Source organism: Amblyomma americanum, chromosome 3, assembly GCF_052857255.1.
Source record: "Amblyomma americanum isolate KBUSLIRL-KWMA chromosome 3, ASM5285725v1, whole genome shotgun sequence".
Lineage (NCBI taxonomy): Eukaryota > Metazoa > Arthropoda > Arachnida > Ixodida > Ixodidae > Amblyomma > Amblyomma americanum.
In genome coordinates, this window is record NC_135499.1 from 208,634,453 (window position 1) to 208,777,641 (window position 143,189).

A 143,189-nucleotide genomic window follows, 5' to 3' on the forward strand; every position below is an offset into this window, starting at 1 on the left:
TAATAATAATAATAATTGGTTTTGGGGAAGTAAATGGCTCAGTATCTGTCTCATATATCGTTGGGCACCTCAACCGCGCCGTAAGGGAAGGGATAAAGGAGGGAGTGAAAGAAGAAAGGAAGAGAGAGGTGCCGTAGTGGAGGGCTCTGGAATAATTTCGACCACACGGGGATCTTTAACGTCGAACCCGACCGCGGCGGCTGCGTTTTTATAGAGGCAAAACGCTAAGGCGCCCGTGTGCTGTGCGATGTCAGTGCTCGTTAAAGATCCCCAGGTGGTCGAACTTATTCCGGAACCCTCCACTACGGCACCTCTTTCTTCCTTTCTTCTTTCACTCCCTCCTTTATCCCTTCTCTTACGGCGCGGTTCAGGTGTCCGCCGATATATGAGAAACATTCTGCGCCATTTCCTTCCCCGAAAACCAATAATAATAATTATTATTATTATTATTATTATTATTATTATTATTATTATTATTATTATTATTATTATTATTATTATTATCTTTAACGTGCACTGACATCGCATGGCCTACCTCCAATTTTTCGCTCAGTAAACCCAGCTCAGTTATGTATTTGTTTTGGCACTCTGTTATGCTTGTTTGTTGCTCTGCTTTAGGTACACGTTGCCCTTTTCTGGTGTTTCAAAAATATGCTTCCTTGCAGGGTGCCTAACCGGAACCGGAATTGAACCCGCAACTGGAACCGAACCCGTATTTCTGGTCGCAGCCGGACCGGAACCGAACCCGTATTTTTTTTCCCATGTTTGAATAGAACCCGGACCAGAAAGAATTGGAGGAACAGCTTCGAACCGGCCATAGGCACGGTTCAGCCCCGATTTCGGTGCAACATGACATTCATTGTTTTAGTGCTTTAGCAGGGTAGTCCTAGTTCACCGAAAATTCCCGAAGTTCCTTAGTTCGCCGAAGAGTTCAATTCAATTCAATTTAAAGCCGCCGCGGTGGCTGAGTGGTTATGGTGCTCGGCTGCTGGCCCGAAAGACGCGGGTTCGATCCCGGCCGCGGCGGTCGAATTTCGATGGAGGCGAAATTCTAGAGGCCCGTGTACTGTGCGATGTCAGTGCGCGTTAAAGAACCCCAGGTGGTCGAAATTTCCAGAGCCCTTCACTACGGCGTCTCTCATAGCCAGAGTCGCTTTGGGACGTTAAACCCCCATAAACCATAAACCAAACCAATTCAATATAAAACTTTTGTCCAACGCCGTGTTGGGGGTCATCAAGCGGAGAAGCTGCCATTGGCAGCTTGAGCGTGCACCCGAGGCCTGTACAAGGCAGCAGCATATAGGCAACAGAAAATGTCGGACACATATGCATAGAGTTGCACTGTCACACAAACTGATTGATTGAAATACATTGTCAAAGCACTTCAGCAAAAAAGCATACAGTATTGTCAAAACTGAACGGCAATGAAAATACAGTCAATACCATTAGCTGGATAAAAACTGGAAAGACAAAAAAATTCATGCATCTGTTTTCTATTAAATGTGCTCAATTCATAACTTTCAGACAGGAATTTGTTTAGCGAGCATGGCAAGTTATGTGTGAGTGATTGCGGCATATAATTTGTACGTCTGCGTAGTATCAGCCATGTCTCAGATCCACGGGTGCGACAATCACTTTTTCTGTTTTTGCAACTGCGAAAGCAATTTTATCAGGCTCTTCAACTTTTCATCAGAAATTAAGTATGAATACAGTAGACGGAACCTGTACATTTTTTCGACGTTTATTATGCTATATTGCGTGAACAGTGGTGCAGATGAATGCAAGTAGGACACATTTTCAATACAACAAAGTGCTTTCGTTTGAAGAAGGAGGAGAGTTTGAATATTTGTTTGTGGGGTTGTGAGTTGTGAGAAAGGGACAGGAAAGTCAATGATAGAGGGGAGTATATAGGAAAAGGCGACTGCCGATTTCCCCCGGTCGGGTCAGGCTGGAGGTGCCGTCTACAGCAAGCTGGGGCCAAAGTGATATGTTGTGTTTTTTTTTCAGGAACAAGAAGAAGCGGTGGCCTTGTGGCCATCAGCCTCGCATTCGGGAGGTGCTGGGTTCGATCGCCAGTGGCGCCGGGTACCCACCGGTTTTCTATTGGGGTACACGATTTCCCCTGGCCTGGTGCTCGGAACTTTTGGCTGAGATATGCTTGGGAAAAGAATCTTGGACCAAATGTTTGCCTCCGCCGAGGGGCCTTAAATGTCCAAACGCTTGGCATCGGCTCAACCACCAGAATTTCCTTTTTTTTTCTCAGACACGGCTGAGCCACGCACGGCTAAGCGCAGGTGCTCGGGTCCGTGGTGACGAAGTGCTCACCATCATCTCCCTGCGGATGCTCAGGATAGCGTGGTGTCCAAGTTCACCATCAACTGCACGCTGCAGATGACCCTGCAGGACATGTTTGTAGTGTTCCTGTGGTTTACGTCTCATGCATGCTTACCATGTTTACTCGATTCTAACGCGCCCCCGATTGTAATGCGCACCCGTTTTCAAGGTAAGTAAAAAAAATGGCCTGGCTTAGCTAATGTTAAGCCTAGGATGCGAAGCATAATAGATTTGTGAAAGGGATTCGGTATCGCCTGCCCGTAAGTCAGGCTAGTCTCTTCGTTGTTTAGCAATCTCCTGGAGGAGCGGGAGTTATCCTGTGTGGTCGCGGCCGCGCGGCGACCGCGCGAGTTGAGCCCCGTTTCTCCACAGCTGGCGTGACGTCAGACCACGTGCTCGGCTGCAGCGCCCCTAGCGGGAGAAGCGGGAGTTAGCCTTGGTGGTCGCGGCCGCGCCTGGCTGGGCTATGGTTGAGCTAAGTAGTGTCCCTATTATGCTTCGCATAAAAAGTGCAATGACTTCGACTGTACCGCGCACCAGGTACGTGTGAAGCCACCCGAATGCCGACTGCCACACAAGATGACCCAAATTTAAAGCGTTAGTTTTTGTTTGCTCGTTCCTTCGCGCCCTCATCAGTGCACGCAGTGCATACCTTGGCAGCGCGCCAAGATGCTGTTCTTTGTTAATTTCCTCCTTTCCCTCACGGCGCGGTTGAGGTGTCCACCGAGAAGTGAGACAGTTACTCGCTATTTGCTATCTTGAAAAACACATTTTTTCTTTTACATCATGGCGCGTTTATCCTTTGACGGGAGCTCCGGCGACGCTGCCGCGCCCGGCGAACTTGGCAGAGCGCCAAGAAGCTGCGCGCCCTGGACGGGAGCATAGGCAGCGGTCTGCGCTCAGCGCGGGGTCTGCCCGGCTGCGCCAGTGTGTGCTTAGCAAAATTCCACGCGCAAAGTCACCCACTCTTTCTCAAAATCAGGCGTCGTAGTGAATTCGACACGCCGCCATCGCAGCCGACGTTTCCATGTTGGCTCAAGTCCATGTAGGCGCATTCCTAACGGGTCACTTCAGATGCTCGCGAGGCCTGTCGGTATTCAAGACTGCGGTAGGCTAGGTAGGCAGTATCGATAATATCGTCATGTCGATGCTCAAGAAGTACCAAGCCGCCATTCTTGTGATGCCGACGACAGTAGGGTGTTGCTCTCGTAGTTTCGTAATCGCACTGACGGGCTTGTCATTTTTAGTCGATTTGTTTTTCGGCCTTGAGGGTATTGGTAAGCACCAGCAAAATACGGAAAGGGAAAAACACACACGACGTGTACCTTCACGTGTTTTGCTAGCGTTTACCAATACCCTCACGCATGTATTTCCAACTAGCCCCAGTAGTAGCTCTTTTTCTCTTTTTTTTTTCAGGAAAAAAAGGTGCGCTTTATAATCGAATAAATACAGTACGTTTGGTTCCACTCAGTTGTCACTTCAGCTGGGAGCCTACAGTATAAGTGTTCTAGTTGAAAGCTCTAATTGCAACAACCGATTGGAATGCCCCATATATTCCAATTGGTTACAGATACACAATTTGGAAATTTCTAAATGGAAGCCAATGACTTTTCGCGCTTTCCGTCTTACAACTTCATTCACAGGTTCGCGCAGATGTTTTCCGAACGTGGAAAGCGCGAAAAAGCTTATCTCTGGGTGGTCCAAACATGTAGCTCTGAAGTGAATGGCGGGTTCTGCCGTTCCTGGCGCGACCTGCACACTGCCTTTCTCGGGACTGCCCACGCCTCCAGGCAGAAGAAAAATTTAGCTTCCCCGATTCCGTGCTTCGAAAACTTTTGCGAGAGAATAGACATTTAGCCCGAGGGTCTTTCTAGCTGGTTCATTCTCTCGCCCGACACAATACGAATCAAGCGAAATGCAAAGGACATACAACATTGTATAAACGAGTTTGATCCGCGAGTGTGACTGAGTTAGAAAGCAGGTTTTAACCCGTATGATGCGTGTAACTGCCTGTTCGGTCACAGCGTGTAACTACCTGGCGGAGAACAGACGGGACGTCAAGCCCGTCTGTTCGAGGAACGCACAGAGGCTCACCGAGGTTCGCTCGTCGCAATATGCTTGCGGCCTACAGGGCGCTGGGCATACTACCAGACTCCATCAAGACGCTATTGTGGCCGCAGGGCAGTGCACGCAACCGTGAGCGAACCTCGGTGAGCCTCTGTGCGTTCCTCGAGCAGACGGGCTTGACGTCCCGTCTGTTATCCGCCAGGTAGTTACACGCAGTGACCGAACGCCCCGCCAGTTCTACCTTGGACGATTAACACCTGGACGCCCCACTCCAGTTGTAGTCAACATAGTGCTGTGCGCGTGTGTTTTTAATTACTCCATCAGGAACTAATCGCGCGCACACATTTCTTATTGTGTAAATATTTTCTGTATATTACCTCTCCCCCTATCCTCTCTTCGTGTCCCCTAACCTCTTTAATTTCATTTCTCCAATCGGCCTGCTATCCTTTATTTCCGCTGCCCCAGCTCAGGTGCTTCAGTATCGATGGCAAATGCCGGGGCTAGTAGAAATTTTTTCCGTCCTTTTTATTATTATTTTAATAAAAACCACTTACTACTACTACCAGTATGATCCTGGCAGCATTTAGCAGCTAAATGAGGTCACTCGCTTAATTCCTCACCCTTCAAGTCCAGCTTTCTCGGGCAAAAATTCTGAAAATTGCAAATTGTAAGGCACTGTTTATGGAAATATTGAAGGAAATGGTCCATTATTCTAAAATGTAGAAAAATCTTTCTTTTAAAGTGTTTTCAGTGATCGCATCGAACCGTTAAGACTGCCATCGAAAACCAATGGGGAAAGCTTTTGACGATAGCAAAAGCGGAAATAAAAAAAATTAATGTGAATTAGCTCAGCTAATCCAGTACATACAAAGCGAAAGCGAGATTGATGTCTCCACTGACCCACGGATCCGGTTGTGCGCCTTTCCTTTCGGGAAAATGAACGGCCTTTGCAAAGTTGTCAACGCCAATGAACTCTATGAACGCCGTCGGCTCACTTGTTTTCTTTGGTTTTTGAGGAAAGGAAATGGCACAGTAACAGTATCACATATCTCGATGGACACCCGAACCGCGCCGTAAAGGAAGGGTAAAGGAGGGAGGGAAAGAAGAAAGAGAAAACTGAAAGTTGGATTTTGAGGAAAGGCCCGGCGCTGCGCAGCGGCGGAACACCAGTGGCTCGGTGCTACTAGTGGCGCATGCGCAGTAGGGACTAGGGAGCGAGAGAGAGAGAAACGAAAGGTCAGGCGACGGAGTCGGCGGCCACCTGCGCCGTGCGTGACGTCACTCGTGCTCCGACATACCTCCGAGCAGAAGCGGAACCGCCAGATTGCAAGGAACTCGACGAGAGACTACAAACATACACAGAAATCATAGAAAATTACAGACTGCAGAGAAGAACTGTCCCTCCTCCGGACAAGGAGCTCGGGAACAGAGAGGCAGTAACCTGGAGAAGGCTACAGGCCAGAAATTTCATAAACCCGGTATGGGCGTCACACGTCCTACAAGACGAGGACATAGAAGTTAAATGTAAAAAAATGTGGAGAGAGGGGGACCCTCGACCATATAATTTGGCAGTGGGTACACTCCCCAGGGGTGAGGGAAGGAATAGATAGTAGAGAAGCCTGGGAAACCCTTCAGCAAAGCGCGGACCCCGCGACCCAGAAGAAAGCCATCCATCTGGCGGCAGAGGCCGCGAAGAGCCAACAACTCTTTGCCTGCATCTAGTCGCGGAGGCCCTGGCCTCTGCCCCTAGGCCTGCGCGCCAGGGGTAGAGAGTAGAGGGCCTCCATTTCTGATGGAAATAAAAGTTTCTGGAACTGGAACTGGACATATGCCGGCTCGCGCGAAGCGCAGTGTTGACTAGCGTATACAGTGAAGCTTTTCGCTTCAAAAAAAAAAAAGAAAAATACAAGACTGTCGTCGGGTGATCTGCGGATATACTGGTTTGTTATAATGAAATTTTGCATTATATGAAAAAATTGTGTTCATAAACAGTTTCCCGCTCAAAAATGCTTTTGTCCAGAATTGCTGGGTAAGCACACCGCACAAGTTCTATGAATCTTAAAATACAGGTACCAGGTCACTCATTGCTTTTGAAACCCCCAGGCCTTAAATTAACAACGTTGCAAAGAAGCATTAGTCTTTTATGATTCACCCGACTTTTGTAATTCTAGGGCCACTGCTTTTGCGATATTTCCAGCAGTGCGGATATTTTCCAACAGTGCGGGTATTTTCCAGCAGTGCAGACGCCTCGTAGCAAAACGACTCACATCTTTTTTTTTCTGAGCAACTCAATCAGCTGCGTTTAGGTTCACCGTTGTACTCAAAAATAAATCCATAGCGGTGAAATGTGTACTGCAGATTTTCACTGGAGGCGACACGCGTATACACCAAACCGCAGCTTCACCAGCCACTCTTCTACTGAGTACCTGTCGGCTAATAATGGAAGAATTTCGGGTTGTAGACTGCTCTGTCAGGACATTCAACGCATTCGTCTACACGTTTTTAGGAAGAAAAAATGACGACCGCATGAGGCTTACCGAACGAGAAACACGACTGCCGAGGTACCCTCTTCCTGGTACCTCGACGCCAGCGCCGCCATACATAATGGTAACCATGGAGAAAAAATGGCCTGGCTTAGCTTATGGTTAAGCCTAGGATGCGAAGCATACGTCGCTTGGCAAGCCGTACTTCTCGTTCTTCTCCCGTTTCCGTGGCTCTTTGTAACTTGCGCTTTGCGGTCTGGCGAGCCGCCCTCTCCCTGGCCGACATCTCGCTGCTCAACTGACTCAACGAGTGCGTCGCCTTTTATACAATTGCGTGACGTCAGTATCTCCTAGCGGTAGGAGCGGGAGTTAGGCCGCCGGCGGAGGCTGCGCGTCCGCAAGCGAGCGCACGAGTTGAGCCCCAGCTTTCACAGCTGTTGTGACGTCATATCACGTGGTGCGCCGATGTAGGTCAAGTGGTAGCTACGCGGCCGCGCGCGGCGCAGCAAGGAAGAGCTCGGTTGTGCGGCTAGTATGCTTCGCATAAAAAAAAAAAGACTTGGGATGAAGCTTCCGACGATAGCCTTAAAACCTAGCCATAAAAGTAAAAAGTGGCCCGAAAGACGTGGGTTCGATCCCGGCCGCGGCGGTCTAATTTCGATGGGGGCGAAATTCTAGAGGCCCGTGTGCTGTGCGATGTCAGTGCACGTTAAAGAACCCCGGGTGGTCGAAATTTCCGGAGCCTTCACTACGGCGTCTCTCATAGCCTGTGTCGCTTTGGGACGTTAAACGCCCATAAACCATAACAGTAAAAAGGAGGGAGTCTCGGGTAGGAGTCAGCTAGGAGAGCCTACCACTGCTCTAGACCAGGGCTAGTTTCTTGGGTGGTAAAGGGCTGTTTTCACAGCCCCAGGTGACGTGGTACGTCGTATCGTATTCGGCCACATTTCAGCGGGTCTCCTCGGTAAGGCGCATGTTTTGCCCATCGTACCAGAAACACTTGCGCTGATCACATAAGCCGGAAGAGGTCTATTTCCTCGAAGTACTTGGTATTCTTATAACTCGCAAGACAACTCGCAAAACAATTGCGACTATGACGCAGAAAAAAAGACAGGTTTTGCATGTTCGTGGAGCATGAAATATAAAAACGCAATCAACATACTGCGTTTAAGATATGTGCCTAATTCGTTTTTAAATATGGCGCCTAAGGAAACAAAAAGATTTACAGAACATTTTGCATTTCTCTCACCCTTCAACCCCCCTGTATTGTGTCCTCTCAGCACTTAGTACGAAAAGCCCTGAAATTTGAACCAGGTTAGCGAAGAAGGCTGTAGCGAAATAGCTCTTTAAATTTATGGTTTAGCTTTCCACGCCGCCGGCGCCGTCGAATAATGGACTTTCCACCGACGCCACCACCATAGCCACCGCCGGCTAGAAACGACCGCCACGCCGATGCTGTTGGAAACCGACAAGGCGCTACGACGGACACCTCTAGTTGGAGCGCAGTTCGCGTGCTTACGATACTGCGGTGCTAAAACTCTCTAATGACATTTAATAAACGGTATTTTATTAACACGTATTATAACATGGCCAACATGCGGCTAATCTATGAAAAATGAGTTTCTTGACCTGCAGTTGATTTTGTAACAATGCAAATAAACGTATATTGCTTTTGTACAGCAGCATTCAGGTGCCGACGCACGTGTTGTTGGAGACAAAAGAAAGAAGAAGTGGCAGTTTAAAGCTCCAGTGGCGGCCAGCAGCACTCGGGAATACGGCAGAGCTCCAGCGGCTGGCTGCGCTATCGCCGCCGTCGCCGGCGTCAGCTGCATGGAAACGCAACCGAAACTGCCGCCGCCGCCAACACGTTTTTGGGCGGTGCTCAGAAAGCGTCTGGCAACGCTGGACGGCAGATGGAGATGTAAAATGGCTGCTGAAGTGCTAATCAAGAAGGGGAAAAGAGGAGCGGCTGCGTATTTTCAATCGGAATGTGCAAGAACAAGCAACCCAAGGCAGCTGAATGAATTATTGGACATTATTCTCGACCCTCGAAAGCCCATCGACATATGGGACACTATAGATTGGTGCAAATGGCTCATGGCCGGAGGCAAGACTCCGGACGAGTTCTCCCAGACAGGTAAGCAGCTCATCCCTTTTCTGTCGGACACATTGCGAAGTGTCACATCCTAAATTGCGTCGATTTGGGAGCTGCTATCGCTGACCAGTGCAGACAAGGGGTTCTCTGTTTCGAGTCATTATCGCCGTTGGCGTACAGCGCTGGTTCTTGTTTCAACTTTGTCACCACTCGTGGGACGCTGCGCACTCACCTTGACGCGTAGGCGCTTTTGTGCATGTTAAAGGCTGCACAGCGCCTTTTTACATGTGTCTCCATTGCACTACGACAACGGCGTCGTGCTTCCTTAAAAAAATTACTCTTGATGTGTCCTGGTAACCAGGTGGAGAGAGCTGTTTGTTTCTCGGACGCCACTGTGTTAACGCCTAGGGGTGAAGAGTTGACTGGCGAGTTGAAAGCCGCTGCAACACTCGAATTGGCTGTGTGCGCTTTACGAAAAGTGTTTCGCGTTTCGCATCCGTTAGCACATCCGGTATTTCGATGAATTAACTTGGCCCTGAATTTTAGTGCGCGACGCGAAAATGACAGGTGGAACGCTTCCAGCTGCTTCACCTAGCTTGTACGTAGCGTTCGTCATCCCGGAGCGCGTTCCTCGTCTCGACGTCCTGCGGCGTTCCCAAGCATGGAGAGCTTGCTTCTGTTGGGAAACATATGTGCTTGCGGATTTCTCTTGTTCTAACCACCTCGACACTGTTGACGCACGCTACCGTGCAGTTGTTTTGACTGGCGAGGTGTGGTATTTGGCGACGCGTCTTCGCTGGTGACCATTGCGCAACCTCCTTTCTGCGGTGCCAGCCATGTAGCACACCGAACTTGGCACGCGCATTTTAACTATTTCTTGACCAGCCAATGCGATAGCTCTGCGGATCGATTATTGGTCATGCGCAGGGCAGGCGGGACCAACCTTATTAACTTTTTGCAGGGAAGTTGCTGTCACTCGTACGTAACCATAGACCTGGATTTGCGGTGAAGTTTAGAGGCAGGGTCGGACAAGAACGAAACGCTTGTGTACATTTCGATACTTTGTGATTTGTGAAACATGCCCCGATTGAAAGTGCGCATCATATCGTCCCATATGTGTCTAATGTATGTGTCGATACTGGCAACTTCTCTGCTGCAAAAATTTGGGTGGGGAAGCGTAACCGAAGTGCTTGTGCTTTTGTTGTCAGCAACAGACACTGTGCACACATTGTTTCAATCCCCTACCGTTAACATATTTCTGTACTGGTTTCATTTCCATCTGCGCTGTTTTAAAATTGTGTGACCTTTCATGGGCACACAGTGATCTTTGTTTTGCTTTTCTTTTTTCTTACCACCTGGGAACGCTTAGAATTGAAAAAAAAAAGAAAAAAGTGGGGGTTCCTTTGAGTTCCATTTTCATCTTTCATAACCTTTTCATCACTTTTATCGCCTACTGTAGAGAGTTTTGTCATTTTTATAGTAGTCCATTTTGGCTTAATCTACAGCATAAGTTTGCTTTGGTCCTTTTTTAGTGGGTTTGTGTATTTTTTGTTTGATGGGTTAAAATAGTTAGCCATAACTGACAAGGGGTGCAAAACATGTAATGTGTGCATAGAGTAAGTATACCCTTGGAGAACATATCCCAGGTGGCATGTGGAGGTCATGAAAGCTGCCTCCTCTCATGACAGCTGCTTTTCACCACAGCTCAAGGCACTTCTTCCTAACATAAGAAAATTCACACCTGCTGTATTATATTGTTCTGAGGACAATGAATTAATATGCTGGGCACAGAAGAGGGCTAGAGGACTAAGCAAAATAATAAAAAAGCGATGAATTGTCTGTACCTAGCTGGAGAACACAACCCAGAGGAAGAAAGCAAATATATACGCATCATCAATGGGGCTGCGTTGATGGCTGCATCAGCTGTTTTTGGCTGGAGATGCAGCTGGGGGAAGAAAGTGAATACTGAACAATTCACCTTTCTTTAAATTGAGTTATAATTCATTCTTTCAAGAAAGGTCTGTGGATGGACAGTTTATCTGGCACCTTACTTTTCGCATGTCACCTGTAGGCGCAGTGCAGGGTGGTCTGGCAGGCCTGTAGCTATCTTCCATTCCGCAGGTCTTGCAGCAAGAGCTGTATCTGTGACTTTCCTTGACCGAGTGTCACCTCGGATGTCCGGGCCACACGTGACCACTCCCTGCACATAGCTATAAAAAAATAAATAAAGTTAGTCTGCCAAGATTCGAATGTGGAATTTTCTGATGCACAGTCAGATGCATTATCTGTTGTGCCATAGGCCCGAACACACATTGCCCCGCACAGTCATGCCTGGCTGTATAATGTGAGAAACTCTGAGATGGCAGTAATGCCTGTCTGCGCTCGTGATTCTTTGCACTCAATTACTGTATAGCTTGAGACAGAAACTCCCTCGCTCTACCGAAACCACAGAGCGTGTGTGTCTGTGTAGCAGTTGTAGTGTTATAAGGAAGGGTGTGACAGCAGTCTTAAGATAGGTGGAGACCTGGCCCACACCATGGAGGAAAGTGTTAAGGAAAGGGTGAAAGGGGTAGAGGTAAAAAAAAAGCGAGTACCAGCAATTTACTTATAAAAAACTCATAGCACGGTTATGACTGTGTAACACGAGATTCAGCAATAGTTTTTTAGGCGTTTAGTTTTGGGAATATTTTGAGGTAGAAAAGATATAGTGACCTCATATCACACTGTTGTAGTTGTCAAGTGATGCATCCCCGCACTGGCAGGTGGCTGTTCCAAGCAGAGCCACCCGTAGGCTTATGCGACCCAGGCTGACCGTGATATAATGTGAGTGTGTTAATTATGAGTTGGTGAATGTTATTAATGCACCCACCGGTTGCGCTGACGGCGATGACGGCGGAGGACTACGACGTACAAGCCAGGGGCGGGTGCCTGACAGCTGTCGCTGTAAAAAAGGACAAAAGGGACACAGGTGAAAAAAGTCCTTGTATTAAAGACAAATAAAGAGCTGTGACCATGGGGCTTCAGATTTTTTTTTTAATCTATTGTGATTAGCTTGCTATTTTCAGTTTTGTCTGTATAAGTCTGTTGGTCAAGCCTGTTTTCTGTGTACCTTGCTGACTGTCAGTGTGCTTCCTTTTGTATAGGTAAGTCATTAGTCATGAGAAGGTTTTTTTGGTTGGTTTTATGTTGTTCAACATCCCAAAGCAACTCGGGCTATGAGAGATGCCGTAGTGGAGGTCTCCAGATAATTTCGACCACCTGGGGTTGTTTATTATACACTTAGATCGCGCAGTGCATGACCCTTTAGTGTTTTGTTTGCCTCCATCGAAATGCGACTGCACTTTCGGGATCTAACCTGCATCTTCAAAGTTAGCAGCCGAGCACCATAACGTGTTCATTGCAATATAAAGTCTCAATGAAAAGAATATTGATTTCGGTAATGATTTGCTATCTGCACACGTTTCGAATGTATAGATGTCTCGGATAAATAACCTGAAACTTGGAGCAGCCACCACAACCACCGGCAAAAATTCCTGGTGCGTTGTTGCTGTGAACTTGTAATTAGGTGCATCTGCTATGACCTGGTATTTGACTCAGTTTTCAAATAAAGTATCAGCTTTATGGTAAAATTAAGAACTGCTAAATATATTCGTTGAAAATTTTTTAATAGTGTTGTTTTTCTTTTGTTTATTTTTTTTGATAATGGTTAAGCTGCCAAACAGCCTGCAAAAAAAGAATTGCGGAACAGCGAAAACCTGTAAGATGCTATTTGCATGTTTGCTTGGCTGCCTCGTCATTCACTAGTCTTATCACGCCTCTCCCAAATGTTTGTACAGGCTCTGTGTGGCCTTTGTTCAGATATTTCGTGCGTGATAAGTGGTAGGTGTGTGTCAGCTGGAGGTACGTAAACGTCACCCAGCAGATTCTGAGTATGTATTGAAATTGTCTTGGTAACGTCTGACAAGTGCGACGTTAGTTTATCATGGAGGGAGGGATAGCAGCAGCTGACGTCTGCTTAGCTTTCCTAGTATCTTTATCTCTGACCGTTTTGCTGTCCATGGGGTTTCCCGGTTATTCAGTTTGCAATAAAAACATTGGTGATAGCGTAAAATCTGGTTAAGCCTTGGGCTGGTAATACATTGTATAAATTCTCTTCTGTTCCAAACAGAGCTTATATTAAGCAATCTCTGTTATAGTCGTTTCAAGGGTGATAATACCATCTCTCAATTCTGACGTACTTTGACAGGGAGTTTACGCCGTCTGCATTTTTGTTCTAAGGAAATCACTAGGTTATTAAAGGAAATGAATGAACACAAAAATAGTGGTGGGAGATAGGGGAAGGGGAGAGAAAGAACGGAAATTCCCTTTAGGTACAGCTTTGAATACATGTGCTTGTAATAGTAGTCACACTGGGAAGTGGTTCAGTTCTCAGTGTGGATTGGAGTGTTGGGATTGTAGTTGGTTTGAGTGTATTTTACACAGCAAAAGAAAGGGAAGGTCATCCTACGAGGCCTCGCTGACTGCCAGGTGGGCCAATGCTGTCAATGCCACACAGGTTATCTTGTCAGCCTGGGTTCTTTTCTTTTGCTTCCTCTTTCGGAGATAAGGTTTGTTTCGTCAGTGGCATGGTGTCAGCCTTTTGTTGCTCTGATTACAATGTTTACATGAAAGCAAACACATGCCAATTTACAGTCATTGTTGTTTTGTTTTTTTCGCTGCTATTTTGCACTACATCCTGTAGAAGCATAGGTTGCTTCATCTGTGCCCTTGCCGTTTTTTTTTGTCGTGCATAGCAATCAACTGGTCACTTTTCAAGCTTGTGCAGTGAGCTATGGGGCTATGATGGATAGCCTGCTCGAACACGTTTGGCTTTTCAGCTCTGATGATATGCAGGCAATATAATCAAATTGTGACCAAATTGTGGGCAAGCCTGTGTGCTGTGTGGCATAGCCTTTCGATAGTGTGCATGCATTTTCCACTTGGTGGAAAGTGCTTCAGTCTGTAGTAATCCATAAGTAATTTGTGAAGTGATTGTTTCAAGCCAGTACCCGGGGAGCTGAAGGGTAGGCTCAGTTCTAAACAGACTTCACATGAAATATTTATGGTCATGATTTCGGCATACCTTTGGCTCAAGCTATTGAGAAGTTTATTGACTCCATGCGAATGCAGCACATACAGTCGTTTAAACAAAAGGTTTTTGGAAGTAGCATGCAGACTTGCTTTTCCTTTTCCCTTTTTGTTGGAGCCATGGGTGCTGAGTACCCCCAACACCAAATTGTGTTTGGAGAACTGGTTTGCAGACTCGCTAGGGTTAATGATATTAAATTGGGATGGGCCTCAGATATATGGAAGAACCTACACAGGCACTCTTATGCCCTTCTGCTGTGCTTGTGTTTGGTTCTCTCATGAATGCTGCTAAAGAACTGTGCTTATTAATCATCGGCTGTCGCAGTTGAGCACAGCGCTGTGCACACAACATGCCTGGCTCGATCTTCTTTATTTTATTCTTCTTCTCGTTATTATTTTTTTATTGTTTTACTTACAATACTATTTGCCTTGCAAATGGTGAGGATCTGTTGTCACAACTGATAAGGAAAGGACAGCTGCAATATGTCTGACCAGAGCGTGTCACTGATGTGTAATTAGTAAGCTTTGCGCTCGTAGGGGAGTGTGCAAGAAGCCATGTATGCTACTATGCACTTGATTATAAAGAGCTGAACAGTTTCAGACACATTCCGTTTTATAGCCAGTTATTAAAGACAGACATGCCTTCTTAAAGCTACACGAGTGCTGGCATTCTTCTTTGATAATACAGTTGAACGTCGTTATAACAAAGCAGTTTATAACGAAATAATGAATATAACGAAGGAATGATGATTCCCCGTGGAAGCTCGGCTAACACGGGCTATAACTAAGCTACGGCTATAACGAAGTAATTGCCGGGCCCCTTCAACTTCGTTATAACGAGATTCAACTGCAAGAAGAATCGATGTTTTGTTAATTACTTTAGACAGAATTTGAGCACATTTATTTCAAATCTGCTTGAATACGACATTGCACCCATATAATGTAAACCTGGTTCTGTTCATGTTCTGTGCCTGAAACATGGTCAGGGAGATTGTTGGTCTAATAATATAATATTCTAAATGGATGTTAGCATTATGGTTGATTATCATTCTTGAACTCGCCTGTAATGGTAGAAGTCTTATGGTCAGGCCAAGCAAAGTTTGCCTTCACACAGATGAACATGATGCTTTCATCTGTGTGTGTGTTGTCTGCTTGTCATCATTTTTTCTTGTTGTCCTTAATCGCAGTGCGGCGGTACGACAACGCAACCACATGTGGCCTGGTATGGACAGCAAACTTTGTGGCGTACCGGTGCCGGACATGCGGCATCTCACCTTGCATGTCCTTGTGTGCCGAGTGCTTCCAGCAGGGCAACCACCAGGGTCATGACTTCAACATGTTCCGCAGCCAAGCAGGTGGTGCTTGTGACTGCGGAGATGCCAGCGTTATGCGCGAGGATGGGTGAGTGTTGTGTGCCATGTGAGGGCATTGATGTTGGCTGTCAAAAAGGCGTTGCAGAAACTGTGCCATACTGTGTGTGTCTTATCAAAGCAGCTTAATCGAGCGGGTTATTAAACAGTCTGTCCGCCTGATTCTTCAGGGTGTGGCACGCTGATTGGGGCACAATTGGCCATTCTGAAATTTGCTTTTAACTCAAATTATCTGTCTTGAGCTTCTTAAAAAATTACAGGACACTGTTAGTAGTAACTTCATGAACCTGTAGGCGGCGAATGCATCCAAGAACTGTAAACGAGAGGTGACCACATTTTGCAGCGAAAATTTGAAACTGATATGTTGAGAAAATGGTGTTGCCAACTGAATGAATTATTTTTTTTTTTTTGCTTATGTCAATGATAATTAATTGTACAGCACATTACAAGTTTCCGATCCTGTTCTTTGCAAATGCTGAACACAGCATGCCGTGGCAATGATGTGGAACTTTTGCTGGGGACAGTACAGTCGAACCAGCATATATCAAAGTCGCAAAAAAAAGCCTACGAGTTTGATATAATGTGTAATTCGATATAAAAGTAGCAGTAAATTTAACAACACACAAACTCATTGATACGGAAAAAGGTATTTCTATGATAGCCACTTATCGCACAGAGATTACCGAGCGAAATAGTCTCGAATTTTTGCTTCTTCATCTTTGCCTCAGAGAGGTTGCCGTAGAGAGAACACATTTTAAAATTTTATCGATGGTCTCTGAATGGCAGAGGCCACAGCCTTCTATTGAGTGCAACAGCAACGAACCATGCTGTGCGGCATGGAGCACATCGGAAGTATGTGGGCACAGGTTCCTTCAAGTTATCACAGTTTGCATCAGTGCCGTCATCATTATCCACAACACTGTCAATGATGTCTTCATCCTCAAGCTCTCCCATGATCTTAGCTTCATCGTCCTTGGAGACAAAGTCGCCCATGGCTGTCCGATCACAAATAACACTAGGAAATTCGGATAACTGCTTCCACAAAATCAAGACTCATGATGACTTCGTTGAGCTCGCCCGACAAAGAATTTGCTCTATCTTCTCCGGGAAAGCAGAGGCCAGAATGTTGTAAGCTGTTCTATATATTTTTATTTTTGACGTCATTCCACAACCCACTCAGCATAGACAGAATGCCTAAGAGGTCGACTTTTAGGTCTCTTCCAGTCTTCAGGTTCTGTAGGAGCCGTTCAGCCACACACTTCTTACAACCAATTTTCACCGTGTGGATTATATCCTGGTCCAAGGGTTGAAGCACCACCGACATAGCATTCAGCAGCAGGAAGTAAAGTGCTATGTTGCTGATACTAGCACTGCAGTGTTGGGCACAGCTGTTGTCTATGATGAAGCAGACATTGCGATCTTGGCCTACCAGGTCATCGTTCCAAGATTTCAGCCATTTGACAGACAGTTTGCAGGTCATCCACACTTTCTGATTGGACCTGTGGGTCACAGGAAACAAAAGCACAAGCTGCAACATCGCAGAGACTTGCTTTTTCCGCTGGGTCTCTTCACTTTAGCCTGAATGTCAGAGCCTTGTTCTTCAAAATCGTGCTCAGTGTGCTTCTTGAAATCTTGTAAGCTGTGGAGACTTAAGATTTCTTCTCACTTCATTCAACTCGCTTGATAAATTCTAGTTTCATGAAAAAGGGGAGGGTCTAGCATTTCGGGGATGCCATCGCGCAGGGATGCAGCATGATGTACCGTACGTGTGAACTGCATGACAACGCAGGCACAACTGGCGCAACGTGCTAAAAATGCATATTTTGGTTGGCTGGGTGCATGCCCGCCATCTGTGTCATGGAAAATCCGCATCATCATTGGTCTGCACGCGTTATGTAGCACCATAGCTGCAATAACACCTGCAGGTCTGTGCAAGAAAGCTAACCTCCAAAGATGTGCTGAGGGAAAGCCAGCTTCTTGAGTCGACTGGAATTGTGCGAAGTTCAATGACCTGCGGGGAAGCTAACCCTTGGAGATGTGTTTAGAGAAAGCCAGCTTTTTGAGTCGCCGGTTCTGCCTGAAGTTCAGTCTATTGGGTGTGATTGCTAATTTTTGTACGATATAGCTGTACATAGTCCTATACATTCACGTTGTAGTTTTACGGTGCTCAGAAATTATTCGATGCAAAGGGTAATTCGGTCTAACAGAGCTCAACTTTATACTTGAATGTATTTTCCAGAGCTCCCACGACAATGGCCTTTACACCTAAGTCTGCTGGTAAATGTGGTATTAATTACTTTTCAGGGGCATAAGAGTAGAGAGACACTTGTAAAGGCACGTTAGTGCATGTTATTGAATTTTTTCATTGTGGTAATATTTAATGGAGCTGACTGTACTCATCTGTGCTGTATTATCTACCTGTGTTTGAGCAGTTGAGTGTCTGTCTTATGAACAAAAGTGGATCATATTTTGCCAACGTAGGTTTTTTACTAACATAAAAGTGCTTGGAAAATGGAACGGAAAAATACTCTTATCATTCTCTTTTTGCTGGACAGATGCAGATCATTTAATTAAAAGAGAGCTAATGTATCGCACTAGGAATAAAAACAAAACTGCAACAAATTGATGGTTTTCATGCATGATTTATGTTCGCACTATGTATTGATGTTTCAACTGGGGATTAGTTATTGAAACATGTTTTTCGCTCTTGCGTATGTGTGAGAGCTTTATTAGTAGACACAAATGTGGTCATGAACTCTCTCTATGAATCTTCAGACATGGAATGTCTATCTAGAGGTGGGATGCAACCCTTTGAAACATGCTGCAATAAATTCTTCCTGGCTACTTGCTTGTACTGGTTGTACCTTCCAATAAAGTTGAAAGGGAACTGTGCTGATCAGCTTCGATGCTGTAGCAGTCGCTTTTGAGTGCTATCTGATAGTACAGAAAGATGTGGCTGGTCCCATCAGGTGCTTTTCTTGGTGTTCGAGTCTTTTGAATGTGGTGAATAGGACAGGCGAGATCTTTTGGGTTTTGCATTGCGTAGTTCCACCTAGAAACAGGCATTTGCATCAACATGACGAAATGGATCTGTTCAACTTACCGTTTTGTGAACTTCCATGGGGCTGTGAGATGGTAGCAATCCTGTAGTGTCACATGTGTCGCTGAACAGCAGGGAAGTGAACGGCTACTTATTCAAGTAGGAAAGACGGCGCTTGCTACCCTGCTTAGCACTATATTGTTTTATGTAGTCATACTGCCTCACTATATTTCATGCTGGGGAAGTCTCCTTAAGTGCGGAAATGCGAAAGCTATGTGCTGTCTGCCACCTGCGCCATCTGCTAGGCCAGCGCCGTACATTGTGAGGGGGGTTTTCAGTGCGTGCCGCATGATGGCGCTACGACTGCATGCCAAGCATGGAGGAAATTTACCGGAAACGGAGAAAGTTTGTTACTCGCTTGATTGCAGCATCTGCAATTAACATGCTCATAATTACTCATGTAGGCCTCAGTACATATCTCGAAGATACATTTTAAGAACTGTGCATTCACTAGATGTACCTTTGTTCAGCTTCAAGCGTCGAAGTCTCGTGGCTGAGTGGCAGTGTCCCAGTCTCGCACTCCGGTGGCCCGAGTTTGATTCTCGCCTAGACCCCAATTTTCTTTTCTTATTATTTTAATTACAATACGAGTGCAGACACCTTTGTGGACAGCCTCTGTCTACAACTTCCATCCACGCCCACGCCACTCATGAGCCAAGAAAGACTTTCGCCTTAAAATATCTAAAGGAAACTGCATGTCAAGCAAGAAAAAACACTGCGCATGGAAATAAAACGCGAAAAAGAATGCAGGAGAAAGTGGGTAGAACAGAATTATGCAATATTTTTGCCGAAAGTGTGCTACTGGTTTCAGGTTTATAAATGTAGTCTCATAAATTTTGGTGAATTGATCTCTTTTTCTGAGTACGAGTTTCACTGAGGTCAGACAGTTTACGTCCTGTGTTCCTGTGGTGTGAACAGGTTCTGCCATCGACATGGCCCCAGGGCCCAGGTAGGCAAGCCACCTGCACCTCCAGACCTGCTGTGTGTGGCAGAGTCCATGATGCCTCGTGTCATCTTGCGCCTTGTTCAACACCTGCGTGAGCACAGCGATGCTGCTGATGGCGGTGAGTGGTTGCATGGTTTGTTGTGCTTGAAGGGGTTGAAAATGTGTGGGCTTCTGCGTCCTATGCGGGGGAAGAGGAATCTATTTGTCATGTGTGATGTGCGCCCAAAAGAGAGTAGTTAGAACTCTCACGGGTCAGGGTGACTTTGAGAGCTAACGTGAGTAGCTGTAGCACTAATGCAAGCATCTGAAATATAGTAAGAGAGTGGGTGAGTGGGTACCTTTTTTCATTATTTCCACCAATGTGTTACAGGCAACACAAACATAACAATTCCGAACTTAAAGCTAACTGCTACAGTAAGCAAGGTCACTCGTACCAGCAAAAAATCGTTACCATGTCAGTGTCTTGATGTCAAAGCACTGACGTCATCACAATTTGCTTGCCAAAGCAGGTGTTTGTTGGGTTGACCTGCATTTCACTTTCTGGACTTTTCTAACTTATAAATGATTTGTTTTCAGTGAAATTAGCTTTGTTGTCATTAGGATGCAGTAATTATTGATGCAGGCCAGCTTAATTTGAACTCAGCGTCCTTTTAATGCTGTTACTAGAGACATTCTGGTCCCCTTGAGCCTTGTATCAGTGAGTCTGTACCACAGCCTTGATGCAACTTCAGTATCTTTTTAACGTGACAGCGTTAAGGGCTGTGTTTGGCGGAAAAAGTGTCATCGTTGTGCAGCTCGTTGTGCAGAGACATCACACGTGGATCTGTGGAATGAAAAGGATTAGAATACATGAAATGCAGTGCAAATTAAAGGCCGTTGCATGTCTCAAGAGATGTAACTTTATAAATTAAATGATTTGCGCTTAAAGATAAAGTTAAAGAATTTTAGTCACCATTCAAACCTGCAATCCTTCAGTTGCCAGTCAGACATGCTACCCCTAGGCCATGCTGGCATGCTGGTACGGCTTGGGTACGAGTGGGGGTTTATATGTATTTCGTGCAGTTTTTCACACAAAGTGGAATCATAAGACTGTATAGTAATGAGTATGCATGTAATTAAAGAGGTTCTAATTGCTACTTCTCCGGTGCCATGTTAAGTGGCATTGTGGTGCTGGCATGCAGCAGCCACCAGAAAACCCCCATAATCTGGCGCTTTTCTTTCTTTTTTTGCATGCACTGGTAGTGGCATCTTTGCAAAGAACTGAAGTTCCTCTCTGTGTGCATAAGTGGGTTTTGTTATCCCTAATTGGCAAAGCTTTTGAGAGGAAAGGCATGCTGAGGGTGTGGTATTTGCTGAGAGGCAAAGTAACGATGATGGTACACGCCCTTCCACACAGTTTAGACCTGTGCCCTTCTTTTGGTGCAGGAGCGGTGGGCCAGAAAGCAGTGCAAGAGGCAGACGGATTCCTGACCATGCTGCATCAGCTGAGTGAGATGGGGGCTGTCATGCGGCAAGTCATGACCCAGGCACTCACCAACCCTCTAAGCTACCGCACCCTTACCTGTGCTGCTGCCAGTGAGTGTGTGTGGCCACTTTGTTGGCCACCTCTCATGACCTGCTCCCTGCCTTCTACGGCGGTGGGAATCTATGTGTGTCTGGTTCTGGGCAATAGAGCAAAGCCTTATGGAAGTACAGCTTTAACACGGCAGCGTTAAGGCTCACGTTCTGCAGAAAGTCTTATGTTGTTGTTGGCGTCGGCATTGTGAGCGAAAAATCCCCAGAGAACAACCTAGGTGGGCCAACTAGGTCACGTGACCTTGTGGCATCATCACAACCTGCACACCAGATTGTGAGCGAACAGACCACCATGGTAGGTGGCAGTCAAATTAATGATTAGTCATGAGAGGTCGCTCGGGAAGAGTAACCTGGCTTACACAAGCCCCACCGGTGACAGCACCTGCCATTGCAGAGCAGTGGCGCATTGCTTAACCGCTGCACCACTGTTCCAGGAGTGGTATGAGGACTCCTAGGGCCTATGAATGTAAAGTCGAGAATGACCAATTCCGCATATATGGGCATTATTAACCCATTAACGCTACAGTGAAACCTGGATGTAACAAACTTCTATGCGAATTCCTCGATATTACGACGTTTCTCAATTCCCCAACGCCGCCCCCATTGAAGCACGTGCATTTGAGACCTTCATGTAGTGAAGGTGTTGTGGCAGTTGAGCTTGATATAACGAACTGGCTACGCCATCTATCTGTTAGCTAGTGCTGAGCTATTCAAAATTTGGCAGAACCATGCGATAGTGTGGTGACGATAAAGCACGAACTGACATGAGAGGAACGCCGATCGCATCGAGTGACCGCAGTGGATACAACACGCCATGTTCTAGCGCTGCCGGTGCATCTCCGGGGTTTTCTCTTTTGGACTGTCATATCACATGGCATAACAACAGTTCAGGCTCAAAAGCAGCAGAAAATAATGGCGCAAAAGAAGAAACGACATTGGGAGCAAGGACGGCGGAGAGCTGCGAAAACACAAACAATGGGATGGCCGAGAGAGGGAGCATACGGATAGAAGCACACGCCTCCGCGGTCAATCCACAGTAGCGCCGTGCATTTTCTAGCTCGGCCGCGGCACCTCCGCCTTTCCCTACCCTCTCCACCCCACTTGTATCGATGTTGCGTGAGCCACGGACGAGGTAGCAGCAGCTGCTACTGCAGTCGCGCTATCAGCACGATCGTGAAATGTCTCTTCGCATTTATGACTTTAAGTGACGTTTTCTGTAAGCATTTTCAAGGTGATTTCGCTGACATTTATCTCTTACTTTATTTCCATTTTGCAATGTCCTTTTGACTCTTCTCGTGAAAACTGCATGTAACGAAAACCTGGATGTAACGAAAAATCTCGGGATTTTTTTCAGGTTCGTTATAACCAGGTTTAACTGTGTTGTGTCGTAACCTTAAAGCGGAGCTTACCTAACTGTCCCCTCCTGTTTTCTTGCCTATGCTTTTAGTGAATTACATCGAAGTGGCCTTGCAGTGGGTTTCGGAACCTTGAAAGAAATTGCTACAGACCCTGAACTTTTGAGAGGCTATTACTTTGCCAGTTTGTGATGCCATGCATTTCAAGCTTGAAAGTGTTTTTGGCACAAGTGTTATTACACAGTGTCACTTCGTGCCTGTTCTCACAGCATATTGATCAGCCACCTGTTTAGCCATCTTTTTTTTTTAAGACATTCTCTTCCTCCCGTTGCAGTGGATGTGGAGGACGAGGCAAAGGCGGCCTTTCTAAGGCACAACCTCGAGTGCTATGAGGAGGCCAAGCGGCGGCTGCAGAACTGGGAGTGCCCGCCTGAGTACCAGGGTAAGCCTCTGACTCACTGGTGCAACATTTCTGCACTAGGGCAGCGATTTGAGATGTGCAGGAATTCTCAGGACAAAGGTGCAGTGTCGTAATCAAGCAGTCAGAGCTTGCTCCTCATGTCGGGTGCCAGCCATTTAGAACCGTAGTGGAATGCCATCATTCCAAGCCCATGTATGCAGATTGATGGTTTCAAGTGCAGGCTATTGTAGTGAAAACCTAGAAAAAGTAGCCAAACAAGCGCTCATTTCACTTTGTTCCTTTCCTAGCATCCTTGAAGTTTTTATTTTGAATCCATGGTAAGCTCAAATGGGGCTCGTCCATTCGTCAGCCTTTACGCTTACATGGTAGCTGCCTTGTGTAAATGAGCAGAATTGGGTGTTAAAAGTAAGTCCAGTGGCGACATCGGTGAACATGTAGTAAATGGTCCTTGGCTGAATGCTGATTAAGGTAGTGAACACATATCAGGAAAGGTGTAATAAAAGGTAATCGTTTACTTTTGAGTGCCTTTTTTTAGACAGAAGGTAGATGTAAGTCAATTTTTTGGGTTTTTTCTTTACATGTTTTTTTATTTATTCTCAAAACTTCTCTGATTTGTTCAAAAGACATGGGTGCAAACAACATAGACATAGAATTAATACACATGCTCATACTTGACACAATGCTGGATTTTTCGGGGTAGCGGCAACTGCAGCCAAGTATGAGCCACAAACTCATAAATGCATGCGTGTTCATACTGAAGGTGGCATGAAGATGTACTATGTTTTGATAATTTGAGAAAAGAAGAGGTGACAAAGGTGTTGTACAATGTACCGTATTTACACGATTGTAAGTCGACATATTTTTCAAAATTTGAAAATCCAAAGTGGTGGGTCGACTTAAAATCGAAACCAAAGCATCGCATCATAAATAAAGGTGAGACAAACGAGATATCAGGCATGCTACAGCGTGGTTGCATTTTTGCTGCGCGGCTTCGTTGCATCGCTCTTGGTGCTGACCTTGAGCAGCTGATATGTCAATGTGCAGAACAGGCATCCCCACCCCGCGCGAGGCGACCGATGGTGGCTGTCGATAAGGAGCAAACCAGCACCAGCCCACTCCCCACACGTGGCCGCAGATTGCGTCTGCTGATAAGTGGCGGCAGCTCGATAACGCATTCGCGTTCTACTCTTAATAGGCATCGTCGAAGTTTTTTTTGTTTACTTTCAACTGCGCACTCTGCACTCATGGGAGCATCGATAGTTGACAGAAGGGCTGCTGTTCCAATCGTGGCGGCACCGCCGCTCGCAACCGCAGCGGCGCTAGGTAGTGGATAGCCGGTGGAAGAGCCGACGCCGCTCACGCATAGTTTCTCTTTGGCTCTGATGCATTTGACTACTGCTGGCCGCATTTCACAAGTATTTAATGCAGTGCTTCGTCATTTGTCATTTGTGCTCCGGGTCCAGTAAGCGACCAGCGCTCGTTCACGGCTACATTCAAGAACTGCACGCTGGGCCGCAAGTTCAACGTACGCAATGGGTAATACAGGTGTGGCAGCGGCAGCGAGGCAAAATTTTCAGCTGTTCCACGCGATGTCGTGATGTGGCTGTTTGCGAAGTGCGGGATTTCACCGCACGACGATGTTAGAACGACGAGCTGTGAGACCGCAGCAGCGATCACGACGGCAGCGCTAGTGAGGGTGATTGCGCAAGTGTGGACGAGTAGTCCAGTGACTAATACATCTTCGTTTTGGAATGTGCCCATGGGCGCCCCCGCGCGTGACAGCCGATAGCGGCTGGCAATAAGCAGAGGCCGCAGGATAGTGCTATCGCGTTCTATTAGTAAAGGTGAAGTGTAAACTACCTCCAAGGTTTTTTTTTTTTTTCAGAAATGTTATGTGGGGAGGTTGACTTCAAACGTGTAGATACGGTATGGTCACTCCCAGTATGAGCTACACTGTGCTAGCACCTGCCCGGGCTCTTGCGTGCTTTAGCTCATACTGAGCACGATAGTACCTGGTTCTAGTCTTGAAAGAATTGCCAGTTGTTGCTCTACATTTGCCCCAAGGTAAAAAGTTTCTCAATCCTGCCAGTGCCTGGGAATGCCAACATTTGCTACAAACTTCAAAAATAGCCTCTGAAAAGAAATCGGTGTGTTCTCCTCAGTCGCACCGTTCCTTACTTGTTTTATTTTATTTTTATTATAATTGCTGTGGAAGTGCAAGAGGAAGGCTTCTTTATGGGCATTGAGAATTTGTCAGGTTTAAGCTCGCCTTATAGTGGGTTCACAACTGTAATCTTGTGAAATTGAACGTGAAGTATTCAAAATGGCTTAGTGCCTTTTCAGTTAAGTTTTACCATTTTTTTCTTTTTGCCGACTTGTTTGTTACTTAATTTCTCAGTACATTAATCTCCTAGTTGATAGTTGTTTAAAGCAGTTGGCTGATAGGCTACTGGATTAATTTGTGTTTTTTTGCTGGCTTAATGTGGTACGGAATGGACTGGGGTACAGTGCAGTGTTGGCGAGGACGTCGTTCTAGTTTTATGCTCTCTTGATGAAGAATGTCAAGATATGCACCAGTGTTCAAGCAAATGGAGGCTGAGTAGTGTCTTGGTGACTAACGCAGCTTTAAGTGTGGCTAGCTGGCATTTTAAGTTTGCTGTTAGTTGTACAGTGGTAAAACTTATTGAGAAGTCAAGCAACTAGGTAATAATGAGATGGAAAGTTGTTGGCGTGGGTTTTAGACTTTAGTACTTTTAACGCTCGCATAGCGAGAGTGGCTAGTGTGGATAAACCTTACTGCATAGCTCTGGGCTGGCTGCAGTGCACTAGAAATATTAGTTTGCAGAAATTCCAGCCAGCACATTTGCATTCCACTCTGGGTAAGCCAGTATCAGGCGGGCTAATAGAGACGGCAAAATCAAGCAAAATCGATGCACTGGCCTTGTCAGCGTCTTTTATTTATGTGCATTTGATTATTGAGACATACATGATAAGTTGATAACTGAAAGCTTGTGTGCAGCATTTGTTTCCTAGACTAGAGAATGATGGGAAGTGCATTTTTTGCACTGCTGATGGCAGCGACCAATTTGGATGTGTCTTCCGCTCTTGTTCCAGTGTCTGAGTACAAGATGTTCACAGAAGGTGAGCTGGTGAGACTGGCTGCGGTGTGGCTTTGTTGTGCTCCGACACTGTAGTGTTGCATGGCAGCTGCCTTCCCTGCCTCTCACCAGCTGCTTCCTGTTAGCTCCTTCTCACCCTGTTAAGTGGTTTCAAGCTTATGTATAGCACCTGCTAGCACCTAATCTGTAGCACTGGTCTATTTTCAAAGTGGACGTTAGGGATCCTGAAAAGAACCATTGCAAGGAACATTTTTAGGTTGATTACTACTTGCAGACTTGAAGGTACTAAGAAAACCAAATGTAGGCACTGATATTGGCTCGTTTTGTTGATGCCATCAGTGGTTTCCTTCTCTGACAAGGCTCATTACACTGTTGCTGAGTTTTCTAGGCATGCATGTGCGTGTGCACAGATGTATGCATGCACACATGTGAACACGGAACGGGTGGGGTGTACTGTGATGCTTTGAATTCGACATCACACATGGGGTTCTCAAGGCTGGTTCTTTTCTGGCCATGGTTATTGAATGCTGAAGGCAGTATGAAAGAAGTATAGATGAATGCATTTTACGTTTCACGTCACTGTTTCATGATATTGCTTAGTCATTGAAGTCATTCTGCCATAGCTACCTTCTTTGGATAGTGGAGCTTGACTTTATCTTGCGTGTGTTGTTCTCTTTCACTATTTGATGACATGCTAATATAACGGTAAGGACAGTCTGTACCTTGCCTTACTATACATCTCTACAGTAAAATCTCTGTAATTTAAACTCAAAAGGCAACTGGAAATCTGTTTTAGAGCTTTACGGAGTTCAAACTAAATTGAGCCTGGTTGGAATGACTGGTTCGTGCATTGCGTTGCATGACCTGTTCAAATTGCTACACACTGCGGCACATAAGTTGGCTCCTAATAAGGGTAAATGCCCAACTCGCAGTTGCTGGCCAAAAGGACTCCGAATGTAAGTGAACACATACACCTCTTCCCCACCGCTGCACTCATTATTTAGTTTCCCGCAGGATAGCACCGCAGGCGCCCGCAGTGATGCAGTTGCAAGGCCAGCAGTCATAGGAAATAAAATGATGCCCCATTCTGCCTTCCATACTTATCTGTGGCTCAGCTTGCTAGGGGCAAACACACTTTCCAATGTAAAGTGAACTTCAACGATCCTGTAGTTTCATATTCCGGCACCACGTGACCACGCACTCTCTGAAGGTTGCTAGAAGTTCGTTCTCGCGCTGTCTACCACTCATCCGGGAAAGCGACCGCCAGTGTGAGCAAGCATGGTAAACAGCGTGAAATTCAATTTTTCATTACTGCAACCGATTTGCATACAAATGAATGATTTTCTTTGACACATGCAGCTCTGCGGGGAATACCAGCGCAGTCCATGTACACCCTCAGCACAGTTGAAACTACCTCTGACCTCGCAAATACAGTAAAAGCTTGTTGATTCGAACTCCACAGGGACGCCAACGCAGTTTGAATTAACTGAAGTTCAAACTAGCGAAAGTGAACAGAATAAGTGGTACACTGTGATCAGAAAGCAGTCACATAGTAAGATTACCCCTCTTTTATTGTTCTAAAGTATTCCATCATCACCTTGTGCTTTTTTTTCTGGGAAGGCAACGGCCAACGGTTTCTTTTCTAAAGCCTGCACTTATCAGAAGGCCTTTCTTCACTTTCCAAACTGAAGAGGCTGGCGGCTTTCAGCGCATCCGAATTTGTGCAGCAGAGGGCTGCACTGGAGTCGCGAAGGGCGTGCAACTGCCGGTGAGCACGGTCACAGGGCCGGAAAGTCAAGCAGTGTGCAACCGTCCAGGGACTGCTGCTTTTCAACCATAACAATAGCCCAACCTCCATGGCTCGAAAATTCACACTTGTAAGTTGCGAGGTTGTGCAACCATTAAGGTCGATAAGCGAAAGTCTCCAGGATGGCTGCACCCGATTTTCCAGCCTTCCAAGCCCAAGTTTCAAACTGCCAAACCAATGAACTTGCTTTTTGGCGATATCCTGTTTCGATAATGCATTGGCATTGACTCTACGCATAGTTTCAATGATCTGTTGAAGCGTTTCGGTGCGGTGATTACCACAGACAGACAACATTTTTAAATCACTACACCGCGGCACACCGCATAGGTTGGCTGCTATGGCTGCAACCATTCCCACAGAATGTGATGCAAAGGGTGCAGAGGGCACTATAAAACCAAGACAAAGACGTGCAGCAAACACCAGTTAAAGCTCTAATTTGTTCGTTTCGCACTCGTTGTTTCATGCACGACTGAGTGTTTTCGGATTCGGAGTGCCGGAGATGTTGCGGTATGTCTGATTCGTTGTACCCTGTTGCTGGTCGCGTCATCCATCGCTGAACAATAAAAGCTAACGCAGAAAGCTTTTGAGACCTTTGAGATCAACGCTAACATGTAAGCCAGGTACAAACCTCTGAGGTCATGCAGCTAGTTGCAGCCGCCGTGCCGCCACTAACATGGAGCGAACCCTCCCCTCTCCTGTTTACCTTCTCCACATCATCTCCAAAGAGGTGGCGCACCTTTGTGGGAGTGTTGCTTGGTTTGCCACTTGCTCAGGCCTCCCAGGCGAGGTGGCGTGCTGTTCGACTTATCAGAGGCACAACCCATTCACATTCGAATTAACAGGCTATGTTTTACGTAGACTTAAATGGAGTGTGGACAGGCCAAATTATGCAGGTCAAATTATAGAGAAATTTCGATTAATTTTGAATTAACGAGCTCTCATTGTACAGGTTGATTCCACATGCAAGCCGAGCCCCCAATTTCAGGTGGCGGTTTTGTAAAAAAAAAGGTCAACCTGTACACGGCAGTATACAGTAACTGTTGTATTTGCTTATGTGCTCAAATTACCGAGCCCTTTTGTCTCATTAAAATGCACGTGGCTTTGATAGTTCCAAAGTGTACATTTGAATAGACAGCGGGATAGAAGTAATGAAATTCCACTGTATGTGTACTCATTACCACGAATGCTTTCTGCATTTTGGTTCTTCACAGTTACAACACTGGTGTTCTTGCTGTTTATGATTTTCTTTACCTGCCCTCGGGCTGCCAGTAACAGTAATAGTTAATTTCCGTGGTCAGCCATGCATTAGCATTTTAGCTGAAATGAAAAGCTGAGATGTAGGCACTGTAGTCTTTAAAATGTAGTGTCATCTACTATCACATTAGTTTATCAGGACGTATCCTACATGTCCTTGAAGGTGTTTTCTTTAGTGCTGCGGCCATTATGTTCTTGTTGGGAACAGGTACCCTGTGGTGTAGAGTACAAGAAGGAAGTTGAGGTTGTTTATGTGTGGCAGAAAGTCAAAGGGACTGTTGAGCTTCTGCTTTTGGTCGAGCTCTGTGCCACTGAAAGGCTGTGATGTACAGGTCATTGGATTGGGCTTTTGCTTTTGGCAGACCTGACTCTGGTAGGCTTAATGTGCTTTACATAAATTGAAGTCCTGTTTTCTAGGTAGCAGTTCCTAATTATTAGATTTAAGGGATGTCACTTCCTTTTGCATAATCCTCCGTTATTGTATAAATTGGTTGTTTTGGGGGTGAAGGTTATGATGACATCTGTGTGTGCAGTGTGAAACTGGTAGGTAGCAGTTCCTAAATGTTAGATTTAAGGGACATCACTACCTTGTAACTTTGCATAATCCTCTGTTATCATATAAATTGGCTATTTTGGGGGTTGAAGGTTATGATGACGCCTGTCTGTACAGTGTGAAACTGATTCCTTTATTTCAACATTGAGCCACTATGTTGAAAATGCATTGCTCGCACTTTTTTAAGATGTGTGTATGTTGTTATCGGATCTTTCTGTGTTGGGGTGGAACTGATATAGAATAATTGGCAATGGTCTTGGTATACATGAAAAACAACTCAGTGGTTACTTCTCTTTTTGTGCCTGTTACTTGTGTAGCTGCTAATTGCGTAGCTGATTTAGGACCTGACAAACAAGCAGCCAATGTTGCTTCAAGCAATGAAACATGGAATCCGGGTTCTGGCATGAGATGTCTGCCATAGGGAGCATGCTAGAAATGCGGGCATAATTGCGCCATCAACGACTTCAGCAGCCATGGCTTGTGTTGTTACTTAGCATGAAAGCATGACAAAGTGCCCGCAAGAAGTAGCTCTTCCTGATTGCCAGCACTAAAGTGATGGTGCATGCAGACAATACCTGCTGTCTTTTAGCTGTATCTTTTAGTGCACGAGTAACTGGAGCTGCAGCTGGCGCTCCATACGAAGCTATTTCTCCTCTACAGATACAAACGCAGCTGCACGTTGGTGCCTGTTTGTGGGGATTGGCTTACACACCTGCCAGCTGCAGCTCGACGTGCATAAAACTTCATGCAGTGATGCATATGCGCAGTTAACGCTGCAGACTAACTTGAAATAAGCAGGAGCATGCAGGAAAATCAAGATCAGTGAGCTTTATAGACCAACCTTGAGGAGGACACTTTATTTTCAGTCTGCATATTTGGTAGGCTGCCTGCATTCAGAGACTTTTACAGCGCTGGATGTCATAAATATGTAATCTGCCGTGCAGGCAGCAGCCCTTCCTGGAACTTTTAATGTAGGAATGAATTTAGCGCCTGCATTTTATGCTCCCTTTGTCCTCGAAATTTTTCCATCTGGTTTCTGTCTGTCCGCCCATTCAGGCCCATCCTCCAGGGCCTGCATCAGTGCACAAGGTACTATTTGAACGAGGTACAAAAAAAAAAGGTAGTTTCCTGTTTCTTGAAAGTGTTAGTTAACAGTAATGTCAATTTGAGCTGTATGAACTACGTGAGGTTTAAAATTATCGCCTACATTAGCAAAGTTGCGAAGGCAGATATGCAAAGGATCACAAAGGGGATAGCTGTACTGAAAAGGCTAGGCAGCAACAGCTTATACCTTTAAAGTCTGCCTTGAGGATGCCAAATGGCACCATGTGCCCGCAAGCTTGGACACGCCTGCCACGTCGAGACCATTCAGAATCGCCATGAGGGCACCATATTGCATCACATGCAGGTGAGCTGGGTGTAGCACACCTGGTGACTAATTAGCGTGTGAGCACCGGCGATGCGCGATATGGTATCAGTATGCGCTATGCTAAAGGTCTCTGTTATGCTTGTGCCAAAGCTGGTGTCCTCATTTCTTACACTGCCTGCTTCATCACTTGCCTCGCGGCATCATTCCATGGCAAGTCCCCTACGTTTCATGACCTCTCATGGCATGTGCTCTGCATCTATGCAGCAGGCTGTCTGCACAGGATACGCTCTTTGCAAACATGCGCTTGTTGCCTGCACTCCTGTTAGTCACAATCGCCCCAGATTTCACCTGGCGCTTTAGATGGAAGGATCATTGCGACTCGCTCTGAAAATTTCATGCACAAATTATTTTGTTATGACCCGAGACCAGGGGTCAGCACCCAAGCATTCCTGCATTGGCGTAGTGTAGGTGTAGCACAGATTACACCGCTACTTTTAAGTTTGAAGCATTGCATGAGAAACTCTGGTTAAGCCACATTACCCTTATTTCAGCCTTTAGACCATTGCCTGATTTACATGCCACTGATTACAGTATCACCCGTTGGTGGTCATGATTGCTGAGGTGTTGATGCCATTGTGCAAGGGATGCATGGTGCCCAAAGGTGGGGGTGCGGGCTTTTTGACTATGGGTGCAAATCAGGAATCTTACGAGGACAATTTTTTTGTGATGCACTGTTCTGTTCACAAGTCCGGCAAGGATAGGTGGAAGTCAGTCTGAAATTACTTATAAATAACTATGGTTTTGTCTAGAGATTGTTCTTTCCAACTTCCTGGAAGTCAGTGTGTTTGTTGTCTTGAAATAAGCAAAGAGCTAGTCGCCTTGCTTATCAGCTTCCCATATGTTCAGGGTAGACATGAAGCTGAATCAATGCTTCTTTGCTTCTGTCTTGAGCCATTTTTGTTGGAGTGACTACATACATTTCATATGACAGCATTTTCTGTGTTATTGAATGGCCTTGCCTTTGCATGACTCTTGGCTGAATGTCAGAAAGTCTGTATAAGGTATTTGTTTTGGCAGTAAATTCTCAGGAAACTACATTCCCTAAGGAGTCCCTAGCTTAGGGCCTGTTTTTGTCACACATTTTTACCTAGTGCTGATGGCAATGGACTTAGTTAAGTAGCATTGTCAGTGCTAGGTAAGTTTACAGTGTAATCCTTTACATCTTTTTGGTTGCATCCATGGTTAATGTTTTGATAGGAAGCCCTCTCCTAGCATGGCGACATACTTGTTTCCTGAGCAGCATGCTGATACATGATCCTGGCAGCAAAGCAACTTACCTGTGAAAAATTTGTTTCTGTGGTGTCATCAGTAATTGCATGGGTTCTCAATATTTTTAGCCTTTGGGAGTTCCAGCAACTTCAAAAGGTGCTAAGGAACCCCGAGTGTCCTGACTTTCATCTCTACCGGTCTGGCATGCAGACACATGGCAGTCCGAGAAATGCCAAGATTTAATTAATAATGACTGATTGTACAGTGAAGCAGTCTGCAGTGAACGAATACTATGTAATTAGTCCCTAAATAAAGTGAATAAAGAAAAAGGGGGTTGCGGCATGCATGGATTTAGGTGCTCGGGGAACCCCAAAAACTACTTAGGAACCCCGGATACTGTGGAACCCATTTTGAGAACCTGTAAACTAAAGAGTTGTCATGTTTTCCTTTAGACATTTGTGGTATAAACTGTTGCACCTTTAAGCAGTAGTATGGGACTTCCACTTGCTCAAGCCTGTGCATTAATTTTCTTCCACTGTTCTTCTGTGCAGAGGTAAGCTCGCTGCTGCCTGAACTGACGCACAACAGCTTCCTGGAGGAGCTGGTCTTCTGGATGGTGTACTTCGAATTTCCCCAAAAGCTGGTCTGCTTCCTGCTTAACATGCTGCCAGACACAAATTACAAGGTATGCATGGTTTGCCTCTCAGTCTTTACTTTGTGATTGTGGGAGAGGGGTACGTTCTGCAGCTCAGTGTGTTTTGCGATGGCATGTGGCAGGTTTGAAGCAAAAAATGCCAATAGGGTAGTTCTAGCGAGGTCCAAAAATTGTTGGCATATCTACCTTACGTTATCTCAAGCTGCCCCTGTGGACTTCCTGTTTAGTGAATTACAAAGGTTAAGCTACAGAAATTTGTGTAATACCTAGTATGTATTTTTAGTAAGCTTCATGTTGCGTGGCTTAATTGATTATCAAGTACAATTTTGTAGCTGTGTTTGTGATATACGTACAGGTACGAATCAAATTGTGCTAGTTAAATTCCAACTTTTTGATCTTTGGAGAATAATGTGAAAATCTATTTCTTTGCACTGCTTTCTCTTTTGAAGGCCTAATGTTAAAACTCGCTAGGTTAGAGCCACGCCAGTTGTGTTATTGCCTTGTGTACTTTCAAGGCTGTGCGTCAGCTGTGAGAGTAGAGAGGTAGACTGTCTGTGTGGCTCCTGTCAACTTTGGCCATGGTGGCCTTGTGGCAAGTTTGAGTAACAGTTATAGATTAGGGCTGGTTGTGTGTTAACGTGTTTCCTGCACACAGGTTCACTAAAGTATAAAAGGAAAGCTTTTAATTTCAAACCTTGTGAATTCAGTTTATTTATAGGTTTCTTGATGTTATAAAATAGAGCAGTAAATAGCAACAGTGAGCATATTATGCTAGTCACTTACTTGTGACTTGAATAAATAAAAAAGCTTCCAGGCTTTTAGCTTTTTCGAGAGGTGCATTAACGCTTACAATAGCTGTGCCATACCCCTGTCTTCCCGTTTCCCCTGAAGAGGCCCACTTTCAGCAAGACCACTGAGATTGCATAACCGGAGATGGCACATTTTCTGATGTCAACATTCCCTGGCCCACACGAATCTCAGGTTGACTTGGGGAGCACTTCCCAATGACAACACACTTTGTGAAGGTTTATGGAAATGCGGTTTACCCTTGTTCTGTGTGTGAGACTGCCTGTTTGGGAGTCTCATTTTGTCTGACTCTGTCTTTTTTGCAGGAGGCGTTTACGCACACATTTGTGCAGCACTACAGTCGCATCAGCCACATGCTGACAGAGTCGAATGACTCTGAGACTCTCTCCAACCGGGTGGTGCACGTGAGCGTGCAGCTGTTCTCGAACGAGGCGCTGTCTCTGCGCATGACGCGTCGTGCTCACCTGTTGCACATCATGGTGATTAGCCTGCGGGCCATGATGTCCCTCATCGTGCAGCAGAGCACTCTGCACGAGGGCACTAACCGCAACTTCCACTATGTCGTCAACTGTGGCCACCGCATTGCCAAGGACCACTGCTACTGGCCCCTGGTCAGTGACCTCAATAACATCCTTACTCACCGGCCAGTTGCCATGGAGTTCCTGAACGATGCCCGCCTCCTGGACATGTGGTTCTCCCTCCTAACCATGTTCCAAGGCAAGTTCTTTGGGCAAGATCTAGCTGCTGCTCCGGGGCAGTTGAGTATGGAATACATGGGATTGATTTCAAGCACTTGCTTGGTTGAATTTCAAGGAAGAAACTGCAAAATATCGCCTGTCTTTACTATACAAACTTAGCACAGCTTAGCGCGCCTATGTTTCCTGTAGCTTCTCTGCGCTATGCAAGAGCCACACCCCATCAAAACCACCGAACAAACGTGCGGCCCTTACACGAGCATATGCGACACTTTTACTGTTAAATTTTCTTAAAGCAGCTGCCCATGCCTCCAGTAGGCTTGTATTGAGCTTAACAGTTCCATGTTTATAAATGGACTAGATATACATGTCTTTGATTAGACCTGAGAATAAGTTTGAAGTATCCATTAATTTGAATCAGACAAGTTCTAACTGCTAAGATTGCTGTGTGTTATATCATTGCAGGTCACAACAGTTCAGGAAACAGTAAACTACAAGAGCACATTTTTGCCTATTTAGTCAAAATACCCTAACTTCAACGAAATCACCAGTAATGGCATGAAGCAAAACAGAAGGAACGGATTCGTTGAAATTGCCTACTCACTGTTTATGTTTTGGCAAACCTGCTTGTAGCTCAGAGTTTGTGGTGAATACCTGCTGTTAAAGGGGCCCCGAAACACACAATTAGTGCATTGTTTTACCTCTTGGTTGCATAGAATGAGTTATAGTGATGCTATTAGCATCGGTCGTACCGCCTATACTCCAGTTTTGATATTTTAATTAGCTCGCAAAAACAAATTCATGGCGCTGACGGTGTCACCATACAGTGGCGGTGTTTAGCAGAGGATATGACATCACTTGGTGGGAGCTTGATGATTGGACAAACAGTAAATATACTGCAAATTGGGTTAATAACTAGAAATACGTTTTGTCAACTTCTTGTGTCTTATATTACATCAACAAAACCAATTTGTTTGCCTTAGATAAAAGCGCTGTAAAGCAAGTAAAACAAAAATACACCACCAGAGGCTCTGGCTACTTTTTGCATCGAAGGACTTTGCGCCTCTCTGTAAACATCCTACGACCTAGCACTCAACACTTATGGCTACTCTCTATGTATCTGAGAACGGCTTTGTGAAATCGATCCGATCGAGCCATTGCACTCTATAAGCGTTCGTTTCGGTCCCAAGGAAGGATGCAAAGAAAAAAGCCGTTTGTTTCACATTTAGCAGAGCGCATCGTCAGCTTGTGGAGGATCACCGGGCGGCGGCGCCAGATGGCGCCACGTTCCCGTCAACAGCGCGCGCTCCTTGCTCGCCGTGACCAACCAGCGGCTAGGAGCGACGGGCCATGGTAGGCGGTAAGCAGTAGCGGTATGCGCTATGCTAAATGTGTCTGATATCTTGCGCAGGCTGTCACACCGTCGCAGTATCTCGCGCTCGAATTTGGATCCAGTTCGGATCCATAAGTCACGGAACGTCACTGATCAGTGTTCCCTTCTGTGCCGTCGACGTGACGATGAAGTATCGCTGGGTCAGCTGGGCGTTCACATGGTTGTTGTAACAATGCAAACGGCGCTGCCAGCCTTGGCAAGAACGAGTTACAGAGAACAGGCTACCATGGACTGCAAACTTCCGTGACGTGCTCAGATAGGCTGTTTTGATTGGTCGCCCTAAGCATCGTCATTGGGAGAGTGAAATGGGAATGGGAAGCTGCGCAAAAATCGAGTTGAGGGCAGCATTTTGTTTGCTTGTATTTTGAAATTTCTTCATTGAATAACTCCCGTTCCTATTCATCTATTCTTGTAATTCTTATTCAGTCTGAATCTGTGTGACATAAAGAATCCATCTGAAGTGTAACCAGCATCCGTTCAAGCATTCAAGCAGCATCTCTATGACACAAATGTCACGTGGTCGCAAGAAATATACGTATCATCTGAAATTTGTATCATTCAAAACGAACAAAATCCATTTGCGGAAGCATGGGAAAATTCCTGCAGATAATTTTTCAGCTAACAGGATTTGCTTACTGCTGCGTATCACTGCTTACTTGCAACATCAGCAATGCACGAGCCAAGCACCGCCGCTCATTACTTACTGTGAGTACTGCGCCCCACTGCTCATGGTGCATGCCGTGCGGCTGGTGATCGCGGCATCAGCAATGTGCAGGCTGCATGCTGCTCGCTGCTTGCAGTGTGTACCGCACGGGTGGCCATCGTGTGTCAGTGATGTGCGAGCAGCACTTACGGCTCACATGTTCATATCATCGGTAGTGGCGCGGATGTGTTAGAAACAGCCAATGTTCTTGAAGCACATTTTACACAACGCACTCCTGCCTTTTTTTTTCGCCGGTGTCCGCATGAAAAAAAAACAGGTATAGAAAACTAAGAAAGTACCGGTGCCCTGTGTATGCAGAGGTACCTCAACTGGTATCTTTGAGTATGAATTTGAAGTCTATAGGAGACCTTCTTTTTTCATCTTTCATTACTTTCTGTCGGCTTCTGTGGTGTCTGGTATTGCTTTCTTTAGAGCAGTGGAGAAGGGCGTTTTAAACTGTGGTTTATTGTAATACTGCTTGTGATGCTCATAGTCCAAGAAGGTAGAAAAATAGCATTAATTGGATTTAATATTCAGTTGCTTGATTAATGAGTGGGAGTGACCAACTCGTCAGTAGAAGCATTTTCTTGTTTGCTTGTTGCGGATTGCTTGGACTGATACCATTTGAGTGTATTGCTTGGCCAGAGCGCCCAAAGTGCTGGTGTGTTGCCAGTCAAGATTGGCCAAGAGGCCAAGTGTGCAGGAGGGTGGTGCCTCCCTTGTCCTGTTCTACAAACCCTCATATGTTTTGGTCCTTGTGCATCCTGATACCATTATGTTAGCTGTCATATCTCCTCCTTCTGATTCCTCGTGGCTCTGCAACAGGCATGAACGTGAACCAGCGGGAACTGGCACAGCACGTGGAGTTCGAGCCCAACACGTACTACGCAGCCTTCTCAGCTGAGCTGGAAGCATCGGCCACACCCCTCTGGGCTCTTATTTCACACCTCAAGAATGAGGTAGGCACTTGCGCTTTCTCCGCATGTGTTTCTTGTACTTATGCCAGGGGAGCAGTGCATGTTCATTTGTTATAGGGACATTTTTCTGGTTTGTCATAAACAGTGTGACAACAAGGACGCCGTGCATTTATTTCACTGTGCATTGTTGTAGTAGTTTGCTTGAGGCAGAAAAAAAAAAAAATAATTGGCCCTTGACATGCCTTCATACACATTGCTGCTTGACATTTTATATTTTATTTATATTTAAACAAGTATAACCAATATTCAATAATGCCTAATCATTCCCTCCATTTTTCTGAAAAAATGAAAGGGGGGAGGGGGGCGCAAGTGTTTCAACCACAAACACTGCCATTGGTTGGGAACAGTTTATATTGCCTGTTCCATCTGGCAGAGCATCAATGAAAGGGCTGCGGTGTTGATGCTACTCTTTCTCCTTTTGCAGGAAACGCTGCCTTTGTCGAAGAAGGTTCTTGAGCACTGTCTGATGGCACTGGAGGATTTCTTTGACAGCATCGGCTTCTCCCACTTTGACACGGTGAGTTTGTGTGCCAGGGACCCATGTGAACATCACTTTCCCATCGCCACGTATTACGCCTTCAGCTTTGACAGGCCATAGTTTTGAAAGGACACTCAAGACAACGGGATCCAATTTTTTTTCTTAGTAAAAATTAATGCCGTGGCTCTTTCTGGTTATGTTGTGCTTGTTCGGCATCAAAAGACACATTCATTGCTGAGAACATTTGATTTAAAAACTGAGCATCTTTTTTTTCTCCTCTACTTGATTCAAACTAGTGACGTCGATACAGTTAAACCTGGATGTAACGAACCGCCATGTCGCGAATTCCTCTTTATTATGAAGGTTCTCAATTCCCCAATGCTATTCCTATAGAACAGTGTGTATTTGAGAACTGCATGTAATGAAGGTGATGGGGTAGTCGACCTTGATGTTACGAACTGTCCACGCCAACTATCCATTAACTGGTGCTGCGATACTTTGGCCGAATTACGCGAATGTTTCAAGATGATACAACAGGGAATGTCTCCAACTGCAATGAGAGAACGCAGTTGGCACAGTGTGCCATGCTCCATTATGATTGGCTCCTCTGCTTATCAAACATGGCAGCCTTCGCTGCTTTCACTTTTGTTGCATCACACAAAGTGGCACTACAACAGTTCATCTCCAAAAGAAGCACAAAACAAATGAACATATCAGTGAAGGCACAAGACGATCAGTACGCGCCCATTGCTACCTCTCGGTTGCTCACACGATTAGGTGCCGCCAGCAGATGCATGGCGGGAGTGGGGAGCGGCAACTAAAGGTGCTTTGCCGGCACCACGAGGCGATAAGTCAGTTTCCCAGGACAGTGGCGGGCGGCAACAGACACTTCTCTTTTTTTTTATTTACAAGTGATGAGCACGTGGAAAAGTGCACTAAAACTGGAGGGGACACTTAAGCTCCGCCTTAACGGTATGACGCGATAGCGTTTATTGGTTAACGGCCCGTAAGTGGGGAATTGATCATCTTTTATTTTTACATCCACAGATAGCTGGGAGCCCGCATGCCACTCCTGGCGCAGTGGTGCTGCAGTTGAGCAATCCGAGCAACCTCTCATGACTAATCAGTAATTAAAGAAGGCTGTTACGTTCGGCGCCCTCGGGTACAGCCGGTCAGCAGAGGATGTGGCGGCGAGACGAGCTCATGCGATAGAAGCAGCAGCAGCATGCGGGGGCATTGATAAGCCATCTACCCGTGGTGGCGGCATGTGCACAGTGGCAAGTTGTTTCCGGAGCCTAAGGGGATTAGTGCTGGTGCCAGTAACCCCCCCCAAGTGCCAGCCGAGGGCGCGGATCAGAGCTTCACGTGTGAAGGCCCCGCTGTCTTGGTGGTTGTGCTGCTCCGGGGGGGTGCCGTGAGTTGAGGTTAGTGAGGTAAACAGCACTGATGTCCTTGCGCGGGTGTGATACACAGTGGTTCGCACCTAACCAACGGGGCCAGGCAACGGGGCCAGCGGCGCTGATGAGAGCAGCAACAACAAGAAAAATTCTTCCAAGAATTGGAGGACGCGCAGATGAGGCCCAACTGGGAGCCTTCATACCACCCCTGGCACAGTGGTTCTGCAGTGTGAATGCGTCTGTGTGCGATGCTGATTCGTGGCAATCTGTGAGGCATGGAAGGAACACTGCCGGGGGTGCGGGCGGTGCCGCCCCGGGGCTGAACCTCTGACGTGATTGGTGTTCTTAGTTTTGTAACATTATTTAATCGTGTGCTTTAGTGGGATTTGGGATTCGGATGATGATATAGACAAATAAATTTCAACTTGTAATCCGATGTCTGTCTAGGAAGCTTCTTCCAGGTGCCGACAAGTAGAAGAATGTATGGAGAAATATAACTGAGACTACCACGCATGTTGAGAAATGTGATTTTAAAGTCTGTGTCAAATGTTTGAAGCTTTACCACAAATTAACGAGTTTTTCTAGTATCCTGCATTGTAGGATGGCTCGAATGTCTCTGTTGAGAAAATTATTTCCAAAAATAAAAGGATGGTTCTGAATTATGAAGTGAAATAAGCAGTTTACATCTAAAAATATTTTAATTTTTATCAAATTTCTAAAGTTTCGGCATGCGGGTTAAGTTGGAGATTTAAGAAGGAGGGGGAAAGGAAAAGTAAATTATTGAGGCGTGCCTTCTGTACGTTATATTTTGCTGTGGTCCATGCCCCTCAAAAGAGGGAGGCACTCATTTCTTTTTCTTTCTGCCCAGCCACACCCCCACCAGGTGTCGTTTCACCTGCCGCTGCACCGCTACTATGCGGTGTTCCTGTGCCAAGCAGTGACAAGGCAGGGGGCCACCCTGGTGGAGCTTCTGCCAGACAAGGACACCCTGAGGGCCCTCATGGCCCACCCACTTCAGGCCATGGTATGGCTTTGGCACCTTTCACTCTCTGGTCTCTTCATCGTATCTGGGAAGTCAGTTTGTGGCCGTGTGCGAAATGCACATTCACTTGATGCCCTTCCTGTTATTTCATAATTGCTTTCCTGCCATGCGACAATTCCTGCTGTGGAAAACTTTGGTAACTAAGTCTCTGTAGTTGGAGATGCTGCTGGCTTTGTTTGTGAGGCTCTGGTAATCCGATTAATGTACCGGCTTTGAGAAAGAAGTTCATTAGAGAGAGAAGTTTGTTTACTTGATCCTCATATGCAGGGGAACTTATTTAGCTGTTTCAGCATTTTAACTTCTACGCTTGGTATACATTTGTACAAATTTTGTTTGTGCATTAAGAACAGAGATAAGTTTGTACTGAAATTAACCCCAAATTTGCACATACAGTTGCCGACCGATTTTTTGGACTTGATGGGACCCGAAAAATGGTCAGAATAATCAAACGGTCCAAAAAATATGTGAACCTAAAAAAAAAATTGTGAACTTCGTCATTTCCCTCAATCTGTTTGCAAGTGATAATATTAGATTATATTCAAGCCAGGGTCATGCTTTTGTCATGTCCGCACCACCTCACATCACTGATACCAGACTGTGACGTAGCCTCAGGCCATGCCCGAATGCTCTGCAATGCATACGCTGCACGAAGCAAGAACAGCCTGTTTTCATGAGCAATAGTGCTTGCGAAGACTGAGAGGGAACCCATAGCGCGTGCCTTTCTAGCATAGTATCCTATCATCGTTCTCGGTCTTTGAGACTATCGTTGCCCCATGAAGCACTGTTCTCGCGTCGCACAGCAGTGGGTATGCATTGAAGTGCGTTCATGACATGACCCACTCATGCATTACAAACTCTAGCATTGGTTGCTATTGGTGATATGAGGTGGTTCGGACATGACGAAAGCTTGACTCTGGTTCAAGTACAATCTAAGATTATCGCTTGCAAATGGAACATGAGAAATGGCGAAATCCACGATGTTTGAGGCCAGTTTTAGCAGCAAAGTGATATTTTCTGAATTTCATGGATTTTTCGGACTCTTCGATTATTTGGACCATTTTCCGGGCCCCGCTGAGTCCGAAAAAGTGGTTGGCGACTGTACGTGATGGTATATAGTGGCCCATTGCTGTGGGGAGTGTGGAGAGGTACAAAAAATGCAAGCAATCAGTTGAAATGCATTTTAAATTTCAATTGCTTTTATACATTAGCTCTATGGGGCATGTTGTGGTACCAGGAAAACGTTCAAATTATCAAGCATGTCTGAAAAATCAGGGATTAAAATTTTCAGTCGGTGACTATCCATTGAAACTGGATCCTTCGTAACAAGGTTATACTTTATGCCCATGAATTGCTGCTGCAAGGAGTTGAAGAATGTAATCGCTACGCTATTACATTACTTTTGAGTTGCAGCCACATTGTTGTATGCACACTTTTAGTCTGTAATGTTACTGGTAGTGTGATATAACTAGAAACCTTGCCACTTTTCTTGTGCGTGTGCTGTTTCGACTACAGTTGAGTCACTGTAATGCAGGCGAGCTTGCTCAATGTTGATGTGACACTGGGGCCGTGCCCTAGTGATTTGAGCATCTGCTTCGCATGAAGGAGGTACAGAGTTCGATCCCCAGTGCTGTCTGGTACTTACTGCTGATACAAGAGTCGGTACAAGCTTTTCACTGGCCTCGTGCTCGTCTTCTATGGGGCGAAATGCTTGGAATTGGCTCTCTGTCTGCACCTTGTGTAGACCAAAATACCTTGGGCCTTCGTGCTTTCTGGCCAAAGCTGCCCTTATGGTATCAAAATTAATGTTCATCATCAATGTTGATGTGTGTTTGTCCATGCAGGTGGCATTCCACGAGATCCTGTGCGGCCTTTGGGCACGCAATGGACTGCAGATCAAGGGACAGGCCATGACCTACATCCAGTGCCACTTCTGCAACTCTATGGTGGATGCAGATCTCTTCCTGCTTCAGCTGTGTGCTACCAACCTTGAACCCGACTGGTTCATTCGCACAGTCTTTGAGAGGTGCGTGCGTGCATGTGTGCTCCTTCACAGTCTGCGCACATGTTGTGAAGGGCGCAGTCTGTGCACTCTGCATTCCTGAATGGTAGCCTGTGCATGTGTGCTACTGCCATTCAAGAACCAAAGCTACCGAGTCATTGCTTTTTTTGGAGAGAAAGAAAAATACAGTAAAATCTCGTTACTACGAACATCAGATTAACGAAATTTTCAGATTTACGACTTTTTTTAAATCCCCACCAAAATGCCTATATGTTCAATGTAAAAAACTTTCAGTACTACGAATTTCAGATTACCGAATATTTCAGAATAACGTATGTAATTTAATCTCGCAATTGTCGCAAGACGCTTCGTTATTACGAAGTTCCGTCAAAGTTTCGTACCAAATCCCTGAATCTGACACCTATCATCATCATCTGAAGCAGCAGCTATGCGCTGGGAAACCCGTTGCAATGGATACAGCCCCAGCAGCATTGACATAAACGCGAGTGTCGCGTTGAATGATTATAGGCCAGGCGGCGCAAGCTGCCGCCGGATACAAAGGGTAAGGCCATTATCATCCGTCCATCATCCAGCGTGTGGTCGCATACTGCGCCGTAGTCGTAAGCCTATTCAGCGCGCTGTCACCATGTTGACAGCAAATGGTAGGATCTGCAAAGTTATCGGCGCTGTGATTGTGTTGTGCATTAGCTTTGCTGACAATGAGTTCTCCTGTCCCCCGCGTTAAAAAGAAGCGACGCCAGTTTTTAAAGAAAAAGCGGACATTCTGTCGCAGCTGAATGATGGAAAAAAGCAAGTGGACTTGTGCAGGGAGCTTGACATCACACCGTCAACAGTGCTCAAAGATCGGGACAAGATCATAAAACTACATCAAGAGTCGCAGCTGGCTCCATCAAGAAAACGTCTGCGGCTGGGCAACTACCGTGGACAGCGACTTTCGAATTATGTGGATAGCGACAGCGCGGCAGCTACATCCGCGGAGCTCGCCACCGAAGACATCTTGAATCAAGTGCGTGAGGAAGAAGAATGTAGTAGCGACAAAGACGATGCCGATACTGGATCTGTGCACGAAGAGGAAGAGATTGTTTCCCGCTCGGATGTCCCAGTCTTTCTAGAGAAGACCCGAGCATTCCTCGGGCGCTGCAAAGATGTCCCCGATAACGTGCACAGGAAGGTCGAGGATGTGGAGGCGTTCGTCCTGCAGCGCTTCTCGTCTACTTGCCAGAAGAAGATAACAGACTTCTTCAAACAATAAATTGGAGTTAAACTGTGCCCAGTGTTATTGTTTATTATTTACTTACCAACACGTAAATCTGCTGCAAAGGTACGTAATTTTAGTTACTGTGATGCATTACTGACATGAAAATAATGGTTTTTCAGTACTACGATATTTCAAAATAACGAATTAAATTCAGCGGTCCTGTGAAGTTTGTTGTAACGAGATTCTACTGAACAAGTAAAGCCTTGTTAACTCGGTCACTGGGACTGCGGAAAATATTCGAATTAACTGAGCACAGCAAAAAAATGGGACCCAGACAATAAATTTTGTAGCGGGAACTTGCTACCTCTATTGGACAAACTTTGCGATTACCATATGCAGTTAAACCTGGATGTAACGAACTTCCATATAGGGAATTCCTCGATGTAACGAAGTTTTTGATGCCGCAATGCCGCCCCCAGTGAAGTGCGTTTATTTGAGACCTCCATGTAACGAACGTGCAGTGGCGGTTGACCTTGATATAATGAACTCGCTAAGCCAACCATCTGTTAGGTTGTGCTGAATTACGAAATTTGGGAGAAAAGTTTCACGACAATAAAGCACGAACTGACATGAGGAACGCCAACGATCGCAACGAGCAGTCGCAGATGACTCAATGCATCGTGCTCCAGCGCCGCCGGTGCATCTCTGTTGCTTTCGCTTTTGGAACACCATACCACGTGGCACTACAACAGTTCATGCTCGGAAGCAGCAAAAAATGATGGGGCATAACAAAAGCGAAAAGGCGCGAGCAGTGTGCGCCCATCGCCGTTGCGCGGCACGTTGATCGCATAATTCCGGTGCCGATAGCTGTTGCGTGTCGGGAGCGGGTACGGTGGAGAGCACCAGCGACTCAAGGCAAAGAGTCCGTTTCCTGGGGCAATGGCGGCAGGCAGACCGAGAGAGGGAACGTGCGGGAAGAAGCATGTGCCTTCGCGGTCTGTGGCAGCTGCGCGACCGAGTGCACTCTCCTTTGGCTCGACCGGTGCCCTCACCTCTCCCACTCTCCCCACCCCTCTCGTAGTGGCGTTGTGTGAGCCGCGGCCGCCGCGACGGAGGTGGCGGCGGCTGCTGCGCCAATGGCACTACCAGTGCGATCATGGAACGTTTCTCTATGTTATTGACTTCGAGTAGTTGGATTTCCTGTAAACATTTTCAAGGTGATTTCACCTACATTTATTTTATTTTGGTTTTCATTCTGCATTGTCCTTTCGGGTCTTCTTGCAAAAACTGCATATAACGAAAACCTGCATGTAACGAAAAATCCCCGACTTTTTTTCAACTTCGTTATATCCAGGTTTAACTGTACTGCCACTTAGTCTACCCTCAGACCTGTAGCCCCTGCTGGCCAAAGGAAAAAAAAATTACTCCAATTACAAGTGACGCACCCCACTCCACCCAACCGCACTTTGTCTTGTAGTTCCTGCGGGATTGAATCGCGGCATGCCCGCTACTCAAAGCAATAGACGCTTAATGGTGCAGTCACAACCCAGGCGAAAATCCTAACTGGTCAAAATGGTATAAGTAACAATTCCCAGTTGATTCCAGTTGTGTTGTGTCATTTTGTGTTGGGTTTTATGCCATATAGGCAACTAGGGCCGTAATGCACCAAAACTGCACCAAAACGAAGGTTGAAAGTTGATTCCGGTTGGTTCCCAGCTGAGTTCGAGTTGGAGTCAACTGGGAGCTAACTGGGAACCAACTTGAATCAACTTGAAATTGTGGCTTTAATGGGCTCTGAAACACCTTCCGAGGAGAGCACATCAACTTGCTAAATCACTGCGTTGTGTTATTATGAAAACCTGAGCCAAATAATACACTTCTACACGCAGCAGAGGACCCACAATCACGTGCGAAAGTTGGCGAGCCTTTCCTGGCGACTTTTTCATGCTCGCACCTGCATACGCAAGATGAGAGGTGGCGTCAAGCAGCTACCATGGCCGCGGCCAATACGCCGCATAGCTCTGGCGGGTCTGGGAATCTCCGCTCCCGGAGGTGGGGGCTGGTGTAGGAGCGCCGACCTTCCAGCATGCAAAAATTGGCGAGAAGGGAGAGAAAGGCGCGAAGACGCTGAAATTCAAACTTAGACTACAGATAACGCAGCTTCTACAAAGCACATTGAAAAAATTCTTGCGGCACAATATTTCCTCAAGCAGCATGCTTTAACATCCCAGCATGCTTTTAACATCCCAGGCATACCGCAACTTTATTAGAGCCCCTTTAGACCAGAATTTTCACCTGGGAAGGACAAGGGTCTGAAGCTAATGGAGATCAAGGGCGAAAAAAACGTGCTCCATCCTGTCTTTCATACTGTCATGTGGTCTGACTGACTGTAGCAACAAACTGAGCGAGCTGTGGCGGCAACTTGCACTCCTGAGGACTCGCGCGCTGCATACCATTTGTTCGCTCTGGTGGTCGTTTCCTTGGACGAGTGCTAGGCAGTGCAAGAGAAAACTTCTGATAATCTCCATGGCATGCTTCGCTCCTGAATCCGAAACTACTGGATCGTTTACAGTTCATGTTGCCGCTAGTTTCACCACATGCGAGTATGGACGGCAGGGTGGAGCGCCGTTTTTTTCGCTTTTGGTCTCCATTGGTTTCAGCCTGCTGTCCTTGTGATTGCAACGTTAGGTGTTTATTGCTTTGAGTTGCGCGTGTGCCGTGATGTCATTTCCCGGAACTACGAAACAAAAAACAGTGGTGGGATGAAGCGGAGAGAGGGGCACCGTGTGTGTTGACTCCTATGTGGTGGAGTCAACTTTTTTTGGCCAGGAAAGGCTTTGAGTTGGGGGTCATCTTTTCATGGCGAAAAGTCGAAAATCGAAAAATTCTTGAAATAAAGGTAGCGTGTTCCCGCAAAGCAATTTTTTTGCCCGGGGCCCATTTTTTTTTTTTTTTTGCTGTGCTCGATTAATTAAAAAAACCCGGTCAATTTGAACATTTTTCGTGGTCTGAGTGACTGAATTGACTAGATTTTTTATATGGCATTTGAATTTTTTCAGAATTTGAGCGGTAAATTTGCAAGCTTTCATTGATTTATAATCAATTCAAATTCCAAAGTTGAATACATGCACACTGATCAGTTTTATTTTTGTGCACGAATAAATTTTTTTTTTGACTGTCACCTAGGCGGGAGCTTCACTTTTTGAAGCACGTTAGCTCTATAGTTTCCAGATACAAGGAATAAAGCTGCTTACATGCTGTTGTCACTTTTCCCCCTGGCATCCAACAGGTTCCACGTGTGGGAGTGGCTGTCGCTGTCACCCAAGCAAGGAAACTCGTATCTGGAGTCGGACAAGGTGCTGCCCATGCTGGAGGCTGCGCTGACCTTTCTCGCTATGCTCTTCGGCATTCGCACCAACTTGGGTGCGTAGTTCCTTTTTTTTCTTTTTGCGCATAGTGACCTCCTGGGAAAAAAAATTTTTCAACACCCAAGAATCAAGCATAGTTTCTTCACACCCATTAGCATGAGACAAGGTCGAATCAGCTGCGCAGTGACGCCATTCGTTCAGCAATGATGCAGTGGTGACTGCGGCACACAGAGGAAAATGAAAGTTTGCTGCAGCCCGTCTAAACTCTCTGAACTATGGAGCCGTGTTGCAGAGAAGCCAAGTCAAGTGACAGCTACGGCTATAGCAATGGGCACATGTGCACTGTTAGGACAGTGACTTTTTTGGCACTGGGACCTGCGAACGGAATGGTGGTGGGTGGAATAGGGGGGTTGCACTGGCTGTCCCAGTGATGGAAGGAGAAAGTGCCCTCTCTCTGGGCGTCGTCAGCTGCAGCTATGCTCGTTGCATGCTGCACCATGCTGCCGGCATGTCTCTTTCAACAGTGCATTAGAAGCACCAGGGAATTGTCCTTTGCAGTGGATGGCATAGTTTGTAGCCGCTTTATGAGGGACTCCTTCAGCCTCATATGCGATAGCAGGTATGCATTAAATGGGAAGTTAGCGATAGGCCACTATGCCCTAAGCGGGCATCAAGTATATGAAGTTTAGTGGAAGCTGAGCAGAGGATTTCATGCAGCTACTTCCCAAGCGGAATTAGTGTTTGAGTGACTACTGTTTAACGGCATTTACTGTATTATTGTTTTCGTGGTGGCTGCCTTCCATGGAAGGTATTACAGCCCAACCCTACTACAAAAAACTGTCCTGCAACGAAATTTCCGCAGCAATGAAGTATATTTTCGATTTCGCATCAGCAAACTCTGTAAGGCAATGCAATTATGTGCCCCACAATTGGGCAACAATTTTAGGAGCATGGTTCTGCTACAATGAAGGTTTTGCAAGCAAGCAACCAATTTTTGTTTTGTTTTTACGTCTAAACATGCAAATAGAGTTAAATACCGTAAAGACCCGCATATGTTATGAACCCGAATATAATACGAGGTGAAGTTTTAGAGATGCAAAATGGGAATAATACGAGTGACGAAAGCACGGAGGAGACATTTATTGAAATCAGGCCCCGCCCTTCAATCATTTTCATCGTCAGCTGTGCTTTGTTTGAACATTTCTTTGTCCACCAAATCATCCTAGAGGTACTCATCTTCTGTGCCATCGAGGGCGTTCAATAAACCTCACTTCTTATAAGGGCGGCGCACAAGGTCCTCTGGGATGGTCGTCCACGCGTCCACAATTCATTTGCACAGCATGGCTAGCGATGCCCACTTCAGCCACCCGGTCTGCGTCACTGCAGGCTCACCTGAGCGCATCCACTCTGTGGAGCGCATCCACTCTGCGTAGCACCGCTTGACTGCTTCCTTGAAGGGTTTGTTAACACAAACAACAAGAGGCTTCAGTTGTGAGGTCATCCCACCCGGGATCACGACGAGTTCACTGCCACAGTCGCGTAGCAGCCTCTTCACAGAGTCTGCCAAATGGCAACGAAACGCATCAAGCATGAAGATGGACGGGAAAGACAACAGTGCACCTGGCCGCCTACACCACACGGACTTCATCGAGTCGAGGACAAGACCCTCGTTCATCCAGTCTTCCTCATGGCCAATGTGCCATTCTTTGGGCCGTGAAAGTTTCTCGCGTCCCTCTGCATGTAAAAAGGGCTTCCTTCTGTCGTCGCCACTCGCGAATGCTTCCCTCGGTGACACCAAACTGCCTCCCGGCCGCACTGTGGCTGATGTTCTCAGCAGCTAAAATCACCTTTTGCTTGAAAACAGCCGAGTACTGCTTTCGTGGCCCTGACATCTTGCTCCTTCACTATGGAAAAATGAAAAACATGCACTTCGTGAAGTGTGGTTTACACGTGAGCATGTTCGCTGTCAAGCTGCGCACTCGACTCAACAACAAAGAAACGATGCTGTGGCGTTCGTGGCCACTGTGGGACCGTGGCGCTAAGGTAAGGAAGCCAAGCCGTAGCCAGCATAATAACAATGCTAAGCCGCAGCCATGTAGCAATAACGAAACGATAGCTTCGAGCACAACTTCGAAAATTTTTGTTCGGATACGCAAATAGTACGAGGTGTAAATTTAGGATGCTAATAATAGGAAAAAAAACCTGGTATTATACGCGGGTTTTTACGGTACCTCATTTGGTTTCACCAAAAATGGCCGCCAAAGTCAATATATTCACTTTCAGTGGCACCGCTGAGATCACCTGTGGGATCTGAATTGATGTGCAGATGTGTGCGCATAACAATGCAATGAGACAGTTTTGCCAATGGCTCGGACTCTGTGTGTGTGACTGTGTGCGTGTGACTGTGTGCGACCTGTGGTCGTCGGTGCAAGGTGGCTTTCGGCTGGCCCGCCTTTTTGCTCGCTTCACTGACAAAGGCATGATGAAAACCAGCTGTATGCTCATTTCATGTGTATTTATTATCTCGGTGTTATGAGTCAGCAGCATTAAGCCTTTTTATGATAAGCAGTGCCAAGTGCCGAATTGCTTTGGTTGCGGTTTCAGTGCGGAACACATTAGGCCCAGCTACAACAAGCGAGAGGTGCAAATCCAATCTGCTGTCGCCTGGTTTGCCGGTGGCGGCATGCTTTAGCAGAAAGCACACCATGCGATGCCCTTGCACGCGAGTCTTGCTTTTGCAATGCAGGCAAACATCGTAACAACATTCCTTTATTTTCCTTTCTGGTGCAAATGCCTAGTGCAGGCACAGGTGCGTAAATGGCAAAGTGACAGTGGTCCTAGCCCAATCTAGGCGGTCTCAGCAGCGAAATTTTTTTGTGGGTCCTTCACATATTATTGCAGAGGGGTTCAACTGCAGCAGGAAAAGGTAGCACAGATTATTCCAAAGGCATTGCATGAAGCACGTAGATGTCCTGCTGCTCGAGTTCAAACTTTTGCCAAGGGCAATAAATATACTGCTTTTTTGCACAGCCGTGTAATACAAAGCTGTCTACAGGTAAATTGGAAACAGGCAGGCTCACTTAGTGAGTGCAGCTCTGTGTTTATCTCTGACTGAATATTGCCTGGAGATTTATAAATGTTCATTCACTAGTTTTCTGTTATCCTGTGAAGGGCCAGTCACTCCCAAGTAGATGAGAGAAGTAGTACTTCCATTGCTCCCTGAGTGAATTGAAATGCACTCCTGCAGGCATGAGCGAGGCGGAAGTGACACGGCAGGAGATGGTGAGTCTGCTCTGCATGGGGGACCGGACTCACTCCCAGCTGATGGACCTGTTGCCCGAGAAGTGTGGCACCAGCGCCCACAGCCGGGACTTCGAGGCCTTCCTTGAAGACGTGCGTACTAGTTGTCAGTTTGTTATACCCCTTTACCTTTTTTTTTCTTCTCAGCAGCCCAGCCCAGCTTCCTATGATCTGTTCCTGGTTCTCTAGCGCTGTGCTTTTCTTTAGTGATTACTGGGGTGCCTGAGGAGGTGACAGGCATTTTTTGGGGTCCTTTGAAAGCTGACAAGATGCACCTGCCCGTGGCCTTGTGTGTGCATCGCAGTAAAGAACCTGGGGCCTGCTATAGTTATTACTATGTATTTATAAATAATGCCAACTAAACTGGGTTAGTTAGGACTGCTGTGCATGTGCTGGAACGTGTGCCTACTTTGTTGCCTCTTCTGTGTGCTGCGCGATGTTAGTGCATGTTAAAGGGCCCCTGATGAAATAATTCATGGTTGATAATAATCCGGAGCCCTCTGCTACGCATTCCTCATAGTCCACGTGCAGCTTTGGGATGATAAGCCCCACAAACCAAACCAAACTAATTCTCAAATATAAGAAACAGCGTAAGAATGATAGTTTGCTTTCCACAGACTCTGAGTGAGAAAGACCTGCTTAGTATGAACTTTTTGCATGTATGTTTCGGTTAAAGTGAAGTTGTTCAGCAGACCACAAGCTACAGCTGCACTGTACAGCAGTACTTGTGGAGTGCAGGGCACTCGCAAAGCAAGAAACAACAAAAAATGAAAGAAAAGCTCCGGGTGATGACTCTGCCCAAGGCAAGTGCAGTGGGTGGTGTGTGCGCAGATAAATAAGTGCTGAATTTTCTGTTTCCATGGTACCATATGCCTTCGTGCCTGCCTGAGGTGAATGCATTGTAGACATAGGACATGGCCAGGCTTCAGCACTGTGTGCACGTACGTAAAGTGCAGCAAACTGAAAGTCGTGGTGCATTTGCCTATGAAAAGCGCACGATCAGGAGCATGGTCAGAAAGAAAGGAAAAGGATTACTATCATTTAATTTCAGAGCCTTTACTGTGTTGCTAATCAGCAGGGCACTCTCGGAGCGAGTATGAGAGCAAAGAGGGAACAACAAAAAGATGGAGAGAGAGGGAGTAGAAAAGTGGAAAAAAAAAAATAATAACTTGACCCCTGTCATTTCCGTGTGGGATTGTCATTTGCACATTTGCTGTTAAAGTGAGCGCCCATTTGCACAATGTCCGGAGGGAGGATGCCATTGTTTTAGTGCATGTTGAGATGGTGGTGTTGAATCCATTTTAACAGCGAGCATGCATCATAAGTGGAGCTGTTTTTTTTAAATGACAGCACAGAATGAGATCCAGAGAGAAAGCGGTTAGATTAGTGAGATGAACAGAACTGATAAATAGAGAGGGGACAGAGAAAGGCTCCTAGAAATGGCTCTGTATTTGATATATTTAGTGAAACCATGATTTGTGCAACCTCATACTGACCAGCAATAACTTTCATGATGGTTTTTGCTCTGTGGATGGGAGTATTTGTGGGTCTTCCTCTAACTAGCTCATTGGTGACTGTTTGCTTTTTCCTTTCTGGATCCAGGTGGCACTGTATAAGCAGCCGAACTTTGAAGCTGGCGGCAACTTGCTGCAGGGCATGTACGTGCCCCGGAGTTCAGTGTGGGAGCGCGAGTACGACCCCGTGCATGTTCAGCTGCGTGCTGTGCACCGGAAAGACTACCAAGCTTCCATGGACCGATACACGCTTTTGTGAGTGTCTGTGATGCATGTCCCTGTAGTGTATGTGCATCTGTGGGAGGCTATTTGTTCCTTTTTTTTGTGTACCATCATATTAGAGTGTTCAGCATTTTCAGCCATGTGAGTGAGGCTTGAAAGTGTCCCTCCAGCGGAAACGTAGCTCCCCTTTCTCTTTCACTTGTCTGGCATATTGTTTGTGCTCAGTGTGGTGGCTTTGGTATTGCCTTCCAGCATGCGGCAGTCTGGCCGACTGAAGGGCAGTGCAACTCCTTGGCCCCCTTTCCGGATGCCACGCAACGTGCACCCTGAGCTGCTGGACCCTCGTCAGCTGCTTCAGTGCAAGACCATGCAGGCTGCTCTGTTTGTCATTCTCTACAAGGTCAGTTGGGAGTAGGGCCTTCTTCATGTGCCCTTTTCCTCTCCTTTACTTGTCATTTGTAATTGAATTTCTTCTTGGCGCTGTTCCGGTTTCTGTTTCATCAATCAAACGATAGCTGAGTTGCTCTTTGGGTCATGTGAGGTAGTAAAAAAACATGCAGATAAATTATTAAAAAATTATTAAGATAATGCACAAAAACCGTAAAGTAGTGCTTCGATCGACTATCATAAAGATACACTGCTCTAAACCCGGCGCTTAAATTAGTCTCCAGCTTTGACATGAATAGCGCAATATTTGCTTTGCACTCATACATCGAACAAAAATTGGGATGGCACACTTAAGCTTCACCTTAAGCATATGACACGATAGCATAATGGCGTAATTCCCATATATGCAGGTCATCCTGTACATTACTTTCACAGATCTTAGGGATTCCTCATACCCATTCTGGCGCAGTGATGCAGCAGTTAGGCAATACGCCATTACCTTGTGATGGCAGGTGCTCCCAGCGGTAGGCCTGTGCGGCCCAGGTTGCGCTTCCTGAGCGACCAATCATTAATGTCACTGTCACCTGCCACGGTAGGCAGTTTGCTCACTATCCGGCGGGCAGATTGTGATGACGCTGCAAGGTCGCGTGACCTAGGTGACCCACCTGCCTCCTAGGTTGCTCTCTGAGGACCCCCTGCCAAAGCCATGCTCGTTATTTTTCGCTCACAATGCTGACGCCGACACTGGATTTTTCTGGCGGACGGGCCGTTCTTTAACGCTAAAGGGCAGACCTCTGGGCACATAAAAGGAAGCTTGTGAGTGACGTAACACGCATTATTGAAAAAGGAAAATAAGTGTCCCATACGAGCCACAACATACTGGATGCCGTTGGTATAGAGTTCTGATGTGCTGATGAGTTTGGTGAGTACGTTATTAATTATGCGCTGTAGTGAAACTGTATAATCTCTTGATGGGCACATACGTCGACCCCATGCACACTGCTGAGTGTACTTTTAGGCACTTAATGCCATTAAACGTGCCCGTGTCTTTTGTCGTCGGGAAGGGGATGCCTGTAGTATACCAACATGTATGGGAGATATGTGATTTATCTCCCCAAAGCAACAGGTGGGCTATGAGAGATGCCATAGTGGATGGCTAAGCATGAATTTAGGCCACCACAGGGGTTCTTCAATGTGCACTGACATTGAACAGTACTTGGGTGCCTTGCTTTCGCCTTCATCGAAACGTGTCTGCCGCGGCCGGCCGGGATTAAGTTTCAGAATGCTGTCTGCTACGTAGCCTGCGGCAAATCGAATAAAATCAAATCTTCTGAGCATCTCTACTAATGTTCCTTGGCTAACACTGTGAGAACAGCTTAACGGCCATACCAGGGCTTTTCAAGCAGACAACAGAGCATGAAAAAGCACAGAGGACAGCCAAAGAACACGTGCGAGGGTTACATGTTTATTTCAATATATAGTCACTCATTTTTATGCCACATTAGGATGAGTTGTTGTGAGCTCATCGAAACCTCGGCTAGCAGTTTTCAAGTTCATTAACTGAGCTTGCAGGTTATGCTCGCAGATAACTGTATACCATGTGTATTTTTTTTCGAGTAGTTTTTATTCATGAAGAAAGAGAGCGCCAGAAATGTATGGGAGTGAATATCCAAACTGGCTGAATTGTGCACATTGAAGAAAATTCGTTCACGATGTGCCTAAATTACAGGAAAGTTGTTACTGAGGCCCAGTCATATGCTGCCACATTTTTCTTCAAATCTGTTCTTGCAGGTGAAGCGTTTGATACTCTCATCTTTTTAAAAAAGTTTAGGATGAAGTGAATTTCAGCAAGCCCTTTAATTACATTCACTGTCACTCATCTCTTAATTTTATCTCTGTATACGGCACAAAAATAAAAAACGCGAAACGTGCATCGGAAACTGCAGGCAACCGGTAAACATGGCACTACTCGCAGCAGGGAGCGGCGCGCGGCTTTCAGGTGAAAGGTGCACTAGCGCCACCACGCAGCGGCTCAAGGTTTTCGTGGTTTTCGCCTCACCGACGCTGCTGCTCTCCAGCCTCCCTCGCCCCACTACCCCTATCTAGTTCACTATAGATATAACATACCCAAGTTTCCTCACATAGCGACAGATGGCACTGAACTGCCCACTGCAAATGTTTCTTGCTTACACCTACACTTAGTGGCGTGCTAGACTTGTGACTTTTTTTTGTTCTTTTAAACCAGGCTCTGAGAGACCCAGAAGTTCCAGAGCAGGTTGTGGCTCTGACTGTCTACCTCCTGGAGATGGCTCTCCAATTTCATCCGCACTCCGTCTCTCCAAAGGTAAGCATTCCACTCTACTCTCTAGGCCTCCACAGGAAAGATCTGCTTTGCTTGTTTCTGCTGTGTGTGCTCAATGATGCAACATTCAGTTAGTGACATTTAGGTCTATACTTGTGCATCGTCTAGCTCGCACTTAACCATTTTAGTGCCTGAACAAGTATTGGGGAATAAAAACTTTGAGAAGTACATGATTCATAGTTGCCCATTCTAAAAAAAAAAGAAAGTAAAAAAAAAAACTTGTGAAACCAGGCTGTGGGGAAGAAGCTCCCAACTGGTTCAGATACCCTGTGCTCTGATTGACTTGTGAAGACTGATTCAGTATGTACATGTTACAGCCACCCGTTTTCTTGTGAGTGCATGGAGCAGACTTGTGATGATGTCGGTCAGTTTTGAGTGCATCTAATTACGTAATTTTGCTTTTGGCCAGGACGAGCTTACATCGGTTCCTGAGGTGACAGACCTGTGTCTGTCAGAATGGTTCCCAGAGACATGCGTAGTGCAGAATATGCTGCGCACAATCAAGACAGTCCTGCTCCCAGCGGGCACGGCGCTCGTTCCATCGGGTGTCGAGGACATGGAAGTGGACCAGGAGCCTAGTGATTTGCTCGAGGAAGGCGAGGATGGCTTCACTTTTCTCTTCCCACCGGCCAGCGGCAGCTTTCCTGAGCTCACTGCTGGCACAGGGCCGAATGAAGGCAACGGTAAGCGTTGCCATTGATGCTGCATTCTGCTACAGTAGCGGACCGATTTTTCGCACTCCAATAATTCAGAGTTGCACGATATTTCGGACTTCGCTGAGGAACCGTCGCGCACCTTAATAGTAACGCATAGATTTTCACAACCGATATTTCTGTCTTTGTGGAGTGTAATAGTTTGATTTTTCGGACTAAAATAGATGTCAGCAATACTGTGAAGATAGTTTTTCAAGAGAAAGTTTGTTATTTTGGCTTAATATAGACGCGATCAGGCATCGCACAACCAACCAGTTCTCCACCGCTGTGAAAGACGCCATCTTGGATTTAAATGGAATCGGCATAGTCGGATTCCCTACAGCCAGACAATCTGATTGCAAAAAATCAGCTCCTTATACAATCAAACCTTGTTAGTTTATAAAAACAGTAAAATTTTGTAAAAAAACTTTGTCAGAAGCAATCATAAAAGCAGTACAATTTAGTCAGCAGAGAGGTGGCAACTCTGGATGCTTTCTAGAGATCAGGGAGAGGCCTTCTCAGAATTTCTGGCATCATTTTGAAGGCTTGCTGGTGGTGACTCCAGAGTCCACGAAGAGAGAGCGCCAGATGCTACTTAGATAGGCGTCCTCGCACAGCATTGCCAGCAAAAAGTGACATCACCTCAGTTAAGATGACTTTCCACTCTAGCGGTCACTAAAAGAAATTGCAAGGGGAATAAATGGTTCTGAAAGTGTCTAGTAGATCCATTTGTTCTCCCTTTTTATGCACCAAAAGCATTTGAAATATCTGACACAAATTATTGCTTACTTTTGAATTTGCCTTTAACCAAGAAAACAGCTATATTTGCACAAGCCTAGTGTCTTGTAATGTCTTGCAGCTGGCATTTGGTCCTCGGTGCCTGTGAATGAAAGTATTCATTGATGGAGGACCCATTGCAGTGGCTCTGTTGCTTTGCCATTTGGCTGCTTAGACCAGTCTTCGGATCGAAGCCTACCTAAAAAGGTTGCATCTTGATAAAGGCAAAATGTAACAATCGCCGTGTGCTGTGCCATGCCAGTGCTCATTAAAGAGCCTCTGGTGGTTGAAATTAATTGATAGCTATCTATGTTCGCACATTTCATAGCTCACATGCAGGTTTGGGACATTGAACCCTGCATACCAACCAACCTCTGATGGAGGAGAGCATGGTTAGTGAATATGCATTGCTGGTGTGCCATCACCTTCAGTAGCTGCTTCATTTATTTGTTTAGTTTGTGCATCTGTAGAGTGCCTCGGTGCTTTTGCAGGGAATGGCGGTGCACCTCAGCTGCCACCATCGGGCCAGCAACTGGCTCTTCCTCCCTCTGCACCAACAGCAGATGCAGGTGCGCTGGTTCCTGTGAACCCTGAGGCTGGCACCATTGTGCCAGCTTTCTACAGCCCACCACCACCTTTCTACCTACCCCTGGCTGGCCCTTCACCACCAGCTCTGCCAGCACCTAGTAGTACTAGCACTGCCCTGGTGCCCAGTGGCAGCACCAGTACGGCCGTCGTGGCGGTGGCCGGTGAGAACATACACAACTGCTCGCTAGTCCTTAAGGGGGGACACTGGTCTTAAAGCTATTTTTGTTGTTTTTTGACCAATCTTAATAAAAATGCATAGACTTATTCAAATTTTTATGCTGATTTCAAATATGCATTTATTTTAGGTGTAGGCCAATTAGTTTTCAAGATAATTAACAATTAATGCCCATTGTTTGAGGCCCAAATAGCAAAATAATGATTTCATCTAAAATTAATTTTAAGGCATGGTTAGATAGCCAGAATAGTGAATTATGAAATGTTGAGAGCAGATTTTTGATATGTCAATTATTACTCATTTTACAACCTTCTGAATTTCAGTATAAAAAATGTGTGTACCAAGTAATGGTAAATTAACGAAAATAATTATTTTTTTAAGGTAAAATGAAAAAATCTGCTCCCATCATTTCACACAGCATACATTAGGCTTTCCATTGCAACCAAAATTTCAGCTCTATGTGACTTGGTTGCTGAGATATCAAGGCCTCAAGACTGCTAGCAGTCAACCATATGCATTTTGAGAAAAGCCCCAAAAACAAGCAGGGGACAGTTTAATAAATATTTACAAGTGCAGTAATATATTTACAATAGGAAATGGCTAGTAGCCACCAGGAATGTAGTCCTTTTGATTGCCAGTAGTATCCAGGTGCCGCTTCTTGAGCACTCCTTGAATATTTTCCGCAATGGAATGCTTTTGAGCGCACTTTTGCTCTCGGCGCTCATCCTTCTCTCGCATTCTTTTTGCGCTCATAGCATTCGTATTGAGGCCCAGTTCCTGTAATATTGCTGCAGAAGTTCTTTTGCTGCCTGCGTTGAACCGCATTACTGCCTCAGCCACGGCAGCCTCAACAGTAAACAATGATGCGTGGCGCTCTTTGGGTGCCAAGGCCCATATCAAAGAGTGTAGGCTTTCATTACTGTTTTGGGTTTTACCGCTATGGCACCGCTCTAAGAGCTTCCTATCCGACAGTCGCTCATAGACAGGGAGCAATGCTTTAGCAACATGGGGTGGAATGTTGTACCGATGCTTTGGAGCAGATTCGCCTTGGGCTGCTGCCGCATTTTGCTGGCACCAAGAGTCCAGTCCCGATGGTTTGATGCCTCATCAGTAGAGGTAATGTGGTGGTAGGTGGCCATCACAGCCTTCTGCGTAGCCTCTACATCCCCATTATGGGATTTTAAAGCCCAGGCATAATAGGAGCTTAACTTTGTTATGAGGCTGCCTGTCAGTTTGCCTTTTCCTCCAAGGTTTTCGGCACCTTTGTGTTTGAACAACAAAGTCCGCAATGCTGTTCCCATACGTTTCTGCACGTGGTTTATGCAGTCTTCTTTTTTTACTTTGATGTATCCATACACATCTGCCTCTAGGAGCTTAACTTTGTTATGAGGCTGCCTGTCAGTTTGCCTTTTCCTCCAAGGTTTTCGGCACCTTTGTGTTTGAACAACAAAGTCCGCAATGCTGTTCCCATACGTTTCTGCACGTGGTTTATGCAGTCTTCTTTTTTTACTTTGATGTATCCATACACATCTGCCTCTTGCACAGCTAGAAAAGCCCGACTATCACCGTCCGAAAGCATTGTGGTATAGCGAAGGCCACACTTCTTCAACGACCTTTCAAAAAGAATAAGGGCTGCCTCAACTTCTATCTCTCCAGCCTTTTTTTCTGAGTTTTTTTGGCATAGGTGCCCAGCCCTCCAGGACTGGTATGATGGGTCACCTTTTGGGCCTCGCTCGCAGCCGGCACAGAAGTTGCACAATACAACATAGTCCAGCACAAGCCCGGTAAACAGTTCGATGACGGTTCCCACACCAATGTGGGATGTGTGGCCGCGTGTCATCCAAGTGCCGTCGTATGATACTGCAATATTGCCGGGGTTCCCAAGGTCCAATTCATTATAAAGTTCTCGAACTGACCGCGCACACTCTTGTGCAACTTCTTCGGCTGCACGAGCTGCTGCAGGTGTCAACTTTTTTTTCACATAGTCTTGCCACGTTTTATTGTGGAGACCGCGGTGCGAAACGTTCAGCGATGAAAAAATGTCATTTAGAGCTGTCTGCTGGTTACCAGTGCTCTGCATTCCACGAGCAGCGAGCACATTCACCACAAAAGGGTTGATCTTCTGATCGCCACGTACCCGCGGCGAACTCCATGTAGACGATGCGTCTCCACAGCTCGCACATTGAAGAGAAAGTTTAACGGCAAGGCCGTATTCTCGCTCATCTTTTACGAAGCTCAAGTCATTGCCGCCACACGTTTTACACTTCACAAGTTTCAACAAACTGTTGAGCGATTCCAAACAAACGATCGTGAAGCTTGCCTCGTCGAGCAGACAGTCCGACGTGCTGCCGTCACGTAAACAACGAGACTTCCGCTCCGTTGCTGGAGTTGAGGCGAGTTCTCGCAGTTTTTGTTCAGTCTTCATCTTATTTTGGAGCACATCTGAGGGCTCCAGCATCACTGTATCACGGCGGATGCGGGCGCTGCCGCTTACAGCTTCCCGTGCTGCGGAGCGCGTTAGGCCTACCTGCGCGGCCTCGCCGACACGATCGTTCAGCGCAGGAGTTTCATCATTGTCAGGGCGCACAGCAGGGCGTCTCTTGAGGTTATCGACCAGTGACTTCTTCCTTTTCTTGCCGAATTTATGCCTTGAGTGCACCTTGCGCGCTGAACCAGGCATCGCTGCGCGTTTCTTGCACTGCACGGTCCGGCACAAAGAGTCGCGCCTCCCCGCGGCTCGGGCACGTCAAGCAGACGCTGCCAGCCCGCTCCACCAATCGGATGACGACCTGCTGTCACGTGATCCGCGGCAGCCAATAGAATTTTGAATACTACCTTTTCTTTTTTGCTATTTTCTCGGCAACCAATGGGTGAACGGAAGTCGTAGTGGCGGGAAATTGAAGGCGAAAGGCGGCTTTTTCAAATGAGACCAAGATGGCTGCGGTGCCGCGCATGAAACGGGAGCTACGCTTTGCGAAATACTGCTGTTTCGGCGCCGATTTCAGCTCAAATTCGGGCGACATGGATTATATAAATTGGTATTGTGAGTAAAATACTGACCTTAGAGGCGAGAAATTTAACAGAGAGGTAGATAAATGATTGCTGATTTCGAAAATAACATTTTCTAAAAACTGATTTTTTCGAGATTTTTCGGCCCGAAAGACCCGTGTCCCCCCTTAAGGGAAGACACGAGTCAAGAAACGGTGATGTTCATTTAAAAAATTAATTTTGTGTTATTAACTGTTTGAAAACTTTTATCCTTCCTCTTTCATGTATAAAAAAATCAGAGCTGGAAATAATCAGTTATTAAAAAAAACTAGCTTAATGCACTCAAAGTGGCTAGAAAAAGTGCACATCTGACCCATTTTCAAGCGCGTGATGTGTCAAATCGCGACGTTGCACGCCATTGGGCTTGTGCACGGCAGTAGGTGTGTGGTTTTTCTCCCCAAAGTCATCTTTGTCGCTTCATAAGCTCCAGGGAACTAATAACAACGATAGCATTTTCACCGCCAAAACCAAGAGCTTTCACTGGACCTTTAAATCATGTGGCACGATTTCGCCCATGCCATTGGCTGCCAGCGTGCAAAGCGGTCATAGATCGTCTGCTCTTTATGCGACGGGCAGATCTCTCTACGTGTTCTGCAAGCTTTCACGCGTCTTTCTGCTCCTTGTTTTGATGGGTGCTGAAAAGAGCGATTTTCGATCTCGAAAGGATCGGTTGAAGCACAAGTTCAAGGGAACCGATTGCAAAGTCAAATGTCGTGCAACAGAGTCGTCCTCGGCAGGTAGGCCTAACCTCTGCAGAGGCGATGCTTGTGACAATTGCGGAGCCAGCCGAGCGCTCAAGACTCATTGACAGCGTACATGAATTCATCTGTGCATCGGAGAAAAAGCTAAAGATCTTCGAGAATGAAGATAAGTATGGTGAGGGGTCTGTGAGCACCTTTAGTTGTAAAATTGGGGCCGTGAATATAATGGTGGGTGGCACGGCATGTCCGAAGTGCAGACAGAGGATGCTGCTCACAAGGGCTCTTAGGGAGCGACGTATCGTGCAGGTGGATCCTGAAGCTTTGTGCTGTTTTAAGATACCCTGACCTGCATTTTGTGCAATTTTCATGCAGTTAGTGCTGCCGCAACAGAAGTAAAAAACTGTTATAACTTTCAGTCGTGTTTTCCCACACTTCTTATTTTGGGGCAAACATGGATTTTGCACACATTTTATGTACTTATTGAGTCAAGACTAAATTTTGCATGCATAATCTTTAAGGTGACTAGAATGCAATTATCTAGGTTTTAATGCAATTGATAATATTTCAAGGACTGAAAATTTTAAAAATATTCATGCACCAGCCACTGAAAACAAGCATGAGATATATAATTGTCTCAAAATGGTGCATGCTAAGAGAATCGCATTATATTTCTCATTGGCTCTCATTTGAGTGTTAGGTACAAGAAAAAAAATTTTTCACTACTCTATCATGCTTACTGCTATGTCCAGCAGCTGTGCAAGCATGCACTGTTTTTCGCTTGTAATAGAACTTAGAACATGAAGGCATCGAGCCACTTTAGAACTAAAAGCAAATTTGGAAACAGGGGATCAAGCTCTATAAGTGGTTCAATTTTAATTCATGTAGTGTTAATATTTAAAAAAAGAATGTTTTCGAGGGGCATCTTCCCATAATGATACAAATCTTTTCGTAAAGAAAACTTGTCAGAGTTGTTCAGTTGCGTTGCTGTAAAGACCAATGCCACCAGGAGTGACAGTTAAAAATTTCCTGCTCCATTGTATGCCAACTTTGGTGGCCTGAAGGAGAAAAGCTTAATGTTTGCAGGGGCTTAGTTCAATGCAGGTGTCATCTGTTACTGCTGCCGGACTTTTCATCATTCAGGACAGTTTCATCTAGTCCTACTGTACAGTCAGTGACTCAAAATTTGGCATTTTGAGCAAATTTGCTAAATCCTTTCCAGCAGGAACGTGGAAGTCTCACTGCACTGTGATGCCATGTGATTTAGCCAGCCTCACAAAGCTTCATGTTGCTGTTTTGTTGCTGTGTCACTGAGCGATGATGTTGCTGTACTGCAGACCAGCCTGAAGATGCTGCTGCTGGTGCCCTTGTGCCATCCACGACAACCGTGCTCCCCACGACGTCTGGAGCAGCATCGGGCACTGCGCCGAACAATTCACTTGTCCACCGTGGTGCTGGTAGGTTTCATGGTGGCGTAGCCGGCCCCAGTGGGGCCCTTGTTCCATTGAGGATGTCAGCGGGACCACGGACACGCTGGCCCTCCCCGGCCTCCTCTTCTGGAGGGGGTGGCACTGGTGCAGCCGGAAGCAATTCGGTGGGTGCTCTGGTGCCACTGGGGCGGGGCCTGGCCCAGCTGAGCCGGCGGCTTCGGTACCATGCCCTTCGAAACAGGGGCAATGGCGCTGGAGGAAGCAGCGGCAGCAGCCAGCCTCAGCTGCCTTGTAGCAAACCTCGCCATGAGCTGGAGAGCAGCACTGTTCTCAAGGTGGGGAAGCCCAATACTCCCTCTGCCCTTTTTGGTTTGCAGGCAGCATACTCTTGGCTCCGAGGAGCAATTTTAAATTATGGATGCCAAATTTTGTTGCTTGCTTTCTTTTTTTTTTTATAGGAGACGCGGGTCTTGAAATGGTAAAAAAATATGCGAAAATTTTGGTTTTTCAGATATGGCATATTCAGATTCAATAGACTCTAGAGCTCCTACCTGCAAAGTTTGAAGTTCTCATTCAACCTCTAACTACTAAAAAATATATTTGACACCTCCGAAATGCCGAAATGGCGAGTTTGAAGCAAAATGCGACAGCACTTCACGCCCTTCGCTGCTCACAACTGCGTCCCCGATGGCTGCCACCTTGGTCTTATCTGAAAGCTGGATCCCTTCCCTTCATACTGGTATTACTAACCATTGAGAAATCCTCTTGTAACGTCTGCATTTCACCATTTTCTGAGGCCTCTACAACGACCTTCGAATGGCTGGCACGTGCATTTCAAAGGCCATTTTCTCAGCTTCGCATTTTTTGTCAGTATGACTAGCCTTACAGAAGTTTTTGTTAAGTTTTTGTAGTACAATTTCAGTTAATCTTATACCGTTGAATTATGAAAAAACTGAAGTATGGAGCTATGCTATATTTAGATGGCTGAGTCGTATGTGTCAAAATTTCTGAAAAATTGTAATTAGGGAGCTTCAACATAACTGAAAATTTTTATACGATCGTATGTCTCAAAAGAAAATAAATAGCGTAGCTCTGCATGGCAGGTCTTTTTTGGCTACAGCTTCATTTCAAAAGGAACCAAAGAAGATTGATGGAAACTGTTAAGCACCTGTAAGAAATTAGCTAATTAGGCTTCAGTTATTTTTTCATAATATGAGAACTACCAAGTGAGATATACCAAAATAATTATATTTTTTAAAACAGGAGGAAAGAATACATACACATGCCTTATATCATTCAAGCATCTCTAATAAAAAAAAATTCATTTTAAGACCTATTTCTCCCCTTAAAAACGCGGGTTTCAGAGGTGATCTTTATTTTGTAGCGCTGAGTGATGAAATTTGACATATATTAGGAAGTGCACTCACTGATATAAACTTTCTCTCATATACTTTCAGTAGTTTTGACATTATAAATTTTTATGTGCTTCATTGCTATACCAAACTTGCGGAAAGCCTGGTGTGACTACAAAACAAGGTTGGAGCCTAAAATCACTCTTAACTTTTAGCGAAAGGAATGGTTTATGCAGTGACATTCTCCAAATATTTTTTTTAAGGATGTGACATTTTTAATGCACACTGCACTGGCAAAATGAATGCGAAAGTGCTGCACTTTCTGAACTGGTGCAGCAAGGGCAACAAAATCGAGGAGACCTGCAGTAAGTAAAGGAATACAGTGGAACCCCGTTCATACGTTTTTCACCGGACTGCGAAAAAAAACCGTAACAGCCGGGAAATCGCAACAGTGAGGAAAGGTCCTAAAATGAATGAAAACAGCGCAGCTTTGCCTTGAAACAGTTTATTTCGACATCAAGTGAGCTTAGGTCTTAAAAAATCGAGAATGGTTGATTGCCGTTTTTTCCGCTCGCTGGAAAACACCACGCATTTCTCGATGGCCTGGAAAGCCGCATTGCTCTCAGCGTCGCTTTGAGGTGCGACGTACCTGCGGAGGAGGTCCAGAGCCGTGACGGCTTCTCCAAAGCTTGGGTCCGCCAACTCCCCGGAATCATGCGGCTCGTGCTCCTCGTCGTCATCACAGTCTGAGGCTTCACTTGCGACCGAGTCTGTAACGAACGATCTCGGCGATACTCTGACACTCGGACGTCACGACAGCAGCATCCTCGGCAACGTAGTCGTCATACGTGACTCCCGTGGCACCCAGCACATTCAAAGCTTCACTCAGCTCTTGATCGTGAGAGGCTGCTTCCGCCTCTTCAGCTTCCATGGCAGTTTCCTCTCTGCCGTCTATGTGAAAGCCACACCGCGCGAAGCAGTGCTGTGCAGTTGACGTCGAGGGTGGCAGACCAAGATCCTTGGCGATGTCGACTCTTTTCCGCGCTGGCTGCCTGTCGACTGCGTTGAGAACATCCAGCTTTTCCTCGAGAGAAAGCGCCTTGCGCTTGCGCGACGCCATCAAAGGACGACAAATCGCTCGCGGTTTTAGCGAGGCCCGACGAGGTGTAGGCAGCGTAGGTGTTGACGGGAGGACACGGACGACTCGGATGGGTTGAACCGCACAAACAAGAAAGACTGGATTAGCGAGGCCTGACGAGGCGTAGGCAGCGTAGCTGTTGACGGAAGGACACGGACGACTCGGATGCGTTGAACCGCACAAACAAGAAAGACTGGATTGCTGCGGGCCCGCGGGTTTTACTCGCTTTGGCTGACGAGGCAGTGGCCATCTAGTGGCAATCTCTCCAACTCGCGTGCGGCTTTTTATGGCCTCCGAGATTACCCACGCGCGTGCAAGGGGGTGATCTCGGAGGCCATGGTCTTGTAGCCAATTCCGTAACCAAGCCTGGCCAAGACTCGTCAAAATGGCGGTTGGTGCGTGTTGCCCGGCCGGGCTAGGGGTGCCAGGTTGCGACGTATCATGCGGGAACGTTTTCACAGCTACAACATAACAGCGGGGTACCCAATACATTGGATCCTATGGGAGCTATGCCGGGACCGGACGAAAACGACGTAACAGCCGGGAAAACGCAGCAGTGAGGAACGTAACAGCGGGGTTCTACTGTACATTTCACTGGAAGGGGCAGTGCTGGAAAAGAACGTAAAATGATGGAACCTCTATATGTTTTACTGGCAGGCAGTGTTTGAAAAAAAAAGTATTCATGGTAGCTTCTCCTATGAAAATGTACTCATTCTGCCAAGAGAGGTTATCTCGTGGAATTCTTTTTTTTTTTTTTTGCTGTGGCATCGACACTGCATCTGAAGGCACAGTTGCAAGTAAGTGCATCTCAGAGCTTTGCATCTGCTTGAGGAGAGCGTAGCGCCATTAGGTGACGCTGCCCCTAACCCCATCTCAGCTCCGTGGGTGCATCACCTGCTGTGCTTTGCCTCTGGCAGAGGCAAAGAGGTGTAAGCTCCTGGGATTGAAAGGTTTTTGCTTCAGCATTGCAGTCATTATTTGGTCACCATGTGTAGGCACTTCCTCCGCTGGAGCCTCCGTCAGTCACGGAGGTGAATGAGAGCCTGGTGTCCCTGTTGCTCAAGCTGCACTCCAAATTGTCCGGCCGAGTGGACTCGTACCATCTGCCAGACAGAGACCAGGCTGGGCCCACACCCGAGCAGCAGGAGCAGAACCGGGTGGGGGATGGCCCGCACTTTGTGGGCCTGCTGCTGGACAAGCTGGTGCGGTTGACACGCACAGCTGAGCGGGAGTCGCCGGTTGAGGAACAGCGGTGTCAGATCTGGCCACCCCAGCCGACTGATGGTGAAGGCAGCTTGTCAGCCCCGAGCACATCGGCTGCAGCGCGAGAAGCCAGTGACCGTGAGGAGAGGTACGCGCTCAGCTTGCAGCTTGTTGCAATTTGCTTGTCTGCCTCACTGCTGCAGTGATGCTTGTGGGCTGGTATTGATGTTTTGAACCCCCCTTCCCTTTTTGGAGCTCTGGCTTTTGTTTGAATTATTTGAAATTGAATAGTGGCTGTAAAAAAAATTGTGATGCTTTCTTGCTTCATCTTGGTAGTCGGGCTGTGTAGTGGAGAGCCTCCAATTTGGTCAGGAACTGTGCACGCCTGCAATTTGAGCATCCAAATTTTGAGCATGCCTCCAACCACGACTTCATTGCAGGCGGCGCCGAGCCAAGGAGAGGCAGATGAAGCTCATGGCTGAGTTCGCCAACCGGCAAAAGTCTTTCCTCAAAAAAGCAATGGAAATTGGTGAGCGACCCTATTAATGCTGGTTGGTAGCCAGTATATAGTTCTGTGCACCTTCGGTTGCTGTCCTCTCTTCCATGGCCAGGATACAGCGGGCTTTACAGCAAACATTAAGGCTTTTGGCACTTGTACAGGGCTGCCTGGAATTAAAAAAATTTTTGTGTGGTTTATTCCTGCTCGAGCTGGGCTTTGGTTGTCGTGTACAGTTAAATCTGGATGTAATGAACGTCCATGTTGCAAATTCCTCGATATTACAAGCGCGTATTTGAGAACTACATGTAATGAAGGTGTTGCGGCGGTTGACCTTGATATAATGACCTCACTACGCTGACTACCTATGTGTTAGCTAGTGCTGAGTTACTTCATATTTGGCTGAACATGCAAAAGTTTCATGGCGATAAAATACAAACTGACATGAGAGGAATGTTAAGAATCGCAACAAGTGACCGCAGTTGACATGTCAGTTCGCTGTGCCTCATATATGCGCCGTCGGCTCATATATGAGGCAAATGCTGTAGTCTCCACTGCTTTCGCTTTTGGAATGTTGCACCACGTGGCACTACAACAGTTCATGCCCAAAACCAGCGAAAAATAACAGAATAGTGAAAAAGGTGCGGTATGAACAGGAAAAATGATTTCAGGAAGCAGTATTGCATTTACCCTATTTACTAAAAAGTAGCGTGACCATGACTGTAACATGAGGATCGATTTATCATGTGCAAAACAAGGGGGAAAAAAAAAAACACGAGTATAATACGAGAGTCACTTTCGTAGGCACGAGACAGGAAAAAAATTGGTAGGATTTTAATGTAGTTAAGCCAAGTAGACGTGTGAAAGCATGTGTTTAGCTTGGTTGGCTCATGGTTTTGCTTTGCTGGGCTGTCTGCACGTCTGGAGACGATATTAGACTCAGGTTAAGCTCTGATCGAGGTTAAACTGATCTGATTGGTTTGCTCCGCAGATGGAAGTTGATGAAGACTATGATTTGCAATGCACAGTGCGAGACTGTGTTGCAGTTTAACATGAGGCGTGACCAGCTGCGGCGATAATATAGCGCTTCCTTGCTGTGGCCAGGGAAGCTGATCTGTTCACGCTGCTGCGGGTTCGAAACCCAGCCGAGGCAATATTTATTTTATTTCTCCAGGTTGGCCAAACTCACCCTCAAAGTCACCCTCCCATTAGCTACAGTTGGCGTGATGCTTCTCCGACCTTATCCGAGCTTCCTCCTATTGGCTGCGGCTTGCGTGACGCTCCTCTAAACTAACCCGAGTTTACCCTAGTTGCTCTGCCTGGCTTCACACAATATTTTTCTTTGTTGGAACCCACACGAAGTTGTGTTTTTGCACTAAGAAAAGTATGTGAGCTTAACTCATGGAACAAGGTCATAGAACACTGAAGGTTGGGTAGAAGCTTTATGAACAGAAGTACCGGCTTTTCTGTGGCTGGACTTCATAGGAAGGTGAGGCTGCATTCAGGCTTTAACATAGTTATGGCAGTTACTACCATCGTTGCCATGCAAAGGTTTCACGTGTCCCTTCTTCAAGAGAGCCATGCAAAAGATTCTCATATAAAACTGATACGGAGATGAGCACGGAGTCTCGCTATGCCGTCATCGTATTGACCATGCACTTTAGAGGCCTTGTCTAAGAAACTTAACTTCTCCCATTCGTTCATCCGTGTGGCAAGTAATACCTCGCAAGCACTGGTAACTGTTCTCGGCATCATTTAAATGAGTCGCCTTAGTTGCGGAGGTGTCAAAAAATCACACATGTGAGTTCAGTGTCACTGAAAAGGTCGTCAGCTGCAGGTACCAAAGAAAGCAGTGAGAGCACCTTCTCACGTGTAATAGCAATGCCAAGCTTTCCGTGCACTCATGGAGGATTGCTGCCATTATCGCACGACCATGGTGGTACTGCAGACGTTGCTGGTGTCTGCATAATTTAATAGAACGAAGTGACCTTTATATCTTGTGTATTCTATCATATTTTTCCTGAGACAAAGATTGGAATTTGTGCTTTGGATATTTAAATGGGCTTTCGAATTATGTGAAAAGGGCAAAGGGCAAGCGCCAAACATGTCTCAACTGCATGCAGATGCACTCCATGTCCTCCGTGGTACCATGCACTCGGACATTTAATGGTTGACTGTTGTGCAGCAGGAGCTTGGACGTGTTTATTCCGGTTGCCGCCAGTTGCTGGAATTTTGGTTGTACCAGTTTCAACGTCTTATAGCATGTTCACAACTCCCCTTCAGCAACTGGCAAAGCTCGCACTAAGCTTGCCACCATTTGTATGATGGTACTTGAAGTGTTGCAATGTTTGAGGAAAGATATGCTGCCTGAAGTGCTTCATTTTCAAGCATGTTGACTGCTTTGCTTCTTAGCTTATCACAGCTTTAGGTCGGCTTGTAGGCTAGAAAGTTCTTTCCTGCAGCATTTTCTGGACCATAACGACATGCTGTTTGAAGCATTCAGTGAGAAGAAAAAAAAAAGTTAATGTGTGTAGTAGTGCTTGTGCTAGAACTTGTTGTAGAAGAGGGTAAAGAACGCTAGTGTTTTAGGTAATTTCTCTACCTGGTCTATGCTTTGGAGTACTATTTTGCTGATCGTCTCGTCTTTTGTGAACAGTTGAGTGAACCGTTTATAACTGCTCAAATTCTACAGTGTACTGCCAACAGTTGGTACTGGAGGTAGGAGATGGTGTTTCTTTGCAAGGTTTTCAAAAAGGACGACAGCACACGGCCAAGCATTAAAACAGCTTTGCATTCAGTCGATTAACTCTTGTGTAGGTTCCAGCCTGCATAATATTTTACAGCTGAGGACTATTTTTTTATTGTGATTTCCAAGCATGTGTAGGCCTGAATAAATACCTCATCATAAGTCAAGGTGTGTTGCTACAGGTTTGGTCTGATGCATTTTTTTTTTTTAGAAATAGAGAAGCAGGACATAACAGAACCATCATCAGAGCCTGAGCCAGTGGTTTCTGTGGCCAAGGAGTATGAATGCGTTATCTGCAGCCAGACGTCTCCGTCCACAGTGGCACGGCCAGTTGGCATGGTGGTGCTTCTACAAGCCACCAGTGGTGAGTGGCTCCTTTCCTGCAGCGTTGTACAGCCGGTTCACAAAAAGGGTGGCAAGGCTGGGTGTTGGAAACCCCTTCTTAATATGCAGATGAGAACAGTGATGAAATTTCAACATATTGGAGCCAATTATGGTTATATTTGCTCATTGCAAGGCAGGTACTAGCCTGTTATTTCAAGGCTAAAAATTGCAGTGTAATGACTGTGGGTATAGGATGGCAGTGGCTTCTCTTAGTGTAATTTGCTGGCTGCTTTTAGTGTAGTTCTACCAATGCTGCTAGGTCACAATGCTGGTTTTACTTTAGATGCGTGCCCCTTTCCTCCCAACTCTTGCTGTAGGGTGGCACTGAGTGCTAGGCATGTGGTGCATATGCCTAGAAGGTGTCATGGAGTCAATGCTTAAAAGCAACAGCTGCAACGACGCAGTCATAATTAAGAGCAGCAGCTTGAGGTCCCACAAATAGGTCTCACACACCACAAATATGTCAGCGCCATAAGTAGGTCAACTCCTCCAATTTCCGCTGGCCATTTTTTGCAGAAAACTGACACAGCTTCAAGGAATTTGGCAAAGCTTCAATGCACTCTGCTTTTTTTTTTTTTATGTAAGGGCCTTGTGCATTGAAAGAATACGTGATTTTGAAAATTCTGATTGTGCTATTCGGCCTTTTTAAAAGTGTGCCAGAAGTATTCAAAATATTTACTTCTAAATTATTCGAACAAAATTACTGTTTGTTTCGAAGCAAAACGCAGTTTGCACAACCCTACCTGATACACATTACTGTTCCTTCGTCATGCAGTTCACCTGGGCAGGTTTATGGATCACCTTTAGAGTGGGCGGTTGGTTCCTGTTTGCACCATGCACATTTTGAACATTGGAAATGGGGGCTAATACAGTTTTCCTGTGCTAAATTTCTTGCATGAAAGTGGCCTTAAATCCGGCCTGGGTGTGGGGTGCCCCTTTTCTCTGCAGTGCTGGGACATGCACGGGAAGAAGAGGAGGCCGAGCGCAAGCTGCCTTGCACGGATGAAGAGCGTCTGCCGCTGCTCCGGGATGCCAGTCGGTCGGCATACATGAAGCAGCGCCTCGAGACTTTCACCTTGCACTTTGACGATGTGAGTTTGCTTGGTAACCATTTGACTGAAGTAACCCATGAAAGCAGTACCTGAGCTACAAGAAACAAGTGCTGTCTGTGTATAAATGCAAACCTGATTTATTTAATCTAAAATATGGTGTATTGCTTCGTACTACTCTTAAGAGTGCAGTTTACATGGCGATCCAAGTAAGATATACTTAACACAACAAATTGGGCTAGTTTGTTTTCATTCATTTTTGCACTGTGTGCTCTGCTCACAAAAGATGACATAAAGAGGGGCAGGGCATGCACGAAGCACTTCTTTGTGTCCTGTCTCACTCTTTGTCATCTTTTGTCAACAGAGCACACAGTACAAAAATAAGGAATTTAGTCTGTGCAAGTAATATAGGCAGTATTTGAAACTACTTGCTCGCTCATATGTACAGTAGAACAGCTCTATAGTAAAGTGTCTCGGAGCAGCAATAATCATTACTGTATCAGGGTCTTTACTATATCATTTGTTGATGATGGCATGGCTCTGAGGATGCTCTCTGGTAATTCGTTTGGCTACTTACTAAACACAGTGTTGGTTTATGAAAGAGACACTCACAGATACCTTCCATCCTAGTCTTATTGTCCCTTTATGTGATAATTATTTATTCTGAGTTACTACATTTTATGTTATGTTTTCGATTTTGTTTACGTCTTGAAGAAGTGCTGCATTTGCACAAATACAGTACGGCTATGAATACAATGTGAGTTTGCTTTCATGTGAAAACAAAAGTTTAGCGTGGTCACGGCGTCATTTTCCTCAGCGTCGGAGTCGTTTAAGAGGCAATAGTTATACAGTCGAACCTCGTTATAACGAAGTAGCATCGGGACCGTAAATCAGTTCGTTATATCCGATATTCGTTGTAACAGTAGACATAAATATCGGCTGTGACAAATTCGTAATTTAGCTCGCGCAAATATTCTAGACACTAAAATGCATTATATACTTTGCTTTGAACCCACTACAAACGTGGTAATCCTTACCTGTCTCCTTGTGGCATTCAATCAAAATAGGCCGGAATATGGGAAGGTTGACACGACTGTTCTTACGTCGCCGCGCACGTGAAAGTGCGTGGCGCGAAACGACTGCACCATGTGTCTGCGCATAGGCGACTTGGTGTAGAGAGAGGAACTCGAGTGAGACACAGCGGGAACCATCGCGCCTGCGTGCTCTGCCGAAGCGCGATTGGTGGCCCCGAGAGGGACCGTTGAAAAAAAAAAGCTGCCAAAGCAGCTTTGAGAGAAGAGGAGGAGGAGGAGGAGAGGGGGCGTTGGGCGAGAAGAGAAGGAGGAGAGGCGGCGTTGGGCGAGGAGACATATGCAACGCCAGCCCGGGATCAGCCAAACAGGTTTGCATTCGTTCATTTGAAGAAAGATGTTATCTTCGTCTGGTGGCTTTTCACAGCGCTGCGCAGAATGAAGTTTTCTACATTGTCCATCCTCAAGCGGGCCTTTTCTACGTCAGCAGTTTTCGTCGTCGGGAGTTTTTCCAAATATCCTTTCAGCCTCCTGGCCATGTCCGCGGCATCCGCACTGCTCATCGTTGGTTCATCCCGTTCACTCTCACCGCTGTCGCTGCTGCTGTCATCCTCGGGCAACAAAACGCGATCCACAATTTCTTGATCCGTCAGCTCGGGCGCCACGGCCAAGTTCTCATCGGCCGAAACGAAATCGTCGAATTCGACGCCTGGGACTGCCAGCCGATCCCAAGTTCTGTCCAGCTCTGCCTGGTCTTCGGGCTGCACTTCTTCTTCGTCGGCAGGCAGAACAAAACCGGCATCCGCGAAACAGTTCCTTATTGTCGACTGCCTCACCTCATTCCACGACCCGTACAACATTTCGAGTGTCGTCTTGATGTTTATTGTTGTCGATCTATGTCGATCGATGTCAAACACCAGTTGCGTCACCAAACGCTTCCTATAATTGCACTTAAGCGAACGAATAATGCCTTTGTCTAAAGGCTGCAAAGCAGAAGTTGCGTTCGGTGGCAAAAACTGCAAGCGAACTGCCTTCAGCACGATCGAAACTTTATGCGCCGAACAGTTGTCCAAAAGCAACAGGACCTTCCTGTGCTGCCTCTCCATGTCCTGGTCGAACGCTCTCAGCCAGTCCTCGAAAAGCTTGGTCGTCATCCACGCTTTTTTGTTCGACGTGTATTGAACCTGCAAATTCCGGACGCCTTTCAGGCACCTCGGATGTGCCGACTTGCCGATGACGGTGAGCCGTCTTTTGTCGGAGCCGTCCATGTTCACGGCAACGACGACAGTCACCCGGTCTGTTTTTCTTGCCCCCATGGCAGGTCTCGTTCTTCATCGCCAGTGACCGCTCTGGCAACAACTTGAAAAACACGCCGGTTTCGTCGACGTTGTATACGTCGCACTCGTCGTACTCCTGGAGCAGAGGACGAAAATTCTCCAGCCACGTTTGACATGTCTCCATGTCGACAGCGGACCCTTCGCCAGACAAAGTGTGGCACGCGATCTCGTGCCTATCTTTGAAACGTTTCAGCCAACTGCTGCTTGCACAGAAATCGTCATGCCCCAGTACGCAGGCCAGGCTGTGGGCCTTCCGTTGAAGAAGTGCTCCCGACACCGGCAAATTTCGCGCCCTCACATCTTTAAACCAAGAAAGCAAAGCTGCTTCCACGTCCGGGTGATGGCAAGGCCTAACTCGTTTACGGTCGGCTTTTATGGCGTCCTCGGTGTTGCCCTCAATCTTCTTTCTAGTGGCCAAAATGGTGGATAACGTACTTGGAGGAACGCCGAATTCCGAAGCAATATCTTTTTTCTTGCGGCCACTGTCCACAGCTCTCAGTATCTGCAGCTTTGTCTGGAGCGAGATCGCTTTCCTCTTCGATGCCATTTCGAGCGCTGCAACAACAAGACTGGCCGCTGTGCTGATGCGGCTGATGTCAGAACGCCGGCCTCAAAGTTGCCAATGTTGCTGCGCTTGCCTTTCTTTACCGCTGGACAAGTGGCGCCGCCTTTCGGCCCTCTGTCATGTCATGAGCTTTCAGAGTTTTTGCGCTCTGTTCACAGGTGGCGCGACCATCCAAACGCGATTTTTGTGCCAGACGGCAAAACTTTTTCAAACGATAAAAAAAAAATTCAGCTGTGTATCGGCCTTCGATTTTCATTTTGGTTTTTGTTTTTTTTTATGCTACTTTCAAGTTCTGAGCCTCGTGTAAACCAAATATTTCTTCGTTACAGCCGATATCGCGGCGGATCTCGCGTTTTCGGTTTCGTTATAAAAGAATAAATGTCACTGAAATGAAGCATGACCAACCAAAATTCGTAATTAGTTCGCTATAACCGATAATTCGCTATATCAGTGTTTGTTATAACGAGGTTCGACTACGCGCGACACATTCGGGGCGCGGCGGTACCGCTCGCGCAGTGCCGCCTCGCCTCCGTTCCTTGCTGCTACTTCCCTGTGCTTCGTGCTGCCATACTGAATATTCGCCCTTTTGTTCCCTTCACAGCATTTTTACTGTCTCTTTTTTCAGCAACCTGCACTTCCTTTTTTCTGCGTTCATAGCCCGCTTTACTTTTTTTTTTCTTCTGTGCACGCTGCACGCTTTGCCTCATGCTTTGCCCAAGGACTTTTAAGAAGTTGGCTTCTCCTCACTTGAAGCTTCTGAGCTTGGTGGTGAAGCTGTCTCAAAGAGCAGCGTTTTATCGTTTTTGGTATGCATTTACCTCCAAATGTTGGCCTTGCGCGTGCTGCATAGTCGTCATTCCACGGGAGGCACATCGCCAGGGCCAGACCCTCTTTACTATAGCCGTTTTATTTGAAAAAAACATCTTTACTATAACCGAAAAAAAAAAAAAATGCACAGTCTATGCGAGGTGAAATAGGTAGGACCGCATTTTCACTTTACTATATCGGAGTTATTACTATATCCAAGTTTACTATAGTGGGGTTCTACTATCTTTTGCTTGTAAGTTGGTTTATCGCCAAATTAGGACAAGAAAATTGCTGGCAGCTATGCATTTGAAAGATGTATCTGTTTGTGTGCGGTTGTAGGGCGTCTAAAGCTAGTGTAGTGATGAAATTTCTGAAAAATGCTTTCTTTTTTTTACTGGTATCTCTCAAGTAGTTCTCTCTACATTTTATTGTGATGCTGTTCAACGTGCGATGGTTTCTTCAGGCTTGTGAAATGCTTTGTTTGGTGCTCAATGTAACTATACAGGTTCATCCCGATTTGCATTATCTGTCACCGAGTGGCACACAACTTGTGCCTAGCCCATGGTGGCTTTTTTAGTGTACTCGCCTCCGGCTTGCCCTTTTTCTAAGCTCTTCACGGATATGCTGGACACGGGTGCATGATGGCGCTCTTTTCATTGTCTGTTCCAGTCTCCTCTGTCGCAGGCGATGAACACTGCTTGGGAGGGTGGGGTGCACGTGCAGACTTGTGGCCACTACCTGCACCTGGACTGTCACAAATCGTACATGCTGTCTCAAAGGGTGAGTATTCACAAATTCTCTTACATTTGGGAAACTTCTCCGCGGCCTATTATGTGATGTATGATGTGTGTCTCAGATCAAAGGTTCTCAATTTTCTTAGCCTCTGGGAACTTCATTGGCTTTACTTCGAGTTTGCTTGTATGAGGCAATACGCAATAATTGTAAGCATGGGTAGGTGAATATTCGAAGCTTTGATTAGTTTGCTACTAGTATTTACTGAACAGTTCACTTTGCACTTTCTCTATTCCAACTATTTGACCTTCCTAAACATTCCAAAAGTATTAATGTCCACCTCAACTCATGGCAAAACATCACGACATTTCCAAACAGCAGTATCTTGAACTTGCCACATGAGTTAACTTGCTCTACCCTTGCATTGTGCCATGATACAGTAAAAAATAGCTGTGGACCTGACTGGCAGTGATCCTATCATTTTAGATCACTGTGATAAGAGATGCAGCATGCATTTAGCTGAGGACTTGCGGAGAATAACGAAATGGGTGAAACACGGCCCGCTAGCGCTGCTGCGGTTGTCTCGCAGGGACTGCTTTGATTTTTCTCCATTTTTGTTAATTATAATAAAGAAATTATGTCTCTTAGGGCACAGAGGTCAAGACAAAAGCATACGACAAAAACATTTTCCTCAAAACCAGCCGGCATAGTCGCACCACACACAGCACAGCCCGCGTGCTGGGGCATTTATAATAACATGGTTTCGTTTTCGTACTTTCTATTTGTGATTGCGTTTGTGCTAAGGAGGTTAGTCTGTGCCCATCATGGGGCTTGCAGTCTGGCAAACCGATACGCAAGGGCCAAGCAGGCTACGTGTCATCGCAAACTCTGCGTTTGGGGCAGCGCCCCACTACCAGTGCTTTGCCGTCAGGTGTCGTGAAGGAGCGTGGAAGGAATGGTTCCACTCGCATTGCCACTAAAGTTGCCATATTTGTGACCGTTTTGCGAGCCATCTTGTTGGACTTCTTCAGCAGTGCCCTGCATCGTGCCCCTCCGATACTTGACTGATGACATACCCCAGGTATTGAGGTACCTGGCCACCTTAGAGTGCCTCATGACAGTATTCAGAAAGATGCAGAGTGCAATCGTTATCATAAAAATTGTAAACAACTTATTAGTCTACAAAATAGACTATTATTACTGCATAATTCCCCTTCCCTTACTTAATATCTGTTAGGCCTTACAGGTATATCAAATTATGCTGGTGATAGCTGGAAACAAAATTTGTTTGCAGTCACTTTGTTTCTTTTCATAGCTGTGTTTTTTGGAAAAGTGAGCGCCTTTCTTTTAAACTACAGTTAAACCTCGATCTACGTGATGTAAGTGTAATGAAATCCTCAACGTAGCGAAGTATTTTTGTTTTCACAAATTTGTCGTGGTCGGTGCACAGTTATTAAGGGTGCCTCAAGCAGGCGTGGGTGGGCATGGATTCCCACAGTTGTCATCATTATCGTTAGCACTTAGCAGTGCCAGTGCACTGCTGGTGCTTGGAAGGATGTCACTGTGTTACCTTTATCCTCCTGTGTTCTGTGCAGAGCCAACAGAGCCAGCGGCTGCAGACGGTGGCGGTGGAGCGGGGCGAGTACTGGTGCCCGCTGTGCCGGCAGCTGGGCAACTCTGTGCTTCCACTGCACCCAGAGGAGGCCAAGGGTGCACTGGTGCGCCGTGGTGCCACACCCGATGCCCAGCTGGTGGAGGACCTGACCGCTATGTTGGCACACAAGTTTAGCTGTGAGGTCAGTGGCAGCAAGTTTAGTCTTTCTGACAAGTGTAGTTTCTGTGGAAGACTGTGGTTTGTGTGCTCCATATTCCCTTTAGCCTTCGACCAGTAACGCTAGAAAGATCCAACGATGCGCTGTTTATGCTTTGTGGGATTTCATGTTGGAACTTCTTCGAGAAAGAAGCTGAGTTATTTCAGAAATGTTGGGTTCAGTGAAAGCAACTTTTGAGTGGAGACGGTGCCCTTTTTCTTATAGAGCAGAATCTCATTAATTTAACCCTCGTTAATTCAGAAATTCAGATAATTCGAACTGCCGGCTCAATCCCGGCCAATGCCCATGCAAGTCTGGGACATCAGGCACTCGCTAATTGTACACTACGCATCTCGCATCAGTTTGTTCGAATGGGCACCCAACGGGAGGTTGTGTTTAGGTATGACCGGCACATCAAGAGATCATCGAAACAGCCCTACTCAAAAACTGAATTCCGTGCTGCATAGTCGCTTGCACACCTCTGATGTTTGCAGAATGGCAGACGTGCCGACGAACGGGCAGCCTTGTATCTGCCCTTAGTTTGCGACCACTTAGTTTGTGAGCTGCATGCCAACCCACAGCAATGGCGGCTCAAGCAGCCAGCCAACCCAACCCTGGAGAACACCTGTTTCGGAAGCTAATTGGCACAAATTGGCGCATCGCTGGTGTTTTCTTTCATTTTCATATCCCCCCCCCCCCCCCCCCCCCCCCGGATCCTGCGCCATTTCCTTTGCTTGCATCTGCTTGGTTCCTTTCTTCCACCAAAGCACCAAAAAATGCACGCCTGTCACGTACCGTTTGTTGTTTTGCGGTGAAGGTTCCTTACTCACCATTTATGTGTGGACGCTCTCGACAGTATGCACGCAATAAAGCATTAATGGAAACGTGAAAAAAAGTCATTATCGCGCTGTTCTCATCTCAGATTCAAGTACCTATTGCTCAGTCTTTCACCAAATAAATTTACTGTAACACATGCTTGACAGTCTTTTTCGGGGTCATTCGATAATTCAGACTTTTGGATAATTCCAAATTTTTTTCCGGTCCCTTGAAGTTCAAATTAAAAATCATTTATTACATTCTATCTCAGCAGCTTGAATGCATTATTAACAATGATGCAGGAGTCAATAGGGAGGGAAGTTGGATCCTTCATGGATGACCTGATCAACGCCACATTCACCCAGTACCGTACCATTTCGCACATGTCCTACTCGCACAACATGGTGCTATTCGTCTGCTCCATTGCCAGGTGAGGCAAGCATGCTTTGATTTAGCTTTGACTGTAGCCAGAATTGGCAGGAGTCACTGTGCATGGGCTGGGGTGAAACTGTTTTACAAAAGTCTGCTGTACTGCATTGTAATGAAAGCTGTGGCTATAAAATTTGCAAGAAATTCTAAAGATAGATGCAGCTTGCATTACAGCTCAAAAGTAGACTGAAATTTTGTATTGTATTTTTGCTTTTGTTTTTTTAATCTTTTTATCTACTATTGTACCTTAGTAGCAACCAATTCTTTACACAACTGTTAGTAAAATTGTGTGCTTATAACAATAACTAAGTTTTTTTTTCCCTTGTAGATGCAATAAAATTGCCAACCATCAGTGTTTCTTTTTTTTCGGAAAATACAAATGAACTTAGGCTGTTGATTCTATTGTCAGTTACGTAGCAGGCATTGATTAACATCTGTTAAAAACATTTATTTGCTTATGTTTTATAGTTTCCGAGAAAAAGGTAAGCAAACCTTTAAAAACATTGTATTGAGAAAAATTCCAAGGAAGTCTGAAAATCGCTTCATTCGTCAAACCTTCCATTGATAGAAGAGCTACAGGAGGAGCCCAAGTGTCTGAAAAATGTACTGTGAACAAGGCCAAATTCCAAACCGGAACCATGACTTGTGTTTCTGATGAAAAACTTGAAAGCAATGAACTTTTGCAAGTGTCCGAAACGAAGAGACCACGTCGACACTCGCTGACTTTTTCGGTCGACGTGACAATGACAAGGAACGAAAAAATCAGTATTTAAATCACGAATACCTAAGTGTAGTAGTTTATTTTCTGAAAGATAAATTCTCTCTCAGATGATCACAAAATCCAGAATTGAATTTAAAAAGAAAAACAGTTCCACCCCACCTTTATATGTATGCCTGAAGAGGTTGACTTACTATGTGAGCACAAACGCAGCTTCAAAGCTAATGTCTGATGGTATCCACATTAGGGCCCTAGTTATGCATGACATTTCATTTTTATTGTGGGATTGAGCATGGGATTGATCATGGTAGTGGTGCCCGTGCTGGCACATGCACTAGCAATGGCCTTGTTTTTCAGAATGCAAGCCAGTCATATTACACGGCATGATGGCAGTGATAGGCAAATACACCACAGGATGCAATTTGAAAATGTGTTTGCATGATTATAAGCCTAATTAAAGGTGGAGTTATCAGGACCATCTTTGTAAAGGAGCACAACTAGTGTGTGGAGTTGGTTGTCCTTTGGACCACAAAGGTCAGGCCAACTCGACTGAACCTGAGTTCACTTATGGCTAACTTCAGGGCTGAACCGGAGAGTGGAGTTTTCACACTTACATGTGCTTGACCCATGTTAAGAATTCTGCTCTGTTTGGTTTGCCTATGCCCCATTTGTGGGTGTAAGCATGTAATGTGGGTTGTGTATGCATACCTATTGGTCATCTTTCTTATGGACACCTTGTTCATTTTTGTCACAGGACAAACCTGGAAGCAGAGATAGTGCTAAGGAAGGGAAACCTTTGTCTACCGCAACAGCAGGTCGTCAAGAAGCAATCCTGTTTCTGTGAGTTACATCTGGTGTGCTGTCTTTTTGTCATAGCTCCCACCATTCATGCATGCAGTGAGTGTATGAGCCTTGCTCCAAAGCCGTTCTCCAATGTTTTCTGCCCAATCCACCCTCAAGCAACAATGAACTCAGCCGAATGAGCAGTTTGCCCGCCTCGTGTTGTGTGTCCTACCAGTGTAAGGGGTTTGCGCGGAGTTACTGGCTACCTGTCATGCTTCATTGGTTTATAAAAAGCTCCAGTCTGTGGTGCACGGAGGTTTAAATGAAGCTGAGCACCAAGGGGAAGGAGCAGAGCATTTGCAGACATGAGGGGATTGTGTGTTCTTGCAAGTACTTGAAGCCGATTTTCACATGTACAGTTGCTCTGAATGACTTGTAGTGTATCGGCTTTAATCAGAGTTCATTTCATGTGGTGGTCTGGTGGGGTCGCAGTTGGCGACTCAAAATGAAAACCTAGGGACTAAGGATCTTACCAGTGTTGACGTCAGTAGTTTGTTCTAGCAGCGGTATCTTTGGCCTAGGCTTATACTACTCCTATGAACCACAAAGCTTACCTGGCTGCCAGCATCAAGGCCTCTAATTTTCTGCGGCAGAAAATTTTAAATTCCGTGAAGTGCGAACAAAGAATCTGCAATATTTTGTGGGAAGCCCCGTGCGCATCAAAACGCATGCGGTCCTTCGCCCTGAAACGGCCACATGCTTCGCCTTGATGTCTTCAAGGTTGGTGAGAAGTTGGCTTTTCCTCACAGCTACTGAGCCTAATGAGCGAGTTCACTTTGAGTATCTCAAACAGTGAAAAAAAAACTGCGCTATATTCATGTTGTTCCGTTCCAAATACAACATGGGATACTTTCGGAAGCAGATGATTCAAGAAAAATAAATACTCGCATTATATTGGTGCAGTTGCGGCGATATTGCTTTCGACGGGCACCATTACAGCGACTTGTCCCTCAGGAGCATGCGGGTGCGTTACGGCCAGAACTGCAGCATTAAGCCTACTAGCTTTCTTGAGCTGATGAAGGAGCAAGCGGGTCAAGGCACCAGTAGAACTTCATTTGTTGTCAGATTCTACATTCCAAAAAAAGTTAGACAATTAAATTGATTACATTTTCATCGGTTTGTTATCCCCGATGACATCCACGAACACAATATCGTCAAAAAAAAGCTTGCGGTTGCTAACACACAATTCTGTAAAAATGCTAAAATCTAACTTTTCACGGAATCATGGGAAACTAAGGGCCTTATGCATGTTGTGCTTAGTGGGCCTGCACTTGTGCATTATAGTAGCTGCTTTGTGATAAAGGCAGTTCTTCCTTTGCAACACTGTTGCTTCAGTTTTCTCTGCATGTGCCTTGTGTAGAGAATTCTTTCATGTGTAGGAAATTCTTTTAGCCCTGATTGATTGGTGAGAAGGCCAGAGTCCCTTGAAGATTTAATTAAAAATTCATGACGTTTATGATGAGGATGTTGACTTCAAGTTTCATTCTTCAAGTGAAGAAGATAGTGACAGAACTCTAAACAACATCAAGTCTGAAGACGAAGAAAGCCTCGATGAGGATCTGGTGTAGGTGGTGCGAGAAGGCCCTGTGTGGTGTGCTGTGTTTTTAGCATTACCACATTGTTGGCTGTCTCCAGTAGTTTGGAGGGAACCAATGGATGAATACTGCATTTTGTGTACTGCTATTCAAAACCAACTCTTTCTTTCTGAAGTCCCGAGAGGGGAGTGCACAATGCATAATGGCTGATAAAACATTATTCTCTGCTGTAAGACGCTTTCACAGATATTTTTGCATTTTAAACATGCTACTGAAGCATTTCATGTCACTGTAAAAAAAAATCAGTTAATTTGGTACCTTTTTTTTTTAATGAGCCCTCAGGGGTTAAACAGTCTCAATTAAGCACCTTTTCAGAGTATGGTTTACCTTGAGCCATATTAAACTGTGTTCTAGCAAGTTATTTTCAGCTATATTTACTGGACCTGTTTTCATAAAAGTGGCTGGTTACGTATTCATTACTTTTTATATAGGGATAAGTTGGGTTGACTTGCTTGGCTCAGGTGAAACAGTTTTGGTTTTACACGGGCATCAGGTGTCCTCTGTCTCTGATGCTTTGGAGCGAAGTGCTTCATTAAATTTCCCAAGTCTGTTGATGAGAATTTGCAGAACCAGTCAGATGCAGACTTTTCTTCATTAAATGGCGCTGCCTCACTCTACTCCACGTGTCCATGCAGTGCCGCTGTTCCGGGTTCTGGCCATGCAAGCAGATCGGCTAATGCAGAACCGGAAGGATCTCTTCTGGTTACAGCTTACCGGTGCAGTGTTTGGTGAAAGCCTTGCCAAGTGCGTTGTTATCCATTCTTTGTTGTCCACTTACTTCCTTCTGTTTCCTCCAAGGGGTGTCTGAGCCAGAATTACATTTATTTTAAGGATGTTATTATGTCTGGGTTATTGCAGAAAAGCGTAAACATTTGCAATTCGTTGACGTTAATTTCCTGTGGCCTTAAGTATTGTTGTCGTTCACATGATGCGACATGGGTAAAATTAAGGGGACTGTAATCTGCAGTACCAAGCTAGTTTAAAGTGGTAGGTTACCCTTTAAGGATGTCACACAAGATTTTGCTAGAAAGGCAGCTTTCTTAACAGGTAGAATACTGTGAGCATCAAGGCCTTGTGTTGATGTCATGGCACTTATGTGCACAATTTTTGGACAAGCAGGCTGATTGGCCGAAACTTATGAATTATTAGTGGAAAGTGACAATTCAGTAGGCTCCTGTTAAGACAAATTCTCGGATAAGGTAAACAATATGAAGCCATTTGATTGGTTTCCTATAGGATTCAACGTAAAAAAAATTTGCTTAAGACAAATTGTTTCGTGTGTGCTATGGTTAAGGCAATCTTTCACAGAGACTGCGAACAATGTCGACACCGTGCAGTGGCACTCGCAGGGTATCGACGCGGCACTGTTGTGGAAAAAAGATATATAGAATGCTTCCGCGCAAGAAAGCGCAGCCCGTCAAGATATCTTCCGATCACATTTGTGCAAAAGTGTGGAGAAGGTATGTTGCAAGGGCACGCTTGGGGGGGAAGCTTTCATGTCGGTGCAGAAAAGGCAGGGCACCTACGCTCCTGCCTGCACATGGCTCAGAGAAGCCAGATCATAGTGTCACGCACACGTTTAATGCCACGTGGTATCTCCGGTGGGCTAAAAGGCACCCAGGTGTGGCAGGCACTCGCTTGTTGACTAGGGGCTTAAATAATTGGGAGCTAAATTTTCATTTGACGTGGTGTCGCAACGCACGTTCTCTTGATAATGAGATGGGGATGGTTCTCATGGTGCTGAGACGGGGGTGTGCAGATTACGCGAGTAATTACGGTAGTATTTAAAATTGGCAGCATGTGGAGAAGTGCATGCCAAGGGCTTGAGATACTTTGTACACTTTGGCTTGCTGCTGTTTGAACATTGCCAAATGCATTTGAAAGCATTTGTTTTAAATTTCAGTTGCTGCTACTCGAGAGTCTCATCACTGGTACCTTGCAATCTGTGTATTGAGTTGCATTTGTATGTTGGAATCCCAAGTTGTAGACCTTGTATTTAAAAGTTGGCTGATATAATCTTAAGGAAGAAACGCTTGATTCATTTACGTGTAGGTGTGTCATGCTGCTTAATTTATCTTTTATGTTAAACTATGCTTGAAATTGGCGGTGTTTTGTTATTGTTAATTTTTTTTGTGTTCATTTTAAAAAACCAATTAATGCATTGTTTAAGGGGGGATGCTAGGCTCAAGAGTCAACTTTTGAACTACTGCATCAATTTTTATCAAATTTTCAGCGACTGTTTATAATCTGCTCATTAGAATATATTCAAAGTTTCAATGCGCTAGCTCAAACAGACAAAAAGTTATAGCTCTCATATTCAGCAATCATGTGTCTCAGCTTAGGAAAACTATCATTTCAAAAATAATGGAGATATATCAACTGTTTGTAATTAGATATCTTCTAGATGGTTCATAGTGCAAGATAAGACCGCTCGCATGCTTTTTATGCAATTTCTGTAAAAATGTCATCAATATAAAAACAAAGTTCAATTTTTTTGTGGTCATTACATGTCAGACATCTCAAAATATTTTCTGTTAGAAACTATTTAGCACCCTAAAAAGTATCTTATCTTGTTCCTGAGAAAATTTCAGTCTAGAAACCACCTTGAAAGCATCTTTTGGCAATGTAGTTTAGAAATGATTGTTTTCCTAACGGTTTTGTTTCCCCAAAAAGTGCAAACTCAGAAAAATGAGTTCAAAGATTTGAGAACATGCTATTTTATTTTGTGGTAAAAAAAAATTAATCAAAGTGCCCTGCTCCATAGGTCGGGCCCTCATCTTCAACGCGACGCTGTTCTGTGGCAATTGCTTCAAGCCTTCTTTTCTTTTTCTCAACTTTAGAGCTGTCCATCACCCTTGCCTTCGCTCGGGCAATGCTTTGATGGGTTGCTTGTTGGACGTGCTTCATCGTCTGGACTCCATGTTCTAGTTCCAGCTTGTCAAATACTCTCTTGATGCCACGTGCACCCTCATTAAATTCTAGTACAGCCAAGGCTGCTGCAGTCTCCACGGTTCTCAGGGATGCGAATTGGGTCTTCGGGCACTTCTTCCACACTAGCGCATTGAAAGACTCGTTTGCATTCTGTGTCTGCATTCTTGAGCATCGTGCAAGGAGCTCTGGCTTACTAAGCCGGTTGTAGAGAGGCACAAGCTCTTTAGCAACGTCTCTGCTGAAAGCTGGACGATGGGGTCTTGGCACTGATAGCTTACCAGCTTCAACTAGGGCTTTGTGCCGATTGTAGTGGCACCATGAGTCCTCACCATGTGGACAAGCGTCATGTCGTGGGACTTCGTCCGTCGAGTAGGAATGAAAAAGTGTCGCAAATACTCCTCGTTGCATTTTTGTCACATCTGGAGCATTTTCTTTCAGGGCAGATGCATAGTAAGCAGTGAGTTTTTTTACCACGCTTTGCGTCAGCTTCCCCTTGCCTCCTAGACCTTTCGTCGTTTTCTTTACTTTTTCAATTCCAGCATAAACACGTTTTGCGACATGATTTATGCAGTCTTCCTTCACAATCTCTTTATCATACAGCTGCAGGCTGAAGACATGCAGGAATGATTTGCTGTCGCCATCACAGAGCACTGTGGTGTATTGCATGTTGTGAAGCTCCTTAGAGCGACTGAATATTATGCCTGCAGCTTCAACTTCCATGGCATTCGACGATCCACTGAAGTTCTTCTGGCAGACCTCACTGTGTGCTTTTTTCCAATCTTGATGTCCATCCTCACCTTCTTTGGGACCATAGTTGCAGCCATGGCAATAGTTGCATTGCACAGCAAAATCCAGCACCAACCCAGTTTCCAGCTCGATAGCAATGCCGAGCCCAAAGTGTGAGGTGTGGCCGCGTTTATGCCAAGTTCCGTCATAACTTACACACACATCCAAAAGTTGAGTGGAGCCAGCAACGGAGTTGATTGCCCTCACAGCGGCTCCGGCTTCGCGCATGACATCAGACGCAGCTTCCATAGCGGCTCTGTGCACCTTCTCCGCTACTGTCTGGTATGTTTTGTGGTGCATGGGCATTGGCGCGTCCATACCCGCAAAAAAGTTTGCCATGGTTTTGTAGTTCATGCCGCAGTTACGGCTTGCAACCACGAGGCGCAATGAAAGCTCAGGCTGCCGACTGGACTTCACAGGTGGAGCATGCGCGGCCTTCTTGAGTTCACCACACCATATACACATCACGACAAACTCCAGATTCACACCCGCACCGATTTCTTCCAAGTCCAACGACTGTCCGTGACAATGCGGGCACAGAAGCGATGTTACCACCGCCTTGATGGCTGTAACTTTTACAAAACGGTAGCCGCTGGGCTCCGGCGTTTCCTCGCTTTCGTCGGCAGGACCCTGGCAAAGTAGCGCGACCTTCCTTTCAAATGTCGTCAATTGGCACTCACCACCATCAGCAGAACCAGTAGACATTTCCATAGGTGACGAACCACCATCGGAGCGTGTAGGGTTCGCATCAGCCGCCGGCAGCAGGCTTGGGCTTGGCGAACGCACAGGCAGACGCTCACTTGCTGGCGGTCGCCCAGTGCTGTTTAGGCCTCTCGCTTTCGTCGTGCGTTTTCGCTTCCCGAAGCTTTTCCGTGTCGAAGCCTTCGTTGCGGGCATCTTCGGGTCACACTGCCGGCCACCCGATGATCGTAATAAGCTCACAGAAGGAAGATATAGCAACACATAGCAAGCGTCGAGCGCAACCAAAGCAGGAACGACTCCAAATGGCGCGAAAACAGTGTTGGGTGGTCACGTGGTACATTTCCGCCAATCCGAGTTCCTGTTTCGGTTTGCCACCCACTGCTTCGGTTCGAGCTCCTGTTTCGGTTTCTGCGGCCAGTAATATGCCTTTCTTTTTTAGTTCTTCGATAGTTGCCTTGCATAGTCTCTATGGAAAGTATTCCGTCACTAAACAGCGCGAAAAACAAACTTTCTATCACAGGCATTCACTTCACGTTCGGTTTTTTGCCCGCACCGCGGCCGCGTCTTGAAAAGAGCGTTCACAGACGCCTTCGACGGCAAATGCGCCCCACCGCGTCGTGAAAAAAATTCATTTTCTTCTTTTCTACTTCTCCGATAACAACCAAACTTGGTGAGAATATTCTTCATTAAACCAGCAATCCAAAACAACTCAAGCTTTAAAACACATTTTTTTTCCGAAAATCGGTATTTTAGCCCCGCATCCCCCCTTAAGCAATTATTGTAGCTTTTCAACAGGCTAAAAAACGAAAAAGCTTTCTTTTAATGATCTTCAGATTTTTGTCTCAGAATTAGAGGTTTTTAATAGAGGCGGCGCATGGTTTTGGACAAGGGCTCTGTGTTTTTGGAAGAGTGAAAAATCGAGCTGTCTATATTTACAAGTGTTGACGCTAGAGTTCGGCCACATTTAGCCATATCTTTGCCATTTAAGTTGCGGGCTTTTGTTTGCACATTTTGGGCCTGTGGAGCATACTGTATTCCTCCTTATATTGTGGGCTTCTGTTGCAGCCTCTTTCCTTATGAGCGGAAGGTGCCATTGCTGGCGTGCGAACCTGCAGCCATACTCTTGGAGCTGGTGCTGTCTTTGCCCCTAGACCTGGAGAAAGGTGGTACCTTTAACATCCTCATCCTTTGCAAGAATACTACCAAAGCCCTGCCTTGCTACTGTGACTGCTGTGCATTCTTTATTTTTATGTTAGCACGACTAGTGCAGAATCTGCTCTTAGCCCTCATACAGACTGCACAAAATATTTAACAGAAAGAGTTCTGGTTCTGTGACCAAATGTTTCGGTAAGTTTTTCCTTGAGGAGACTGGTAGCAAAACTGATGTTTGGGCTAGTTGGTGGATATTCATGGTCAGAAACAGCGCAAACTAGACAGAACAGGTGAAAAAACAGTGCAGTGCTTGTGGTGTCTTCTTTCTCTTGTGTGTTCCATCTAGTTTGTGCTGTTTTTCACCATGAATATTCCCCGTAAACTGTCATTGCAGTCTTGTCTTAAAGTGCATAATAAGAGCATGATTGATGGCAGACCAAGGGATGAAAAGGACAAGGTTAAGGCCGTGAACAGCACTACCAGCTCCACCTCTATGATCATACCTGGTGGTAAGGTCGGATGTTTACATAAACAAGCTGTTCAAAGACATTGTGTAAAAGGAGTACGATTGTGTAAAAGGATTATGACTAGGGCTTATGAGCCATAGCAGAGAGCAGTAGATGGCAAGAAATGTAAAGCAAGCGCCAATCTCCTGAGTTGCAGTGAAAGCTCGCTAATTTGGAAATCTGGATAATTGGAAATGTTGGCTCAGTCCTGGCCAAACGTCCGTGTAAGTCTATGGCGTTGGATGCTTGCTGATTCGGACGCTATGGCTCTCACACTAGTTATAATTTGAACAGGCTTCCTCGATGGGAGGTTGCGTGTGGATAGGTGCGGCAAGAGCGTCGAAATAAGCCCATTCAAGATCTTCAGTTTTATGCTGTAGAGTTGCTCGTGCACCTCTGATGTGCGTGCAACATCAGGTGTGATGATGGACGGACGGCCTCATCTCTGAGAACTCCAACCGCTTAGTTTCGGTTTCACTTTTCAGAACTTCGTGCCAGTCCACAGTGACGACGGCTCTACCAGACATCATCAGCCAGCCAACCTAGCTTGGCTGAGCACCTTTGAGACACTGATTGGCGCATCACTGGTGTTTTATTTCCCCGTTTTTTTGGTCTCGCTGCTTTGGTGGCGTTTCCCCCGCTTTGTTCCGCGTCGTTGCATTCTTCCAGTGCACTGAAACTGTGTGCTCGTCACGTGTCGTTCACTGTTTGTGCAGTTGAAGCCGCCTCACAAGCGACGATGCCGCTTATAATGATCATGTTGCAGGCAGTTCTTGTCAGTTTTTTCGGGGTCGTTTGATAATTAAACTTTAAGATAATTTGTGCATTTTTTCACGCACCTTGAAGTTCAAATTAACCAGCTTTTACTGCACCACATGGATAATTAACATGTGGGAAACTTTGCCGGGCTCGATTGTGCTGCACAGATTTCTTGAGTATTGCTTGTAAAACAGCATTTATGGCACAGAAGATAACGCTGCATTCGTGGTCTATTATAAGGAGGTTGGCAATGGTGAGACAGCGCAGAATAAACCACTCACAAGTAAATTTGTGTGTGCTGTCTGCATTTTTTGCAACCTTGGCTGTGGCTGGCCATAGTATGAGCATGTTTTATAAATTGTAATTATCTTTTTTCTAAATAATTAAACTGCCCCTTGCATTATCCTCGGGTGCGTTATTTATTTAAATATGGTACTCGTCTTTTTTTCTTTCGACTGAAAATTTTATATTCTGTTTGTGCTTTGTAAACAGGGCTGTAGCTTATATCAGTTCTTTTTGAGTGTGCACTTCACTCAGCTGTGTTGAAATGAAATTAAATAAATTTATTTCTTTTCAGCATACTACGCGTTTGTCGTCCGAGCGGTGTATGCACTTGCCTGCGTCCAGGCCCTTGTACAGATCAGCTACAACATGGGACACATGGCACGTTCCCAGTTCAAGCAGAAGAGCCTCAGCTCACCGGTGGGTGCCTCAGTTCAGCCAGCATATGCATTGGAGGTGTTGTTCCGCGAGCTTTGGGGAGCAAATGCAACAATACCAAACCAAGCTTTGCTGAAAGCCGTGCGACGTCATAGTTGTAGTCTGAGGGCTGAAGAAAAAAAGTCACTTTGTGCTTATTAACTGGTGAGGGGGACCATATCTTACAAAGTAATCTTAGTCATGAATTAAGGCTGATCAGTAGTAAAAAAAAAATGGCCCGATGTGTGAAGGTGCAGAGGTGGTAAGCAATAGAGTGTCATCCATTTCAGCATAGTGTCCGTACGGCCAAGTTGTGCTGCTAGATGCTGCTTCTGAATTGTCGTGTAATTGTCCCATGTGTGTGTGGGAATGCTTGCTGCATTGCTTCAAGCGTGGCTGAATTCCTTATTATATTTAAAGATAAGGGAGAATGGTAACAAGAAGCAGCGTCTCAGATGCATGTGATGCTGATTGTATAGTCCTGGGACACCTACACATGTGACAAACATTTTTATTGCTCTCGGTGCAAGTGTCTGTTAATATGGCAAGGTGCCTCAGCTTGGAAGCATTTCATGTCTTATTTGTATACAGCAGAACCCCTCTGTTGCGGTTTTCATCGGATCATGGGAAAAATACGTACCAGCCATGAAATACATGTGAAAAAAAAGGCCGCCACCGTCTGGAAGACATTGAAGTAACGAGCGTTAGCTTTATTGGCGGTGCGGGAAACGCAAGTCTTTCCACATCTAGCGGGGCCTGTGAAGAAAACCATGAGCGGTTCGGAAAAGTGAGCCAACTTTTCCACCTAGCAAAGCGATCAACGCCTAGAGTGCCATCTATCAGAGAAATTACGGTGCACGTCTACCCGTTGTCGAGTTGCGCCGCCAGGTCGCGCCCCCTCAGGATAGGTCCCAAACCATGTCCAAAACGGAACTTACTTCGTTTGGTAAAGGTGGACCTAGAATTCGGCTTGCGGTGCAGTATGGTAACGCTTCAATTAGTAATTGCATGTATACAATGTTTACCTATTATTTAATTGTGGTTTTATTTCTATACCACAACCCGTAGGGCTTGATTTGCCTACCAGATTCGGTACACAGCTGTCCCTGGACGGGTGCCTCTTGTTGTCGGAGGTATATAGCGGTACGAATATGTGCATTGTAGACGGCGCTACAAGTCTCAGTGCAAGATGTGCTGTTTTCTAGTTGCTGCCACGGATGGCGGTGTGATCTCACAGTGGTGAGATCACAGTAGAGAGCTCTGTGGAAAACAGGAATGCTGACGAAATCGGCACTGGGAACATACAGGATTTTTAAGCCTGAAATCGCCAAAGAAAATATCTATGATAATTGTAGGGAAAGCTCTTTGTTGTTTGAGGTCAGGATGGGAGTTTTCGGACTGAGCCAGGTACCACAAGATAGACACGTTGTGCGTTGCGTGCAGAGAGGAGGAGAAAACGGCTGAACACTTGATACTCTTCTGTAAAGGGCTTCACCCTACAGCGGAAAGCAGCGGGGCTGATTTATCCAAGGCATTGGGGTTTAGGGATAGTGAAGGGAAAGTAGATTTCAAGCGGGTAGAAGTAACCAAGCGAAGGCTAAAATCAAGAGAAGAGTAAAATTTCATAAGTCGTGGCTAGGTGGCTTGAGCCACCGCCCGATTTGAAGGGTTCAGCCGTATTCTCCATCCATCCATCGGTAGTGAGACCCCACGAAATCTCGAAACGTGATGAGCAGTTGCTGCCACAGATGGCGTTGTGATCTAAGAGTGGTAGCAGACCCCACGGAATCTCCAAACATGATGAGTAAGAGCTAACGCTCCTAAAAGAATTTACCTTGTTGCCTGCCATCTTATTGCTTTTGTTTTAACTTGTAGTAAGGGTAGCATGCTTCTCTGGAATTTGCTAGGCTTTGTGGCTCTCTCGGTCATTAGCATGCAGGGAAAGTCCTAAATGCCCTGCAATGGTTCTCCGTCTGCCTGAGCAGCTGTTGGCGGAACGGAGGAGGCAGCAGCGAAAAGGGCGGGTGCACGGAGTGGGCGAAGTGTGAGCATTCTGCACTATTTTCGCGGCAGCCGCTTTAATCGTACACAGTTCTTGTCTGTTGGAACCTAGAAATTGCATTTTTAAGCTGCAGGCTGAAAAGCAAATGTGAATGGCAGAAACATCTCTCGGAGCTAACCCTTAGAACTGCATCTCATACAGCACTGCCCGCGGGGTGCTTTCCGCGGCACAGTTTCACTCTCACGCCTTCGGTCGTTTGCGCTTGCGTTGCTGTGGTAATGGATCTGCAACAACAACTACAAAGAAATTAACACTGCCTGTCAGTGTGCTCGGCATGGGTGTAGCGCGCCGGAAGCCGCCGAACTCGATGGTGGCTTAGCTCCGATGGCGTTAGGTTCCGTTTTGAACCCGTTACCGTTCCGGGTGCACTAAGCACAAGCTGTCAAAGATGAACAGGATGAACCACTATCGCGAAGCAACATTCGACACGTAATATTTGGGAACGCTGCCACAGTTGCAGCATAGCAGCAGAGTTTGTGTTGTGTGGGTTTCTAAGGGAGCTTGGACAGGGCTCACTCACGACGAAAACGTAGCACCCGGGAATGTAACAGCAGAGTTCTTCTGTAGCTACTCTTTTCAATAAGCGGACTTCTTTGATTCTTGCTTCACTCTCTTTTTCCTTTCTTAATGCAATATCATTTAGGTTTCCATCGTGTAAAAACCACTGGGTTTCTCCTTAACAAAATTCCATGATTGGTCGAGGGGTTCGTGACATGATCAGCCCTGTTAAATTTGAAAATCTGAGGACTTGAATATTCAAGTACCTTTCATTGGATTATCGTATTGGATTATACTGACCCCATCCACTAACCCACCTTAATTCACCCACAAATCTCTACTAATCCCAGCTAATTCACCTTAATGCATTTTTTGCAGAATTTTTGGTGATGGGCCAACTTCAAATGCCATCGCATTTTCTTTAAGGATGTGGTAAAGAACACCCCCAAAGTTTTTCTTTTATATGCTCTTTTTCCCCAGTGCAGGGTAGCCAGCCACAACAACCTCTCTGGCTACTGTGCCTGCCTTTCCTCTTCCTCCCTGTCTAGCTTTTCTCAGTGGCACAAGCCACCAATTTTTATTTGCAATCATGTTTGGAACACAGTGGGCAGAAATGGTCGAAGGGGGTGTTTTGTTTGAAACAACCGAGGCACATTCTTATGGGTTTATGGGGGGGCTTGACGTCCCAAAGCGACTCAGGCTATAAGGGACGCCACAGTAAAGGGCTTTGGAAATTTCGACCACCTGAGGCTTATCATGCACTGACATCGCACAGTGCACGGGCCTCTAGAGCTTCGCCTCGTATCGAAATTCGACTGCCGCGGCCGGAATCAAACCCGCGTCTTTCGGGTCCGCAGCCAAGCGCCACAACCACTGAACCACCGTGGCAGCTTCCGAGGCACATTCCAGCAAACACAGACTCCCAGTATACCACTGATGAGACGAATACGAGGTGGTTGTGTTTAACTGCAGACTTGTAGTAGCTGTCAGGGTAGAGTGTGGCGTTGTAACACTCTGCACATAGGGTTTGTACCTTTCTGGCTCTTCTGTACACATTCAGTTTAATGCCGCTTTGCCCTGTAATGGCATTTACTTTTGGTTTCATTTATGGTATAAAGGGGCTCTGAAAGGGGCTCTAATAAAGCTGCAGTATGGCTGGGGCGTTAAAGCGCGCCTCTTCACGAATACTGTCCAGCAAGAAATTTTCTAATGCGCTTTGTAGAAGCTTAGTTATCTGTAGTAAAAATTCGAATTTCTGCATCTTCGCGCTTTTCCCTCTCCTCTCGTCACTTTTTGCACGCTGGAAGGTCGGCGCTCCTCTCTGCCGACACCTCCTCCGGGAGAGGGCTTCCTGACCTGCCGGAGCTACGCAACTTATTGGCCATGGCCTTGGTAGCTGTCTGACATCTGAAAGAATTAACCAGTGGCCACCCCTCAACATGTATACGTAGATGCGAGCGACGGAGGAGGGTGCGACCCATGAAAAAGTCGCCGGGACGGGCTCGCCAACTTTCACGCGGGATTGTGGGTCCTCTGCTGCATGTAGAAGTGTATTATTTGGCTCAGGTTTTCATGACAACACAATGCAGTGATTGAGCTAGTTGGATGTGCTTTCCTCGGAAGGTGTTTCAGAGCCCCTTTAATATCTGTTTAATTTCATGGCACAAGAGCTGTTAACCTGAAATGTGCATTGTTGTGATAAGTATGCATTGTTTCAGGACAGTAAATGCCACCGTGCATCAGTCTTATTTTCAGATGCAGTCCAGGTCCATGGATGAGAGAATCAAAAGTGGCATCGTTAACTATGAATTTCAGCAGCGAGAACAATTTTCAGTGCATTTCAAGAAAAAAAAAATTGTTAGAGGACAGGGCTGCTCAGAAAAGCCACATTTCGTGTGTATCCCACTGCAGCTCTTGTGCAGTACTGCATATCATTGTACTGTTTGAATAGTCGAGCAGAAGCTCTTTTTGTTATTAGATTTCAAAATTATCCACTCTTGTTCAAATTTGCCCAGCTTCAGTCAGCACTGGTAGCTTGCAGAAACTGTTTGCTCTGCATGTGAACGTGCTGTGTACCGAGAAGGTGCATGAAATCCGCTTTTCTGATGTAGGCTGAAGTGTATGTCTTCAGTCATCACTGTGCCTTGCCTGTTTCTTGTTGCAGAACTCTTTAGAGGCTGTGGACTCTGTGCTTGGCGTTCTGGTGGAGTTTTTAGAGCAGGGCGTGCTCTATATGGATGATGAGGACATGGACGCCCATGCGGTAAGCTTGTTTTATCCAGCAGATTATTTGAAGGGGTGTTGTCAGATGGGAGGTAACTTTGGGCGTAATTGTGGTGGAAGTGTGAAAACTAGCTATTTGCACTATACATGAGTCATCACCAATGGGTATGTGAAGAGTATACCAAAACAAAGAAAAAAGAAGGAAGTGAAGTGTATTGTTCTAGTGCAAGCTTCAAAGTGCATTTCGCTGCTGCAGTAAGTGGGCTGTGCAGGCTTGTGAAAGGAGTATGGTTGCTTTCTGCATTGGTGGTGTTCTAGGCCAGCTTATAAAGGATGCACCTCTCCAAGGGCTTCATTGGCCATACACTTGCTTGTGCGTTACAGGGAGCACTTGAAACTGCAGTGAACTGAGCACAAGGCAGTCGCTAACACACCTGTGGTACATACATAACCAAAGGGTGTTCTCAATACTGCCCACAACTGTCAGTTGTTTGGTGCTTATTCTTTACTGGCGAGGCGCACTGGAAGGTGCAAGCCTTTCACGCTTAGAAAATGTTGTCAAGCTTGAGAATAATTCAGTCACTTCATAGTGCAGAGAGCATGCAAAGCTAGGTGTGTGCAAATAGTGGTTTTTGTAGCGAGAGCTACACTGGGCTACCAGTCGAGCATTTCACGGTGCATAGGAGAGGCCAGTTGTGCGGATGCGTCATTGCCATGGCAACCGGAGAGGAGCAAGGTGCGGTGAGTGCTTTGCCGTCGCCGCGCCCACGCTCCTCTTCCATCGTCGGAGCCGAGCGTGACATCACTCGGATGAGCAGTTGTGCGCATGCTCTGATACCATGGTAACCAGAAAGACCCCGCAGCTGCGTCGCGTTCTTCGTCGCCACCTCGCCGCACGCCGCTCTATCTCCCGAACCTCGCGTTGCATGCGCAGGATTGCGTATAAAAGGCGGAGTTGTAGTGGGCATCTGTAGCACAACGTTTGACATGCATGCAGAGAAGGAGAGTCAAGCTGCTGCTAAACGGTGGTATAGACGAGAGAAGATTAACTCTTCTGATCCTGAGGTTGTCGCCTGGCAGTTGGCTTGAACCAAATAAGAAGGCTGGAGTCTGTGTGTACGTGAAGCAAGGTATCACCGCTGTTAGACATCTTCCTTCGATCGCGGGGAATATTGGTGAAGCCTGCCGTGTTCGGCTTCTGGAGAGCGGTATTATCATCCGAGGAGTCTACGTGGCACTGGGAACATCTGTCAAGCAGACGATTGATGTGGTTGGCACATGTGTGTATGAAAGAAAAGTTTGACTTTAATTTAGCTTCGGACTCTCACGTCCAGACTACACAATGGGGAGCTACTATAGACGTTGTGTACCAATGAGAGTCTACCAAATCGAAATACTGTATGGACAAAATTGAGACCGCTGCATGCTACTTCACAGATCATCGGGCAGTCTTCGTCTTTGTCAAGCAAAATGAATAAAAGATGTGTATACCCAATGTCTCTCATTGCTAAACATACAATGACCACAACAAGCTCAGCCAGGGAAACGTAGTACCTCTCGCTACGTATATCCTGGCATAGCTGAGCTATGCCACTGCCAATTTTTTGGTTCTAAACAAATTCGAAGTGAATAGTGATTGTTTTCGTATACATCTGGTGAACAAAAAAGGTTCAATGGCACAATAGACATCTTCAAAATAATTTATTTTTCTGCCACACGAGGCCATTATGCAAAAAAAAGAAAGAGTGCAGTGAAGCTTTGCGGTGCTCATTGAATCTGCACAGACTTTCTGCAAAAATGTCCATCTTAAATGGGGGACTTGACCTACATGCAAAGCCAACGTATTAATGAGGTGTGGGACCTATTAGTGGAACTTCCGAGTGCTGGCCTGAATTTGTTGCACAGCTGTTGCTTGTAAACAGCAACTCCATGGACAGCTAGCTGCTCGGTGTGCACGCCTGCGCACCCAGCACCACTCCATGTCAGGCATCCGAAAGAGGTGCCCATGTGTACATGTCTCTTTCCCACGCCACCGCGCTTGAACGAATTTCACACGAAGAAGAGCGGCTGCGGCACTCAGCTCGGACAAGGTAGCCGCGCGTCATTCCACTGATGCATGCCGCAGTGTCAGTTAGGTCACGTCACCACGGATAGCACAGACACAGACACCTGGCAGGTACAGATCTGGGTGCTGTACTCGTGCCTGCTCGCATATGCTGCCGCACACATGCACAGACTGGCTCCGGCATACGGAGGGCACGCAGGCACACGGTTCATGCACATAGGAAGTGTCCATGGAATCGAGGAATCAAAACCACACGATGCATGCATTCAGGAAACACTACTATTCACTTGAGGCAAATGCATCGAGATTTCGAATACCAAATGTCCGTATCGATTCAGGTATCGAATACTTTACTATTCGATTGAATGTTTGTATAGGCCTATCTTTTCTTATTAAATAAAGTGCAGTGCGTTCATACATTGTGGGCCTTAGAGCCCCCAGTTGACATGCAGTGGTTTTGAAAACCTTATTTGTAGCATTTTTTTTACATTTCAAATTTTTACTGTATCAAACCTAGTATTTTGCAGTCACATTTCTGCACACGAAAAAAGTGAGCATTGCCCCCCACCCCAAAAAAAAAATGATGACTGAAGGTGTTAGGGCCAAATAATTTGCATTTAGTTTGAGGCTGAGCATTAAGTCTTGGTAGGAGAGCCCATGCAGTGCATCAAAGCAGGTGTAGAAATCGTTGGAAAGGAGAGAAAAGCCTTCAGGAGCATTTCTACAAGTTTCGTGTCAAAGGTGACCCTTTAGATCCAGCGTTCCTGTGCAGGCATCCCAAAGTTCCTTAAGTACCATTGGCCAGGTGTCTTTGCATGAAGCTCTGTGAAAATCTCATTTTCAGCAGTGTACATACATTAAAATCTCGGTGAGACAGACACGATTGATACGAATTTCGCTATAATACGAATTCGAAAAATTCCCCGGCCGGAGTGCATTGTACACAATGTGCGGAATTCCGTATGTTCCGAACTCTCTCCAGCGCCGCATCGGATGATACGAATACGCGAGCCGCGATCGCACCCTTGAGCACTATGCGCTGCCCGCACATCGCCGATGTCGCGATCGCTAATCGTGCGAGGCGCACCGCAAGCACTGAATGGCGGTGCGTGGCTCTCACATCGCTGAAATCGCGATCGCTAATCTCGCGGTACGCACCGTGAGCAGCGGCGGTGTGCAGCCCTCACATCGCCGAAATCGCAATCGCTAATTGCGCGGTACGCACTGCAAGCAGTGAGCGGCAGAGCGCGGCCCTCACATCACCGAAATCGCAATCGCTAATTGTGCGGTACTCACCGCAAGTAGCGTGGCCGCACGGCCGTGAATAAGTCCTGTCAGCTGTAAACAGATCTGTATGCATGCATTTTCCATGCTTCTGCATATTAATTTTGTTCGTTTGGATGATACAAATTTTTTGGCGACCTCGTGAGATTCGTATCACTGAGATTCTACTGTAATGTGTGATTGTGGAATGGCACTTCTCTCTCTGTGGGTGCAGAGGAGCCAAGAATGGACGGGCCCCCAGCTGGAGCAGCAAGTGGCGGCGATGTGTGGCCCCTTTCTGCGCCTGGCTTCCCTGCTGCAGGCGCATCTCTTCGAAGAGATGCTGCCGACAGTCTCGGTGGGTGGACGCTGCCCTGAAAGGGGGCCATGCCTGGATGCTTAACGAGGGGTATTGTTTGCAGAACCTGGTGATGAATCGTGTGGGTAGAAATTCAGACAAGAGTTATATTTGAGTAGAAATGAACCATGATAATTGGCCAAAGGATAACCATTTCTTTGATTCCAGCATTATTTGTACCCCCCTACCTCTTTCATTTGCCTAGCTTTGCGATACCAGCCACTCAGCAGGCACTTACGACACAGTAAAGCCGTATCATTTTCACCCTCGTTAATTGAGAAATCCGCATGATTTGAACTATTAGTGTGGTCCTGGCCAATGCTGATTTCAGTCTGTAGTGATAGTCGGGCATTAATTCAAATGCTACTGGTCTGATACCAGTTAATGGGGTCCATGCTGAGGTATGGCTATAGTACAGCAGGTGATCTAGATATCTCCCCTCAAACCTGATTTACATGCTGCATTGTTTTCATGCACCTCTGACATGTGCGCCATAGCTGGCATAATGACATTTAGGGGGCCCTTGCTTGGCCAGAAAGTAGTCCGGCTTCATAGGTTCAGAACTTCACTGCCACCCTGAGCACAGCGCAAGCCCATGCGCTTTTTCCTTATTTCCTTCCACATGGTTTTTCCAGTCTTCCATTATGCAAAATTCCTTTTATTATTTGTTAGTTTTCTACTTCATATTGGATTAAGTCCGTTATACTTAGTGGCATGGGCTGGGACACCTTTTTTTTTCAATTATTTTTCTTTTCTTAGTCCCAACATAGCATTAGTCTTCCATTGTGTCCAGGTGGTGCTATTGTCGCATGGCGTCCGTTGCATACGCTGTTCTGGCTCTGCATGTCGTTGACGGGGTCTTGTAGACACACATGTGCCAGCACAGGGAATCACTGTGTTCGTCATGGCTGGTTTGCTCGGTCAGAGAGGTAGGATGCATTTGAGAGAGCGTGTACTTGGCAAAGAGTGTCTCATGGACCACATCTCTGTAGACATGGTTGTCACTACTGCCAGTAAGCTAACAGAGGATGAGATCATTGAATGTGTCCTTGGCGCCTCATAGGGCCGAGCCTTGCACAACGATGACAAATGCTCCTATTTTCCCAGGCTTCCATGGGTACATGAAAATTCATGGATTTAAGCATTTTTCTTGGAATTGTGTATTAGCAGCCGCATTAATTTTTTTATGGTGTTGTTACAGACATCAATAATAACGGCAGTATGATTTAAATATGGCTATTTGACATTATTTTCCCAAATACTGTATTTAGTTGCATAATTTGCACATTTTTTTTTTCTTCAAATTAAGGCTTCAAAAAGGGGGTGCACAAATTACATGAAAACTTTCTGAACACGTCCTAAAAAAGCTGCAAAGATCATAACGCGCAATATATGCTGTGTATATTGCTGCCTATATGTAGACTCCTACCTTGCATCTTTCACTGGCAAAAAAAAAGTTGATTCCGAATATAAGAATTATACCACCTCCCGCCCCACCCAACATTATGGAGCCCTACCTTGCATCTTTCACTGGCAAAAAAAAAGTTGATTCCGAATATAAGAATTATACCACCTCCCGCCCCACCCAACATTATGGAGTTCCCAGCGGGATGGCTTGACGGTGCATTCGCAGCTCAAAGCAATAAATGTGCAATGGTACAATCGAGAACCCAGCAGTGGGATGCAAAGAAGATAACGGTCGATAAAACGGCACCCTTGCTTGTGGCCCGGCTGACTAGCGGCAAACCGAACAGGAAAGGGTTCGGTAGTTTTGGACTCAGGCCCGCACGCAACTGTTCTTCCGGGAAAGTGACCGCCAGCACAAATGAGCCGGGTAAACAGCGCACAATTCATGCCCTCGCCACTCGCACCTTTCGCAACTGCGCATGGCGACAGCACGCAGAAATCAATGGTTCTTAAAGATTTCATAATTATGACTACAATAATAAAATTTTGTTTTCAAGACCAGGCTCCCCCCTTAAAGAGAGATTTTCCTGCATATCAGAAGATTGGACCATTACCTTTAATATTTCCGTATCATTGTCTTACAATTTTTCAATTTTCAAAATTTTTGTCCAAGAATGTTGGACATGATTGCAGCTCTGCGAAGTGATCGTAACTGACATGATCATTAGATGTAGAAAGATATAGCCTCAGGTGTAAACAACTGCTCACTAAACACATACTTTGTTGACTCTATGCTTAACACTTTCAACTTTAAAACATTTTGCCTGTTATCTCACTTGTGTCCCATAGCTTTCATTTTGTGCATTAGTGGCCATGAGGGCGGGGCGCATAGCATGTTAATCTGTTGAACCTATTTACTCTTCAGCCCTCACTCGAGGTCAGAGGCTGTATACAGGCTGCTTCCTTCAGAAAGTATTACAGTAAACTCTCGTTATAACGAAGTCAGCGGGACGGCGAAAAAATTCGTTATAAGCGATAATTCGATATAGGCGACAAGCTCGAGAAAGCTAACACAGTCGAGATTTAAGGGGGGGACGCGGATCTTTGGGACCAAAAAATCGCGCAAAAATCGACTTGGAAAATCATAGTTGGGTGTGTGTCATCATTTTCCATCATAATCTCAAGTTTCATGGCTGAATGCCCTGTAGTTTACGAGAAATCGACACGCAAAGATGCAATTTTTACACGAAAGCTCGCGAAGATCGGTTAGAAAATGCCCGTTTTGAGTCGCGTGTCGCGTCAAAAGTAGCCGGCGCAGCGAGGCGACTTTTGTCTCGTTTGAAAGAGCGACGCCTCAGCTTTCTTTCCCGCCAGAACGAAAGGCCTACTGCGATTGGTCGCCGGAAAAAAGAAAGAAAACAAAATATAAAAAGCTGCAATGCTATTGGACACTACGTGGCGAAATTCAAGCGCCTCATTGGCCGGCGCCATTTTTTTGAGGCTCCGCGCTTGTCCTGCGACGCCATTTTGAAAAAGACCACCGTGGCGTGAAATCATATCGGAAGTTCGCAGCGCGCCTAAGTTTGGGAAAAAACGTAAAAAAGGCCGCAGCAAGGGTGCGAGGAAGGGAAGTCGCTGGCTCTCGCGTGCAAAATGCTCGCGAGCACGCACCCTCCACGCGAGCGCCTCTCTCTCGGCCGGCGTGGATCCGCTCAGAATCACGTGACGCCCGCTCCGGCTCTCATTGGCCCTCTGTCGCTACCCTCTGTCGGCGTCGGTGTTCTTCTTTTTTTTTTTTTGTTCCGCCAGAACTCGCCGATTTGACAAAAACGTCCTCTCCGGCGGAAAAAAGAAGCTCGGCTGCCGTCGACGCCACTTCGCTCTAAGCGGGTCAAGCTCTTCGTGCGCTTTGAGTAATGCGGCTTAAAATGCATGCGTTTGGGTCGGGACCGGTAGAAATTTCGAATAATGCGATATTTCGAGTAATGCGATTTCGTTATAACGAGGGTTTACTGTAATGCAGCAACATGTGACTTTCGGGTATTCTTCTAACTTGAAGATTCTATGTCTTGTCCTTTTGCCCTTACTCCCCAGGAAAGCACTGACCTGCATGACAGCGCTTTATTTGTTTTGCTTTATTCATCCTGTTAACATTATCTTGTTATTACTTCTCATAACAGGACCCTGCAGATGAGATCAGCGCTCTCAGTCAGTTCCTGGGCCTCGGCCGTGAAGGCCAGCTTCACAAGTCGGCAGCAGCGTGCGTCTCATGGGTCACCGAGAACCCCCGCCTTCTTCTTCGCAGCTGGTGCCACGAGTTCAACCAGTTTGTCAGCCTGGCTCAAGTTGCTGCAAGGGTGAGTTGGATGGAAAAATATTGTGCGGTTGGCATTGAAAGGAAGGATGGCTGAGACAGATGCTGTGAATAAAGGCTTTAGTTCGCTGTCTTGTTTTTCCAGCTTTTCCTTTTGCTGTGTATTGTTTTCATGCTTTGCACTTCCAAGGTGTGCTACCAACTGACCCTGCAGTTATCTCTTTTTCAGCTTTATTTTACTAGCTACGTTGAGAGGCTTTAGGAAAAATGTTTCCGTGAAACAATTCCAACCACAGCGGCAACTAGGTAGGTTTCGATGGAGGCTGTGTGCAGTGTGTTGTCAGTGTACGTTAGAGGACTGCATGTGGTCTAAATTATTCCGGAGCCCTTTACTGAGGCATCCCTCGTAGCCCATGTTTTATGTCAGGATGTTGAACTGCCCAGTTTATAATCTACAAGCCTTTTGCTTTGTTTTTCTTTTCTTTTTGCCAAATGCTTTTCTTTTTTTTTTACGGGATGGTTGGCACTTACCCAAGCATGCTCAACTGGCTTCTTAAAGCTAAAAGGAGACGTTTAAGAGCCTTCCTTTTCCACGGCAGAAACTTAGTCACCTGCTGCCATCAGAGCTGCGCATCTTGCTGCTGGATGGTAAGAGTAAACAACTGAAAGAAAAGAATGATATAAAACGGGCACCAAGAAGAAGGGATGTTCATATGATGTGAAAACAGCTTGTTGCTGAGCTGCTAGTGTTTTCTTTCCTCTTGTCTTTTATTTTTTGCATAAGGTGTAGGAGCACTGAGTAGGAGCGCGCTGGGCTTGAGAGCACAGATGCTAGCATGTTGTGGGAGCAGGAATTGGGATGTACTATTCATCCTACCCTGAGGTAGAATTTAAGCTCCGATTCCTTGGTCAAGAACTGTGCAAGAAGTACACATGTGCATTTTGTCCTCTCTTGTGCAGAGCCTAGTCTCAGTACGGTGGAACTGGGCCCAGCCACGGCTCTTGTCGCTGCCTGGCCGGTATGACGAGCTATTCCAGTACTACCACAGCCGGGCATGCAGCGGCTGCCACAGTGTGCCCAAGGACCCGTCGGTGTGCCTCATCTGTGGCACGCTGGTCTGCCTGCGCGAGAGCTGCTGCCGTCAGCAGGCGCATTTTGAGGCTGTGCATGTGAGTTTGTCCTGCATTTCTTGGCCTGCTTTTACCAGTCAGTGCAGTACAGGCTGCACCAAGACTTGTTTATTAATGGGACTCTAAAACTCTAAAGGGAAATACTAAATCAGGCTAGACTGTAGGCTCACCTGGTAGCAAATATGTAATTTTTTTCTCTCTTTTCCTGCCACTATGTCGTATGATTATGTTGCAACTCTCTCCCCCACCACTGTAATGCCAAACAGGCACTGTGGGTATTGTGATAAAAAAAATAAACAACACTTTTATAAGCCAGAAAATTGCATAAGAATGAGGTACACTTGGCGCCGTCAGTGGAATGTTAGCACAGCTGCAATGAGTAATGTATTCATGAATGAATGGCGTTTCACCATCTTGATGGGATATTGCCATTGAAATACAAGGAAAACAATGGGGCGAGCATAGCCGACAGTGTGAAGGGTCTCGTAGTTAAAACAGCGCAAAATAGACGGCGGAGAGGAAGGTTAGTTGCAAACATAAGCGCTGAAGTTTTCGCCTCACCTACTTTTGTTCATTCTATTGAAGTTTGACTAAGTTGAACTGCCAATGACTTTAGCAGCAGAAGCTTCAAGAATACAGCAGCGGCATCAGCCATAATGAGACTAAGTATTTTTGTATACTATTAGATTGCTCAGTGCTACCCATTGCAAGATGCTTTTTGGCACATGTAGTCAATGAGTAGAAGGAAAGTTGGAGTAAATGAGAGTGGAAAAAAGAACCTCCATGTATACCAGGAGTTTCAGGGATGCTGATCACTAATTTTTAAAAATAGGCTTTTTAAGTTATGAAGACGGCTCTCTGGCATAATAATACCAGTACCAGCAGATATCAGAAAAAGGCTGAAATAAATGTAACTTGTTGGCCGGGTAACTAATTTCTGATAATTAACTTTTTAGCTATTACAGTTACACACCCCGTTGCAATTAGATGTTTGTAGCCTGTCGTCAGTAATACCCATATCACTTTATAAATTTCGAAAGCGCGATTACCCTCGGCGCTGTGGCTCGACAAAATTTGGCTATTTCGACTAGTTACGAGCACTGGAGCGGTTTCTTTGCCTGCATGTTTTTTTAAAGCGCATGTATTTTAGCACGATGTAGCCAAAATTAGTTCAGCCAAAGCAGCGAGGGTAATCACATTTTTGAAATTATAAAACTGATAATGCTATTACTAATGGCCTACTACAAATCTCTAATTGCAACCAGGTATGTAACTGTAATAGTTAAAAAGGTAATTGTCAGAAATTAGTTAACCGGCTAACTATAGCTAACTTTAGTCACCTGTTTTTTGATGCCCGCCAGCACTGGTATTGTTCTGCCGCAGAAGCAGTCTTTATAACTAAAAAAGCCTATTTTTAGAAATTAGAGAGCAGCATCCCTGAAACACGTGGTAGAGCAACAGATGTTCACACAGGACATTTATGAGAATGAAATGGTATCCTCAGGCTAAAAACCAGAGGCTCTGGACGCCACTTTGAAAGGAATTCTTAAAATTAGGAAAATTACAGGAGATTTGAGTGAGAGTAGAATGAGCCAGATAATCGAAGTAAGGGAGATAACAGTGTCAAGTACTAGATGCCTTTAATGATAGCGTTGGTGTGGAATAACTTTGCCAGCAGTCAAAGACCTTCTGTAGGAATTTGTAGACTAGAGTTGGCTTATCAGGGGAATTGCAGAATGGTTTTACCATGAGATTGTCAACTAAAAGATAGAATTTTCTCCTTTACCCAATGCATTGAAATTGCTGCTAGTAGTACTTAGATGTAAAGGGGACTTGCTGTTAACTTTTGCCCTTCATTAAATTTTGAAATATGGAAGTGTGAGCAGTGGATTTGTTCAATAACTTAAACAGACCTAAAGGTAATCTTAATGAATGACTGTGTTCCCTGTGAGGTTAATAATGCATTAGCAGCTTTCCCGCTGTGGCAGGTGGACCACCAAAATTTGGAAGCTGGCCCACCCCCAAAAATTTCAACGAGCTACTGAAATTTTGGAAGTAGACCCATCCCCGAAAACAGACTACAGTGGATTAATGGGGTTTAGTTGGTCGTATTAGTGTAATCCTATATGATAATCTATGGAATGTACTCAAACCTGAAACATTGTAGGAGGTATGATACTACATGCATACCATATAAGAGCAATGTAACTGGTTCCAACTGGAGTTCTGGTGGAAAATTTGCAAAGAGATTATTAAATACTCATTGTGGACACCATAGCAGGCAGCCTAGAGGCTATTGCATTTTCTTCTTTAAGAGTGTGTTTAAGAAGGCCCCCCCCCCCCATTTCATTCCTCCCCTTCCTTGTATCCTAGTTAAGAGCCACCTATAGTCTGATACAGCTTATAATTCTGCAGTGACCCTCCGCCCACATTCAGGACACAGAATGCCTGTGCAAAAAAAAAAGCCCAGTATCGAAGCATTTCTTGTTACCTAAACAAGAAGCTAACCATAAGTTGTATAAGCTGAATAATTTGATGCCTTTGACTTGTTTCATATAGTCAAGCATTAAAAAGTCGATTTGGTTTACTGTTGTGATTGATTCATCGGAGGAGAAAGGATGCTGCAGACCATGGCCCATTGTTTCTTTGCTGTTTTTAAAACTGCTGCTCTTTAAGTTGTATCCTACTGTAGAACCATGCTGCTGGCACGTGGAGCCCGCAGACTGGTCAGCTGGACTCACTGTTTGTGTGTACAAGAGAGAGAGAGAGAGATGATTTTGTATTGTCTTGGAAGAAAATAAGCTGTATTACCTGCATCGTCCTCTTACCTTGCCGTCCAGCACTCCATCAACTGTGGTGCGGGCACAGCTATCTACTTGGCGGTAAACTCATCGACGGTGATTGTGATAAGAGGCAAGCGAGCTTGTCTTTGGGGCTCTGTCTACCTTGACAGTTTTGGAGAAGAGGACAGGGACCTCAAGTGAGTGCATAAATATCACCTCTAAAGAAGTGGTCGCGGTGGAATGAATGTTTGTTGTGCTTCGAGCACTTCCTTGTGGGTGAAAGTGTTGTACAGTAGACTCGTGTTGTACAGTAGACTCATTAATTCAAACTTAAAGGACCAGAGAATTTTGTTTGAATTATCGAAAGTTTGAGTTATCAGAATTGTGCCTTCTTAACACAATCGAGGACTAAATGTGGCTTGCTTTATGGATATACCTGTGCATAATAACAGTCATGCTTGTTAATTAGGACACAGCTGGGTTCACACTGATTCGTTTGGGAGGAATCTCAGCTGAGGCCTGTGTTGAGGTGGGACCAGAACAGCATGCAGCCGTTCAAATAACGCTCCTGAAGCCTGAATTACAATGTGCAGTTTTGCCTGCAATCTTCTGACGTGCATGCAGCAGCAGGTATGGCGACAATCAGAGGGCTCTATTGGCAAAAAAGTGGTCTGGTAGCATATGTTAGTTTCATTTTCTTTAGGTTTGCACCAGCCTGCTGTAACGGCATCTGTTAGCAGTCAGCTAGCACAGCTGTTTGCTGTGTGGACACTGACTGGCAACTCACCTCACCTCAGAAGGTGGCTAACCATTCCAGAGCCGGTGCACTTCCTTACTTTTGTCCCGTAGTCTCTGCAGTGCGCTGATACTGCTTGCTCGTTATATAAGCTGTTCTCAGTTTGGAGAGTGGAGCCTCTTCACAAGTGCCAACGCCACTTGTGTGATGGCTCCACAGCTACTGTGTCTCACCGTAAAGGAGGTTGCGGAGGCTTAAAGCATTTTGGAGGAGTTCTGCTTTGACATTCCCATAGGAAAGGAATATTTTATTCACCTTAATAGTATATTCATACTTTAAGAAACACAGTGTGTTAGTTTTCCAGCGCAAAATACCAGCAGGTAATATTTTACAGGGTGGTGCAAAATATCGTACAAAGTGTTGCAGCGGTTGCAAATAGTAACATAGAAGTTTCAGGATTTGTCAGGCAAACATCTGAGGGATCGTCAGACAGCCTTCAGTTTTTGAGCTGCATACTGATGCCGAAATTTAGAAAAAAAAAAAAAGATTTTATTGCTGGTGGCAAAATCTGTCTGCACAAATGGTGGTATTATTAGGCTCTGGGACAAAGCTGTGAGTTTAATTATGTACAAGGCGCCTGAAAGGGTTAATAAGTACTAGTGAAAGCATCTTTGTGTCCAAAGGAAAATTTATTTTATTGCTTCATTGCAGTATCAAACCTGCCAGTGTTGGTGTAGCAAATATGAATCAATACCAACTCGCCCAGTTCGCAGCTTTAATGAATTGGTGTAGACTGTTCTGATGACTTGCACATACCTGTATATCCAGGCGTGGGAAGCCCCTCTACCTGAGCGTGGAGCGGTACCAGTTGCTCCAGCAGCAGTGGACAACGCACGCATTCGATCACACCTCGAGACGCTGGGTGTGGCACAAGGACAACCTCTGATCCGCAGCATGGCCCTCCTTTTCCCTCTGCCCCTACCGCGGCCAGCCAACCTCCAAAATGCTGCTGGCCACACCCCGTGCTGTTGTTCCCTTAGGCTTGTTTCACCAATGCCTGGCGCTGCGGTTGCAGTCGTCGCCACTTCTGTCTGCCTTTTCCTCTCTCTTTCTCTCTTCACTATACATATGTACAGGCGAAGTTCTCCTGTTGCTACTGCACAGAATGGCGCGTAGGATTTTCTTCTTTCTTACTTTTCTTTTGCGAGATGCAGCTGTGAGGTAGCACTGCAGCCAGGCCGGAAGACGCGGTAATAATGTAGTAGGAAATTGCAAAGAAAAAATTGCTGCTTGTTTGCATTAAAAAGGAGAGAGTTGAAATGTCTTGTCTTTTACTGTCAACTAAGGTGTCACAACAGTCTTGACGCTCAGAAACCTGATGCCTTTTCGTTATACAGTTGCTAATGTGATAGCATTAAAAGCCTCCTCAGGGAAAAAAAAAAAAAAATGACTGTGGTTTAGTTCCGGTTAAACCTGGAGTGACGCGATAGCTACAGCTGGCCGAGTGGAACTCGCTCAGTCGAATTGCAAAGTCAGTCTTTCGCTGCTCCGTTTCTCTGGGTGTTCCTTCATCTTTGTCCCTGGACGGACGTGGATTCACTCTCTCTTCCTCCTCTCCACTCCCCCCCACTCGGTTTCGCCAGCGCGGTGCGCCGCCGGCAGCTGCTCCGCACCACATTACCAACCACACGACCAGCCACGGCGCCGCCTCGCTGAAGGCTCGAAATGCTAGCGTAATATAGCTATCGCTACGAAATGTCTTGTTGGTCTTAAAATTCGCCTATTGGCCTTAGGGGAGTGGTTTCACAAGGCTGGAAATGATGTCACCATGCCAGGAGTGATGTTGTCACACTGGACATGTCACCAGATGGGTCGTGTCATCACCAGACTGGAAGTGACATCATTTCTGGTAAACGCATCAGCAACTGCTAATGGTGACGCATTCCCAACACGTAAGGTAATTAGATGTCCCTGTAATTTTGAAGCGAAAGCTTCACTACGCCAGGTTTTCAAGAGGGTAGTATAGTTCTGTTTATGACATTGAAAAGCTTTAGAGGTCAAACCATGGAGCAAAGTCACATAGGCCATTGAGCAAAGTCACGTAGGCCATGGTGGTGCAAATATGCCAAACCACGATGGTGGGCTATCCCCAAATCTCTCGAAGATCAAGGTCAAGGTCAAATTGAAGCGAAAGCTTCATTACGCCAGGTTGTCAAGAAGGTAGTGTAGTTCAATTAATGGCCTTGAATAGCTTTAGAGGTCAAACTGTGAGCAAAGTCACTTAGTTCATGGAGCAGTCACATAGGCCATGGTGGCGCATATATGCCAAACCAAGATGGTGGGCCACCCCCCAAATCTCTTGAAGGTCAGAGTCAAAGGTTGAAGAGCTGGGACAACTTGCGATGCTGTGTGACAGTGATGTTATATAAAAGGAATTTGATTAAACAAGCACATCAGTCATGGAGATAGATACTCTGCTTGACAATCTGGGTGGAGCCACCGTCTGTGACGTCAATGAAGAGCTGTATATATATACCAACGGCGAGCCGGTGGGGGCAGAAACTGGTTTTGCGATGCAGAAGGAGGAACATCCTGCCGTGATAGCGCGCCGGTAGACGAAGCTTCAACATTTCAATGAGGCTAGGAAGAAATGCCGTGCCGAAGAGACAGAAGAAGAATGTGCGACACGCGTCTAGAAATGAGGGAAGAGTGCTACTGAAAGAAACAGCAGAAAGTACTTCAGGAGGTACATCTAACCAGCGACGCAGAGTCTGAGGTTTCTTTAGCTTCTCACCAGGTTTAACCAAAGCTAAGCCACAGCTAATTTTTTTCATTATGAGATGAAGAGGGTGAGCATAGCAGCAGTGTTGCTACAATGTAGTGTGTCGATGACCTTAGCTTAGTTTGTGAAACCACCGAGAAAAGCAGTGTTGAGGTGTGGCGAGGTTCAGATAGGCCAAGAGACAACCATGTATTTATTCAACTATAATTTGACCTACTTTCTGCTGGAATGCTGTTTGCTTTGATGGGAGATGTCTCAGCCTGAGTTGATGGGACCATGATACTAGTTCAAACACCAGCTGGGAATCTATATGGCATGCAGTGGCATACAAGATTTTTTCTTTAGTGCGAAAGCACTACTTCACTAGCAATCCTAGAAAAGCCAATGTCTGTATGGAGCCTCTCAGATACCTGTAGAAAAATATTACTGCAACCGGGTTTCGAACCCACGGTGGCGCAAAGAGATCAACTTTTGCTTACCACTCCACGAGAGCACTAAGGTATCACCGTAGCCAATATTGCCTTGTTAAACTGCAACACGCACTCAAGCTGTGCATTGCACGTCATCGTCTTCATCAACTTCCATTTGTGCACAAGTCATGAAAGGAAACTCCTATAACATAACTAGCTCCCTGGGTCAGTGGACACCTCTACAAAGTTTTATAGCACACAAGTATGGTGGCTAACGCAAGAGTCGCCCACACTGAACTCTGGAAAATAGCGTACGTTAAGGCTTGATATGAAATAGCATTATGTACAGCTCATGTGCACTTTAAAGCACGCTATCCTATATGCCAGTTTTTTATACAGGCACTACATTCCGCAGTGTCTGAACATTGCCTGTGCACTCTTCGCAGCTTGAGTAGTGCAGCACTATGGAAGGTGGAGATCTCAGCCAATCAGGAGAGCACGTTAAATGTGTTCCTATGCGACTTGTCTGCATGTTGTGTCGGCTCGCGGTGTACACAGATGTGGTTAGAAAAAAAGTATCAATCAACACTGCCTGCGTACCATAAGCCTCCGCACTTACGTGAGCATTTTGAGCGATGGTGTGCAATTTGCAACATTCGTAGATTCAATTCAGCACAAATTTTTTCACCATGGTTCAGTGTATGCAACACGACCATACAGTAGGTTGTAGTATGCAAACTGTGGCAAATGTAAACTCAACGACAAGTTCAGCATAGTGGCGCCATATGACTGTTAGAACGGGAACCATTTTTGTCAACAAACTGACGCTCCTCTTAGGACCAGAAGTGGCTGAATCGTCGCTCTAAATAAAAATGATGGTCGATTCGCGTAGTTAGGCCAAATGCGAATTAGGTGCGCTAGCAGTTCGGTTTTCACTTCAGTTCCGGTCTTCGGAACCAGTGTTTACGGATAGCAGTTAATTTTTCGGGTGCTGTTAATGGGTTAGTGTCCATATATTGTCACGTTGGCATTAAGCGGCCAAGAGTCAGCAGCAGCGTAGCTCTGGACGAGCCCTTCTGCACCACACTTCTTTTTCCTCTTGATAGGCGCGTTCGCCTGCACAGGCGCTGGCGTCATTAGCCCCCTCCTCCGAAAGCAGCGACCCGATGCTGAAAAGAAAGCAAGAAAGCAGGGGGTCCCGAAAAGAGTTAAAGGGGCTGCGAAACACCGCTTGAACGGATGCCGGTTACTCTTCAGGTGGATCCTTTATGTCACACAGATGCTGACTCAAAAAGAATTACGAGAATCGATGCATAGGAACGGGAGTTATTCAATGAAGAAATATCAAAATACAAGCAAACAAAATGCTGCCCTCAACTCGATTTTCGTGCAGCTTCCCATTCCCATTTCACTCTCCCAATGACGACACTTAGTGCAAGAAATCAAATGAGCCTATCTGAGCACGTGGCGGAAGTTTGCACTCCATGGTTGCCTGTTCTCTGTAACTCGTTCATGCCAAGGCTGGCAGCGCCGTATGCGTGGTTATAACAACCATGCGAATACCCAGCTGACCCAGCAATGCATCATCGTCACATCGACGGTGCAGAAGGGAACACTGACCGGTGACGTTCCCTTACTTACGGATCCGAACTCTAACGCGAGATACTGCGACGGTGTGACAGCCTGCACAAAATATCAGAAACATTTAGCATAGCGCGTACCGCTACTGCTTACTGCCAACCATCGCCCGTCGCTCCTAGCACGCTGGTTGGTCACGGTGAACAAGGAACGCACGCTGTTGACGGGAATGTGGTGCCATCTGGCGCCGCCACCCGGTGATCCTCCACAAGGTGACGATGCGCACTACCTGCTAAATGTGAAACGAACGCTTATAGAGTGCTATGGCTCGATCGGATCGATTCCGCAAAGCCGCTCTCAGATACATAGAGAGTAGCCATAAGTGTTGAATGCTGGGTCGTAGGATGGTTACAGAGAGGCGCAAAGTCCTTCGATGCAAAAAGTAGCCAGAGCCTCTGGTGGTGTATTTTTGTTTTACTTTCTTTACAGTGCTTTTATCTAGGGCAAACAAGTTGGTTTTGTTAATGTAATATAAAACACAAAAACTTGACAAAACGTCTCTAGTTATTAACACAATTTGCAGTATATTTACTCTTTGTCCAATCGTCAAGCTCCCACTAAGTGATGTCATATCCGCTGCTAAAAACCGCCACTGTATGGTGACACCGTCAGCACCACGAATTTGTTTTTGCAAGCTAATTAAAATATTAAAAACCGCAGTATGCGTGGTACGACCAATGCTAATAGCATCACTAACTCATTCTATGCAACCAACAGGCAAAACAATGCACTGAAAATGTGTCCTTACATAGTAGGGCTTCAGGCGAACCATGTAGACCACATGGCGTAGACCACCACCACGTGGTGGTGTCGAGATTGTTGAGTCTCGTGAGGGACAACTTCATAATTCAGAGCTCCAAGGCATCGCGCAATACGGTAAGGACTGAAGTAGCGGCGCAAGAGCTTTTCACTCAGTCTGCGTCGTCGGATGGGGAGACCAAACCCAAACAAGGCCACCTGGGTGGTATTCCACATGCCACCTCCGTAGGTCGTAGCGTTGCGCGTCCTGGCCCTGTTGGTCCTGAATGCGAACCCGTGCGAGTTGGCGAGCAGCTTCGGCGCATTGTAAGAAGGACGCAACGTCGTCATTTGGATGATCGTCGACATTAGGCAGCATGGCATCGAGTGTAGTCGTCACCTGATGTCCATAAACTATGCCAAACGGTGTCATGTTTGTTGTTTCTTGCACGGCTGTATTGTATGCGAACGTGATGTAGGGTAGGACGTCGTCCCAGGTTTTATGGTCCATGTACATTGAAAGCATGTCTGCAGGCGTTTTGTTTAGACATTCCGTGAGTCTGTTAGTTTGGGGATCATAAGAAATCGTCTTACGGTGACTGGTGTGACTGAAAATTAGAAAATGGTGCAGGAGCTCAGTGGAAAAGGCAGCCCCTCTCTCCGTAATCAAAACTTGTGGAGCACCGTGACGCAAGACGATTTGATGAACAAAGAACTGGCTACTTCGCTGGCGGTGCTACTTTGAAGAGATGCTATCTCTGCATAAAGTGTGAGATAATCAGTGGCTACTATTCACCTTTTTTCCGGAGCCTGATGTAGGAAAGGGCCCGAGCTAGTCCATGCCGACTTGTTGAAACGCGAATGCGGCTCAATTGGCTTGAGGAATCCGGCTGGCTTCACGGGCGGAACTTTGCAGCGCTGGCAATCCTGGCAAGTGCGGACGTAATGCGCAACATCAGAACCCAGGCGAGGTCAGTAGTACTTGAATTCTGGCTTGCGTTCTAGTAACACCAAGATGGCCGGAAGCTGGTTCGTCATGGCAGGCGTGAAGAATTTCGTCGCGTAGGCTCACAGGGACGACCAGCAAGTATTGCCTACTGTTGGCGGCGAAATTCTTGGAGAACACGGTTTCTTATGTAGAGAGACGACAAAGCTCGCCTGAAGGCTTTAGGAACTCTCCTGCTGGCACCTTTAAGATAACGAATGATGTTGCGGAGGGCGGGGTCGGCGAAATCGTTGGTATGTACTGCATTCAAGAAGACTTCGTCGTCAGCAGCGTCGTCCGGAGCTGCTTGCACGGGAGCACGAGATAAGCAGTCGGCGTCTGCATGCGTGCGGCCATAAAGGTATGGTCTGAACTTCGAAACTGTCCACACGATGGCGAGGCATTCTTTTTCAGAGGCAGATGTAGTTGGCTTCTGTCTTCGATCGATAGTGCGCGGCTCGCATAGGTGATGACACGTGGTTGGTCCCGCCGAACTTGAACTGGGACAGCGCTCAAACCAACGTTGCTTGCATCGGTGTGGACCCTTGTGTCTGCAAGCTCATCAAAGTGCGCCAGCACAGGGGGTGACTGCAGGCGGCGTTGAAGCTCTTGAAACTCCATCTGCTGTGGTGGCTCCCACTTGAGCGGTGTATGCGCCTTTGTCAGATCAGTAAGGGGCGAGGCAATTTTAGAGAAATTTTCCACGAAGTGGCGGTAATACGCGCATAGTCCTAGGAATCGACGAACTTCCTTCTGGTCACGCGGCGGTGGAAAATTGGCAATGGCGGATGTTTTCTCGGGATCCGGAAGGACTCCTTGGTAGTTCACGACATGGCCTTAAAACTTTAACTCTTCGTATGCAAAATGGCATTTTTCGGCTTTTAGAGTAAGGCCTGAGGACGTTATGGCCTGCAATACGTCCTTGAGGCGACGCAGGTACTCCTTGACAGACGGGGCAAAAACGATGACGTCGTCCTGGTAGACCAAACAAGTTTGCCACTTTAAATCTGCAAGAACGATATCCACGAGCCTTTGGAATGTCGCTGGTGCCGAACAATGACCAAATGCCATCACCTGAAAGTCGTACAGGCCGTCTGGAGCGATGAATGTCGTTTTTTCGCGGTCCCTCTCGTCTACCTCAATTTGCTAATGTCCAGACTTCAGCTCCACGGAGGAGAAATATCTGGTGTTGCATAAGCGATCCAAAGCGTCGTCAATTCTGAGTAGCGGGTACACATCCTTTTTAGTGATGTTGTTTAACCGACGCAGTCAACACAGAATCGTAAGGTGCCGTCCTTCACAAGCACGACAGGTGCCGCCCACGGGCTCCTAGAAGGGCGAATAACGTCGTCGGCGAGCATTTCTTTCACTTGTGTGCTGATAGCCTCATGTCCCTTAGTGGACGCTCGATAAGGTGACTGGAGGAGTAGTGGAACATTTTCATCAGTAATTATGCGATGTTTTGCAAGATGCGTCCGCCCGACACGTGACGACGACGCGAAGGCACCACGGTAGCGATCGAGCAGTTGCCGCACTTTGTCTCGTCGCTCGAGCGTCAGGGTTAGGTTAATGTCGTACTGAACACCAGCAGGTCTATCAGGCTCAGTCGTTAAACTGTGCACACACCTAGTTTCAATAAGAACGTCAATATACGCCACATTCGTTCCCTTGTTAAGGTGCAGCTGTTCGTGAGAAGAATTTGTGAGAAGAACGTCGACCGTGCTATCTTCGAGGAAGACAACCGCCCTGGCGACAGAAAGTCCAGAAGCAACAACTGCTTGCTTTCCACGACACCCTCAATTTGCCGTATGTTCTTTGAGCCTACGGTTATCATTACACTGGAACGTGGAGGCGCGGTCACGTGTTCGTCTAGAATGTGCAGCGCCGCTGGGAGAACACTATCGACGGATATGGCCTTCTTGGTCGAGAGCTTGACGGACTGCGATTGCAGATCAATCACGGCACCGTTTTCAGTCAGAAAGACCATGCCGAGTATGACGTCCCGGGGGCACTCGGCTAGCACTACGAACGTTGCCAGGAATGTTCGGACGTGCACGTTCCCGTTGGTGTGATCAAATGGCCCCCTGCAGTACGCATCTGTGGGCCGTCCCAAGCGGTTGTGACTTTTTTAGTGCCGCAGCAAATTTTCCACTGAGCACAGAATAATCGGCGCCAGTATCCACTAGCGCGGTTACATTGGCGCCGAGCGTGGCTCGCACCGCATAGAGCGTTTTTCCGGGTGATTCGTCGGCGTCGACGGCAGCGGAGCGTTTTTTTGCCGCCGCAGAGGACGTTTTTGCCAAATCGTCGGTTTCTGGCGGGACAGAAAAAAACGCCGCGCCGACGCCGGGAGAGGGCAACGACAGAGGGCCAATGAGAGCCGGAGTGGGCGTCACTTGATTCTGGACGGATCCACGCCGGCTGAGAGAGACGCGCTCGCGTGCATTTTGCGCGCGAGAACCAACAGCTTCGCTTCCAGCGCATCTGTCTGATTTCAGTATGGATGGGGGCGCGCGCATCGCACAACTGGGTGGCAAAAAAACGCCGCTCGGCTGCTGACCATGCGGGAGAGAATTCGCCGGCGCGGGCGTCGGGCGCGCGACGCGATTTCGCGGGCAAAAAAAAAAAAAAACGCTCCATGCGGGCCACGCTGCTGTTAGCGCTGTGACTTTGGGGATGTCGAGGGAGTCGGTTTCGGCTGCAGTGCGTCGAAGGAGTCCGGCATCGAGAAAAGACTTCGTGGCCACGGAGCGGTACGTAAGGACATCGGCTTGTTTTGAGATACTTTGGCTGATGAGTCGTCGGTACGGCTAGGGAATGCGGCGTTGTGTGTGAACTGTCTTGCGGCGATGGAGGATCTTGCACATTTTGTCGTTGAGCAGCCGCACCTCCAGAGGCTGCTGCATCTGGATTCCCCTACGGGGACTCTGAGACTGGTCTCGTCCTGGGGAACTGTAGCAACGCGGAGATGGTGATCGAGAGAAGTGGCGCTGTCTGAGTCCGCTTGCCAGATGTAGTCCGCGATCTCCTGCGGTCGTTCTCCACACGTCGGACGGGGACAGCCGACGGGGAATCCTCGAAGGCCCATCTCCCTGTATGGGCAGCGGCGCCAAACATGTCCAGCCTCACCGCAATGGTAGCACAGCGGCTGATGGTCTGGCGCTCTCCAGATATCCGTTCTGCGTCGTCCTAGGCGCTGTGGAGAATTCGGCTGGAGAGGTTGACTCCGTATAGCGGCGGAGACAGGTGCGTCATAACGTCGTACTGGTCCAGCCAGTCTTCGGCGTCCTCTTGGGGTTGGCCGCGGAAATGCGGTAGCTCTCGCTGATGGTGGAGCAGGACCGGCGGAACTGTAGCTGAAGGATTTATGTGGGAGCCCTTCGTGGTGGATTAGAAGCAGGGAGTAGTCCAAATTCGGGAGGTAGGCCTTATAATCGGTGACTGCCCTTGTGGACTGGCGTTTCTACCTTAGGTATTTGTCCGGGGCTTGAACTGCGGCTTGAAGGGGGCGTGCGGTACATTAAAGGCGTACCCAGCACCTCCATCAGATGTCACGTGGGCGTTAAGCGGCCGAGAGTCGTTGTTGTTGTTGTTGTTAGCCTATCAAAAGATGGCACATGCCCACACAGAGGGATCGGCCAAGAATCGGGTGGCTATTCACCTGAACGCAGTTAAAAAAAAGGAAAAGCACGTGGGAGCGCAACACCGGTGAATTCTTCGCCATGAACAGAAAAAAGGATGAGAGTTTTGATTTCAAAATTATAAGAATAATAATAGAGAGGGATTAAATAATAATGATTAAGTCAAAATGTAATAATTGATAGAAAAGAAAAGTTTGGAACACTTAGCAAGGCAGTCGGTGAGATTCTATCAGGAAATTTAGAACAGCGGTACAAACAGATCTGTGGCTGAACCCAAATGTGGTGGCGCCAAATGATAGCAAGAGCGGGCTGCTCAAACTAAGGCCAAGATGCTGCAAGGGCTCCTCCAGCAACCTTTTTCTCAGAGAGTTGAATCGGCGACAATACAGCCAAAAATGTTCTATAGATTCAGGCTCACGGCAAAATGCACAAAGGGGAGAGAGCGCCAAACTCGACTTGTGTAAATAGTAATAATAATAATAATAATTGGTTTTGGGTGAAAGGAAATGGCGCAGTATCTGTCTCATATACCGTTGGACACCTGAACCGCGCCGTAAGGGAAGGGATAAAGGAGGGAGTGAAAGAAGAAAGGAAGAGAGAGGTGCCGTAGTGGAGGGCTCCGGAGTAATTTCGACCACCTGGGGATCTTCAACGTGCGCTGACATCGCACAGCACACGGGCGCCTTGGCGTTTTTCCTCCATAAAAACGCAGCCGCCGCGGTCGGGTTCGAACCCGGGAACTCCGGATCAGTAGTCGAGCGCCCTAACCACTGAGCCACCGCGGCGGGTTAAATAGAAATTTAGAGGGGGGATGCGGCAGCGCAGCCTCGTCAGTGATACTTCAAGCTGCTGAGAGCAACAAATTTTCCGGTTCCAATAATATTTAAGGTGCTCATAATCCGCCGATGTTAAAAGTGTTGTGTCTTGCGTGCTTAAAAACGCACGTCGCCGAAATCTAGATGCTGTAATAAAGGCTGAAGACGAGATGATTGGCAACACGGGGCCGCTGAGGGAAGCCTTTGCGAGATTGTCAGCAATCTCATTTACTGTCACACTGCTGTGACCGGGAACCCATACTAAATGAACAAGCCTCAAATGCGGAGGAAGTAGGGACAAGAAAGTTGTTAAAATGGGACCGTCAACATGTGCAGCAAGGGACGAACACAGAGATAAAGAATCAGTAATTACTGCAACTGCTGTAATAGAGGGGTATAGCTTGCGTAGAGCAATTAAGTACAACTGCTAGAAACTCTGCTTGAAAAATAGGTGTGAAATCTGGAAGGCGCAGTGAAAAGGACCAGTCTAGATGCGAGCAAAATATTCCCACACCTGCTTTTTCATTGCATTGCGATGCGTCAGTGGCTATTGCTATATCTGCAGGTAGGGTCCTCAGATGATCTTCTAGAAGACCATTTAGAATACTCGGTGGCAAAAGTTTTGCATTTTTTGGAAATATGTCGTCGAAAACAATGTGGATAGCGGGCCCATTGCGAAGCGCAGGAAGGATGTCATAAATGTTTACATCTAAAGGCTGAAGTAATCTTTGCACAAACACTACCTGAGGGGAATTGAAACGAGACCAGGGGACACCAGAAAAGCAGGTCGGCTGACAACAAAAAATGCTTTGGGAACGGTGGAAATGGGATTCATAGATCCTGAGGTAAGTTTGCACAGTTAAAAATTGAAGTCGTGATAACAGAGGCGGAATGCGGGCTTCAAGGTACAGCACATTGATAGTCACAAATTTTGGAAGGCCGAGGCACATGCGAAGTGCTTCCCTCTCTAAAAGGACGAGAGGACGAAGTTTATATGTAGCCGAGCCTGAAAACAACACTGATCCAAATTCTAAAATTGGCCTGACATACACAGTGTAGACCATTAATAGCGCATCTCTGCGCATGCCGTACCAGTGATGACAATCTCCGTAACATGTCCACGGCACGAGCCCCTTTCGCCGCGACATGGTCAATGTGAGGTCGCCAGGTGAGTTTGTTGTCATAAATGACCCCTAGGTATTTTAGGGATTGAACCTGCGGAATTATTTTTAACTGGCAAGTGAGAGAGACCACTCCAGGAGTGTATAGAGGGAAAACAAGGGTGGCGCACTTGCCAACATTTAACTTCAGCTGTAATGCGCTCAACCAGTGCTCAAGTGTATTCAAATATGACTGCAACAGACCATACAGAGAATGTATATCCGGCGCAGCAGCAAAAAAACGCAATGCCGAGAGTCAGCAGCGGCGTAGCCCTGGACGAGCGCTTCTTCTTCTTCTTCGTACTCTTAAGGCTTGGCACATACCCACATGGGGGGATTGTTGTTGTTATACTCATACTATGACATATGCCCACATAGGGGGATTGGCCAAGAATATGGGGGCACAGAGAGTTTTTCAGGTAAATATTTCCTGCAGCTAAAATAAAATGAATGATAAGGAAGGAAGAAGTAAACAAAAAGGAACTACGAAATGAAACGGGAAATGAATAACGCACGCAGGAGATCGAGACTGATGTTTATAGCCGAGTGGTTAAATGATAATTGTAAGAATAAAAATAATATTGAAAAAATTAACAAGGTAGCCGACTTGATTCCATTACAAAATTTTCGACGGCGGTAAAACATACTTGTGGCTGTACCCAAGTATGGTGGCTCCAAACGGCAATATGACTGGGCTGCTCAAGCAAAGGTCAAGCTGTTGTAGTGGTTTCTCTAAAAGCCGTCTTCTCATCATGGGGGGATTGGCCAAGGTATAGTGGCGTATCTACATCACACTTCTTTTTCCCCTACTTGATAGGCTCGTTCGTCTGCACGAGCGCTGGCGTCAATATGTGGAATTGGTCATTCTTTACATACATAGATCTCTGGGAGTATTCGTGCCATTGCTGGGCAGTGGTCAAGCGGTGCGCCACTGCGCTTCTATGGCAGGTGCTGCCATCGGTGGGACTTGGGTTGCGATCCAGGTCTCTCTTCCCGAGCAGCCTCTTATGTTTAATTGAGCTACAGCCTGACGCCTAGAAAAATTGGTTTTTCAGGACAGGAAATGGCGCAGTAGTTGTCCCACATACCTCAGTGGCGCAGCAAGGGAAGGGAGGAAGGTCAGAATGAAAGAGAGAGAAAGAGGTGCCATAGTGGAGGGCTCCGGGGTAATTTCGACCACCTGGGGATCTTTAATGTGCACTGGGATCGCATATTACACGGGCGCCTTAGCGTTTTTTCTCCATAAAAACGCAGCCGCCGCGGTCGGGATCGAACCCGGGTTCTTCGGCCCAGTAGCTGAGCGCATTAATCACTGGGTCACCGCGGCGGTTAACATTTTATATTTCAGTACTCCGTTCTCGACACCACCGCTGCTTCGCCAGCGGTCGTTGGCAGGAGGGCGGGCTATCGTCTGTGCAGGCGCTAGACGAAAGAAACGGGCAAAAATTCAAGTTGGGGGAGGCGGCAGATGAGTAGACACTGCCTCGGGCGAAATCAGGACAAAACGACGAGCCGATCTCGGCAACTGTCCGAACTTAACATCGTCGGACCCGGCGAGCTGCATCTGCATGGTAAACCTGACCAGCTAGGACGAGTTGTTCTTGAGCGCGTTCCAGCACGGCTAGGTGTCCAGATTCAGCGCCAGTTGATGCCACTAGCTAGCGTCCCACTCGGTGGTCACCTTGGCGGTGACAGACTGCAACTTTCCCTTGGGGACCATCACGGCCCCTTCGTGCTCGCACTGCGTAGTCGACCAGATGTAACTTGCGGCACCTTTAGGCTACAGAGGCCACGTTGACTTTTTCGTCATCTTGAATGAACGGGACCTCGTTCTCAATGCTGTGCTTCTCTTTCCACATCTTGAGCACCTAATGGCAAATGCCGCGGCTGATGAAGGTGGCCTCCAAAGCCAGGTTGCGCTGGTAGTTGATGTTGCCTTCGTCGTTCGGGGGCTCTGATGCGGTCTAGTTCGCCGTCACCAGGTCTAATTCAGAGTCGTCACGCTTAACAAAGGATACTTCACCATTTAGGCCTACACACGGCACGTCAAAGTTCTAAGAGTAGTCCGAACGGCCCGAACACATAAGTCGGGAGGAAACGATGGAGTCTGTGGCGAAAACCTTGTTGCATTGTCCTTCAGTCCTTGCGAGCAGCCGGATGATGGGGCCGTCGGCGGTGGTGACCTTGTGGAAGATGCTTTTTGATGCGCCCCTGCTGAGGTCAGTCGTTCATTCAGGTGACCATGTTCTTGGCTTTGACGCGTGAACCTCGTCGGTGCCACAGTGGTAGACGTCTTGGCTGTCGCCCACCCCGGGCAGGGAAAGCTGAACAGGTGCGGGAAGTTCATCTCATCTGGCACGTTCCAGCTGCGACGGACAGCCACCGAGGACTTGCAGCGCTTCACTGGCACCTGGCTGCCTACCTTGGCGTCAAACTTCTGGCGCATCTGCAGCCGCATTCCGTTGGCAGGCTCTGACATACTTGAAGAGCACCTTGTGCTGCTGTTGCTTCTGCCAGTCAAGGCTCCGCAGGTTGCGTTGCTGATTCAGGCGGAAGCGGTCACGCTGGTGCATGGGTTTGTGCATGGGCATCATGCCTACGGGCTTGAAAATACTCTCAGACTCTACGTGGTAGTAGTCGTACAGGGTACTCGATTTGGTGACCTTGAAGGAATTGCTTTCGAAGAACCTTGGCGTCAAGGACGTATGAATGGCGAACAGTGTCACAGTTTTCGGTTGCTCCCAGGTCTGGGCGGCCGTTCAAATCTACATTACTCCAATGCGATTCAGGGCCGGGATTAGTTCAGACCGAATGCCTTGTAGGTGGAGGCAGATGGTTAGCAGAAGTCTTAATTCGCTTGCCTGACCGATTTATTTCGGGCCCCAATACATTAGTCTAACACTTAACGCCACCAGTATGTCAATAGCGAAAACCGGAGAGTACATGACAGTCGCGACAAAACTAATTAAAATCATTGGTCTCGGGAGCGTTCAGAATGCACACTTCACCACCGCACGCTAAAACCACAGCTGTAAGTCAGCATATAAATGTTTTCCGCAGTCATACAACTCGTGCGGCAATATTTCGCTTTTTGATTTCTCCGCTCTTGCTGGCGATAATTGCTACGGGAATTGTTTCCAACAGTTGATCATCATCATCATAAACGTGACTACGCCGAAACTACGCCCACTGCAGGGCAAAGGCCTCTTTCCAATCAGCCCTGTCCTTTGCCAGCTGCGGCCACCGTATCCCCGCGAACTTCTTTAACCTCATCTGCCCACCTATACTTTCTGCCGCCCCCTGCTACGCTTGCCTTCTCTTGGAATCCACTCTGTTAGCCTTAAAAGTTATCTTGCCATCGCATTACACGCCCTGCACAAGCCCATTTCTTTCTCTTGATTTCGACTAGGATGTCATTAACCGGTGCTTGTTCCCTCACCCACTCTGCCCGCTTCCAGTCTCTTGACGTTACACCTATCATTTTTCTTTCCATAGCTCGATGCGTTGTCCTTAACTTGAGCTTGGCCGACTTGAGATATTGGTTAACTGCCGTTCATGATCTGAGAGAACCTGCCATATGCTCTCTACCCCATTCTTATTCTGCTGGTTATTTCCCTCTCATGATCCGGATCGGCTGTCACTACCTGCCCTAATTAGACGTATTCCCTTATGACTTCCAGCACCTTGCTACCAACTGTGAATTGCTGCTCCCTTGCGAAACTGTTGAACATTACTTTGGTTTTCTGCATGCTAATTGCATGTAAATATGTCAACCCAAAATAATTTTTTAGAGATGATTTCGTTGAAAAAGAGCACTGCTAATTCTAAGGTATTGCTCAGGGTCGGTGAAATGGTGCTCCAGTGTCCCTTTAGTCGACATTTTCTTCCTGCTTTGTTTTAATAATAATAATAATAATAATAATAATAATAATAATAATAATAATAATAATAATAATAATAATAATAATAATAATAATAATAATAATAATAATAATTGGTTTTGGGGGAAGGAAATGGCGCAGTATCTGTCTCATATATCGTTGGACACCTTAACCGCGCGGTAAGGGAAGGGATAAAGGAGGGAGTGAAAGAAGAAAGGGAGAAATAGGTGCCGTAGTGGAGGGCTCCGGAATAATTTCGACCACCTGGGGATCTTTAACGTGCACTGACATCGCACAGCACACGGGCGCCTTACCGTTTTTCCTCCATAAAAACGGAGCCGCCGCGGTCGGGTTCGAACCCGGGAACTCCGGATCAGTAGTCGAGCGCCCTAACCACTGAGCCACCGCGGCGGGTCAATGCTGCTTTGTTTCTGCGTTTCACTTTTCGGCGTTCCTGGCTTCTGTTCTCTCAGAAATGCTGCAGTGACCTCACGCTGAAACGCGCTCAGTCCTTTTGCCCTCCTTCCTCCCTCTTTCAACCTCCTGGACGGGGGAAGTGCATGCAGCGATAGCTGTATCTTTCCCCTCTACCGCTCTCTTTTATGCCCACATAGATGAAATTCTCACTGCCGGCAGGTGAGAGCGGGAATTTTCGTTTATGCATACAACGACGATACGGTCCATTTACACCAAAGAAAATAAGCTATGTAGCTGTACTTGTAAAAGGCATATCATACAAATGCATAATTAGCCGGCCAGCGAGTGAGTGAGAAAAACGTTTAATGCATAGCATAAATCGCGGTTAGTTGGATGGCCTTCATTCCAGTATCCCATTGGCTTTTGCCGCCGCTTTTACCTGGTTCACCAGCCAAAGCTGGTCATCCGGATGTGAGCTGGACAGCGCCACCGGGTTTGCATAGCTGTGCTGCGGTGAATAGTAAAATTGACGTCTTGAGGGTAGCGGACTATTTCTTTATCTGAACTTAGTGCTATACAGCAGTACTGATATGGCCCCAGTTTACTGTTTTGTATGCTCTTATAGCATTTGTCAGCAATAGCTTTAACGTGTGGTCCCCATGTCATATAGATAACACCACGTGTGTGTATAGAATGAAGACGACGAACGCCGTACGAGACTCGTGCCACTTCGCGAGGCTTAGCTCGTGACCGCCGGTCGGTGCGCTTTCATAGAGCTGTCTAGCTGCCCGGTGCAAGTAACGGAAAGAAACAGAAGAAGAAGAAAGGGTCACACTGCAGCTCTGGAATCATGGACTCCGCGTCATCTAAGCCCGAGGAACTAAGGGAACGTCATGTCTGCTTCAAGTCTTCGGTGGCGGAGAGCAACCAGTCTTCGTTGGCAATGAAGGCAAGGTCGTTGGACCAACTGTCTGGGCCGGCCCTCTGTGGCTGTTCGGAGACTGGTTCTTCACCGGCCGGTTCGTCCCTAGTCGTCTCTTCCATGGCCGCGCTCAATTCAGGGGATGCTGACTCTCCTGGACTCTCGGGGTTCTTCCCCGAAGAGCCTGCAATGCCGCCCAATCCTTTCTTCGACCGGCGTGGCCACGTACGTTGCCCCGTTATTTTCTGCGAGCTTCTTTGCTTTGCGGAGCTCAATTTTCATGGAAAGCTTTCAACTTTAGACTGTCTTCACGTTCGAGAAGTGGAAGAAAGAAAATAGTTGCAAAAAATATGGAGCCTATGCATTGTTTGCACACGTCGCACAAAACAGGAGTGGGGAAGTACAGGGCCCGTGTCCTCGAGTTGCTAGGAGCTCACAGGCTCTTGCAACGGGCAGAATCATCTCCCGGCCAGCGGCTCGGCTTTCCCAGGGGCTAAGCGCTTGAACAGGTGGCGCCCAGACTCATGTCATCGCTTTCATGCAGCGCAATCCATGACTGCTGGCGGCGAGTCCTAAGCGTGATAGGGTCGACGGGTCGGCGCAGCTGCGTTTGGATGAAAATCCAGGCGCCAGAAACAATGGATAAAACATGGAATAACGTATTTTGCATAACAGCTTAGCACTCATTACGCTGGGCTCTTTGTCGCTCTCGTAGACACCTCTGTACACCGACGACATGTGAATCTTACATACGTCATGGAGGTTATATACTGTCATGTGACGTAATCGTAAAATTTTGTACCGTCGGTTAGTGTACGACAAATTTTAACGCGATAGCGTTAAGGAGCTCGTGCCACAGAAAAGATTGTGTCGTGGGCGTCTTTGGTCGTAAGCGAAAAATGGCGCATCTCAGTGGACACCTGAACCGCGCCGTAAGGGAAGAGATTTTCCTTCCCTTACGGGTGTCCAGCGAGAATTGCTAGACAGGCGTCATTTCCTTTCCTTAAAACCAATTTTAATTTCAATTTCCTTTCCTTACGGCCCAGTTCGGGTGTCTACCGAGATATGTGAGACAGGCGTCCTTTCCTTTCCTTAAAAAAATTATTTTCATTTTCCTTGCCTTACGGCGCGGCTCGGGTGTCCACCAAGATACGTTTCGTTTCTTTAAACTGTCCGGGCAAGGGGTCGCACCAAAGGACGATGACGTTCCGTGGATTCCTTGGCAATGCTGCAACACGCTGTCGCGTCTTGCTCTTAAAGGCGAAACTTAAGCGTCTTCCAAATTTTGCCATTCATCCCAGCAGCAGCGCAACTTCATAACATATCCGTCACGTGTCGAGGCTGATGGTACTCTTTCCGCATTATTCTTAGTGAGGATGCAAAGTGTTACTGTGTGATCCACACCCGAACTGCACACGCTGCAGAAGTTCACCTGTAACGTACCGTGCAACGCACGCGTGTGATAAAAAAAATCTGCCATAACTTCTGGGCAGTGCGTGTAGGGTCGAAGAAGCGAAAATAAGTCGAAACGACTCACCTGCCTCCCCGCCCACATGAAACAGCACCCACTCCTAAGCCTACATGAATCACATGATGATAGATGGCAAATTCTTGAAAGTTCCCACCTCCCGACTCACATGTTCACGTTTGGGTCAAGCTTACCTGAATGGGATTCTCTTTGGCGTTAGGCGGCGAACAAAAATGGGGGAGGGGGAAATGGGGCACCACCCTTCTCTAGGCAAGAAACTGGCCGCCATATATATTTTAGAAAAGGTTCAATAAGTGCATTGTGCAAGTGGTGCATAAACCAGCCTCGGCTTTCAGGTAAAACACGTAAGTACAATTGAGGTACTACTGCAAAGGGAACGGCATTGCCGCTTACTATAATTACAATGAGAATGTTCCTCCATGAAGCTATTGGGGCAAAATCAAATCTAGGATTCTTGGACATAATTTTAAATGTAAGGCAACTGTGGAATTTTGTCAGGCACTCTTATGGCAACATGGAAGTTAATGGCCCACTCTTCAAATTGGTAGCAAAGTCTTCCTTTTATATTTTAATTATACTTTTGTTTGGGAGAGTTGGTTAATTTCTTCAGAGGTACGTACTTGCGGAAAAAGACGGGGACAAACGAAGTCGCAAATAAGGCACGCCCAGTGCGCCAAAGTTTTGTCACTCGCATCGAGCAGTAAAGGCAGTCATACATAAACCCCGTGGAGAACGTTTTTGACGATAGCAAAAACGTTAATAGCAAATAAATTCAAGGCTACAGAGGGGAGATCTGCTGATATATTAATTGTCAGAGTGAAATCTTACGATATGGTATGAAAAAAAATTGCGCTAATAAACTATTTTTTCTTCAAAATGCGCTTGTGCAGAATGTCTAGGTATGTGTCAGGCAGCAACTCTGCCGTTCGCTCTGCAAAGGAAGCATTCGCGGACCACGCGTCCTGGTCAGCCTTTCGTCTGCCCTGCAGGGAGGCTTCGGGGCTTATCCGGACCTGGCGCCCCTCGTGGCGTCGGTGACGGCGAGCGTCGAGGACTACGCCCACCTCGACGGCGATGGAGACGTGGGCGGAGCTCTGTCCTGGCTGCGAAACTTCCTCATCGGCGTCCTGGTAGCCGCGCTTCTCGTGGCCATCGCCTCCGCTGGCGGCGTCATGGACTGGACCGGTAGCGCGGCGGTCGAGCAGCGCAGCACTGGCGCCCGCAGCCGGACGCCCTCGTCTCCCGACGAGATGGAGGTCGTCGAGGAGCGCTTCATGGTCGCCGCGCCTCAGGTGCCGGCTGGCCCCGCGCTTAATGAGTACGGTGCCGGCAAACAAGGAGGCAGCGGGATTCGGTGAGCTTTCAGGGAGACCTACGGTCAATCCATTCGCTTGAATGCAAGCAGTTTAGCCGCGTTGGGTGCGGTATAGCCATCACTGTCTCTCCTTCCCTTCAGAGCGGAGGTTGAAAAGAGCCTACGTTCGCACATTGTGGCCAAAGAAACTCAGTATCTTTGCACATACGCTGCAAACACGCTCGTCAAATAAAAAAGAAAGCACCTGTGCACGTCATGCCTTCCTTCTGGTTCTGAGCGAACTTTCCCATAACATTTGTTGGAGCGATTTTTTTTTTCACTCTTCTTCTAGCTGGAATACAACCATGGCTGGCATTCCGACTCCGTCGATCGCCGATGGAACTGCTGGCGCCGGGATTGCGGTACCGGTCGCAAGTGGCGACTATGGCCTCAAAGCGGCGCCACCGTCGAACTATCTACCGATGCGTAAGATGGTAAGGCGTTTGGTAGCGACTCCGCAAATGTTGCGACCAGAATGCTGCCACTCAAAACATCGCGTCCGTTCGAATAGCATTGAGTTTGAAGTGCATCATGCTAGTACGTGAGCTTGGGGCTTACGATCCCGTATGACTCAATCACGACATCTGGACTCTTTCGTCGAAGGAACCCAAGCCCTCAAGTAGGCGCATTCTTTCGTCTACTTGTCTCTGATCATTCTTGGTGGCTTCTATTGTATCAGCGTGACTTTCATTTTGTTACGAAAACTAAAACGCCATCTTTGGCCTGTTTTCTTTTTTTTTGTACAAGAGACAAGAATGTTAATGACCGCATCGAATTAAAAGGAGATGAACCATTGTTATGATTGGGAACCGGACCGAGAACTTCACTGCAGGGCATTGAAGTAGGGAGACAACAAAGGCAGCCTTTAGGAAATGTAGCAAACTTGAATGTTTATTTTACATATTGAAAAGGTATAGTAAATACGTGCGAGCACGCAGACCAAGGAGACCAAAAGTCTAAATGTGAGCAGAAGCACTCAACCCCGTCGGTTCGTGGTTTAAATACAGGCGCCTAGCTAGGGAATCCAACTGTTTTACGAGCGTCCAGTGGTGCGGTAGCAACTTCATAGGCTCCACCCCACGACACGTGACCACACCCACGCAAGGAGGAATCTTAGCGCTTTGGAGTCGCGAGCTGTTTCGTTTTCAGCAGCGGGGCCGACCAAGCCGAAAGGGCTGTCTACCTCCATGCGGCGAATTCGACCGAGAGAAAAGGGGGATCTGACGAGTCCCACCGGTGAATTCCTCTGCTCTGAAGGTGTCCATTTCCACCCTCGCTTTATCCGCCACTCCTGACCACGCGGCCGGTGTCTTCCTTGTCGCCGCCGCTCGGGGTTACTCATCCGCTGGCTCCCTGTAGAGCACAGTCCGCGCAAAGCGCCGCATTCCGCATTGCAGTAGAGCTCAGGCTTGGAGAATTCCCATGAGCGGATCGCAGGCGGGAAGGAAGGAGAGGGCACTTTGTGCGCAGCGACTCCTCCGTGCCTTGCCTGGTGTCGGCGCACTGACGCCTCCGAGCGCCAAGGGACACTTGTTTAAAGGAGGATTACAACACCATGCATGCTGATCCATGATACATCTTTCAGTACGTGTGAATTCATCGCTAGTACTTGTCATCGCACCGAATTTTGCTCTGCATGACTGCCGGAGTTTGAAATACAGATCAGCTGCCTTGGGCACTAAGTGGGTATCGTCCATAAGTCGCGCAGTGCTCCGCAGCTGATGTGGTTATGAAAGATTATGGCCGCTCCGCTTGGGGGTGCTGCCGCAGTGGCGTCGCGAATGCGGCCACTACTTCTACACGTACTGCGAGAGCATCCGCCAGGAGTGGTACCACAAGCCGTCGGCACACGGCTGCGTGGCCACCACGAGTGACAGCGTCCACGTGTGCAACCGGGGCGCCAACCGGTTCGCCAACCTTGAGGCCTGCTTCGCCAGCTGCGTCCACGGAGACCGCAAGCCGGACCGGTGCTTCGAGAGCTCACTCTTCACTGGATGCGACAGGTGCGCAGCAGGTGTTTGAAGGGTGCCAGTTTTGTCAGACACCAAATTAAGCGTGCTTTCTCTGTTCTACGACAGTAAACCATTTCAATAATTGAGCAATTACTCATTGAAATCAACCCAAGCGCAGCCATACGCCTACAAAGGAAAGCCCTCGCAGTTGAAAAAAATTCGTCTTGGTCGGGGTTCGAACCCAGGACCACCGCCTCACCGGTGCAGTGGCTCTACGATCTGTTGGTAGAGCGACTGCTTCGGTGATGCGATGGTCTCAGTTTCGAACCCCTGACCGGGACGATTGTTAACCCGACAGCGTTTAGGACCTCGTGTTGCACAAAATCCTCTGTTGTCGTCGGCCTCCTTGACCGTGAGCGAAAAATGCACGAAAAATCTCCGGAGAAGCAACCTAGGAGGCAGGTGGACCACCTAGGCTACATTAACTTGTGGCGGCATCACCACCTGCCCCGCGGACTGTGAGCAAACTGCGTACCGTGACAGGTGGCAGTTAATGATTCGCGAGAGGTTGCTCTAGACGACGAGCCTGGGTCGCACAAGCCCCTCCAGTGGCAGCACCTGCCATCGTAGGGCAGTGTCGCATCGCTTATCCGCTGCACCAGTGCGCCAGCAGTGGCATGAGGACTCACGGGGATCTATGAATGTTAATTATGTATATGTAGACCCATTAACTCATTAACACTATCGCGTAATACCCTTAAGGAGGAGTTTAACTGTCCTCTATAATTTTTTTCCTTTTTTTATTCAACTGCGAAGATTTTGTGAAAGCTCGGCAGCTTTCCTTTGCAGCCGTATGGCTGCGCTTAGGTAGATGGTAATGAATAATTACCCGAGTAGTTACCTATTAATACACCTAAATATACTCCACCTTAGGGGATGCCACTAAACATTGAACCAGTATACCATTCCTTAGCTTCCGTCATACCCAGCGAGGCTATGCTGTTTGCAGAACCCATTACCTGTACTTTTTTTATCCACTGGTTGGTAAACTGCCTCTGAAGGATCGCAAAAAAGGAAGTCTAGTTTAGAAGTCGGAACATCGCCCTTAAAATAAATTAAGGCCTTTTCCCCTTTATTGCTCGAAGTAGCGCCAAACCGTCATTTACAAGGAGCGTTCAATAAGTTCTCGGCCTATCTCTGAAGCAAGAACTTCGGGATTGAGAACTCGTTTATTTTTCAACCCAACCCAGGAAATGTTGCTGCACTTCACACGTCGCTTTGTATGTGATCTGACTGTTGAAGAAGAATGAAAAGCTGTCGCGCTTATGTTGCCGTCATATTTTCGTTGCTATTCCCATGCTTTGCGAGTACGTCGAATGTAATGCAGAGCCTAACAATGTGGAGAACCAGGTCCTTTCAGGCCATAAAACTGTGCATAAAATGTTGGATGCGATAAAACCGTAGTTAAAGGCGGTAGAGACATCTGTGTCTACTGTAAAGGAACTGGGCACCAAAATTACTTGTTCAGAAAACGCTATTCAGTGCCTGGGAAGAAAACTGGTAGACCGCGCGAACAAAGTCACAATGACCTTATAATATTCTCACTTTCTCGAGATGAAGACGAAACATCGGTGTCACTTTCTGGGAAGGCGGTGGAATATTAATGCATTTCAGCATTAGAAGGGTTTGTGCAAGGGGAAATGGCGACCGCCGTCACGCCAGGAACTGGTATGAGCACTCCCAGCGATCTGTACATGTATAGAATGACCAATCCAGCAGATATTGGAAGTAGTCCAATAATGTAATTGCGTCACACACTTAAGGCGGAGCTACAAAAGAATCAGTAGCAACATAAAAATCCTAGCTCGTTCAAACGAGATCCATCGATGATTACTTGAGTTTTTTTTTTTTCAGAACGAGTTATCCTCTGCAACAAGGACAGTTAGGAAGCATCTTTGGAATAGCGCAACTGACGGTAGAAAAGAAGGCAGGAAGTGAAACTTATCTTTCATAAGATCAAGATCAATGATGACCGGTTTCAATGGGATGGTAATCTTACGAAAGGGGTTCCAATCGTTCGGGACGACAGCAATTCAGAGCGGACGCACTGAATAGGTGAAAAGAGGCCTTCAGGTGTATGAAAGTCAATGCCCTTAGTATAACAAATAAAATAGCTGACTAGGATAAAGGGTATTCATGTGGCGGCACGGGCGCCATTTTTTGTCAAGCGCTGAGATTCAGCGGCACAGACCGGAGCAGGGGCTGACAATCCCATTAGACACACGCGCGTACGTGGCCTTTCGCCGTGGTCTATGAGAACAATATAGCGGTGGGTAACCAACCAACCCATTTGCGCGTGCAGAACGGACGTGGTGGCGACTTGGTGGTACTTCGATGGACGCCGCTGCCAGCGCTGGAACTTTCCCCTCGGCAGCTGTCCCTCGGAGAAGAGCCACGTGTTTCGCTCTCTGCGTCGCTGCGTCCTCGAGTGCTCGCCGCAGAAGGACGGCCAGCCGCGAAACTCGACAGCCGCAATGGCGGCTGCTCGACGCTGCGAGGTTCCCGTCGCGGCCACTTGCAGCGCGAGGCAGCTCAGGTAATAACGGGTCGCAGAAAGAAAAATGATGGGGATTCTCTGCACTATACCGACCGTTACAAATGGCGTGACATTGCCGCCCTTTAAAGGGTTCACGTTGCTGCAGCGCTATATACCTTGTGATAACCATAACGTGCAGGACTGGCCTCCGACTGCCCTTGGCTCGCATGCAGCGTGTATTCGACATCCGATAATTTTTAGTTTCCCCGCCGCGGTGGCTCAGTGGTTAGGGCGCTCGACTACTGATCCTGAGTTCCCGGGTTCGAACCCGACCCCGGCGGCTGCGTTTTTATGGAGGAAAAACGCTAAGGCGCCCGTGTGCTGTGCGATGTCAGTGCACGTTAAAGATCCCCAGGTGGTCGAAATTATTCCGGAGCCCTCCACTACGGCACCTCTTCTTCCTTTCTTCTTTCACTCCCTCCTTTATCCCTTCCCTTACGGCGCGGTTCAGGTGTCCAACGAATATATGAGACCGATATTGCGCCATTTCCTTTCCCCCCAGAACCAATTATTATTATTATTATTATTATAATTTTAGTTTCCTCTGACTCAGTCGACTCAATCTTTCTTCGTGGTAGTCGTCGACTCGGTGGAGACAGCCTTCGAGTTAACGTAACTCAACTCACTGAAGCTCTCTGTTAGTGGGGAGCTTGCCTTTTTTAAAGCGAAATCATATACTATGCCAGCCAGCGAGCCATTTCAGCTCGTCGCGCACTTCAGCCGTATGCCGTATGCCGTGGCCGACGAACAACCTTGAGCTGCCGTTGCCTAGCAACGCCGCAGCCGTGCTCCAAGAGATGGCGCCGCCGTCGACGCCGCTGCCGTCGCTCCACTAGATGTGCTCCGCTGGGGTAGAGGGAGAGGAGGTGTCGCCTCGCGGGAGGTATATATATATATATATATATGCGCTTCGGCTCTGTGTAATGTAGTCAAGAGCCCGGAAATGATTCTCTTTTGCCAGTAGCCTTGTTTGTTTTAACCGCTCACTATCCTGTATAGGAAGGCGAGCGAGGTAATTGAGTTGAACATGGTGGGAAGGGGGGGGGGGAGGCTAGTTGGTGCATTTAAACAGGAAAAAAAATGGCGCCAAATCAGAACAACACAGAGCAACAAAGACTGGACATGCGCCTGTCCAGTCTTTCCTGCTGTGTGTTGTATGATTTGGCGCCAGTTTTTTCGGTTGAAGGCCAGCGAAATTATAAGTTATTTCTCCTAAATTAACGAATTTTATCCTCCTCCTCAAACAGAGGAGTATAAAAATATGTAGGGTATTAGACGAATAACCTGTCAAGAATTATGCGCTAGGGTCGTGCTGCGCAGTACCTGACTCGTAACATCCAGCACGCTAGCAGTGCCGAGATAACTATCAAAAACAGTGTTTCACAGCCCCCTATTAATGCATGAGTAGTTGAATGCTGCGCTCTCCGATGTGGGTTTCATCGGTCAGCCTGCTCTTTGTTTTGCACTAGGCGAACATCTTACGGGGTATCAGGATATTATATTTGCTTTAATCACAGCTGTCACATGCTCCAAATAAAATAATAAAATAAATTGATAGCACCAGTTTGCGTTTCAAGAACCCTTCTATTACTTTTCTGGTCGCACTGCATGTGTGCTACCAGGGAGGAGATTTTCCTCGAGGCACTAGCTGAAATAGAGTTGCAAAGCGCCATTGTCTGCCGATCGATGCATGACCCTGGACCAGTCTGTGTTGTCGAGGCTAATTTCTTGTGTGGCTGTGAAAACAATGCGAGTCAGGTCTCGCAGCTAAGTACCTTGACCGCCAGTCACGTGTTCTTGAAATCTTTGTCTGCGAGAGTGCTCCGCTTGGAGCCCGGTTTGTTTTTCTTGCGAAGCCGAGCATAGGTGAAGTGCCGCACTACTCTAATTACTCTGCGATAGTATGTTCACTGTTCTCACTTTATCTAGGGCCATTGGTGCTTATGGCTCTGCAGTTTGTCTTTGAAAGTTGCGGCCAACTTCTGTCTTTAATTATTATGAACAGAAAACACGCGCCTTGGTTTATGCGCCGTGTTCTTTAACACGCACAGGGCATACAGCATCACCATTTCGTTAACGCCGGACTTCGTTAAATGTGGACCGGTTAAGTGTTCTCCTCTGGCTCCTTTCTCGCAGGTACCCTTACTTCGCCGATATGCGCGCCGAAGGGAGCGGCCGCTGCGTCAGGGCGTCCGTCGCGAGCCTACTGACCCGCCGATGCCTGGTCGGCTCGAACCGGTTTGCCTCGCGCGCCACCTGCAGCCGGTTCTGCGCAGAACCGGCGCCGGGAAAGTGAACGTTCCCTAACGTTCCGCATCTGAATTTGAATGCTCTTTCAGTAAATGCTACGTTGTCCTGCGAGAGCTACCAAAAAGCTCACGTGGCTGGCTTAACAAGACTTAACAAGAATAACTAGCGCTCAAGAGCAAAAGAGCATGGCTTGAAAGTTACAAATGCTTAGTTATCCATCTATGTATTGCCTTTAACGGTCTCGGAATGCACATTACATAGAATTCTGGAAAATATATTATGTGCGTCACTGTAAACTGACGGAACAAGGTGCATATTATAGGAGATAGTTAAATACAGTGGCCTTGCTGGGAATCCCAGCTGCCGGTAATAATTTAGCTGGCATCTCGCTGACGAGCTGAAATACCTTTCGAGAGAGATAACTACTCCGTTATCACGATTTTCAGTTACATTCAAATGCCTCGAAACAAAAGCCAATATAATATATGATTGTGCAGCTTCACATTCGTGCTCAGTTTTTGTTGGTTTCTTTACAGCGCAGCACTAACCCGCCCGACCAGCACGATGTGGGCTTTGCACTCACTTACAAGTCAAAGAATACACCATGCACATGCCACCATAAGAGGCACATCAAAAACTTTAGTTAAAATTTAGTGGGGTGGACAAAAAAAAACAAACAAGAATACGCCTTGAAACAATGAAGGAAAATTTTGTGTTAATTATTTTCAATCCAGAATTGCGGCTCTTATGAAACAAAAAAAACCCCTACGTATACATCTTCGTTTTGACAATCAAGCCAAGTGCCGTTGTGCAGATTTAGGAAACTCATCTAGAAGCAGGTTGTGCACGCGTCCTGCTGAAGCCAGATGGAAGTAGGTTAATAAAGGTTGTTGACTTCTCGGATGGACACGAGGATGAATGGTCTGTGCGGCTGGCTGAATAAGTGACAAACCTCGTGTTTTGCCATCAAGCCAGCAAGAATCGATTGTTAGGCGGCCAAGTTGCGAGAAACACTTTGTACTGGTAGTGGGGATCCTGCAATGCTTGCCTTTCGTCAGCTTCTGTTCACGCCTCTACATTCCGTGCATGAAAAATGTGAAATAAATTTCGCTCGATTTAGAGTGGTTGTAAGTTGCCTGTTTCTTAATTTATTTCACGCCTTAAATATACGTGGTTAGTCCCGCACCTGACTAGCGCTTATAAATAGTTCACGCTCTTGCTATGATAAATGCGCTTCGATTGCGTGCGTCATCGCAGCGCACTATTAGAAGTAGACGCCGTGGCTTGGGGTGCTCACTCAGTCGAAAGCCACACATCTCGGGCGTCACTAAACTCCAAATGCTACTTCTACTATCTAGCCCAACTTCTCACGTTAACTACTACTACCACTTGTGACGGGTCGGCATCGTGAGTCCAGCTTGGATAAATTTACAGGAACATTCTACTTCACCCGAACTTAGTGCAGCCGGTAGGTTGAGGGAGATTAGTGCGCAAATCGAAAGCAATATTGGAAGGTAGACTTTATAATAAAACCAGCGGTTGCTCTCCAAACTCGAGTAAGGTGCACATGTTTCTAACCTTCTGCGTAGTTTTCTTACGGAAGAATGACCCCTATACGACTTTTGATTTTTCGGTAAAGAAGCAACATCAAGTTCGGTTCTACCGTTTTCGACCTCTGTGAAGGAACCTACCACTTCAAGACAAAAAAAAAATATGTCCGCTATGGTTTTCCGCCGCATTGCATGGTAGCTATAGGAAATGAGTATTGCGCCGTTCAATTAGCAACTCGCCCAAATGCTGACCTCGTGAAACTTCAATAGAGTCGGTAAGTTGCGTGAAACATGTGCTGGAGGATCTGAAGTTTTCTAGAAAGTTTCGGCACCGCGGCAACTCTCTTTAAAGTAGGAACTACAGCCCAAATGTTAAGCTCGTGAAACTTCAACACAAATGGTAAGTTGCGTGAAACATGCGCTTCAAGATCTGAAGTGAAGAAGGATGAACTGATATCAATGGATTTTTATTGCGACTTAAGAATAAAGATAGTTGATGCAAACAATCAATAGATGATGTGCGCATCATCTGTCCGTATAAGTACGTAACAGTCGACTTATGGTTTACACTACAGTTTAAAGAAAATGCCTTTCGTGGCCTTTTGCGACCATAAACAGCTTTCTCACAGAAATTGAAAATTCATGGTCTTCCGTGGGAGCATTGGAACGTCAAACATCTCAAGAACGATAGTGCATCGTTCTTCTGAATCTTGGTCTTGAAAGCATCGATCTCCGATTGCGTCCAACTGTTCTTGTACGTCACATAGCGCCACACTGAAAGAAGAAAACGAGCACTTGCTCTGAAAATACGAATACGCCAGCTCTCGTGTTTTATTCCGAGGTTTCAAATCCACAGATACAAAAAAAAAAAACAAGCACAGTCGTTCACACACCTGCCTAGAGCGCTCGAACGGCTCGCACCGAGGGCTCGAATTAAGACGATATCGTGCATCCACATTCTCACGGATCATGTCTAAGTCATAGTATATTTAAAACCTTTATTTGGCCCGCGCGAGACAGCATCAACTGTCATAAATGCACAACACAGCGCGCAACTTGAGCGCTCTAGAAACAACACAAAGGCTACGTGGATCTTGCTCAGTGTTTTTACAATAGCGCCCTCTGAGGTATTCGTTTCTTTTGACGGCCTTATTGGATGCTCTAGTCTTAAAGAATACACCCGAATATCAGTTCTGTCCGGGTTTTGCTTTATAAGCGTTTAGAGGGGAATTCATGCTCTAGTACAAGCTCTTACTTTATTACTTTGTCTGTTAGTGACGGTTTGCTTGCCCCTTTCTCCCGTCTCTCGGTAGAATTTTTAGACGCACTATTTTGATGCGGTAAGCTGTCTTGCTAACTCAGAATCTTACATTTAAATTGTTTCTTGATTTTTTACGCTGTTGGAGTGACATCCGATCTCATCAAAATAACCTCCTCATTACTATATTTCCTTCAAGATCTTCGCCAGCATCACGGCTGCATCCAGATGGCCTTGACAGAAACCAGCATGGTTTGCAGAGTAGCCGCCTTGCTACAAGAATACTTTTCTGGTTAAAAATTTCCGAAAGAAACTTGCGCGAAAACATTTTTCCTGATCCAAGGTCCGCGCCAAGGATTTGGGTTGCGTCAAGCGTTTTTTGCCTTTGTAAAAAAACCTGATCCAAGTTTGCACATCGCATTCAATTGAAGTAAGCAGTTTAGATACATCTCTACTACAAATATAACTTTGACGCATTTGAACATTTATTTGCTAAAAGCACCGACAGGATACCAGGAAAAATATATTTGTAAGCACCAATATATTTTTCAAACAGCAATGGGTTAGATACCTACGATTCACCATACTGCGGCGATTGAGTATGAAACAAAGTAAAATATTTCTAGAGATAATTTTTATGTCAACCATTTTCATACATCCTGATGCTGGAAATTATGATCAGTGAACGTCATGCAGATCGCCTGCCGCGAAATCGCCACGCAGGAAAAAAATTCCGCGCGAACTGTAGGAACTAGCTTTATCTTCCGGTGAAGAGTGCGACTGTGATCCTGGCGCATGCCTTTATTACTGCTGACCTTTTTTACATGCACATGTTTCGCGTTAGTGCTTTTTTACGCGTGCGTAGAAAAGCACTGATGCGCGCCGCGATGTTTTCAGGGCTGCCTCTGTTCCGTCGTCCCATTCGTGGACGCAAAGGCAGCGCAGGTTTTTAACCCACTTTTCATAAATTAGAAAGTTAAATGTAAACAGCGTAAAGGCTAATGAGTTTTTATGCATTTTTTTAAAAATAAGTAAACTATGCATTCAGAAATAGCTAAGTGGTAGTGCCGTTGTTTTGCCACATAACCGCCCCATTTAATTTTATTGTAATGATATTTGGAAATAAAAATTAGTAATATTTATTTAACGGGCCTGACTGATGCTACTGCTACAAGCAGTGCCACATAAACCCATCTCTCATAAAGCGTTTTGAACACTCGTCAGTCCCTTGAGAACTATTATTCTTCAACTGAATCCAGATGCGTGAAGGACGGAAGTTCAAATTTTAAGTTGTCATTTGTGACATTATTGCACAGTGATGGCGTAAGAGTTTACGCAACAGTTTGGCAATCCATGGAAAAGTGCTGCCCCATTATCAGATGACCCCTTGCATATGCCACACAAGCTGCGTCGCGTTGTCAGCAGTCGGCTTTTTTTTTTTTTTTTTTTGCGCGCCGTGTCACCCGCCTTTGCGCCGATAGCGCAGGCTGCAAGAGGTCCGTTTTTAAGCGTGCATGGGTTCGCCTCAAGTGTTTTCAGCATCGCCGTGCTTTTTGTTTCTTTTTGTTGTGGTGCACGTATTGCATTCTGAGCGATGAAAACATCAGCATTTAGTGCGCCCTGAATTTCCTTCACCGCTGTTCCGTTTTTCCAGCGGTTTGCCTTTCCTGTGATGTAATTCTAAGCTTTCACATCGTTTTATTCTTAGTGTACCAAAACAGTTTGACCACATGCGGTTCCGTGGAGAGAGAGAGAGAGAGAGAGAAACTTTACTGCCCGTGGAAAGAACGCGGTCCCGCTTTCATTCACGTTGTTGGCCGAACGAATATGCTTGCACGATACGTTGTGGTATTGGTGGCTCGACGGAGTGCTAGTTAGATATCCTGTTCAAACTGTTAGCATTCGAGTTGGTACATACAAATATCGCAGTCGAAAAACGCAACGTAAAAGTTTCCGTTGGCATAATTGATTTTCTGCAATGTTCTTGACCAATAATTTGTAGTAACAACAGAATTTTGTGCACTTACCACAGAAAAGTACTATGGGACTACTATGAACTATGAACCCCATAGTACTATGGAACACTATGGAACCCTCGACCTTCCGAACGCTCTTAAGTAGCAACTCCGAGTACAAAAGAAAAAAAATTGTGCAATGTAGCTTATAGCTTTAGACATGGCCAGCCTACCGATCAACTGTAAAGCGCGCGTCTCAATGCCAGAGTGTTTTCAGGCAAATATTTACGTCGGTCTTACCTGATCCATCCGGATAACACTCGATCTGAACCAGGTACTTGCAGTTGTCAGTGTCGAGTATCAAGGACCTGCTTTTTTCTGCGAGTGAATCAAAAGGCACATTGTTAGCTCGGGTGAGCGACGCCACTGGAACTAACTGTACAGGGCGTTTCACCTATGACTTGGCACAATTTTTAATAATAATAATAATAATAATTGCTTTTTGGGGAAAGGAAATGGCGCAGTATCTGTCTCATATATCGTTGGACACCTGAACCGCGCCGTAAGGGAAGGGATAAAGAAGGAAGTGAAAGAAGAAAGGAAGAAGAGGTGCCGTAGTGGAGGGCTCCGGAATAATTTCGACCACCTGGGGATCTTTAACGTGCACTGACATCGCACAGCACACGGGCGCCTTAGCGTTTTTCCTTCATAAAAACGCAGCCGCCGCACAATTTTTAAAAGTTCACTTTTTTAGTTAGAAGGGCGCCTTTTTCGGCATAGCATTGTCAGCGGCGCAATACATCACAATGCAGCTGAGATGTTTTAACTAGGAGGCTGGTTAACTAAAATTGAATATTTAACTTTTAACTGTTACTGTTAGACTTCTTAATTATTGACAGGCGTGTGACCCACATGAGTAATATCCAGATCAGGTTTTAGGATTTCGAAAACGCAGTTACCTTACGTGCTGTGGCCCAGGGAATTTTGCCTATTTCTACGAGTTACGTGCACTGGCGTGGTTGCTTTGCCTGCAAGATTCTCGAAAGCGCATGTATTTTGGCGCGATGTAGCCAAGATTTGTTTGACCACAGTGCCGAGGGTAACAGCGTTTTCGACATTTTAAAAACTTATATGGATATTAATTACGGTGGTCTACACGCCTCTTAATAATTAAGGAGCCTAACAGAGGAGATAACTGGTCGTTATAGGGAGGGGATTCAAAGGATTGATTATAACGTGGTCTTACTGCCGTTCCCGATGTCTCGCTCCGTGTACTTCTGGCCATTGACAGGAGCATATGTGTAGCTGAAAAGCGAAATAACTATTCGCAGTTATTCCTCTCGACTAACTAATAACACATCACACTAATCACAAACAACCCACATCACACATTACGTAGGTCGGCACGCATACGTTCACGTGGCATTATCTGGTTTGTATTCTTTGTCCACGTCGTTAATTTATTTCACATGCAAAAAAATAGCGTTTTTTTAGCCTTTGTTTGGCCAGATAATAGCTGGCTTATGCTTTGTCAGGCAGTCATAAGCAGAACATGAGTGAGCATGCTAAGTCGGGATAAGAACACAAGACCACGACAAGCGCGTTTATTTCCTTTTTTTTTAAAGACAAACTTGGGAAAATGTGACCGTGCTCTCGGTGCATAATGACGAATATGTATTCGTTTAGGCTTAGCGGAACCGAAAACTGGGCACGTCAGTGAAGGTTAAGCATTTTTGAACAGCGCAAAAAGACCACGACGAAGCACTTTCAGATTTGAGCTCAGATTCAAGTTCGAAAACATGCATGAAATAGGAACAGGCGTGCGCTCAGAATTGTTGTAGCAGCTTAAGCTCTGAGAAACCAGCGCTCTATAGAAAATTTACACCTACGGTGCTTTCATCAGTAGCCACCATGGCGATGAGAAAATTTTATCCAGTTTTCAACATCGCTTTAGTGACCCTACCTTGTAATGCGAGGCGTGTGAGGCGTATTTTTTATCAGTTATTGGGATTGAAATGAAAGACGCTATAATGTGTGCGCTGTGCACGACCCGCTCACAATGTTATAGAAAAAAGTTTCTTGATTTTTTTATGAAATCAAGAGTGGGCAGATTGATCCTTCACATTGTACTGCACACAAAGATACAACTTACTTTTGGAGACCTTAAATAGTTAATAATTTAATAGTTCTTTTTTAAAGCATCACAAGTGAATTGTTGTAGCAGCTTAAGCTCTGAGAAACCAGCGCTCTATAGAAAATTTACACCTACGGTGCTTTCATCAGTAGCCACCATGGCGATGAGAAAATTTTATCCAGTTTTCAACATCGCTTTAGTGACCCTACCTTGTAATGCGAGGCGTGTGAGGCGTATTTTTTATCAGTTATTGGGATTGAAATGAAAGACGCTATAATGTGTGCGCTGTGCACGACCCGCTCACAATGTTATAGAAAAAAGTTTCTTGATTTTTTTATGAAATCAAGAGTGGGCAGATTGATCCTTCACATTGTACTGCACACAAAGATACAACTTACTTTTGGAGACCTTAAATAGTTAATAATTTAATAGTTCTTTTTTAAAGCATCACAAGTGAAGTGCCCTTCAATTTACTTATTGTCGTAGGTATTGCACGTGTCTGTGGCCATTAAGAAAGTGAAGATGACGGCTTCGAAACAGAGACATCGCATTTTGCCCAATTTCTACAAAGTGACGACATAAGAACGAAATCATTAAGTGCTGCTATAAACGCGCGAGACGAGAGTCAACCCTGAGAGACACATCCAGAGGAAACTTTACCCACATTGAGTGCGGTGCGTATGTCTTAATGAGAAGTGTGATCGCCCTGGCGCAAGTAGTCGGGGAGAAAACGACGATTTCATAGATTCTTGTCTGCTATTGCAATACAGGCTGCATCTGAGCTGCGGAAATCATTCCTGGCCGAAAGAAAGGAGAAACCTGGCGAAAAAAAAAAAACAGCAGTGTTTCTTCGTGATGAAATTCCCTGATTGGTCGAGAGGATCGTGACGCCATCAGTGCCGCCAAAATTTGAAAATATGATGACTAGAGAGTTGAGCAACTTCCATTGGATTATCATACATTATTATACTAACACGTCCCACACTTCTACCTTAGTCCACCCACTAATCTCCACTAAACCCCTTAACCTATTTTCCGGAGTGGGTCTACTCCCAAAATTTGGAGGGTCCTTTGGCATATCTGGGGGTGGGACAACTTCGAATAAAATGGTTGTTGGGGAAAGGAACTGGCGAAGTATCTGTCCCACATCTCGGCGGACACCTGAACCGCGCCGTAAGCGAAGGGATAAAGGAATGAGTGAAAGAAGGAAGGAAGGAAGAGGTGTTGGAGTGGACGGCTTCGGAATAATTTCGGCCAACTGGGGATCTTTAACGTGCACTAACATCGCACATCACACGTCTAATACTATCGTATTTTCTTCTTTGAGGATAAGGATAGAAGGCAACTATGTTTTTTTTTTAATTTTTGACAGTCACTACTAGTGTGTGAAGCATTTTTTTTAACCTCTGCGACAGCGCCATTCTATTATACATCTTAGAAGCACGACTGGCGAATGCTTGGCATTAGACACACGAAGGCGGCACTCACGGGATCATGGTGCATTCGGCGGTCGCATTCGTTGCGTAGCAGGTGAACTCGCCCTTTGGTGATTTGTCGATGCTGTCGCGTTGGCAGTAGGGGCAGCCCGCAGGTGGCATCCATATCGAGTACGCGTTAGCGTTTACGCCACAGTTCATGATCTGTGCACATGCACATCATTCGTGAATGAAATTCATACCTCGGGGCATAGCTTACAAAAAAGCTCCGCGGTCTAGCTGACGATATAATAATAAACAGAATGCTTAATGGTAATTTTGCACGCACTCATATATTAGTGTATATTGCTGCCAGTACGTTTTTGGCAGCGAGGGATGAGATCACCCGCCGACTAATTTTCTATGTATCTGCCTCTTATGCTATCTATTTCTTTAATTTCGCCAGCCAACCCGGCCTTTTGATTTTATGGCCCAGGTATGGGGCAGACAACGGCAGGGAGATAAGGGGTTACGTAAATAAGAAGCCAGCAATTATTGAACTATGAAAAGCATAGGGTATTTTTCGTTTCATTTGTGGTGTTTATCAATGAGAATTAGCAGTGTAAACATTCTGATCTGAAAGATAATGACTAGAGTGTAGAAGAAATTATCTTTCAGTTAAAAAATACTTACACTACTAATTTTCCATTGAACGCCACAATAAAAAAAAAACAGGACAACATTCTCCTCTGCTATTCTTAGTTTCAATGATTGTTGGCTCTTTTCTTATGGCCCGGATATATTCAATTTGATAAAATATTTTACCTTTCTCCTCCTTATTTTCATGGTTTGCGTTTCAGATGCTGCAATTCTACCTTATTTCGCTCCTACAAGAGGTATATTAAAAAGCGTGGCGGCTCTTAGAAGGAGGATTCATCATCATCATCAGCAGCAGCAGCAGCAGCAGTAGCAGTCTGACTACGCCCACTGCGGGACAAAGGCCTCTCCCATATCCCTCCAAATAACCCTCTCCTGTGCCAGCTGCGGCCACCTTATCCCCACAAACTTCTTACTCTCCTTCGCCAACCTGACTTTCTGACGCCAAACGCTACGCTCACCTTCGCTTGGAATCCAGTCCGTTACCCTTAACGACCACCGGTTATCTTGCCTTCGCATTAGATGCGCTACCCAAGTCCATTATTCCTCTTGATTTCGACTAGGACGTCTTTAACCCGTGTTTGTTCCGTCACGTTAATTGCTGGTACCAGTTAAAAAAAGCGGAAGAGAGAAACTCGAAATTTTCTCCCTTAATAAGTGCGAAGGAGTAGCAACAGCAGCTATGCCGCTTGGAATATGGCGTTTTCATGAGACAGTTTTGAAGGTAGCACTTTCATGTGACACCTTCTGAAGTTATCGGTTACAGATGATACCCTGGCTGATATTAGTTCGAGGAAATTGACTCTGGAAGGTAATATAAGGCAAGGGAAGCGTACTGCTGGCCAGCAGATCCTCAGGCACAGCGAAGACGTTGGAAGTGCGCAAACGGATTAGGCGCCTGCGAGTGCCCCAAGAAAGTGTAAATGGAGCTTGCTACAGGTGACCCGTCCCTGCATTGAACTTAATCTGGCTGCTGGTAATGGCAACGAAGTTACGAGGCTACCTCTTGAGCCTGTGAAGACTTTTTGCCGGCATAAGTAACAACAATATGTTACTGTTCAAAGCCCTTCTCCAAAACGCATGGCTCTAACCCCAAAGCTTCGTCAACTGTTCACGTTAGAAAGTGTGGAAGGAAAAGAGCGTCTCCGGACGATGCAAGAATCCAGCAATGCCCGATTGACGACAGTTACCTTGGTGAGGTCGAAAGTCGTTAGTGGGGTAGCGCTGCAAGCTTTGTCGTAGGTGTCAGTGCCGTCCGCAAAAAACAGCTGGACAAGAAATACTGTACAAAGAATGACGCCGTTCGAAGACATTCTCGTCAAGTTTTCCGCCTGGAATGAGAGCTTCAAAACTTTCTGGAGGTAGGTTGACGGATCTTTAGTTTCTGCATGCTCAGAACAAGCTTACATCCTTAAATAGGGTGCAGGCGGATGATGATGATGGCGGCTGTACTGCGGCATACATGCCGGTCTTCTCCATAAGAGAAGGGAGGGGGGTAATCAAGGTCAATATTTCAACTCGCACGGGAAAGCACAGCCTCATTAGAGTGCTGCGAGTATCGACGTGGACGATTTAAACTCGCCACACAGCGCT

At 46.4% G+C, this 143,189-nt stretch overlaps 3 protein-coding genes and 1 long non-coding RNA gene across 7 annotated transcripts; 3 read left to right on the forward strand and 1 right to left on the reverse strand.

Moving 5' to 3' along the window:
* The first annotated feature begins 8,681 nt into the window (after positions 1-8,681).
* On the forward strand, positions 8,682-106,917 carry Ubr3 (Ubr3 ubiquitin ligase). 4 transcript variants are annotated; one of them, XM_077659807.1, is made up of 37 exons: positions 8,682-9,021; positions 15,294-15,507; positions 19,495-19,640; positions 20,948-21,097; positions 22,787-22,894; positions 32,796-32,929; positions 34,012-34,423; positions 37,323-37,456; positions 37,899-37,991; positions 40,218-40,373; positions 42,233-42,414; positions 46,899-47,032; positions 50,225-50,370; positions 51,880-52,046; positions 52,266-52,413; positions 54,646-54,744; positions 55,172-55,445; positions 56,723-56,800; positions 62,078-62,197; positions 62,303-62,505; positions 65,656-66,011; positions 66,304-66,392; positions 69,317-69,469; positions 70,438-70,580; positions 74,948-75,058; positions 76,606-76,806; positions 77,940-78,067; positions 79,539-79,624; positions 81,858-81,966; positions 86,707-86,804; positions 88,636-88,760; positions 93,482-93,580; positions 97,104-97,226; positions 100,814-100,990; positions 101,908-102,117; positions 104,919-105,058; positions 106,426-106,917. In XM_077659807.1, the coding sequence occupies exons 1-37, from the start codon at positions 8,715-8,717 to the stop codon at positions 106,541-106,543; spliced, it is 5,871 nt and encodes a 1,956-aa protein (XP_077515933.1). In that variant the 5' UTR covers positions 8,682-8,714; the 3' UTR covers positions 106,544-106,917. The 4 variants fall into 4 exon arrangements, with proteins under 4 accessions (XP_077515933.1, XP_077515931.1, XP_077515932.1 ...); XM_077659805.1 differs by having other exon boundaries at positions 8,683-9,021; positions 56,723-56,980; XM_077659806.1 differs by having other exon boundaries at positions 8,683-9,021; positions 62,078-62,505.
* A 15,937-nt stretch (positions 106,918-122,854) lies between these two features.
* On the forward strand, positions 122,855-127,851 carry LOC144124369 (uncharacterized). Its single transcript, XM_077656999.1, has 4 exons — positions 122,855-123,211; positions 125,465-125,829; positions 126,122-126,263; positions 127,600-127,851. The coding sequence occupies exons 1-4, from the start codon at positions 122,915-122,917 to the stop codon at positions 127,849-127,851; spliced, it is 1,056 nt and encodes a 351-aa protein (XP_077513125.1). The 5' UTR covers positions 122,855-122,914.
* A 2,298-nt stretch (positions 127,852-130,149) lies between these two features.
* Positions 130,150-133,755, forward strand: LOC144123614 (uncharacterized). Its single transcript, XR_013313121.1, has 2 exons — positions 130,150-130,377; positions 132,514-133,755. It is a non-coding gene; the product is annotated as an uncharacterized LOC144123614 (long non-coding RNA).
* A 959-nt stretch (positions 133,756-134,714) lies between these two features.
* On the reverse strand, positions 134,715-142,995 carry LOC144123615 (uncharacterized). The gene is made up of 5 exons (XM_077656419.1): positions 142,787-142,995; positions 141,013-141,164; positions 138,637-138,695; positions 137,691-137,768; positions 134,715-134,951 (listed from the first exon to the last, which is right to left on the reverse strand). The coding sequence occupies exons 1-5, from the start codon at positions 142,907-142,909 to the stop codon at positions 134,818-134,820; spliced, it is 546 nt and encodes a 181-aa protein (XP_077512545.1). The 5' UTR covers positions 142,910-142,995; the 3' UTR covers positions 134,715-134,817.
* Positions 142,996-143,189: the final 194 nt, after the last annotated feature.

Excerpts from the sequence above, each read along its gene's own strand:
- Ubr3 (XM_077659804.1), top strand. The coding sequence starts at position 8,715 with ATGGAAACGCAACCGAAACTGCCGCCGCCGCCAACACGTTTTTGGGCG. Across the intron at positions 66,393-69,316 it reads CAAAAAAGCAATGGAAATTG|AAATAGAGAAGCAGGACATA; the intron begins GTGAGCGACCCT and ends TTTTTTTTTTAG. Across the intron at positions 105,059-106,425 it reads GAAGAGGACAGGGACCTCAA|GCGTGGGAAGCCCCTCTACC; the intron begins GTGAGTGCATAA and ends CTGTATATCCAG.
- LOC144124369 (XM_077656999.1), top strand. The coding sequence starts at position 122,915 with ATGGACTCCGCGTCATCTAAGCCCGAGGAACTAAGGGAACGTCATGTC. Across the intron at positions 125,830-126,121 it reads CAAGGAGGCAGCGGGATTCG|CTGGAATACAACCATGGCTG; the intron begins GTGAGCTTTCAG and ends CTCTTCTTCTAG. Across the intron at positions 126,264-127,599 it reads ATCTACCGATGCGTAAGATG|TGGCGTCGCGAATGCGGCCA; the intron begins GTAAGGCGTTTG and ends GTGCTGCCGCAG.
- LOC144123615 (XM_077656419.1), bottom strand. The coding sequence starts at position 142,909 with ATGTCTTCGAACGGCGTCATTCTTTGTACAGTATTTCTTGTCCAGCTG. Across the intron at positions 141,165-142,786 it reads CGACTTTCGACCTCACCAAG|ATCATGAACTGTGGCGTAAA; the intron begins GTAACTGTCGTC and ends GCATGTGCACAG. Across the intron at positions 138,696-141,012 it reads GCCGAATGCACCATGATCCC|CTACACATATGCTCCTGTCA; the intron begins GTGAGTGCCGCC and ends TTCGCTTTTCAG.